We start from the raw sequence: 144179 nt of genomic DNA on the forward strand, positions 1-144179 counted from the left end.
AAAGCCATAATTGGGTTTTTCTTTGAGTTTTAACGTCTGCAGATGGGGAGCTTCGCTGGCGGTGGCGAGACTATGACAATGCCGCCCTGTTTTGCAGAGCCGACTCACATTTGCTTGCATACCATAAATGTGTGGCTCTTGCAAGCAGGGAATGTAATATGTGACAAAGCTGGCTACGGTCTTCTTCTCCTCCCTCTCTCTCTCTCTTCAAAAAGAAACTCTCTGAAAGAGTTTCTTTTTGACTAAGATTGAGACTCGGGAGTCGGGAGAGAGAGAGAGAGAGAGAGAGAGGTCCCAAGTGGTACTGAGAAAACCGCCATGATGTTATCAGTCAGTAGGCTGTTGGTGATGCAGACGACAAAGGGCAAATAAATAAATGTCAAAGTGGACATGAGGGTAAAAAATCTTATGATGGTGCAACTGTGATGCTTGCTTTGAGATCCGTTGTGATGCATCATCCGACCCGTAGTGGTGTTGCTGAAGAATCAGTGACGGTCACAGCCATCAATCTGTGTGCTCCCAACAATGCCCTGCCCAACAATGCGGGCGGCTAGTACAACCCACCTCTCGAGCACTTTGACATGGCGTAGCCAGCGTTTGAGAAGATTGGAGTGTACAGGATCGTGCCTATGGAGTACCGCCAGCAAAGAAGGGTAGCATCCACTTCACCATGAATGGTCACGCCTACTTCAATCTGGTGCTCAGTACAAATGTGGGGGGAGTCGGTGATGTGCACTCCGTCTCCGTGAAGGGCTCGCGCACGGAAGCCATGACCGGAAATTGGGGCCAGAATTGGCAGAGCAATGTGCGGCTGGATGGCCAGAGCCTCTCCTTTCAGGTCACCACCAGCGACGACTGCACCCTCACCTCCTATGATGTGGCGCCCACGGATGGCACTTCAGCCAAACCTTCAGCGGCGAGCAATTCTAGCTTCAATATTTGGTCGCCCAAATCAGTAGGCTAGCTACTTCATTTTGGATTGGGAGCACAACTCTATTATATATACTCGGGACCTGTGCTAACATCTCCATCTTGCGAGCTAAGGTTGCACCCAATTATGTTTACCCAAGGGCTGCCTGCAAGCCAGATTGTTCAATGTGATAAAGCCATCCCTCCAAGCAGACAGCTCAATGTCGAGGGAAAGGCATTGGGAAATATTTCCACGTCATGGTTGATGAGCCTTTGGCTTCAGACACACTCCTCGTCCAGCTCTGTTGATAACCTATTTGAAAATTTGAATAGGCAAGCATTTCGGAACAATCTGCAGATAAACAAAAACATCTCTCATGATCGATTCAACGCAGAATACGGTGTCCGCAAGAGTTGGTTAATGTGACGTAGCTCCAAGGAGATGCAACAACATTGCAGCAGAAGTCAAGTGGTAAATCATGCAGGTGCAATTAGGAAGCGAGAGCTAATTAACCATCCGATATTGGGAAGAAGCAGGAGGCATGAGCAGCAGCTTCTACTACTATGATATGATTCCTGCAGCCGCCAATATCTCAAATGACTACAAGTAGTAGTACTAGCACCAACGTGAAACGTTATTTTAAGAGCATAATAATTCATTGTTTATTATATATGATGCTAATCATTGCACTGCAAAATTGTAAGAAACTCTCTTCTAAAAGATCTTCTCACAATCAATCCAGCACAGAGCATATGATAAGGCGTATGATAGAATTGAATGGGAGTTCAAACTTCAAAGTCTCTATGATATTGGTTTGGACAGATTCTTTTTCACATACTTTTTGGGAATGCATTAGCTAGAATTTCAGTTAATGGTACTCTTACAGATGTTATTCCATTGCATAAATCTATAAGACAAGGGTGCCCATTTTCTCCTTTGCTCTATGCTATCTCATCTGATGCCTTGAAGTGGCTTGTTAAAGATGTTATGTAGTAGGGAAAACTCACTGCCATAGACGTACCTGGCTCTATGAAGCAAATGTGCCTCCAAAAGTTTGTTGATCATACCAATGCAATTGTGAGGAATGATGTACATGCAATGGAGAATTTTAGGGCTTGTCTCACTGTTTTGCAAGTGCCTGGATTATTAACCATGCTAAAAGTCTGGTTTGATGGAACTCTCTACTAAAATATCTTCTCACAAACAATCGGCCACATAGCGTATGATAAGGACTATGATAGAATTGAATGGGAGTTCATACTTCAAAGTCTATATGATATGGGATTGGACAGATTCTTTTTCACATTCTTTTTGGGTATGCATAAGGTAGAATTTCAGTTAAGGTTATCTTGCAGATGTTATTCCATTGCACAAATCCATAAGACAAGGGTTTCCACTTTCTCCTATGCTCTATGCTATCAAAGATGTTATGCATTCGGAAAAACTCACTGTCGTAGACGTACCTCGCTCTATGAAGCAAATGTGCCTCCAAAAGTTTTTTTATCATACTAATGCAATTGTGAGGAATGATGTACATGCAGTGGAGAATTTTAGGGCTTGCCTCACTGTCTTGCAAGTGGCTCGATTATTAACCATGCTAAAAGTCTGGTTTGATGGGGTTGTTTGCTTTGTCTAAGCCAATTTTCACCAGCGGGAAAAAAAACATGCCCATGCTCCCTATTGATTGGTGTTTTAGGTCGAGCAATTATCTGATAGTTTATAATTTAGCTTCCTTTTTATGTGCCATATCCGTACGATAGGCTAGTCATCAACATTGAGGGAGGCATGCTGTAAATATCCACTTTCTAGCAAGACAATTTGAATGATTGGAAGATCCATACCAATTAAAATTGTTAGTGGAGGTCTAAATACTAATATAATTAATAGGAGTTATGGTTATGACTTGAAAAGTAATGGTGTTCCAAGGGATCTCCTATCCTCTTGACCGTGTGTGAGAGAGAGAGAGAGAGGGAGAGAGAGGATCCTGCGAGGATGTGTTCACCAAAACCTTTTGTAGGAACAAATGGAAAAAAGAACATTGAATATCTTAATAAAATTTTGGATTTTTATCGAGTTTTACACTAAAATCCTTCAAGTTTAGCTAGTTTTCTTCAATGCCACCCTCAAAACTAGCCTGGAATTTTCAATTTTAGCCCTTAAAAATACACTTAAGGTCTGATTTTTAATGAAGTTTTTGCCAATGATAGTTATATTGTTTCCCATTTTAGAGAGAGAGAGAGAGAGAGAGAGAGAGAGAGATAAGCATCTTCTCTCACTTAGCATTGTTCTTTTTGATGGATAGCACCTTATCTTGAGCAGACACAAGCTCAAAACAGACTGAATTTGTTGCAAACAAATTAGTATGTAAAGTCACTGCAGCGACCTTCTCTCTTGTTGAAACTATCGTTCCAGATTTGAAGAAGGCTCTAGTACCACCTTTTAGGGTATAGCATGGATTTGATCTTCATAGATTGGAGCCGAATTCGCCTCTTATAATTGGTGGCGGCATGAATATTCCACATGACCAAAGATGTAAAGCATATTTCGACGATGATGTGCCCATTGTGTGGTGGATGCTATGGCCTTCCTGACATTTGCCATATTTTTTCAAACAATGATTCAAAGTGGAAAGGAGAATCATCTTCAATCTTTCTGAAAGAAGTTGTTCAATTGAAGCTTTGAAGTTGTCACATTGTATGGTAAAAAGATCCTCAATAATTTTTTTTGTTTCCAACTAACTTTTTTCAATCATGATGATGTCTTTTTAGAAAAATTTAGGCATAGAACTCTATTGATTTTGATTGTTGTTTTTCTAAATTTTTTTAAAAAGGGCATATATTGGACAATCAAAGAAAAACATAGTTTTATTGTAGCAAAAGAAGTCTTTCATAATTAATGGTGTTTGTCGGACATGTGTCGTGTAAAAAGGGTGCCCTTGTATGAAGATCACAACCTTGTAGTATGGGCAAGGCAAGACGACATGGAAGGGATGATTGGTGTATAAATGAACTAATGAGGCATTATAAATTTCTATCAAATTGATGTGGCTAAGAGAAGGAAGGATGCACATACTCTCAAGTAAAAATGACAATCAAGAACCAAAGTACTCTAGACAAGGGAGCACTTACCTTACAAAAAGAAACATAGGATGACTTAATCATTAAGTAAAGGTCTAGAGCTCGAATTAGTCTATCAATCTTACTTCATGCTCAAACATGTGAAGCCCAAGCGAGAAAAATCCAAGCCAAAGAAGATTAGACGCAGAGGAGATTACAGTTAGATAAATAGAGATTGAGCCAGAAGATAATATTTTCAAATACTGTGTTACTTTTTTTAGAAGTAAACTTTGATCTTTTGGACTTTAGGAGGTAGTCTATCCATTGAAAACTTTTTTTATTGTAGTGCATCAATATATAAAAAACAATAAATATTTTGTTGATGATAAAATTTATTGTATAGCGTACAAATACTTGCTCGCGTTTTTCTTTTCTCGGAAAAACTCGCTCGGTGCATGGTAAGACTCAACCATATGGGCTCATTTTTGTTTGACTTTATGGTTTGACTTAAGGATTGGCTTCACACCGCAAGGGCTCCTTGCCACTTGGCATGCTAAGAGAGGTTTAAGGTAAGTTGGTATACAAATTGGGGGATTATTTGGATTCCTTGTACCATGAAGGGCATATATTTTATTTGACCTAACAAACACGAGCTTGATATCTTGAACTATTAAAGGAATTTTTTATATAGAAAAGTTTCTTTTATAGCTTCTTGTGGTGAAGCTTTATTAATCTTGAAAGATAACCTAAATAAACTGTTAAAGATGTTGATGGGGGATGAAGACACTTGGATTAGAAGGGGTGATGGCCTTCTAATCAAAATAATAATATTTTTTGCTAAAAACTTTGGGGGGTTTTTACAAAAGGAGAAGTACATTTTGGAAAACATAAATTACTTTTGGACTAAGCTTTTAAGTTTTTTTTAAAAAAGTTTGTAAGATGGACATTGATAACAAGTGATATAGTCCATTGATACCTGTAAAACGCATTCAAGGCTAGCATATCTATTGTTTTGTTTGGATGGATGCAGGTAAGGACTCTATCTTATCTTTGAAGGTTTTTTTTTGGCTTTTAGTACTTGTCCACAATACAGGAAAACACATACACCTACTGCAAGGGAAGTACTTCTGATATCTGTATACTGGAATGAGGCTTCATTCATATAAACATTGTACAAAGATAATTCTAAGACTGAGTTGTTTTTGTACTTATCATTTCCCTTTCTCTGGAGCCAGCTGTCTTTTGAATGTCAAAGTTTATTTAGATCATTGAGTCCCTCCAATTGGATGCATGCACATAACATAGCAAGTTCAAGATCATGGCACTCTTAAACAGGTAAGATACACTCAAGAGAGCAAAGGCGTGTTGTTGCACTAGAGAGTATTGATGGCATGTAGAGTTTTCGTAGATCGTAAGTGCATAATATGTCATCACTGAAGAGAGAGTTTCAAATAGAAATAAAGAATAAGAGAAGAATATAATGCTTAATGTCATAGGAACAATCCCAAGCGACCTCAAAACTTGTCCAATTAAAGATATATCAACATCTACATTACCACGTACATGATAGAGAGAGTTTTTATAGAGATAGATAGATTTCAATATTATCCATGGAGGTCATATATGACCTATGGGATGGGAGACAATAAAATTTACAACTCTACCTTTTAAGTGAAGGCATTGGATACATACGAGTTAAGGGCTGAGGGGCCATAAACAGGGTCATATATATATATATATATATATATATATATATATATATATATATATATATATATATATATAGAGAGAGAGAGAGAGAGAGAGAGAGAGAGAGTATTATCTTCCTTGGAGGTCAAATAATCCCTATGCGACCAATTGGACCATGTCACATGCCACTATTTTGAGCTAGTAATAAGTGACTCACCATGCTTGCATGGTATGGATTTGTTGAGGGTAAGGATTGAGAGTCCATAAAGCAGCTAGGAGAAAAATGCATGTAGAAAGTGGTGTGGGATTAAAATACGAAGAAAGAAAGACCAAATGTGATAAGATTAGCACTTGAGTACGGTTTGATGCTTAGACACTCAAATGGGCAAGGGATATAGTGTGCCGCTTGAAGGGACTCTTCCCCACTACCATGTTATCTCTTTTTTCAAAACATAAAAAGGGGAAAACATCTAAAAGTAAACATATTTCAAATGATCCACATCATCAATTGAATTTATAAATCCTTGTTAGGAAATAAGATGTAGCTAAATAGAAATTAGAGTAGCTTACTTTATGGAGAGAGACAAATTTTCACACACGAGAGATTATATAGTAGAGAGAGAGAGAGAGAGAGAGAGAGAGAGAGAGAGAGTGTTAGAAGCTGGACACACCCCATGGCATCCAACTATCCGGAGGATTATTATTTTTGTAACTATTCATTCATTGAGGAAAACCTGATTTTTCACCTTATAATTATTGGGACTTACAGAAGTTTCCAGATTGTATCCCAATTTTGATAGTTAGATTGAGTAGATGGTTGATTTTGGAACTTTAGGGTTTGAGAAATTGTAAGGTATATATACAACTTTTTGACCTTAATGAAAAAACCTTTTGTCATTTTAAAAACAAGTTTTGAAGTCTGTGAGTGAGCGTACTATGTACGAGAGAGAGAGAGAGAGAGAGAGAGAGAGCTTCTTCTTGACGCTACGTGTGCTCCGCTAGTTGGAATCGAGTGTGGAGAAGTGCAGCGTGTTGCCCCCAACGAGAGCTACGCGCCGATACCTACATTGCGCGCGTACGGTCTAGTTTTGCGAGCTCCTTCTACGAGCTTCATCGGGTGTTTGGGTGAGCATACGTTGTCCGATTTTGCATTGCAGCATATCCACGTGTTCACATTGAGTAGAACTACACATTAGGAACTTTAGATTTCGGAAACGAAGACCTACAGATTTCGGCCAGACATCCTACGTGTTTCTGTACCAGGTGTTTTGGGTTGGGATTTTGATTCTTAGACCTTAGGGAGAGCGACCTATTGGTATTAGTAGGATCTCCTTCAAGTTCTATGGTGTTTAGAGATTGTTTGATGGGTGTTTGGCTTTAGAAAGCGTTGTAGTAAGTTTCTCTTATGCACTCTTGAAGGCTGTGACTTAGATAATTGGTAGAGACCTCAGTAGGAATTAGTTAGGAGTCGATCGAGTGTAGGTTGACACCTTATGCTTGCTTCCACACGCCTGCGAGTCGAGCTTCGTCCTTAGCTAACATTACATGTTAGGTGAGTTCGCGCTGTGCTGACGTCTGTCGCGGAGTATCTGTCCAACATTGGCGCAGTTGCCGGGGACGAAAACCTTAGGTAGGTGACCGAGACTAATCCTTGAGGATCGGGCTTTTTGGCTTGCGAAGATTCTTGTTTTACATTTAGATAGGATCAGAGGGTGGAGGACTCTCTAGGTCTTAGAGGGAGTCTAGGAAGCGTATGCTTGGCCTAGATCCTTCGACTTAGGTAGATTAGGTAGACCAAGGTAGTTTTAAGTAGTAGTCGAGTTCTAGAGTAGGAGTCGGAGTGGTAGAAGCGGTGAGAGGAGAGCTTGAGAGTCCAGAGAGGCCAAAAAGCAACCAAAAACACCATTATCACCATTTCACATGATAAGTAGGAGTAGAGTAAGTAGGACATCATGATTCAGGATCTAGAGCATTTCATGCATGTACACTTGCTTGGTAAAGTCATCACAAGTTTGTAAAAGACGCAAAAAGACGCAAAAGTGTGTTTGAAGGCCTAATTGAAGTCTAAAAGTTACTGTGAGTGTGTCTGTTAGATCTACAGAGCATCAGAAGCATTTCTGTCAGAAAAAAAATTAATTTCAAGCCAGGAGACATCTTACGCGTAGGATGTCTACAGGCTAATCTGGGAGGAATTTTGGGATTTTGTGTTGACCAGTGTGTTCAGAAGCATTAGAAAAAATATGAAACCTCTAGGGGCCCTTTGGGATTAAGGTTAATTAGAGGCCAGCCAATAGGAAGAGGGTGGTGGACACACTCTATACCCTCAAAAAAGTAGGGGGACAAGGTAGCCTTACACCTCTTAATGGCCTCTTACCTAGTGAGAAGGTAAGGGAGGTGGCTAGGGGAAAGGGAGGGGGGGGGGGGGGGACCACTTTGACCTTTTTTCCCCCACTTTTTGGCCCGGATTTAAAAATACACAAAAAAATTCAAATTTCAAGTTTTCCCTCCTTAAAAGGTCCCCTAATCTATTTCATGGTCAAAAAAGTATTTTTGACCTCCAAAAGTAAAAAACGTGCAATAAAAAATTTCAAAAAATTTCAAAACATCATTTTCCACCCTCCAAAGTCTTTCCAAACCTATTCTATAGCTAAAAGTGATTTTCTCTCTCTACAAACCCTTTTCCAAGCTCTCCATGGTTGCAACAACCACATGCACCCCTTATAGTCCAACATTATCTGTCTACTAGCTTTCTCCCATCTCCATTGTAGCACCAAGCAAGCTTCTTCCCCATCTCTTCCCCTTGCCCACCACATAGTTCCAGTACACCAAGCTAGCTCCTCTCCCTTCTCTCACCTCCATTACAAGAATGAAACAAGATTCTCCTCCTTCTACTTTCATTCACTCGCACTACATGGAAACCTCTACTCCTGAAGGTGGAAAAAGCATCAACTCACATGACTTGCATACCACAAGAACAGGAGGTGTGAATAGTGCATGGGCATTGCAAGGATTCATCTCCAACATAAAGATAGAATGGTGAGAAAACTACCCTTGTAGCTTACATTCAGAGCTTAAGATCATCTCCATCTTTAAGTTTATCATGCTGGAGGGAATTAACCTCTTTATGGCTTTCAATGTTTAGGCTTCACACCTCATAACATTGGGTGGTGCTATTTTGTTGATGGCTTTGGTGCGCCATCTATAGTTTTGTAGCATGTGATTGAGTCTCACAATGTAAGTAAGTTGTGTTATCTATGGAGAGTCATCAAAGATTTTTCTTATAATTTATTCTTTGTATAGTTGTCATTAGATTATTAGAATGATATCATTTTGTACTTTATAACTTTGTGCTCACATAATCTGTTGTTTACTTATAGAGTCAACTTGTTTTGAGAGGACATGAGCAAGCAACCATGTGCAGAGATGGAAATCACCCTATTTTTGTTCTGCGAGGAACCTTTCACTACCGTGTTAAAAGATTTTGATAAGAATAGTAGGATTTTTGTAGAATCTTGAACCAATAGGTACTCTCTAGGAGCTCTTAGAAAAGCCATCCCTATAGTACTACTATCTTCCCTAGTGTCATAGACACACAAATACTCGTGTATATGAATCTCTAGATGAGAAAGACAAATACTTGTAAGAGAAGCCTAACAGCAACAACATTGTCTCCATTTGTAATTATTTTTATGAGGCTGGATTCCTCTATAAATGCAATATAAATATTTCTTTTTGTTAAATGGTGTCGCACTGAGTGAGAGTATTTTATTTAGATTACTGGAGTTTCATACAGAGTTGAGAAATATTGTTGATTTTTTTGGATATTCTGATTTGCCTGTAAGATGTTTGAAGTTTCAAGTCTTAATCATTCCACCATGAAGAAATTCATACAATATTTTGATTTCAGTTTAATCACTAATGGTTATTCTTATTAAGGGGATCATAACCTTTGTCAAGATGTTCTCATTTGGGGATGTTGAATATATATCAATAGCAACATTTCAAAAGTTGAGAAAGCTAAATTCTTGCTTTCCAAAATGTTATTGTTTCCATACTATGCCTATGCCAAGCTTGACTTAGAGAAATGACAACTTGAGATGGAGGTGTAGATATATAGGGGTGAATTAATATTGATTCTTGTTTCATCATATATATTATAAAGCCTTTGAGTTTTCACCTTTTTGAGTAGTGTTGACAAGTTTTTGGTATCAAACCTTCTTAAATATCCCTATTCATTAGCTATTGGTAGCTATTTATTTGGTATTGTTAAAGATCATACCAATAGCTATCACCTTGTGAACTTAATTGTTGAATTGCGGATTTGATTTTTACTATGTAGCTCATTTGGATAGAGAAAGTGTAAACATAAATTATAGATACATGCATTGTTAACATAGAAGATATGTATCACTCGAACCTATATAACTGCTAATCAAGAAACCTTTGGTCGGATACTATAACAATAGGGGTCACATGTGGTTTTAAATACCAAAGAAATAGCTTAACCAAAACATTTCCAAGAACACGAGGTGAACACAAGGAAGTAAAAATTGGCTCCTTGTTTGGTTGATTTCTAGTGCTAAATGTTCTGAGTGTACAAAATTTGTGAGGCCTTTGACCTTGCGAGTTCACTAAAGTATATGTAACATAGCACATGTGTTCAACAGAAGGGAATTTATATTCTTGTAAAGTTACAGAAACATGTGTAGGTAAGGCCTATAAGGGCTACTTTCAATCCATTGTGGTGAACGCACATGATATAGGAAAATGTGACAAAGTGAATACTCCGGACATCAAACACTACAACTCTATCTCATGGCCATACATTAAAACAAAGCCCCTATTTGTCATTTTGAAGCCCCGGAGACCCTCAACAAGAGGGACCACAACGGCGCGTAGAATGCCCATCCAGGCACAAATAGGGACCAAGACATTTCCAAGAACAGGGGATGGACACAAGGAAGTAAAAAATGGTTGATAAGCATGACACAAGGTTTAGGTATCTGCCATTTTGGGGGGGGGGGGGGAGGGGTTGCTATGAATACATTAAACTGCCCAGTTCTATCTCATGGCCATGCATTAAAAAAAGCTTGTACTTGTCATTTTAGGGGCCCAGGGACCCTCAACAAGAGGGGCCACAAGGGCGCGCAAACTGGCCATCCAAAATTTTTGGATGGCCAGTTTGCGCGCCCTTGTGGCCCCTCTTGTTGAGGGTCCCTGGGCCCCTAAAATGACAAGTACAAGCTTTTTTTAATGCATGGCATGATACAATGTTTAGCTATTTGCCATTGTGGGGGGGGGGGCTGATTTGCGCGCCCTTGTGGCCCCTCATGTTGAGGGTCCCTGGGGCCCTAAAATGACAAGTACAAGATTTATTTTTATGCATGGTCATAATTCAAGTGGTAAGGTTTTTTTTTTTTTTTAAGTGTTGGACTTTTAGGCTGTTTTCAAGAGCTTCTAGTGTTCAATGGGCTCTGAATCTGTCTGGGCTTGTCTCACATAAATTTGTTCATCTCGTCGCGCTCTTCGACTATCGTGTGATGCAAAAAAATCATATCCTACTCGGATTTTCCAAAAATCAACGTGCAAGTTGGCAATTTCTTACAAAATGATGTACAACAGACATTTCTTACTTTTTTCTTAATATACGGGCCCGAGCGGGCATTAAAACCATGGAATCTGAAAATACTCAGAGAACCAATGTTTTTTATTGTGTTAAGGACTGCATTTCCTACATACAAAACTTTCTCAAAATCTCACCCTAACACCTTCAAAAGTGGCTTCCAAGGAGTGCCCTCGATCAAAAATTGAAACTGAAGGAAAACAATCAGAATGAACTCCTAAACTGTGTACAAACTTTAAAATAACCAAAATTTCCTTTTTAAAAAAGTTATTGCTAAAATTTTGAAAATAGACCACCCTTAGACTTCCCACAATGATAGAAATCGAAAGGTTCAAGGAGAGGTCTGGTGTCACAAGTGCATGGTAGGAATCTAATCGAGGCTTATTCCGTCAAGATCTCTTATACTTTATTATGTCTTCTCATGTACAATCTTACCAAACAAAAACAAACTTACACTTTAAATGACTACAAATTTTATTTAACTTATCAAACAATTTAAAATATGGTAGACCTAGAGTGCTCTTACACATCAACAAACAAAAAAGTCCAAATTTCTTCTCATTAACTTTGATAAACATACATCTGTGAACACTGTATAAGGAGTAGTGTGGTCATAGTTCTTACATCCATTCCATGACATGGTATGCTCCTGGGGTGACCTATCACATAAAAATATCTTTGGTAGGAGTGCCCTCATGTTAGGAAAGAGTGTGTTGCTGCTGATGAAAAGTTTTTGCATTGTCCTACTAGGGATCTCTTCTTGTCAGCATAATGATTTTTGGTGTAGTGGGAGCCACATTGCCGCTGAGGAGAGCTTTGTGCCACTGTAAAAGCTTCATGTTATGCCAGTTCCTTGAGCCGTTCTTGCAAACAACGCCACTCAACTAGCATAGCAAGAGGTCACCTTGTAACAAAAACATGTATGAATTCAACATTTGCAAGCTATATAATGAAGACACTTGTTAAGTATATGTTGTACAAATTTGCAAGTATTTCTATCTAGCTGGGAATAAACAATATAAAAATATACATTAGGATGAGACTACCACCCCTAATAAGCATGGATTTGAAGAACCTACCTGCAAGATGTAACAAAGAAGACTATTTTAGAGGAAAAGTGGTGACACTTGGCCTCTCTAACCTACAGCCTTTCACTATTTGTGCATAAAAGCAACCTTTGTGCCAAGCACTACAAAACAAGTAGAGGCAACACCTTAGACTTCAAAGTTTATGATAAGAAGAACACAATCAAAAGTAAGAAGTATATTGTTACCTTGCATAAAGGGGTGTTTTATTCAAATATGTGATGGTATTGGCAAGATATTGAAGAATCGTCAACATTCATCTCACCGATGGTACGACATTCCTGGGATGACCTCTGCTCACCCTCACGTGCGGCCTTCGATGCAAACGTTGCGAACAAGCAAATATGTATGCATACGATTTGTGATGTCCTTGAGCACCATGGTAGCTGTTGCATGAGGAAGCAAAGGATGAAAAGAGAGAGGGGGGAGGGAGAGAGAGGAACATGGGAGAAGACAAGGGGGTAGTGGGGGAGAGAGAGAGAGAGAGGAGAAGGAGGAGAGAAGGGGGCAGGGAGGGAGAGGGAGGAACATGGGAGGAGAGAAGGGGACAGTGGGAGAGAGGGAGAGAGGGGAGGAGGAGGAGAGAAGAGGCAGGGAGGGAGAGGAGAGGGAGAAAGGAGGGAGGAGGAAGAGAGAAGAAAGGTTTTTTTTGGGGGGGGGAGTTTTTTTTTTAAAAATTAGACTTTTAGTGCTTGTAAGTTTAAAAAAATGTCAAAAAATACTTTTTTGATATGGATTATATGTTGGGGGGGAGTTTTAAGTCAAAAATAAGTAAAAATAACTTTTTTTTTTAAAAGTCAAATTTTGGCTCTTAGTGATCCACGTTTTTGATGATGTGGCCACACCTCTTTACTCCCTTCACTTTCAAAAAGCTAGAGAGAGAAGGTGACCTCCTAGGTCCACATCCTACATGTGTCTAAAAAAAAGGCTAGAAAAGCCTACTTAAAACTAGCTTTTTGAATGCCCTTGTCCCCTTAACCCTACACACCATTAGCCTTAATCCCTAAAAATTAGGATTCCTTACAACGCGCATGCAAGGTTCATATTTCTCATAATGGGTAGGGTTTACCCCAATTTCAACTGGAAAGTGGAAATTTGACCATATCTTGATAGGATAAGGCCAAATAGACTAAAATTGCCAGACACCCTACCCAAATGGTGCCAAAACATTATTTTGAGACCAAAACCATAAGATGGGTGCATGAGCATGTCTAGCATGATATATTGAGTGACTGAAAGGGGTTTCACCTCATTTGGGTGAGAAAATTGGGTTCAAAGCGGACTTTAGCACTTTTGACTGAAAAAGACAAGAACAGCTAAAATTGGGGACTTTTGAAATCCAAACCAAAATCTAAGCATACCACTGGGTTACTGACATCAAGGGGAAGCTGTGGGACAAGTCTGGGGTCAAACAGGCCAAAAAGACATCCTACACGTAGGATGTCTTCTGAGTGATTTTGGACTCCAAACCAAATTGTGAGTATACCAAAGTGATTAGCAACTCAAGGGGAGCGTGGGCTTTGAGTTTGAAGTCATTCTGATGAAAAAGACATCCTACGCGTAGGATGTCTAAAGCAAGAAATTGAAGCCAGACTTTGACAGTGAGCATAGCAAGGTGTTGTATAGCCTAAGGCAAGCCTCTTAGTCAATTTTGGTCCAAATTGGAGTTGATTAGACTGATCAATATCAGCAACAGGCTGTCGGAACAAATTTCTGACTCATTGACCAACTAATAGGTGTCCAAATCAAAAAGTAAAAGCAGTTGTAAGCTCAGCACAACAAGGAGAAACCACAGTGCAAAAATCCAGGCAAAACACAGCAAGAGACATCCTACGCGTAGGATGTCTATTGGGGCATACTGCAAAGAAAATTTGACCTGGCATAGACAGTGAGATTCCATTTGTCTTAAGGGCTTCTTTAAGAAGTGAATTTGGACCTTGTTTGCCCATTTGATGAAGCAAAGATTGAATTCAGACTTTTTCGCGTAAATTGACCAACATCCAAGGGAAGTACAGTTTCAGATTAGCAAACCTAATCGAGAACATCAGCAGTGTATAAAATACAGTAGTGGTTGAGATTAACTCTCCAGTTATACCAATCATTACTAAGATAACCTTTAGCAGATAAATGCTTTGATTCAATTTTCAAAATTAAAACGCTTGTGTATAGGTATATTCAGCAACAAAGTAAGAAGTTGTGCAGAAACTGACCCTTTGCCAGGTGAGTGGTTGGATTTGTGATAAATTGCATTGATAAGTTTGATGAATTTAAGATCAAGAAGATACATTGTTAGAGACCAAAAGGTGGCAGGTGACCAAGGTAGCTTAGTGTCCACCGAAGAGAGTGTAACTCAGGCAAGGCTAGATCCGCTAGCACCGATTACTGAGGAAGGTAGTGATACTGACACTTTGTCAAAAAAATCTTTCTTCATGATGGGTAGTCAACAGCCAGGAGGTCTCACCTATGTTGGACCTATGTGAGGAGGAAGCACCTCCCAAAATCCTTTGAATGATTCCAAGCTCACGGTGATCTTCTTAGAGGGAACAAACTCGAGAGGAGCCCTAGTCTATTCTGACTATCGAGGACACAAGTGCATTTGTATCGAAGAGAGACCAACCCAAAGATTGGAGATAATCCGAGTCTATGATGATGGAGATAGATTCCGAGACGAAAAGGGGAACCACTATCTAATAGTTAATAACCTTGAAGATTACAACAGATATGGAGATAACATGGCAAAAGGGAAAATGGTTTCAGAAGCTCAAGAACCGCCACCAAACATTGATCGGCCCGGAGCCATTTTTATGTATGATAAGAAAACAATCAGGGTTCCAACTTATAACGAGAATGTGGGAATCTACAAACATGAGAGTGAGGGTATAGTCTCTTACTTTCACAGCAAAGAACCATACGTAAACGAATTAAGCAAAGACAAAGTTCTTTACTTATTCTCTTATGAAACTGCTACGGGGAAGGGCATAGTTTTTGTTGATAGATACGGGCGAGAATACCAACGTATTCTCCCAGAGGAGGTAGAGAGGGCAACAGGTCTAGGAGCATCAGCATATGCCCCTGAGGAAGTGCCAAGAGCCACCTACACCCCAAGCAAGTCAACGAATCCTTTTTCAGATGAGTATGGCACTACCTCACATTCTACCCGATCACAAGTATTCAACAGCCAAGACCAACCGCCAAACCAGCCGCATCATTGCGGGCATGGCTTCGACAGAGTGCAACAATGGAACCAGACCGAAATCGAGATGGTTATCAAGCCGCAAGAGGGCTAAGGGATTTGCAAGAACCACCACTCTATTCAAGGTATCAAGGGGAGAGTAAGCAAAAGACTCAAGGGTCAACAGAGCCTGAAGGACCACCCATAGAACGAGTTCGAAGAGAAGAACCACCTCCAGCGAGAACCGTTAGAAATTATGGCTTAGGAGCACCACTTGGAGAGGAACCAGCCTATTACAGAAGGCCTAAGGAGGTATATCGATTAGGATGGGGAGATCCAATGATGAGGTTTGTAGACCATCGAAGAATTAGACCTTCTCAAATGCAAAAATGGGTAAACAAGAAATACACAGGAAGCAGAGACCCAAGAGATCATGTAGCAGCCTTTGTGCGTGTAATTAGAGCTGAAGTGGTGTTAAACTTTCCTACCCAATTTGCAGGGTTTGGTTTAACCCTAGAGGATGATGCTGCCACTTGGTTTGACTCTGTAGAGCGTAGAGACTTTTAGTCTATGGAGGAAGTGTTTGATGAGTTTATCGAGGAATTCTCACAAAGGGGAATAGCTCATAATACCGTCTCACAGATCCATAAATTCAAACAGAAAGATGGAGAATCGGTACGAAAGACAGCCCTAAGACTAAAAAGATATGTTAAGTTCGGTCCTGTTGAAGAACTGCCAACTCAGTCCAGACTTATGCTGATATTCATCCAAGGACTAAGGAATGCAGATCTCCAGAAAGACTTACATATGAAGAGGAGCACAACGTTGAATGAGTTGACCAAGGAAGCTCTTTACCTGGTGGACAATTGTGCGGTCTACAAAGAGGGGGAGTTCAAGGACCTTGATGACGATTCGTCTTCACAACAAAGTGTAAGAAAGTCTTCTAAGACAGCACCGAAAGGAGAAGTGGCTATAAACCAGGAGCATCTCGTAGATGAAGTACTAAAAAAGATCAACTTGTACGCCAAACCCCAGGTTAAACAGCCCAAGTGGTGTGCTATTGAACAAAAATGGACAAACCATGGGACGGAGGAATGTTATTATAACAAGGGATATGTGAGAGAGAGACCTTATGCTCCCCAAGCTCCGGTAGCTTCTCCTCAAGTTCCACCGATGCCTAGATATCAAGCAGGCAACCTACCAGGACCTGTAGGTGTAGAAAGACCACAATCGGTGTTGGGGCAACAACCACCCCTACCAGGATTACGACCAGTTGGTATAAGATACGCACCAACAGTAATTGAATCAAAGGATAAGGCTTCGGTGCCTATGCATGCATATTATGAAGATCCCAAATGGATATGCGGAAAATTTTGTCTATTATCCACCGGAAGCTGAACCCTCGACACCAGAACCATGGAGTATGATAGGAAATACATGACCACCAACTGCTGCACAAAGCAGCAGGAGAAGGAAGATATAGCTTGGATGAATGAACATTGATGTTCATAGCCAATGGAGGCATGGGCGGACAGAGACGTGCTTACCAACAAAGAGGAGCTCAAGGAGCACCTCAACAACCCAAGGGACCCTGCTACAAGTGTGGTGGAGACCATTGGCTAAGAGTCTGTCCTGATGATGAAATCATTAGAGTCAATGCGTATTGCCCAGAATGTGGAATTACTCATTTTATTCCCGATTGCCCTAAAAACCCGAGCAAAGGAGCAAAAACCACCTTGAACATGCTAGAAACAGTACCTTCCAGTGGAGGATCAGAAAATGAAACAATCATACCTATTCAGGCGGTAACACGAGCCCAAGCTCAAAGAAGAACGAACGAACCCATAGTTGAAGAACCAAAAACTAATGCCCAAAGTTCAGAAACAAGAAATCAGAGAAGCACTTGGAAAGCTAGAAAGACGCGTAGGAAAGCCAGGAAGGAACGAGAGCAAACAGCTCTATCCGATGAGTTAAAACATACAAAGGAGATATTAGAGCGGTTAGAGGATCTAGCTAGCTTAAGCTCACACACCACGGAAACCAAAGCACCCAAGGAAATAGGAGAGCCCAAAAGTGCAGGATCAGGAGGATCTGTACTGGCAGACAAGGTAAATGAGCAGTTGGATGCACTGCTAAAAGCTTATGAAGCAAGACTTAAAAAGAACCAAACCCAGGAGCAAAGGTGGATGACTTATCCATATGCAGAAATAGAAAAACAGAGGTTGGATATGTGTAAAAAGATGATCGAGACAGCTCAATCATTGATGGAAGACCCGCTGCGTAAACCTGCAAATTGGCATGGGGCACCAGCTCCAACCCTTGTCCAACCAACTTTAGAGAAATATGTGGAAACAAATGAAAAACTCACTAATGCCTATGAGTTCAGAGGAGAGCCTATCATAGTGCCAAATAACACAGATGGGACAAGTTACGGGTTCCAACCTATAAAATATTGGCAGAAATGGGTGAAGACGGTAATGGTCTAGACGATCTGTGGAAGCAAATCCCTGAGGCCAACGAGGCTAATAGGATGAGTAACCACGTGAATAGCACGAGAAAGCAAAAGAATGTGATCTTACGTCCTATTGAAGAATTTGAGGCGGGATCACAAATGAACTTTGAGATACATTCACAAGGGGGAGACCAAGGATCAATTAGTTCGGGGCACAACCAACCAGCCTCACTCAGAACTTTACCCTCTTACCTAGGAGAGTACGAAGCCAAGTCGGAAGTGAGAGAAATCCCATCTCAAAGACTTTCTTTTAACAAAGTGATGGATTCGCAAGGATTGATTGAGTTGTTGTCCACTCCGGTGGCATGCACAATCACATTAGCAGAACTCCTAAGGTTACGACCAAACATGTGGACCACAGTAGGTAAATGACTATAAAAATTTGGAGTGAAAGACCCCACCTTGAAGCTACAGGAAGGGATCAGAGAGTTGGACAGGCCTCAACTAAACACTAGGCTAGTACCATTGAATAAGGTTGGAGAATATTGCAAGGGAGAAGATGGAAACACCACGCTACCAGTAGAATTCCAAGGAGTAGTTTCCAAAACTATTCTTGACAATGGAGCGGAAGTTGCTATCGCCACCAAGGAAATCTCGAAAAAATGGGAAAAACCAGCTTTGAGGGCTACCAGAATGAAACTGCAATTGGCAAATGGGTTCATGGAGAAGCCTCTAGGACTCTTAGAAAAAGTGATTGTCACTTCGTGCGGAATTGAGTATGAGCATACATTTGCAATAGTCGATTTCGACAAAAAGAACAATTATGAGATCATCTTGGGAAGACCATTCATGCGACAATTGAAGATGGTTATGACCACATATACCTCAGACATGGCGAGACAACAACTAAAATACACCTGAAAGACCATAGTTACAAAGATGTGAACCAAACACCTGTGGAAGAGTTTGATTCAGCTACAGTAGCAGGATCAGAACTTCCAGCATGGTTAGGGCAACCAAAAGAGCTATGGATGTCCGGAGCTTCACATTGTGGAAGCTTAAGAAGAGAAGAATGCATCCTATAAAGAGCAATTGAGGACAAAGAGTATATTTCGAAACCTTTTCCTGAAGATGCCTTGGAACCTCTCGAATGGGAACACATACTAGCAACATTGGATGTCTGTACCATTACCGACAGTCCAACAACAAAATTTTGCGATAAGGATGGCTATGATGTTCTATCCTATTACATGGTAAGCGTTATACCAAGAGGAAAAGAGACGGTAGAACCAGGTCAGAACAAGAAGAGTTTTACAACTCCTTTGAGCATCTGGAAGTAAATGATGATGCAGATAATGAGTGTTCAGACACCTCAAGTGAGCATGGAAATAAAACCGAGAATATCAAGTTTTATGATTTTGCTAATCAACACCCTAGACGCCAAGAACGCTATAGGAGGAAACAAATAGGAAACAAAGCGAGAGAGAACCTGATGCCCAAGATAAAAGGTAAAACTCACTATTTGATACTTGTAAAAGCGGAGGATTGTGTAAAAGATCAAATATCAGGAGGATTCTCAAAAGATCGAAAAGAAAGAATGCGAGAGGAAATAAAACAAGTACGAAAAGCTAAAACCGAAACAAAATTACAAAAATCTCAAAAATAAAAAAAAGACACAACAAAAGACCCAGAGTGGACCAAACTGAAGCATAAACAAAAATACCAAGAACTGAAACGGTCTTTGAGAGAGATATGGACTACTGAAGAAGATAGTGATAGTAAAGGGGAGTCAGAAAAGGGGAACATGAATGTACCATCACACTATCGGAAATTTACTATCCAGGACAAAAAAATAATCATGACACCACCAGTCAAGGAAAGAACCAACCAAGAATCTTGCGATGGTCTTGAAAATGCAAAAAAGATAGACCTTGCCGAACCAGGTGAAAAGCCTCAACCGGTCTATATAGCTAACGATTTAGAGACTGAAGAAGAAGAACAGCTAAAACAACTTTCCAAGAAGTATAAATATGTGTTCGCTTGGTCCTATAAAGACCTCAAAGGAGTTGATCCATCGATATGCCAACATACAATTCCTTTGAAATCGGATGCAAAACCTAGCAAACAATGTCCTTGTACTTATAATGACACATTTGCTAAACGAATCAAAGAAGAGATTGATAAGCTGATGGAAGTTGAATTCATCTATGAGATTGAACATACAGATTGGGTGTCACCCATTGTGGTAGTTCCCAAAAAGAATGGAAAACTGCGAGTGTGTGTAAACCTCAAAAAAGTAAATGCAGCAACCATAAGGGATAATTATCCTTTACCAATCACAAAACATGTACTTGAGCGAGTGGCCGGGAAACGGGCTTATTACTTTTTGGATGGGTTTTCAGGATACAACCAACTGGCAATAGCAAGGGAAGATCAACACAAAACCGCGTTTGCCACAGAATGGGGATTTATGCGTATCGAGTTATGCCATTTGGCTTAACTAATGCCCCAGCCACTTTCCAAAGGTTAATGACGCACGCATTCAAGGAATACCTAAGAATATTCTTAGAAATTTACATGGATGATCTTTGTGTACACTCTCTTCTACGAGAGGAGCATATCGACCAGTTGCAAAAGTTCTTTGAAAAATGCAGGACATATCGAATCTGTCTTCATCCGGAAAAGTGTGCATTCATGGTTAAGCAAGGCCACATCTTAGGACACATTGTCTCACGAAATGGCATAACCACAGACCTAAACAAAGTCAAAGTCATTGTAGACCTACCCAGGCCTACTAATGCGAAACAAGTGCAATCCTTCATGGGACACTACGGATATTATCAAAGATTCATATACATGTATGCGGTTATTGCAAAACCTCTGTATCGTTAGCTAGTCAATTTTGATTGGACCGAGAAGTGTGAAACTTCATTCCAAAAGCTGAAGGAAAACCTTATATCAGCACCTGTACTAAAAGCACCAGACTGGGAAAAGATATTCCATGTGCACATTGATGCTTCAGCATATGCCATTGGAAGTATGATGGCTCAACCTGGAGACGGAACAATGGATTTTCCGGTTTGCTATGCGAGCCAACAGTTAAACAGTGCGGAAAAGAACTACACAACCACCGAGCGGGAAGGGTTAGGAATGATTTACGCTGTAAAGAAATTTTGGCATTATTTGCTCGCAAATAAATTTGTGTTCTTCACAGATCATCAAGCTCTTTTGTATATGGTAAATAAACCTTGCAACACAGGGAGAATCGTACGTTGGTTTATTATATTGCTAGAATTTGACTTCATAGTGGTGGTCAAAAAGGGTAAAACCCATCTATGAGCGGATCATCTTTCAAGGATACACAACGGGGAAGCTCCTGAAGGATTAGATGATGACATACCAGATGCTTATCTTTTCAATATTGAAATGGTACCCAAATGGTCTCAGGAAATTGTTAGCATTCTTTCCTTTGGAAGTAAGTTTGATAATAGGGAATACAGATCCAAACAACAAATAATGCGACAAACAAAAAACTTCCAGTTGATAGCAGGACGGTTGTATCATCTTGAATCAGACCTAATCCTACGATTATGTATAAATCCGGAAGAATTTGAGTGCTACCTTGAAGAGGCACATGTCCAGGGTTGTGCATTTCATTGTTCAACAATGAAAACACAACAGAGACTGAAAAAGTTAGGGGTTTATTGGCCAACTATGTATGCGGACACACATTCTTATGTTACCAATTGTACTAAATGTAGTTCCAAACGACCAGTGGATCATGCAACTTTGTTTCAGGTAAACATAGCACCTGCATGGAGTCAATATATCATTGACTTCTTAACCACCAGAATGTTCCTTGAAAACATCACAAGAGCATGGAAAAAAGCTATAGAGCTGGAAGCTCATGACTTTCAATTAATTGGAAACCAACTCTATAAATGAGGAAAGGATAATCAACTTAGAATCTGAGCAAGTGAAAGCGAATACCTGCTGATTCTAGAACATGCACATAGTGGAATAAGTAGAGGCCATTTTTCGGGCGATAAGACGGCAAAATTTGTTTTAACCGCAGAGATGCCATTACGGCCAATGATAGGAGCAAGAGCATTTGGAAAATGGGGGATTGATTTTGTTGGGCCTATATCACCCACTGCATATCGCACCCATACCCAATATATCATAGTGGCTACGGACTATCTCACAAAATGGGTCGAAGCCAAAGCAACGCAAAAAGCTGATGCACGCACCACTGCACAATTTTTGTATGAGAATGTTTTTGTACGTTACGGGTTACCAATAGAAATTGTCAGTGATCGTGGGACACATTTTCTTAATGAAGTCATTGAATATCTGCTAGAGGAATTCACGGTCATACATAGGAAATCTGCACCATACTATCCACAGGCCAATGGTCAAGCTGAGGCCACAAATAAAACACTATGCACGATCCTCACTAAAATAGTGTCAGAATCAAGAACGGATTGGGATCAACAGCTACACTCAACACTATGGGCATACAGGGTAGCTTACAAAACATCAATCGGAACAACACTATATAACATGGTGTTTGGCCTAAATGCTATACTACCCATAGAGTTTTTAATTCCAACTCTACGAGTAGCAAAAGGCTTAGAATGGACAGGGCATGAGCTCTCTTCAAGAATAAATGATCTTGAAAAGCTAGATGAACTCCGCGCTGTGGCTTCAATCTATGCTAAAAAGAGAAGACAAAAAGAATTTTTTGACAAACATGTGCGTACCAGAGAATTCAAAACAGGTGATTACGTACTTGTTTATACCTTGAAGCAACATGCCAAGAGACTTAAAAAGCGAGGGATGGGACCATTTGTGATTAGTGATCTATCACAAAGTGGAGCTGTCAAGCTTGCTACATTAGTAGGTGAAGAAATGCCAAATTGGATTAGTGGATGTAGACTGAAGAGATATCATCTACCACTCACACAGGAGATGCTCCAACAAATTCATCAAGGAAAACAAAGAATGAAGGAAAAACAAAGAGTACGAGAGGAAGCTCAAGCAGAAGCACAAGAACGCATTGCAAAAAGAAGACTTCTGCGACAACAACAACAAAATGGACCACCATTGCGAATCAATGCCATTCGACTAACAAAGTTGGATGAAGAAACAGTGGAGCCAATAATTGCAGTCAAAGTGGGCAGCAATCAAGTTGAATCAACAGCCTTGCTTGATTTTGGGGCTCAAGCAAATTTGATCTCTTACGGATTATACCAACAGCTCAAAGTCACAAGTCAACTTCATCCTACTCCTCAAGTGCTGGAAAGTAACACATCACACCCATTGAAAACATTGGGATGGACTATATTGCATGTATAGATACATCAATATATTTACCCACACAAATTCTATGTGGTGGCAAATGAAAGCACACAACACCCAATGATGTTGGGGCAACCTTGGCAAAAAGAGTACAAGGTGCAGATAGATTGGAAAGCAAAGGCAGTCAAAATTCAGCATGAACATGAACAACGGGTGATAGCCTTTGCTCAACAATACCAGAATGATCAACTGCAAGCCATGCAATCACTGGAACAGAAGCCAAAAGCAAAAATGCCATCAAAGAACGACCTGATACCTGAGACCAACAATCAGGTAAAAGCCAACCATGCTAATTATAGACATATGAAGTCACCGGTCGCAATGAAAAGATCTAGGTTACCAAAACAACGCAAACAAGTATGGATGCGGAAGGATAGAAATGCCATGGCGAACAAACAACAATGCAACAACAAAATTCCAACAAAACAGATGGTTCAACCACACAAACCAAGGGCATCAAACAAATATGGATCCCGAAGACAATGCTTAGCCATAACCCAAATGTCACTTGCATTTGGATACCAAAGCAAAGGCAAAAGGAACTCCCTTCAGTACAACCACCAACGGAAGGCACACAGCTGCATTTCAAAAAGGAAAACTGCCTTATGTGGATGCCAATAAATAACAAACCAGTGGAAAACAAGAAAGTGTCAAAACATCTACAAAAACCGGCAGCAACAAAATACCAATGGAAAGCAAAGGCAATACGGCCCATAACCATTCCGGCCCAGCCAATTCTCTCCTTAGACACAGCTACGGTCCCATCAACAGTTTTGGCAAAGCAAGTGCCTTTTGCAAAAAAGAAAATTAAACAGAGAGCAGTAGAGTTACAGCTGTTACTTGCAAAGAAAACAGAAATCCTTAATAGCAAATGCCAATAAGCATCTTGCTTATTCCCTTCTCTTGCACAGCATTAATTTTTCCATGCATTGACCGAGTATGCATAAAGTAGGGCCACATTAATCGGCCAAGCATTAGCACAACTTTTTTAACCTATGCACGGCACATACTCCGAGGCCATCCCTTGTCGTCCGGGAGGACTTCCGCTAGGAGGGGGGGAGGCATTCTCAAATGTGGAACCAATAAAAGAAACAGCAAAACACGGCATGATTTTCGACTATTTTAAGGGTTGTTTTTTTATTGCAAAATTTTCTGGAGTAACCCAAGTATAGATGCGCTTATACAGCATGTATCTACAGGTATATGGGGCCAAACACCAAATCAAGCCCCTAGGTATGTGTATATAAGTAGAAATAGACATTTTTCGGGCAAAATATTGGTAAAACGGAGAAATTTGGCCATAAAAATTGCATGAGAGTGTATATAATGTTTTGCGGTGATGTTTGTGATTTATTATGATTTTTGGAGATTTTTTGGGTTTGATTTGCTATTTTCCTTTTAATTTTTGCTAATTTTACGCAGAAAAACTTCAAAAATACAACAAGCAGATGAAAAACAGTCGTAATGAAAAAAAACAAATATGGGGATGATCAGTGACTATAGGACAACCTATGGTACAGTGGGGGTGCAATTATGAGACTAGAGCGGAAAGCGTGTTTTGGCCAGGTTTTGACCGAAATGCCAAATTTCTGGTAAATAGAGCAAATGGAGTACAAATCAAGAAATTTTTTAGCCTAAACCGCATCTCACAAGAAGATAGGAGCACATGTCAAATTTCATGAAAAGTGGTTTGGGGACCTCCATTATAAGAAATTTTCACCTCATTTTTAGCTCATTCTCACTATTGACTTTGTGGAGAGAGCTTCTGCCACCTAGAGCGGACCGACCTTCCAGCAGCTTCTACGACACTCACGACTACCCGACGAGCTCCAGACATGAGAGGTAGGCTCACCACCTTGAGCTTTTCGCGCATGTTTGTCATCATGTCGCGAAAACTAGCATAGGGGTCACACATAAAGCGAGCGGTAGAGACCTACAAGTAGAGACGGCGGCCTAATCGCTAACCCAAAAGCAACAAGACTTCATCGTCAGCTTACCCTAGTCTAGGAGACCAATTCTGGATGTCCAAAGGCAGTAGGAAACCATCGGGAAAAACCCTAATTCCCAGAAACCCGCAAGAGGCCACCAAATGGGAAATCGGCGAAACGGTGACCAAATGCTACCAAAATTCATGGGTAGGAGCATCTCAACATGCTTGACAAGTCTATATAACCCGCATGACCAAAAAGTGCCCCGAAGCGGCACTAAACTTCAGAAACGGCATCAGACACACAAAGCGTCAAATTGCACTTGCGGCCAAACCGCAAGTCCGTTTGCCACCAAACTTCACGAGCGGCCTTCCTAGACCTATGGTGGTAGATCACCACAAATCATCAAAGGTATGTAAACGCAACCACAAGTTTTTCCAGAGCGACAAATTTCCAAATAGAGCTCCAGTGAGGCCAAAGTCGACAAAAACCATACGGGAAGGATCCCCAAGGGATCGGGAAGCTATGGAGACCAACATCAAGAAATTTCATCGCCAAAAAGCACTCCAAAAGTCAGAAAACGGCTCGGAGGCTCTAAAGTCCACACAGGGAGTTATTCTCTATCCATTTGACTTTTTTGTTGAAATTAGGCTCAAAAGGGACTTAGGGGGGCCAAGGGAAAGCACTGGGAGCACCAACAATGAAAAAATCACCAGGAGACATCCTATGCGTAGGATGTCTCAAGGGTACTTTTGGGCACAACCTCCAACATTTTGCATCATGCACATTTTATGAATAACATTTACAAGCTATCTACCAAGTCTCATCACATTTGGACCAAATTTGACCTCATATGCATGAAAAAACGCAAAGTTAGGACATAAAGGCAATAATGGGCCATAGACCCACCAAATCTTGTCCAAAACCCATGAAACTTGCACAACACATTCACCAACACATCAACAACCAGTCTGTGTGGTCAGAAGGAAAAAATAATGAAATAGACATCCTACGCGTAGGATGTCTATTTGACTTTTTTGACACACAGGGGATGTTTTATCATTCCAGATCCAATCACCTCATCATCAAGAGCCCATATATCAAGTTTGAGGCCATTCTAATCATTCTTGACCCCCAACACCTTCAAGATACACTTTTTGAGCCCAAAAACACCACACAGGCCCTTACAAGCATCAAATCTTGTCCAAATTCAAATCCAAGAACATAGCCATGTTCCATAGGCCAAGGACAACCCACAGAACAAGTTTCATGTCATTTTGATGAAAAAGACATCCTACGCGTAGGATGTCTCCAGCATAAAGTTAGCCTTCTGTGAAAAGAGTGACATCATGGAAGCCAATACCATGGTGCAATAAGCCCATATACCAGTTTTCAACCTATTTGGACATCAATTGCTACCTATGATGGACATTCTACCCAAATTGTGACCTAAAGCCTGAATCAGCCCAAAATTCCACTTTTTGATATCCAAATTCAAATCCAAGCATATAGCCATGTTCCATGAGCCATACACTACCAGCATGTCAAATATGAACCAATTCTGATGAAAAAGACATCCTACGTGTAGGATGTCTAGATGAAAATTTTTGGTCAGATTTGCACTGTGAGCACATGCACAGCTTCACAAGTTCTTTTTAAGCTTCATTTTCAATTTTCAAGTCATTTGGATAAGTAAAACTCAGTTTCGTAGCTAATATGAAAAAAACGCTAAGTTCGGACTACTGAGTGCAACAGGATCTATGGCAGCCTCGAAGTCACCGGCATGACCATCAAGGATTACCTGGAAGAAGTGGAACCCTTCGTCATTCCAGAAGGAACACTAAAGCCCACCAGCACATGGATACAAGAGGATCTGTTAGAGTCCAACGACCTAAAGATCTACCAAGGAGTGTTCAAAGACACTGAAGGCAATGTTATTGAGCTACCAATGCTGTCGAGAGAACTCAATGAGTTCGTACAAAGCAAGATGGCCGGATACTTGGAGAAGATTGATCTCCACAACTACTTTGAAGCAATACCGGCAGGAGTGGACATAAAGAGAGTCTGAGAGTTTGTGACAAGCATCAAAGAGGATGGAGTGGCCAAAGTAACAGATTTACAAGGCAGACCAAAAATAGAGATAATAATCATTGAGCGGGTTGTAGCAGATGCACTAGACCTCTCCAACGAGGGTGAAAGTGTAACAAAAAGAAGGGATGAGGTCAAGGTGTACAAAGAGAAGAAGGGGAATTACACCTTTGAAGACATTGCCAACCCAAGAGTGGAAATCATGAGCTAGTTATACAACCAGTACTTCCACATGTGCACCAAAAGGCCGCAGAAGTACAGGATGCCGCAAGGTGCAATTGCCACGACATTCACGTGGGCAATGATGAAAAGCACGCACCCCAAAGATAATCAACTATGCGGCATATATACATGACAGCCTAGTAAAGATGGGCAACAAGAAGCCAACCTATATAGTGCCAGGAGAACTGATCACCAAGGTGATTTATGGGGCACTACATGCAAAAGGAAGGTGGCCTGACCCCCCGTCTTAGAATGATTGACTGAGGTTAAAAGAAGACAAGGAAGACGAGTCGCAAAGAGCACCAAAGGTGGCAACAAGATTGAAAAGATGGCTAGAGCCAGTTCAAGAGGAGCAGCCCGAGCAGAAGAAACGGAAGCAGGAGTTTGCTCAAGTGCCGGCCAAAGAAACAAGGTCACAGAAAGCAGCAAGACTAGAGAGGCTGATGGAGAGCTTTCAAGTAGAGAGAGCCCTCAAAGGAGATTTAAGTGAACTCTGGAAGCCTTCTCTAGAGTCTATGTCAGGATCGTCTAGAAGAGTGAAAAGGGACCGATTTGAAGACTATATCAAGAATTTTGAGATTCTTGATGCTGCAGAGAACATTCCACATGTCCCTTTCATAGAGGAAGAAGTACAACAAATATGGCAGAAACTGCTGGATGAACAAGAGATCCAGGAAAGAGAAAGAAAAACAAAAGAAGACAGGGACTTAAAGGGCAAACCTGCATCTCTACCAACTAGCCCTAAACCCAGCCCACAACCATCACCATCGCCCTCACCACCTCCTAGCAGCCCTCCACCAGAAGATAAGGAGGCTGAGGACAAACAAGAAGAAAATCAAGCAGAAGAGCAAGAGCAAAGACGAGAGCCGGAGCCAAAAGAAGAGGCTAAGCCTCAAAGTGAGCAAAAAGAATTTGAAGGTTCTTACTATGCATTTTTGGACCTGCTAGCTGCAGGATATACGAAAGAAGAAGCCACCACATTCGCATTTGACTTGGCAAGGACAGGGCCTAAAGAACGGATGCATGGCATCAGGCTAGTAGAGTTGAAGGAAATTGCTACAGATACAGTGGACCTGCACCCGCCATCCAATGACTGGGACGTGGTGATGACCAAGCTAGCCGGGTTGAGAGCTCAATCCATGGATTCCGAGAAAGAGATGACAGCTCTCAAGGCCACTGAAGAAAAGATCAAAATGGAAGTAGATTCTCTACAAGTACAAAGCCAAAGACAAAAGGAGAGAGAAGCTGACCTACAGGCCAGATTAGCAAGGGCACTACAAAGCTGCCAGGCAATGGAGGAAACCAATCAAGAAGCCACAAAAAGAATGCAAGCAGTTGAAGAAGAGTGTCAGCAGCTCAGCAAGTCACTGCTAGATGCCGAGAAGGAAAGAGATAATCTGACACTATAGTTGGCAGAAGAATCTAAAGAAGTGGAAGCCATGAGGAACGCCAAGGAAAGAGCAGAGATAGATCAAGAAGCAAGCCAGGATGAGGTCCTTGAGCTCAAGGACAACTAAAAGTAAAAGACCAAACCATACAGAGGCTGCGAGCATCACCTGCTAGAGTGAGAGCTACTAGCTCGACTCAAATCATGACTGAGAGTCAACTCTATGAGGAGCAAATGCAAGAACTTCAGAAAGAGCTGACTCTAGAGAAAAAGCAGAGATTAATGATGGAAGAAGGCTCTATAGTCATGCAAACGAGAATGGAAGAAGACCAAAAATCCATGCAAGAAGAAGTAAAAAGCATGAAGAGAAAGCTCGAGGAGGCGGAAAGAATAAACGCCGAACTTAATGACCTCCTCGTGAATATGGGCCAAGAAGCTGAAACGGAAAAGCAAAAACTCCTCAAGAAAATTGAGGAGTTGAAAGGCCAGCAAGGAGGAGAGGCAAAGAGCACAGGGCCAACCGCCAATGAGGGAATTGACCTAGAAGATGTGGCAGATCCAATGGACACGCCTATGCAAGAGGAAATCCTAGAAGGATCCTCTCAAGAGCCACAAGATCTAACACAAGAAGAGGAAGAAAAATTGTGTAAAGCAATTGAGGTAAATCTCAGAGAAACCACAAAGGAAGCCTTGGAGTGGGAGAAGAGGGTCTTCAAGTTTATGACTATTCAGAAGATCGACGCCAACAACCTTAGGCGCGAGTGGCTTCAACCCTCCCTCCCATATCCATTGCTGAAATATGAGGCAGCTACCATAAACAAGCGGACCGGATCAGAGAAGAGCCAGCTATACCTCTTTACAATGCAGATACCTCAAAACCAGAAGGGGTCAAGCTCATTGTGGATTCTAAGCCAAAGTGGAGGAAGGCCTGGCTTACAAAGTACCCACAATACCTAATCCACTTGTTAGAGGCACCTAAAAATATTAGAGACAACCTCAGCTTCTGTCCTCTACCAAGGATTAGGACGTGGAAAGCGCACGAAATTTTGCAAAAAAGCCAACCCACTTGGCTGAACTACCCCAAGCTACCGGGCTTGAAGGCAGGTGAGAGAATAAGTGTCGAATACATGGTGAAAACCCTAACGGGCACCATAAAGTTGTTCACTCGCTCACCTGACCTTACATGCATTATGATGAGGAAAATCTGCAGAACCATCTTAGCAGTGTTCGAGACGTTCAAGCCAGGCCAGGTGACTGACAATATCTTTTTCTTCCAAGATACATACAAATGCGCTTATGATCTGTCAGGTCAGCCTTCCAAGGAGGTGATGCATGCGCTGTATCAAAGGATAATGTTTCTACTATCCTATCACCTCCAGGATTTTGAAGAAGCGTTCTACACAGGCTTCTTCCCCATAAATACTGACATTTTTGGCCCAATAATGTTGAACCTGCATGCCAGATACAAATCACTGCTAAAGATGCGAGAAACGATATGATGAAGCAGCAGATCAAGGCCATGTCGGGGACAACATGAGCAAGGAGGGGGGGAGTGTTAGAAGCTGGACACACCCCACGGCATCTAACTATCCAGAGGATTATTATTTTTGTAATTATTCATTCATTGAGGAAAACCTGATTTTTGATCACCTTGTAATTATTGGGACTTACAGAAGTTTTCAGATTGTATCCCAGTTTTGATAGTTAGATTGAGTAGATGGTTGATTTTGGAACTTAAGGGTTTGAGAAATTGTAAGGTATATATACCACTTTTTGACCTTAATGCAAAAAACCTTTTGTCATTTTAAAAACAAGTTTTGAAGTCAGTGAGTGAGCGTACTGTGTACGAGAGAGAGTGTGTGAGCTTCATCTTGACGCTACGTGTGCTCCAGTGGTCTCAATCGAGTGCGAAGAAGTGCAGCGTGTTGCCCCCGACGAGAGCTACGCGTCGATACCTACATTGCGCGCGTACGGTCCAGTTTTGCGAGATCCTTCTACGAGCTTCATCGGGTGTTTGGGTGAGCATATGTTGTCTGATTTTTCATTGCAGCATATCCACGCGTTCACATTGAGTAGAACTACACATTAGGAACTTTAGATTTCGGAAACGAAGACCTGCAGATTTTGGCTAGACATCCTACGTGTTTTTGCACCAGGTGTTTTGGGTTGGGATTTTGGTTCTTCGACCTTAGGGAGAGCGACCTATTGGTATTAGTAGGGTCTCCTTCAAGTTCTATGGTGTTTCGAGATTGTTTGATGGGTGTTTGGATCTAGAAAGCATTGTAGGAAGTTTCTCTTATGCACTCTTGAAGGTTGTGACTTAGATAATTAGTAGAGACCTCGGTAGGAATTAGTTAGGAGTCAGTCGAGTGTAGGTTGACACCTTATGCTTGCTTCCACACGCCTGCGGGTCGAGCTAGATCCTTAGCTGACATTACATGTTAGGTGAGTTCTCGTTGTGCTGACGTCTGTCGCGACGTATCCATCCAAGAGAGAGAGAGAGAGAGAGAGAGAGAGAGAGAGAGAGAGAGAGAGAGAGAGAGAGAGAGAGAGAGAGAGAGCACAATATATGTGGTTCACCCAATGTGGGCTACATGCACAAGAAAGCAGCCACTCAATGGCTTTAGTACTTCAAACAAGAAGTAGGTTACAAAGAGATTATACCCTTAATAGAGCTTCCACCTTGCTTCACTCTCACCACCTCACACCCACCTTGTTACATCAACTTCACAATGCAAAATGTGTGTAGAAAAGGCCTCCTTTTATAGGCCAAAAGAGCTGCCCTCTCTCATGAGAGGCAACCATGTGTAGTCGCCCTTGTATACAGTTGGACTCTCCAACGCACCCATGTGTGGCTGCCCTTGAGAAGACAAGTCCATCTTGAGTTTGGCCACAGGCCATTGACTTCCGTCCACCGGAAAATCGGCCAACCGACTGGCCATTTTTGACCACTTTTTGGCTACCGTTCGGCCATAATATTTCGGCGAAGGCGGGCCGTGGAGATTTTGGTTTCTTCACGCACGATGGCTTCTTCTCATAAAGGGGGCCTTACAAATGTGTGTTTTTAATACTAAAATGACAAGGGGTAAATCAGCTCCATACTTAACAATCTCCCACTTGGAGACCGATCTCCAAACCTGTGACTTCTTTCCATCCTCGCTTCTTATCCTTGAATGCCGATTGAGGATGAGCAAAAGCTCAACTTATCCTTGTTGACTACTTTTGTAAACATGTCTGCATGATTTTCACTTGTGTGCATGTTTCTTAGCTTTAGTTGTCCCTCTTCCAAAAGAGTACATATGAAATGATATCTCACCTCATTATGATTTGTCCTTGAGTGAAGGGTGAATTTTTTGCAAGATGAATGGCACTTTGACTGTCACTGTACAAAACACAATTGTCTTTCTTGTATCCAAGCTCCTCCAAGAATCTATGAAGCCACATAATCTCTTTGCTTGCTTCCGTCATTGCTACATATTCTGCTTCCGTGGTAGAAAGTGAAACCACTTTTTGCAGCTTTGAAGCCGAACTTACTGATGTGCCTCCAATTTTGAAGACGCAACCAGTAGTGTTCCTTCAAGTGTCTTTGTCACCTACCATATTTGCATCAGCATACCCTTGCAAAAAAATGTCTGTGCCTCCAAAATACAAAGCATTTGTGGTTTTCCTCTTTAGATAGCTAAGTATCCACTTCACAGCTTGCCAATGCTATGTATTTGGATTATCCATGAACCTACTCACAAATCCCACTACATGTGTAGTATCTGACCTTGTCTAGACCATAGCATACATTAGAGAACCTACCGTTGCAACATATGGAACTTTAGACATAAAGGCTATCTCCTCTTGTGTCTTTGAACACATATCCTTGGTTAGTTTAAACTGACTAGCCAAAGGTGTGGAAACAAATTTTGCATCTTCCATTGCAAAAATTTCTAGTATCTTCTTGATGTAATCCTCTTGAGATAGCTTACTGTCTTCTTTGTCATGCCCCTTGATATCTTCATACCAAGTATCCTCTTTGCAACACCTAAATATTTCATTAAAAAAATTTTAGACATCTCCTCTTTTAGGTCTTTGATGCCATGCATGTTAGCACTTGCGATCAGCATGTCATCAACATACAACATTAGGATGATGAACATTCAATCTCCCAAATTCTTTGTGTAAATGCAGTAATTTGAGCTGCATGTTTTGAATCCGTGATCCAACATCCATTGATCAAACTTCAAGTACCACTGTATTAATGCTTGGTTTAAACCATGAAAGCTCTTCTTTAATATGCAAACCATTTTCTCCTTACCTTTTACTTTATATCCCTTTGGTTGAAGCATGTAAATTTCCTCCTCTAAGTCACCGTGAGGGAATGCCGTATTTACATCCATTTGCTCTGAAAGATTTAAGTCATGAGCAGCCACAAGGCTTAAGAGAAGCCTAATTGAGTTCATTTTTACAACAGCAGAAAATATTTCATTGAAGACGTCAATACCTTTCTTTTGAAAAAACTCTTTCACCACAATCCTAGACTCGTACCTTTTCTTCCCAGCTTTTTCTTTTGTCAGCTTATACACCCATTTTTTCTGTAGTGCCCGCTTACCTTTAGGCAACTCAACCAGCTCCCATGTTTGGTTGTGATATGAGTCCATCTCCACTTGCATGCTCTTCATCCATTCTTATTTGGATTCATGTTGCATATCTTCTTCGTATGATTCCAGCTCTCAAGAATCTGAGACTAAGAGAAGGTTGAAGGAAGGAACAAACCTCTCTCGAGGTCTACTTACTCATGTGGATCTTCGGGAAATAGGTTGAGGCTCCTCATTTGGTTGACGTTGTTGCACATTGTCACCATTTGCACTCCTTGATTCTTCGCTGTCCTTTATCTCTATGTCCTCATCACCTATTTGTTTTGTTTGTTTTCTTTCCAAGTAATCTTTGTACATATTTTGTTCATTGAAAATTACATCCCTACCTCTAAATATTTTATCCAAAGTCAGCTTCTCCATATCCAATGAAGAAACAATTTTTGGACTTTGAATCTAGCTTTGACCTTAGGATTCTATCTATGTGCATGAAATCCTCGCAACCAAACACTTTGAGAAATGCATAATTCACCGGTTTACCTGTTCATGCCTTTTTTGGAACTCCCCGATCCAATGTCGTTGAGGGTGACCGGTTGATTAAGTATACAAATATACTTACTATTTCTGCTCAAAGCTCAAGTGGTAGGCATGCATGTAGCCGCATGCCTCGTGCTCGCTCCATGATTGTCCTATTCATCCTTTCCAGAATTCCATTTTGTTTAGATGTCCTTGGGTTTCTCTTTTGCCTCCAAATTCCATTGCTAGAACAAAAGCTTTCAAAAGCTTGGCTACAATATTTTCCTCCATTGTCAGATCTGAGGCATTTAAATTTGGTACCTGTATCATTCTCCACAAAGGCTTTCCACCTTTCAAATATGAAAAACACATTAGATATATTCTTCCTTACATAAACCCATGTTTTCCTAGTTGCATCATCTATGAATTTTACATAGTACAACAAGCCACCAAGGGATGGTGTACTTGAAGGACCCCAAACATCAAAATGAACCAACTCAAGTTTTTTATTTTTTCTTTCATTTCTCGCTTTTTGAAATTTTACCCTCTTTTGTTTTCCATAAGCACAATCTTCACAGAAGTCCACTTCTTTCAAACGTGGTACAAGCTTCTTCAGTTGAGGGATTTGTATTCCTTTTGGCACTCATATGCCTAAGCCGGTAGTGCCACACCGCACTGTTGACTTCTGTGGCTAGTGCAAAAATTGAAGAGTGTTTGCTGATAGTACACAAGTAAAGGGTATCAACCTTTTCTTCTTTGGAAATCACCAAAGATCCCTTTGAGATCTTCCATCGTGATGATATATGAGAGTGTTTCAAACCAAGCAGTATGTCAGCACATAATTGGTATGTGGAAATCCATCATGTGCTCAAATACTCCAAATAGTGAATACCATGCCAAGAAATCCTTGAAGGGGGATGCTCCCAATGTGGTGTAGGGAAGTTGACATTTTTTCCCAATGAAATAGCAGAGGATATCAGGAAGGTGTCTGTGAAAGTTTTCATGGATGTTGGAACAGGACATGTTGATGCAAGTGGGAGTGAGAAGAAGAGAAAGGACTTGATTGTGCAACGAATGAAAAGTGCGGTTTTAAAAAGACTATTTTCAGCCCCCCTCACAAGCTTCATCAAGCACAACTTTGTCTTCCGCTGGCAAGCCCAACAATTCAAGGATTGTTTGCTCAGGTTCCCTAGAAATTTCATTGTATCAGTTGTTGAATTGTAGAGAATTATTATTTTAAGATTCAAAATGAGATTCAGTTAATGCATTGGTGGTCTATACAAGTCACAATACTTGTGCACATACTTATGCAGCATGTGATGTTCAAAAGACGCTACACTTTTACATATCAGATGACAAGCAACATCACACATTGTTTGTACAACCTTGTTTTATGATTCATGACAAGTGGTTGAAATAGCATGGACATTGTTTGTAGAACCACTGGGTGTGGTCAAATGGTGTTGCTTCAAAATTCAAAGCCCATAGACCGTACTATTTTGTGGCCACATCACTATCAATTGACAGACTTGCACATGATGCATAACTTCTCAAGATCTAGTCATGGTAAAGGAGAGCATGATGGGGTAGGAGAAATCATCATGAGAACTTTGATGCATGACGAATTGAAACCAGATGGCTGGCTTGTGAAGTGTGCGACTGATGTGGTCAAATTTTTGCATGTAACTTTTTAGCCAAGAGAATAGTTTCACAAGTGTAATACACAAAGAGTCTTTTGGCTTATTGGTGCGGATGATGTACAACACAATTTCTAGTGGGACTATGAGTGCATTGTGGGCTCTTGCTCATTTCATTGTGTTGATGGGTATTCAAAGAATAACCTGTGTGCCGTACGCTTTTGAACACTTTCATGCTTTTGTGATCCATGTATGTATGGCCAATGGAGAAGATGCAAAAATAGAATGCACATAGAAGAATGGAAATATGTTTTTATCAAACCACTACCACATTCTACTAATACACAAAGGGATGACAAAAAGGATGATGAGGAGGATGATGGATATTTAGATTCTATTAGATTCGATCCCAATTATGAGAGAAGTTTCTAACCTGCCACTATATGAAGGATGCCCTGAAATTTTATGTGGAATGTTGGCAATAATTTATAATTTTGCAATCAAGATAGTCGAGGCTAAAGAGGACTTCTACCTTATCTAATGCATAAAAGTGTTGTACCAGATGGTGAGAGCTCAGAAGAATAAGTGGAATAACAAGATTTTTAATTGAGGGTCCAAGGTTGTTGAAGGCTTCTACTATGGCCAAGTAGTCAAAGGAAAAGCTGATACATATAGCCTATTGGATCAAACATCTCCATTCATGAGCTACTCACATCTCGTAAAGGTGATACGTTTTGATGGAGCCTATCGTAGGATTCCTTAAGCAATTCAATTTATCTACTGAAGTATATGAGAACATATACAATAGCATGCCATATGATGATGATAAGAGCGATGATGGTGCATTCATGTTACTTGAAACACAATTCCAGAACCCCTAAGTGTGCGTTTTCTCCTAGATACAATACATCTTATTCTCTTCATGATTATTTTTTTCTCTTGTTATTCCTCACTTCCTCTGTTTAGTATTTGAGATTGTTGTACATTAATAGTCAAGATCTATACCAAGTTGCCCCTAACTAGTATCAAAATAGTAATACGATATAATAGTAACCAGTATCAAAAAGGACGAGCAATACCAAAACTTTTACTATAGCATTCTTTGCATAAGCTCATGTACCAGAAGGGAGCTAACCAGTACCAAAATGGATCTAGCCACTACCAAAATGATGACAAGCAGTATCAAGTTCGGTACTTCATAGCTCAAGTTTGGTAATGAATAGCACCAAGTTTGGTATTGTGCTAGCACCAAATTTTGTAGATTTTCATCATTGTATTAACACCCATGTCTGGGTTTTCAAGAAATATGCTTCTAGAATACAAACCATTAGGCAAAATTTGGACTCACAAAGGGGCCCTTTAAGGAGTTTGACTTTACCTCTCTCTACCAAAATGGGCGCATGGATAAATTTTTGCAAATAAACTCCAAAGTTGGGGGAGGTTTGAGAGTTAGAATGTCCTCTTCAAGCTCTATTTAATGATATATAGCACGCCATGAGATTCTTCATATTTTAGAAGATTCTTTTTTTGATTCACTTAGATTTCGACAGAGTTGTCACATCACAGGTGAATTAAAAAAAGAATCTTCTAAAATATGACACTACAAGAGGCTCTTCATATTAGCGACGCTCACACAACGACGCTCAAAAAAAAAATTCCCGGCGTCGCTCGCTATAAGCGTCGCTATGAGCGTCGCAAATTTCTTTGTAAATTTGCGACGCTCATAGCGACGCTTATAGCGACGCTCATAGTGACGCCGGCTGGGGTAAAAAAATAATCGAGCGCGCCCAAAAACTCAGATCTCAGATCTGAGTTTTTCGGCGCCCTCAAGCAAGGAGCAGGTAACGCTCTCCCTCTCTCTCTCTCTCTTTTTCTTCTCCACACACACACACACACACACACACACACACACGAGGAGAGGAAGGAGAGCCAGGTATGCTCCTTCCCTCTCCTCATTCTCATGTTCCCTTCCCCTCTTTCTCTCTCCCTCTCTCTCTCTCACACACACACACATACACACACACACATAGTGTTTTTGAGAGAGAGAGAGAGAGAGAGAGAGAGAGAGAGTACAAACAAAAACAAAAACGCACACACACATACATAAACAAAGAATGCACACACACATTGAGAGAGAAAAAGAGAGAGAGAGCATGCATAAACAAAAAACGCACGCATTGAGAGAGGAAAAGAGAGAGAGAACATGCATAAACAAAAAACGCACACATTGAGAGAGGAAAAGAGAGAGAAAACATGCATACGATCCAAAAAAACGCACACACATTGAGAGAGAAAGAGAGAGAAACTAATTTAACGTCGTAGGAAACTAATTAAAATTAAAAGACCTAAAGATCTAGCCAACGAGGAGTTGAACTCAAGACCTATTATTCAAGAGGGAAATGGCATAATCAATCTATCATACTTGGCATGGGTGATAGAAAGGTTATACCATTTATCTCTTTTTATTGGCATACACATCCACACACGCGCACACACACAAGAAGAAGAGAGTTATAACGTCGTAGAAAACTATCTTAAAAGACGTTAAAGATTAGGTTATATGTAGACTTACATTAAATTAGATTTAGGTTTATTTTTAACTAGATTTACGTTTATTTAAGCTAGATTTAGATTTACGTTATATTAGATTAGATTTAGGTCTCCATAGACTGCGATGCCTGCATGAAGCGGGTGAAGAAAGCCCTCAATGGAATATAGGGTATTACTGCCTTCACTCATGGTGGGCTCCGTCGATCCAAAAGTACTGGTGAAATGTCTTCAGAAGATAGGGAAGAAGGTGGATCTTCAGGGCGGCAAGAGTCACTACATCCCCGACACAATGACCATCTAGACAACCTCTAGTCATTAGACTTACGTTAAATTAGATTTAGCTTTATTTTTAGTTAGATTTACGATTATTTACGTTAGATCGAGTCCACGCAAGAATTACTTACGGTTTAGGGTTTAGAGTTAGACGAACAGTGAAAAGATCTACTGTGAAAAGATGTTAAGATGAAGTGAAGTGCTACAGCTAGAGAAGAGGCAAAGGGGTTTTGTCCACTACATGCAGTATCATGTAGACGTGGGTGTGTAGATTTCTTGTACCCACAAATATAGGTATTGACCAATAAAGACGAGATTATAACCTGGTGGTTCTGATCTCCGTGCACCTCTAGACCGAGGTGTGCGGGGATTGGACATGACTAGAGAATGTGAGGTAAAGAGATAGAGAGAGAGAGAGAGAGAGAGAGAGAGAGAGAGAGAGAGATAAGACGAAGAATGCCAATAGAATATTAAATTTGTTGTCCAGGTTATAAGTTTTTTATCCTCATTATGAGTAGCGACGAGGATGTGGGACCGTCCAACCGAAACACCTATCTCTCAACGAGGGTCTTATGTCCTTGTAATCAATGCAAGCATGATGTGCGACGGACAAGACGTGTTTCTTTGCAGCACGTTCGCGAATTTGGCGAGTTCGATCCATCTATTATAGATCGAGTTGTTGCCAATTATAACTCGTCGGACTCTGACGCTGGCCAACAAGCAGCAATCTTGCAACCCAATAGACGTGTTCGCAGGCGCTTTGGTCAAGCAGCATATGTGAGGCCACAAGATGTAGCCTCTGACAGCTCGGGGGATGATCATGCAGAGCACATTCCCAACGAGGCAATGTTTGAGCCCGAGATTGATGAAATGATCGAGACGATCATGGATTTAGAAAGGCTTATCTATGATGATATGAAAAGTGAAGCCGATACGCCATTGTATAATGGAGCACGTATGTCTAGATTGAAAGCACTCCTGGTTCTTCTCAACATGCAGGCAAAGTTTGGATGGAGTGACACTAGCGTCACAGCGCTTTTCAGGTGATCTATTACAATTAGTTTACTTTAATACTAGAACTCTAAATGTACAATGATCTGATAGATTTTTACACGACTGTATCATATTTTTATGTTGTGTAGATTGCTGAAAGAGCACATACTACCAGCTGACAATGTGATGCCAGATTCCCGAGATGAAGCAAGAAAGATTTTGCGAAACTTGGGGATGGATTACAATTCTATCCACGCTTGTCCTAATGACTGCATTCTTTTCAGAGGGGAATACACAGACATGGAGAAGTGTCCGAAATGTGATTCCGAAAGATATCGAGTAGATCTCCACGGGACAAAAATTCCACAAAAGGTTTTGCGACATTTTCCTCTGCTTCCTCGCATCAAGCATTTCTTCGAATGTAAGTCCATGGCCGCCCTAGCATCATGGCATGAGGAGAATAAATCTTCGGATGGTGTGCTACGAATTCCTGCAGATTGCGCAGCCTGGAAACATATAGATGGAACATGGTCGGTTTTGCCAGGGAAGCTCGAAATTTGCGCTTAGGCCTGGCTATGGATGGCGTAAATCCATTTGGTCAAAGATCAACATCTTACAGTGTATGGCCCGTTGTCATCGTCAACTACAACATTCCCCCGTGGTTGACTACGAAGAAGGGGCACCTATGGCTAAGCTTGATTGTGCCAGGGCGATATAAAGTGGGGAATATGGATGTGTATCTTCGTCCACTATTGGAAGAGCTACAACAATTGTGGATTGGCATAGAGGTGGTGGATATGAGCCGACACACAGGACGATAGAATGCTTTGATCAGAGGCATTCTAATGTGGACCATGCATGACTATCCCGGGCTAACAGAATGCTCAGGTGATCTATTGACACTCCTCACTCAGACACTGTAAATATTGTTTTTTCCCATAGTTGATCTATTATCATGTGTATACATGCAGGGCTTCAAACAAGCGGATAGAGAGCATGTGTCACATGTGGACCTAGATTGAATACACGTAGGGCACCCTCACTGAAGAAGCAAATCTACGAAGGTCATCAAGCGTATCTTCCAGAGAATCATGTGTTACGCGATGGCTTTTTGGGAAGAGAGCCACCAAGGATATCTGCACAAGCATGGTTAGAGCAGAAGGAGATGTGCGATGACGGATTGCCTCCAGGGATGAAGAGACTATCTCTATGGTACGAGTTACCATACTGGCCCCGACTCATGATCAATCACTTGCTCGATCCAATGCACATATTCAAGAATGTGGGTAATCTACTATGGGACCATTTGACCGGCAAGAAAGATACTTTGGGAGCCAGAGTTGACCTTAGAAATGTGGATCGTATGGAGCAATATTGGCCGCAAACAGCGTCTGATGGATCGATAAAACTCCCTAAAGCACCATGGATTTTCACAGGAGCCCAAGAACGCAAAGTAAAAGAGGCCATTCGATCTTTGCGGACCCCCACTGGCGTAATGCACTCGCTCCGAACGTGTTTTACTAAAGAAGGAAAGCTTACCGGTTTGAAGTCACACGATTGGCATAAAATGTGTCAGGTACGTTCATAGTGGACTTTAATATCATTGCATAAAATGTGGACTTTAATATCATTGCTGCACATACTATACAGTTTATTTTACCGGTTGCCATTGAGGGATGTTTGTCTCTCGACATCCGTAACACAATCTACAAACTTGCAAAGCTGGTGCAATGGATCTCACAAAAGGAGATCAACGTAGACTCCATACCATTCGCCAAACTAAATGCTGCGGAGCTTGTGTGCATGTTTGAGAAACATTTTCCTACTACCATGCTAACCATTCAGGTGCATCTTCTTGTTCACATAGTTGATGAGGTGGAAATAGTTGGCACAGTTCATTCCAGATGGATGTTCTTCTTAGAGCGTTTCATGAAAACGCTTAAGGGATATGTGCGTCAAAAGGCACGTCCGGAGGGTAGCATGGCAGAAGGTTGGTTGGTATCAGAGTCCCTAGTGTACATTGGAGAGTGGCTAGACGGATTTGATAAATCCCGGGACACGCTATGGCGAACCATAGATGTTGAGCACATATCTGGGATTGTCATGTGCAATCTCGGTGTTGAGAAGAAGATAACGAAAGATCTAGAGGCTAAAATCAACCGATTTTGCATGCTTCACAATCCAGTGATGCAAAAGTGGATTTCACAATATGAGGATGCAAAGCAAGAGCGACAAAGGGCACGAATCGAGTGGAGACGGGGAAGACGACCACCGATGCACTATCCAGCGGTTCTGGAGAGCCTACCAACCTTCATGAGCTTAAGATGGTTGCACAACCAATTGAAAAGCGCACAACAATGCGGTGACGAAGTGACTGAAGAAGAGTGGGAGTACTCTCGGGGTTGCGCGACCAAGGTAAGTTTGCAATGTACGACTAGCAAGTGACTTTATTTATAAACGTTTGAACGGCCACTCATAATCTTTGTTCGTTGTAGTATAAGTCATACACAGCAGCATGGTGTAAAGGTCGACATTTTAGGGCGGAACGAATCGACAAAAAGCGTTTTACTCAAGATTGTGGAATCATGGCAAAATTTGAACAGTCTAGTCGACGACGTTCCTCTGATGCAGATCCTGTGGTGGCGGAACTCACTTACTTCGGCAGGCTGCAAGAGATTTTGAGGATCGATTAAAGAGGATTTTTTGTCGACTTGTTCGACGTGCAATGGTTCAAGATAATCATGGAGGGTCGCAACGCTACTGTGCGTAGAGGAGAGTCTGGTTTTCTTGAGGTGGATTCTACTAAGAAATGGACTGACCTAAGAGACACTTTCGTACTACCCGAGCATTGTGAACAAGTAAGTATATAAATAGTTAACATCCCCCTTTTACAAGTTATGTGCTTGAAAGCTCTCATGTAAGTTATGTGGCTCTGGCAGGTAATATTTCATCCTACAAAGTCTACATCAAACTGGTGGTACGTCATAGAGGTAGCCCCTCGTAGTGCAAGGACGTATGAAGGCTACCATGTGCCAATCACAACGACATCAATGGAGGAGATCAGAGAAGATGCTCAATCAGAAGCCGCTGCGGTGGTGCCAGACGAGCATCAAGATGCTACTACTCTATATGGGGTGCATGCAGAGGAGCTACAAAATGAAACAGAGGATATGTGTTTAAACGGAGAGCTCTATATAGATATAGGAAGTTATGCTGAGTTATGCGAGGATGAGAGAGAGATCTCTTAAAGCCACAAATATTATATATGAACAATTTTGCTCCGTGTTGTAAAAGCTCTGGCTCTCTAAGTACCTTCCATGGTGTATAACGCTCTTTTCTACTCGCGCTCACATCTTTTGATTGAAAATTCTGAGTTTTCGACTTGCCTCTTCTATCACTCGATTCATTGCGTCATTGTATTTATATGCGTCATTACGTCATTGTATTTAATGGTCTTTGCGTCATTGTCTACTCTATTCATTCAATATTAAGTTTAAATATTCGTGTGTTTAATGCAGGTATGGATGATGAGGAGTTTCTTTCTTCTTTGTCACCGCAGCAGAGACAGTGGTACGTGGAGCGTCATCGCTCTGGCGCATCATCGCGCGTTCCTACACCATTCACATCTCCCTCTCTTTCGGAGCATTTGGCGCGCTTCGAAGCTTCGGCGTCGACGAGACGAGCTTCACACTCGTCTAGACACCGACGCTCTAGTGGTGGCGGTGGCGGTTGTTGTGGGGATTCCGCCAACGATGCCTCCACACCGCCTCGTGTTCGACGAGGCTCTTTACCCTCCCCTTCTTTGCCCGCCCCCACACCAGCCACAACATCGCCATCTACGCCAGGTTTTGCACGGCTGACTGTTCCTAGAAGCTACACACCTCTACCTACTCCGCCAGGAGCCACCCCACTCGACACTCCTCGCTTCGGGGCCCAAACGCCGGTGGAGACACCTGACGTCCGTACCCCCATCGACACGCCGCTAGAGACCCCTGCCGGGACACCCAGGTTCACGCGTCACCGGCCAGAGGGCTTGCCTTACTCCGTCGACATCAGCGGCGGCATCATCATGGATGATGACGGCAAGAAGGTGATCTCGCGCATGCGTGGTCTTTGCTCTCAGCTGTTTAGACACTACATACTAAACAAATGGAGTGAAGTACCAAGTGATTTAAAAAACAGAGTCATCAGCATACTTCATGATGAGTTTCCCGTTCCAACACGGGATCAGCGCTTCAATGAAGACCTGATGAAGATTCGAATGCGCGAATACTGCAAACACAAGCGTTCTGAAGTGCAAAAAGCAATCAAGAATGGGTGGAACAGGCCAGATTGGCTGGCCAAAGAAGATTGGAAGAATGCGAAGAAAGCAGCGCGCGAGAATCCCGACAAGTGGAAGCAACAAAAGGATGTAGCCAGAGCGCGAGTAGAGGCAGGGAGCTCGCACCACTTGGGGAGCGGTGGATGGGCATCATTTGAGGCCGATTTTGTAAGTCTTTTCACATTGCTCTTTATGCATGTTCGATAGTTTAGGGTTTATGAGTTTTTTAGTTCTAACATAATGAAATCTTTGTATGTTTTGACAGTGGTCGATGACAGGACGTGATCCCACACCGTACGAGCGCGAGTACGCAGGCAGGAAGGGCTTAAACGCCCTGATGGACATTCTCAGTTCTCGCGGCGGCATGGTTAGTATTAGGGTTTACTCTTTTTTATTTTTTGTATTGTTTTATAAATGTCGTTATATGTTTATACTTACTGAAAGCTGTCTTATTGTCTTTTTTTGCAGAATCCGACAGATACGCCGCTTGGACGCGATGAGACGTCTGACTAGACGACGTCAGTTTAGCCGTAGCTAGATAGCATTAGTTTAGGGTTTCTCATAGCTTATGTATCATGAGACGGATTTTATACGTCTTTTTGAACCATGTATATTATTACATTTGTCACCGCAGTTCCTTTTGCCAATCAATTCTTTATGCCTATGATGTTGTACAATTGTCATTATTACATTTACCAATCAATTCATTTTGCCTATGATGTGTACAATTGTCAATTTTGCAAACAATGCGTCTTGTGGGTGACTATTTTGGGTCTATTATCTACCTTTGCACTTTTTTTAAAAAGTGAATCAAGTACAATATGGTTGATGGGTGGTAGGGCATTCAATGCCCTACCACCAAAAAAAAATTCTCTCGGGCGTCGCTATAAGCGTCGCTATTTATGGCTCTGTAGCGTCGCTATGAGCGTCGCTATAGTCTTCTGTGTAAACGTCGCTATAAGCGTCGCTATAGGCGTCGCTATATGCGTCGCTATATAGCGACGCATATAGCGACGCCTATAGCGACGCTCTCGTAGCGACGATTTTAGCGACGCCGGGGGTTATAAAAACCCAATGTATTTCCGTCGCTAACAGCGTCACAAGAGCACACAACCTCTTGTAGTGTGAGAAATCTCATGGCATGCTATATATTAGTAGATAGAGCTTGAAGAGGACATTCTAACTGTCATACCTCCGCCAACTTTGGAGTTTGTTTGCAAAAATTTATCCATGCGCCCATTTTGGTAGAGAGAGATAAAGTCAAACTCCTTAAAGGGCCCCTTTGTGAGTCCAAATTTTGCCTAATGTACTTGATAGCACAAAAAAAGACACTAGAGATCATGATCCGAAGACAATGTACCAAAAAAATGGGTTTCCATTATATAAATTGTGTTGTGATACAAAATCTCACCAAGTACAATAGTTCAGGAATCTCTTAGGTCAAGGGGATCAAGTCTATGAGAGTAACCCTCTATCTATATGAAGTAATCAACAACATACCCAAAAATATCATCTTCTATGTCAAAGATTGGGTTCTTGCGAGTGTACACTGCTGGGTATTGATTGTGTATCCATACAAGAAACCACGGTAAAATGAGGTCCACCAAGTAAAAAAAGGTATTCTTGGCCTACCACCACAGGGTAGTATGATTTGACTGCAAGACAATTCTCATAGTTATTTTTGAGTGCTTGTATCTACATTCATCCACCAGAATTGTGTTTCTAGCATCAAAGTGCGGGTGCCTTGCCCACATTGTCCATAGGTCTGTAGCATGCAAGATCTCCTCACTATTGCAGCTTGTGAGATGAAAGAGGAAGACAACGAAGCATAAATTGTTTTCTAATAGGTAAACATGCTTCTCACCCACATTTTTGGACATGTGTGGCACCTCCATCATACTTTGGTTCCATGTCTCACATTTTCCTTGGGAGAGTATATCTGCCGTGCCAAAATGAGGTTATAAGCATGCGTAACTTAACCTCTGAAACACTCAAGGCTCACATGAGTTACCTGCAAAATAGTACATGTTGGGGGAAGCAAGCTCTGTAACATTTAATGGTATAGTAACTTGTGTGTAGCGGAAAATAGCATGAACATAAGGAGAATTTCATTATAATAGATTCCTAATAAGAATAACAAGAGTGCTTGGGTGGAGAGAGAAACAAAAAGTATAACACCTAGTTAGATAGCGTGAACAATACTTCAAAAGAGAGATAAATTAAGCAATTGACAACAGTTGAGGACCGGATTTGCATGGAGCCGGTCCCCCCTCCAAAAGGCTTTGTATTATGGTTTCTCCCATCAAGAGGGACATTTTACAATACAATTCTTTGTGTTTCCTTCAATGCTAGCTAGTGCAATGAAGATGGAAACTTCAAGCACTAAGCAAAACACTTATCAAACACAACATCAATTCCCTCACGGTCTCAGACCCAAGACCTCACACACCTTCGAAGATGGTGAGAGCTAGCAGGGTATGAGAGTAGATTGAGAGGAAGAAGGGGTAGTCTTACGAGAAAGATGTACATCTCCTCACATAATCACTCATATTATCATAGCTTAGCTTAGTATTTAGCATGGTAGACGAGATGAGCATGCATTGAAGCTTGGCTCTTGGTTGGGTTTGCATCACAAACCCAAGAGTTGTTGGTGTAGGCCTCCCTTCTCACAAGCTTGGAGTAGGTGATAAGCTTTCCATTAAAGCTTGAGAAGAGAGAGAGTCTTCTTACTCTACACATGAGCTTGTGTGAGTATGTGTGGTTAATTGATTTTGATAAATCAAACCCCTCTCTCTCTTGGTCGACCCCTCTTGCTAGCACCTCATTGGACCTCCCCAGGCTTATCCAATAGGATTTCAGGAGCATAAGTAATAGCCTTCTGACATGTGTCCCCCTTTCCCCTTTTGTGAGAGCTTTAGGTAAGTAATAGATGCAATTAAACTCTCATTGGACCCCTTTGTATCCTGGCCAATAGGAATCAGGCAAGCCATTGGACTGTTGAAGGCTCATTGGACCCCTTGGTAGAATGTCCAATAGTCTTCTAGAGAGCTTAATTCTTATTGGTTCTTTAATTGAGTGTTTTTAAATTAATTAAACTATGTTTACTCTAGCCTAATTCTCATTGGTCCACCTCCAAGGCCATCCAATAGGATTTGAGTACACCTTGTGAAGAGTATCTACCAAATGCCCATGAGTGCCTGAAAATGTGCAAACCTCTCTGAAGGTAAGCCCTTTGTTAGAAGATCAACATGATTCTCAGTGGTGTGAATTTTGGCAAGTTGCAAAATCGCTTGTCCTCAAGCACCTCACAAATGAAGTGATACTTCACATCCACATGCTTTGTCTTTGCATGGAACACTGGATTCTTTGCCTATTGTATAGCACTTTGGCTATCTCAATGTAATACATGCATCTCAACATTGATTCCCAAGTCTCCCACTAGCCGACCAAGCCATATAGCTTCCTTGCAAGCTTCTAAAGCTGCAACATATTCAGCCTCTGTAGTAGACAAGGTAACACAATCTTGCAAACAAGATCTCCATGAAATTGCACCTCCAGTGAATTCAAAAACATAACCTGAAGTGGACCTTCTCTTGTCCAAGTCTCCTACATAATCTGCATCCGTGTAACCAATTACATATGATTCCTTTCTTCCAAAGAAAATGCACATGTCTTTTGTACCATTCAAATATCACATAACCCCTTTCATTGCCTCCCAATGTTTCTTGCCTGGATTTGACATATATTTGCTAGCAACTCCCACTGCAAAAGAAATATCAGGATGTGTAGCAATCATAGCATACATCAAACTTCCAACTGCAGATGAATACGTCACTTTTCCATTTCAACCTTTTCCTATTCAGACTTAGGGAAATCTTTTTTAGAAAGTTTCACATATGGAGGCAATGAAGTACTCAATGCCTTCCCCTTCTCCATATTGAAACGCTTGAGCACTTTAGCAATGTACTCAGATTGAGACAAATAGACCAATTTCTTGCATCTGTCTCGCTTAATGCGCATGCCTTGATTATGCTTACCAGCAATGTGAGAAATATGAAAATGAAAATGAAAAAGGAAATTTTCCCACCTCATTTGTTTGTCAGAGAGCTTGGTCTACGTCATGAAGTACTTAAGACTTTGGTGATCCGTTTGCAGAATGAAAGGACTCCCCATTAAATAGTGCTTCAATGAGTCTAAGGCATGTAGAACTGCAAGGAGTTCCTTTTCATATATGCCTAGAACTTGCTCAAGAGTGTCGAGCGTTCGACTTTCAACACCTATGGCGTGCCCTTCTTGGAGCAGAACAGCTCCAAGGCAATCACCACAAGCATCACATTGGACCTCAAATGGCTTTGAGAGATCCGACAGTGTACGCACAGGTTGAGAGATAAGCTCTTCTTTAAGCTTTTTGAAAACATTGTTCTCCTTGGCAGACCATGTATACGTAATGTTTTTCTTTGTTAGGTCATGTAATGGTCCTGCTATTAGTGATAACTTTTCTATGAATTGTCTATAGTATGCACACATACCTATAAAGCTTCTTAGCTCATGAAGATTCCTTGGTTTAGGCCATCCTTTTACTACCTCTAACTTTGATGGATCCATTTGGATGCCATCTTGATAGATAATGTGACCTAAATACTGAATCTCTTGTAAGAAATTCACTTTTCACATCATGATTTGTTTACCTCTCTTGAGTGTGTCCCTCTGTTAACCCTCACGGACACCCTATCACCTTCAACGGACACCTTATTGTTTATTTGATTGAGTCATGGACCAGGCTTGTCAGTCCAATAGGTGTGTAGGTGATCACCAATGAGAGACACACCACTTATCTTATTTTACAGTATTTTTGCAATCGGCCAATGTGGGCACCCATGTGTGAATGGGTCAAACTCTTATAAAAGGTCTATTTTGAACTAAAATCCTCACTCTTTGAGGTGCAAGCTAAAAAGTGCTCTTGCTCTACCTCTGTCTTCTCCTCCTTCGTGTGCTCACGTGTGTATGTGTGTGTGTGTGTGTGTGTATGTGTATGTGTGTCTATTTTGAACTAAAATCCTCACTCTTTGAGGTGCAAGCTAAAAAGTGCTCTTGCTCTACCTCTGTCTTCTCCTCCTTCGTGTGCTCACGTGTGTATGTGTGTGTGTGTATGTGTGTGTGTGTGTGTGTGTGTGTGTGTGTGTGTGTGTGTGTGTGTGTGTGTGTGTGTGTGTGTGCTTGAAAGAGAGAGATAGAGGATTGCGACGGAATTAGCGAGACGGCAAGGCAGTTGAGCGCAGTGGCGACGGCTCCTTCTTCTTCGCGGCATAGGATCCTTCACGACGGAAGCATTGAACAGTGAGTGACACACCATTTCCCCTTTGAGCTTGCTAGGACTGTCTAGTTGTGTGCTTGCGGCCATTTGTGGCTTGCAGACGGTGTTTTGGCAAGTTCCCAGCCTCCGACACGTGCAACAAAGCGCACATTTTTGGCGCCGTTTTCGGGGACTGTCTTGCACTAGGCCTGAGGAGCACTCAGTGCTACCTCAGGAAGCCATTCATTTCTGCTATTTTTGGTGTTTTGTTGAGTCGTGTTAGATCTGTTAAGTGGCTGCAATGTGCAGGTTTAGCAGGATTTGTTAGCTTTGTTAAGTGTTGTAATGTACATGTTTTGATAGATTTGCTAAGTTCTATAATGTGCAGGTATTAGCCGGTCTGCTAGTTAGTGTGTTGTATAATGTGCAATAGACAGTGAGTAGATTCAGTAGTCTGTGTGAGTGAGCAGTTTGCTGTGTTAGGAAGTGTAGACAGTGTGCAGTAGTTAGTGTGGACAATGTGTAATGTACTCTGTTAGGCAATGTGTGAGCAGAGATAATTACTAATTAGTGTTAATTAGCTCTATTGTATCTAAGCAAGTTAGACAGAGCTGCCAGAGGTAGTTGTGTGATTGTGTGAGCTTGGTACCCACGCACAACATTATCCACAAAAAAGTTGTTTTTTTAGTTTTTTTCTTCTTTTTTTAAAACAAAAATTAAAGATTTAAAAAACAACTCATAAATTTGAGACCAAAAAAAATCTTATTGTTAAAGGAAGGATCATGATGGTTCCTCGAGCCCGGGCCCAGACCTCAGTCCTCAGTTTTATGATATAGTATACACACTACTATATATATATAAAAACTAGGACCTCAAGTGAAGGAAGAACATGTGGGACAAGTTCCTCAAGTCCTCCACCATCCCCTTCACACTCACCCTTTGGACTTACTAATTCTAGCCCTCTTCCGGACTAGGAAAAGATAATTTTTAGGATTTCGAGGTCTTTACGTAACCAAATCGGGGGCTGTAAAGCAAGGCACGTCCCTCTAGCCAAGACACTCGTTTTGAGCTATCACACACCATGTTCCGTGGCTTGGTTAGAAAAAAGGACCAAAAATAACAAAAAAATTGGATTATAAACACCTAAAAAACTAGGTGCATGGCCTTCACAGGTACTCACCAACGCTTCTAGAGTGTTGAGGTCACATGCACCTACGTTATGGTTGTGTGCTAGAGGACAACCACATAGAGAGTGTCTCTGTTTATGTCGGCACTCATTATTCCTCCACCTTAGGCTCTAGACCCTCAGCGAGAACCCAAGGTAGTACCACTCAGGACCCACATATTGCGTCTAGTGACTCTTCCTCTGACTACGACATCATGGAAGGTTACCCGATACCTAATCGTGATAGTTCAAGCCAAGACATGCATACCATGGACCCACGGTCTGGGCTGAGCATGCTTAGCCGCTTGAAGGAGACTTTTAGTATTGATTCTATGCTCGACTCCTTTAGCTCCTTGCAACTATGTATATTCAGTGGCGAATAGCTTTGGAAATTCCTTGAACATGAGCCACTTGATCCGAACATGGAGCTAACAATGTGAATGAAGGGGGTGGGGAAGTAAATTCACCATTCATGACCAACGTAGACCCCATGCTCCTGGAGAGTGTGCATGTGAATACTCCATTCACTGCACTCCCTGACTCTTCAAAGCTATTCCCCTCCGAGGTTATATTACCTGATGGTAGAAGCCTTGCGGAAGTGCAAGAGATTTAGCGATATATCATTGCGGCTTGGGAAAAGGAAATTGAGAGCCTACACAAGGCAAAGCAATAAAGAGAGTTAAAAGCGAATGTCCCTATGTCAACATCCATGCTAGGTGAACAATCGGGTGCTTCTGACTTAGCAACCACTAAGGGTCAACCCATAGGGAGCCACATTACATCTAGTTCAAAGGACACCCCTAGGCTTACACAAAAATTTAGTGGAGACGGGGATGTGAGAAAGAATATCAAAGTGTTTGAGCGATTCCCTATGAGAACGCAATGACCTGCATAAGAGTAATGCTTTAAGCCTGATCTTAAGTGGAAAAGTTGGGGATTGGTATAGAACCTTAAGGATGGAAGAGAAAAAGATTTACCCTACTCTTAGGAGACTGTTCTTGAAAGAGTTCATACGAGAGGGAGGACTTTGGGGTGTTGCATCTCAGCTCCAGAAAACCCAATGAGAGGAAGAGGAGTCTGTGAGAGACTTTATTACTCGCTTGAAGCATTTGCATTCTTGTTGTAATCCAAATGAGCGCTTCAATAATAACCAATTTCTCGATACATTCATTAGAGAACTACGACATGAGGATATCTACAATGGCCTAGTCATTAGAGGAATCACCACTTGGGAAGCAGTCACCACCAATACAATCCAATTGGAGGACAATTTAATGATTCAAGGAGAAAGAGTGTCTGTTGAGCATAAATCTACTAGCTCGCAAGCATCAGGGCATCAACCAATGATCCTAAAGCCTATTGCTAAAGAGCTGGAAAGATATCTGAGATGACTTTAGCAGATCTCACCAAGGCCATCAAGAGAGTCTTAGAGACAATTGTGCTCCACAAAACAATCATATGTATCCAAGAAGGGAGCAACAATGGTGCTGAGTTTGCTATTGTCCTCATAGTACGAGTGAATGCCCTATGTCAGAGTAAAATTTAATGGGAATTTCAATGCATGTGAAAGATATGGTCATCAAGCCAAGGATTGCATAGTATTTAAATGCGCGATGGCCAATAGACCAACCTTAGCATGGATGAACACACCTCGAGTGCCTGTATTGATGCCAGTCCCACCTCTTGAACAACCATCACAACACATGGTCCCTAGGGCCCAAAATGTTGTTCAAACAACACCCTTACCACCTCCAATGCTAGGACCACAAAACCCACATCCAAGAATCACTTTTGTTAATCAAGTGGGTTGTGAGTCATCTATTGTTGGTTTGGAAGGTTGTGAGGAAGATATAGACCCTAATATTGCCTATGGGATTGATGCACTTGAAGAAAGTCCACAATACTACATGGAGGACTATTGGGGAAAAGTCAAACATGTCTATAAAGTAGATGCTCTTGCAATAAGAGGCCAAAATATCAATTTTACTGCCAAGAGACCACCTCTTCAATGTTATGAGTGTGGAGGTCCATATCGTGTAGCCGAATGTCCTATTAGATTGCAAAAAAATGCCACACTAATGCAAGCCAATCAAGCGAGCACATCTACAATGTCGATACTCATGTGTAATCGATGTGGCATAGATCATTTGATTTTTCAATGTCCAAATAATCCAAATGCACCAAAGATAACACCATTGAATTTAATTGAGGTTATTGAGGAGCCAACACAAAGTACACCTGTGGTACCAATAAATGTACTCACACGATCGATGCTCCAAAACCAAAATTATATTCTTGAAGAAAGAGACACAGCATCAATTGCCCAATCTCAGAAGAAGAAGAAAACATGAAGAAAGAGACCACAAAAAGAAGTGAAGTCAGACCCCAATTCGAAGACCAACATAGGGACTGTTGACGAACCCGTATATATGAACAACACTGAAGAGGATTTTGATTCAGATGAGACCAGGTAAAAGACATGTCATGGCGGATCACCTGTCTCGCAGACCCAATGGTGAAGCCCCTACACGTATCAATGATGAATTGTCTGATACTTCCCTGTTCCTAGTCGAGACCATGCCTGAATGGAGTGAGAAGATTGTGAACTTTTTAGTTAATGGTTTTTGTTAACCCTCACGAACACCCTATCACCTTTGACGGACGCATATTATTTATTTTATTGAGTCATGGACCGGGCTTGTCGGTCCAATAGGTGTGTAGGTGATCGCCGATGAGAGGTGCACCACTTATCTTATTTTTACAGTAGTTTTGCAATGATCAGCCACTGTGGGCACCCATGTGTGAATAGGTCAAACTCTTATAAAAGGTCCATTTGACCTAAAAAATCCTCATTCTTTGAGGTGTAAGCTAAGAAGTGCTCTTGCTTGATCTCTGTCTCCTTCTCCTTCGTGTGCTCACGTGTGTATGTGTGTGTGTGTGTATGCTTGAGAGAGAGAGAGAGAGAGAGAGAGAAAGAGATCGAGCATTGTGGCGGCATCGGCAGCGGCAAGGCGGTTGAGTGCGACATTGACGGCGACTCCTTCTTCTTCGCAGCACAGGATCCTTCACGACGAAAACATTGAGCGGTGAGTGACACACCATTGTTTCTTTGAGCTTGCTAGGATTGTCTAGTTGTGTGCTTGCAGCCTTTCAAGGCTCGCACATAGTGCATAGGCAAGTTCACAGCCTTCGACACGTGCAGCAAAGCGCACATTTTTGGCGCCGTTGCTGAGGACTGCCTTGCATTAAGCTTGAGGAGCACTCAGTGCTACCTCTGGAATCCTTTCTTCCATCTGTTTCATGCTTTTGTCTGAGTTTGTGTGAGAACTATTAAGTGACTGTAATGCGCAGTTTTAGCAGGTTTTTGTAAGTTCTATAAGGGCTGCATTGTACTTGTTTTTGTTGGATTTGTTAGACCTGTAATGTGCAGGGTTAATAGATTTGTTAGTTAGTGTTTAGACCAGTAATGTGTAGTATACAAGGAGTAGTAGAGTAGACAGTGAGAAGGTTGAATGTCTATGAGGGTGCAGTTCTGTGTTAGACAGTGTGTTAGCAGAGGTAATTAGTGTTAATTACTTGTGTTAGTTGTGCATTAGTTGCAAGGAGGTTAGACAGAGTTAGACAGAGCTGTTGTGTGCGTGTGTGAGTTCGGTGCCCATGTGCAGCATTATCCACTGAAAAAAAAATTATTAAAAAATAAATAAAAATTTAAAAAAAACGCTCGAAATATCTCGGAAGCAAAAAACAAAAAACTGAAAAAGAAATTAAAAAAACCTTATCTTAAAAGGAAGGGTCGGGATCATTCCCCGAAACCCGAAATCCAAAACCGAGATCGAGATCGAGCCCACGCCTAGGCCTCAATCCTCAGTCTTATGATATACTATACATACTACTTTATATAGGACCTCGAGTGAAGGGAGGGCATGTGAGACAAGTTCCACAAGTCCTCCACCATTCCCTTCACACTCACCCTTTGGACTTACTAATTTTAGCCCTCTTCCCACCTAGGAAAAGACTAGTTTTAGGATTCCGAGGGCTGTACGTCACCGAATTGGGGTTTGTAAAGCACGGCATGTCTCCCTAGCCAAGACGCTCGTTTTGAGCTATCACACGCCATATTCCGTGGCTGGAGTGCGAAACGATAAAAAAAAGTTTAAATATACGAGGAAAGGACCATATAGACTATGCGAAAGCACCCCACAAGGTACCATTCGTGTGGAAACTCTTGATGGAGTTGAAACCATTGGATTCCTCAATGTGAGAAAATTTAAAAGATATTATAATACTTTAAGCCAAGAGGAACTATGTGCCATCCATTAAAAAAAGGCAGCAAGGCCCAGATCTCAATCTTCATTCTTATGATATACTATACACACTACTTTATATATAAAGACTAAGACCTCAAGTGAACGGAGGGCATGTGAGACAAGTTCCTCAAGTCCTCCACCATTCCCTTCACACTCACCCTTTGGACTTATTAATTCTAGCCCTCTCCCCACCTAAGAAAAGACTAGTTTTAGAATTCCAAGGGCTATACGTAACCGAAGTGGGAGTTGTAAAGCACGAAATGTCCCCCTGGCCAAGATGCTCGTTTTGAGCTATCACACGCCATATTCCATGGCTGGAGTGCGAAACAAGAAGAAAAAGTTTAAATATGCGAGGAAAGGACCATATAGAGTATATATGCGAAATCACCCCACAAGGTACCATTCGAGTGAAAACTCTTGATGGAGTTGAAACCATTGGATTCCTCAATGTGAGAAAATTTAAAAGATATAATGATCCTTTAAGCCAAGAGGAGTTATGTGCCATCCATCAAAAAAAGGCAACCAAGGCACAAGCAAAATTGAAAAGGATACAAGCTTAAGATGAGGCTAAGGAGCGGCAACAACGTATAAGACGCCAACGAGAGGCCAACCTTGGAGTTATACATGCATTTCACATTGAAACAGAGGATGATTGGTTGGACTCTAATACACCTCTACAATAACCTATTGAGCTAAATAACGCCTATGGGAAATTGCTATATAACGCCTTATTGGACATGAATGCTAAATATAATCTGCTATTATATGGGGTGTGGTGTCAGTTAGAAAATCCATCTCTATCTGAGAGTACTATCCAAGTCAAGGGTGTCAACAAGAAAAAAACTATAATTTTTGGAATGTGGCACACTTCTGTCAGTTATGACAACGGGATTATAGCTCAAGACTTTTTGGTCATGTCTGTTGGAACTATGGAAGGTAATATAAAACTAGGACGCAGGTGGATGATAGCAACCAAATGCACTATTGATTGGGAGACTGGGAGTGTCACAACACAGAAACCAACTCTTAGCCTTGCCACTCAAGCATCAGTCCCTGAGATATCACCTCTTGAGAAAATACAACCCAAAACAGTGCATGTCCAAGAGGTTGAAACATCTGTAACTATAGCGCAACCCTCAGGAACTTCAACTTCTATTGTTGAAACAAAACATGAGACACACAAGACTCGGTGTGATATAACAAAGAAAACATACAAATGGTCCCTAAAGCTTCTATAGCGATCATTTTTAATGCTAAAAGCCAAGAGCCTTGTAAGAGACGCCCCACTCGCTCCAAGAAATGTAAGAAAACATTGCATTGGATTCCTAAACAACTATTGAAAGCCCAAAGCTACTATGAAGAGATGAAATCTGGGTGCCAAAACGTAAATTGTGTTCTTACCTATCACCTATAGACCCATGTGAGTCAAATATTGTAACGATAAAGCCGATTGAAGATCGTGGGAAGGGAAAGATCACAGAACACTACACGCCTCATCCAGAGCTAGTTTGGGTACCTAAGCAAGAAGGACTTGTTTTGCTCATCTCAATTTTAGAAAAAACAAATGAAGCTTCTTGCTCTTCATGTACTTCATATACGGAAATACAAGCGTCGACACAACCTCCACCTACCATTGTAAATATCCATACAAACAAAAAAGAATTTGCACCTCCCATTGTAAGTTCACCACCTACAACAACATTGCAAATAAAATCATGGAGAGTACCTTCGCACCCTTGCAGCTAGATGAAACACCTAGGGCAATCGAAAACTATTGGTCAAAGTCTTCACCCATAACAACTTGGAACAATTGGTTTCATAAGGTGATGACATCATTTCAAAAGGTATGATCTACCCAAGGAAGGGAGGAGTGTTTGTTGACATCCATCATTCACCCTCTTAACCTTCCTCTCTGACCCCTCAATCTTTCAATCTTAGAGAATGTATATATATAGCCCTATACTCAAGAAAACAAAAAATTAAAAAAGTAAAAGAGCAAGAGCCACCCAAAAAAAAGTTGGAAACCTACAAGTTCTAGTACATGACCCAAAATAATAAAAACACATTATGCACAAGGACATGACCTTTTGACATGACCCTTATAATATTTTCACACTAACCATCATCTATGTGTGTGTACAGATATGGCTAGTATGCTAGAGTCATTCACTCCTACCTTGGGTGAGAGGTACCCTCTTTACTTTTCACAAGTGTTTCACATAGTCTAATTGATGCTTGCCTATTAATGGGATTTGGTAGATATGCTAGCATGTGAAAAGAATTTTGAGGAATTAGAATGGCTGATACGTCTCTTGACCACAATTGATCCATACTTAGTAGAGGACGTCTCTCCGATTGCACAAGCTTACCCTCTTGACCAAGATGACTATAGACGTCTAGTGACGTTCTTAGTGAACATTTGTACCTCTAATGATGAGGAAGAGTTACATGATTACACGGATGGCACGTATGGTCTCACGGATGATGAATTTGTTTTTCTCAAGATGATGACGAGGATAGGGGTTTAGACCTAGGGATACTTGCCCATCTATTCAATATCCGCTCCCTTGACTCTCTAGGAGGGTGCAAATAATTAGATTAGGATTCTTGATGTGTTTTGATTGTGCTCAATAAAGGTTGGTGACTCTTCCTACTGATGTGCCTCTTAGATGTATTCCTTGTGTTTTTAATGTGTTCAGGAACGCACTCCAGTAATTGCGATTTTGAACTTCATGGAATCCTTGTCTCGTTCACTCTTCGAATTGAGCGCGATCATCAACACGAACAAGTGTTTATTGACCATTAGCATTGCCTCTTGTTTTTTTAGCATCCATGTTTGTCTGCTTTAAATGTGATTGGTAGCATAATATTCAACACCTTTGCTTAGTATTAAACATTAGATTCAATATAATTTTATGTCATAATCCCTTGTCTAGGTTTAAGAATCAAGAAATCTGACTAAGCTAGTTGGACCAAGATAGGCATTAGAGATGTTCTCTTAATACCATGGGAAATGCCTTCCTAATTGTCAAAGGTTACTTTAGGTTCTTGATCCAATTTAGGCAGCATTGTGTGCAATGTACTAGTGCTTTCTAGTGGGCTTAATCCCTACTGACCTTTAGTGTAATTATTATAAAGGGAGTTTACTATTGTGATGAGCTTGGGGAGGGTAACAATGCAATATGACCCCCCAAAGCTACACAATTACAAGGCAATGAAAAACAAACATACAAAAAACAAAATTGCCAACAATGTAAAATCTTAATTTGGTACTTTACTTGCATGTATTGCCTATGGTACTAAAGCCGTAGAGTTTCCCAATGTGGGTGCTTTTCCTTGAAAATCAAAAAGCCCAAGGCATACAAAATAAGCACACATCAAAAATTAGATCCGTGTGAAAAACTTTGGGGGGTCAAACAAAGAGAATAATTTAGGCGATGATTTCATAAGCAATTCTTTTTATCGTAGCTTAACTACAAGGTCTTATAGGTATAGCCTCTAGTCAGGCTTCGGACATGAAACACTTTGCTCTCGCGATTAAACAACTTAATTGACTAGAGAGAATTGAAAAGCTTGCCCATGGTATTAATAGTTGACCTCTAGTGTCTCTCGATCGTTAACTTAGCGACCCTAGACTTGTTTATTTTTTGACCTTTACAACTACTTATGTGTTTGATTATATTACAATTTAATGTTTACTATTGACAAATTGTTTAATATTCTGTTACCAATCAACATGTGTGTCTATTCACTGCATATGCTTTTTTATTATATATAAAAATACAATTATTTTGTCATTTTTGGTTGATTTTGCGGGGTTTGACGAAAGCTAAAGACATTCAACCTCAAATGCTCTTCCACCTTGACGAACGAGCTTCATCTCAATAGCTTCCGAGGACGGAATCTACATCAGGAAGGGGGACATGTTAACCCTCACGGGCACCCTATCACCTTCGACGGACACCTTATTATTTATTTGATTGAGTCATGGATCGGGCTTGTCGGTCCAATAGGTGTGTAGGTGATCGCCGATGAGAGGCGCACCACTTATCTTATTTTACAGTATTTGTGCAAGGACTGGTCATTGTAGGCGCCCATGTGTGAATGGGTCAAACTCTTATAAAAGTTCTATTTTGACCTAAAATCCTCATTCTTTGAAGTGCAAGCTAAGAAGTTCTCTTGCTCTACCTCTGTCTTCTCCTCCTTCGTGTGCTCACGTGTATATGTGTGTGTGTATGCTTGAGAGAGAGAGAGAGAGAGAGAGAGAGAGAGCATTGTGGCAGCATCGGTAGCGGCTCCTTCTTCTTCGCGGCACAGGATCCTTCATGACGGAAGCATTGAGCAGTGAGTGACACACAATTTTCCCTTTGAGATTGCTAGGACTATCTAGTTGTGTGCTTGCTGCCATTCGTGGCTCGCACATGTAGCAAACTAGCAAATTCAAATGTCCAAAACGCGCATGCCAAAGTTTTTTAATTTGAAATAGCCGTAGAATCCACAATTGCATTTACAAAATTCTGCCCACACTTGTTGTACAAAGTGAGCTTATACGGCCACGACATAAAATGCTAGATACAACAATTTCATCATCAAAACTGAGATCATGTACAATACTTCTGTCATCCACAAATTTGACTACAAGACCAAGTCTAGCAAGTGCAGATACAGACAAAAGATTCTTCTTGATCCCAGGTACATACAATGCATCAACAAGTGTGAAGGAACTACCATTTGCAGCAATAAGCATAATCTTTCCAACTCCTTGAACCGGATAAGAGGCATTGTTGGCACAAGTGATTGAATTCCCATGAGGGTGTGCACTGTTGCTTCTTTGCCGCCTCTTGAAGCACCTATCAAACATGTTTGTGAAGGCTATATTTTGAGTAAGATGCAACGTTCGAAGTTTTCCAAGGATGGTTCAATTAGGGCCACATGCATGTTGCAGCTTGTGCATAGTGATATTTGTGGGCCCATGCAAACTCCGTCCTTGGGCAATTACCTTTACTTTGTGAATTTCATTGATGATTACTCCAGGCATGCATAGGTGTATCCGATTAAGGTGAAGTCTGAAGTTTTTCTATGCTTCAAGCATTTTTGGCTATGTCTAAAAATGTTTCAAATGTACTATGGGCACCCTCCATTCTGATCGAGGGGAGGTTTGTTGGTTATAGTGCTGAAAGCAAAGGTTACAGGTTGTATCATCTTCAAACAAAGTGTATCTTGGTCTCACGAGATGTTGTGTTTGTGGAAGATTCTATTCAGTCCTTGCTGTCATGTACTAGAGACAGTAATGTAAGCTCACACTACATTTATGACTCTTTTTTGCCTCTTTTCAGTGGTGGAAGTTCGAATGTAAATTCCAATGAGGCAAATGTACATCCTATGGGGGTTTCTGAAAATGTTACAGACGAGCCTATTATTGATGTAGAAGTACATGATGTACTTGATGAGGAAAGGGTTGAGAATGAGTAGGCTAGAGGTATGCCTAAATGGTTGGTGCATACTTTGCGTGAGAGTAAATTGGATGCACCTTTGCCTAGTCGTACTTGTTTAGGTGCTCATCTAGTTTATGTGATGTTGAGGAACCTCTGTCTTTTGATGAAGTAGAGAATTCAAAAAATCAGATGGCTGCCATGCAATCAGTATATGATGCACTTAGAAAATGACACATGGACTTTATGTGATTTGCCTCATGGAAAAAAAGCCATTGGTACGAAGTGGATTTACAAGTTGAAACGCAAGCCGGATGGTGAGATTGATCGCTATAAGGTTCGACTTGTTGCAAAGGGTTATGCACAACAAAAAGGCATAGATTATGAATAGACTTTTTCTCCCACTTGTCGTATGACTACTGTCCATTTGCTATGTGCATTGGCAGCTCATTTTGGTTGGGATGTACATTAGTCAGATATTGTTATTGCATTCTTGAATGGTGACATATTTGAGGAAGTTTATGTAACGCAGCCTCACGGTTTTGTCATTATAGGGCAGGAAGATAAAGTGTACAAATGTAAGAAAGCTTTGTATGGGTTGAAGCAATCTCCTCGTGCTTGAAATGAGAAGGCTGGCACTCATTTGGTCAAACGAGGTTTTCGTAACACTCCAACAAAAAGCACATTGTATGTAAAGTGCGAGGGTGATATACTTCTCATTGTGGTTCTCTATGTGGATGATTTGCTGATCAATGGACCAAATGAGAGACATATTGCTGAATTTAAGATTGATTTGAATGCTACTTTCAAGATGAAAGATTTGAGATGTTGCATCATTACTTGGGTATACATCTTAAGCATTGTGATGGTGGTATTGCCTTTTGTCCGACAAGCTACATGCATTGCTATTTAAGTTTGGACTTGAGGATTGCAAACCTATTGCCACTCCCATGGAAAGAGGTTTGAAATTGAGTCTTCATGATGCTGGCGATCTTGTCGATGTCACTATTTACCAAACTGTTGTAGGTTTCCTTATTTATGTATGCAACACGAGGCGGGATATTCAGTTTGCAGTCTCACAGGTCAGCAGATTCATGCATAGCCCAGGGTTTAAGCATGACAGGCTGTCAAGAGGATTTCAGCTATGGTTGAGTGTGTATGGCTCAGACGCGTTATGGCTGATTTGGGTGTTGGATAGGACACTGCCAACACTATACATTGACAATCAGAGCACATTGGCAGTTGCGAGGAACCGAGTTTTTCATGCTAGCGCAAAGCACATTGAAGTGCATTACCACTATGTCAGGGAGAGGCTCTCATCAAGAGAGATAAGCTTGGCTTATGTGCCAACACAGGATAACCTTGCAGATTTTTTCACAAAGGCATTGTCTCGTGACAAGTCTGAAGCTTTCCGCAAAGCTTTGGGCTTACTCCCCTTTGTGGATTGATCATGTCCTCATGGAATGGCACTTACCTATACTCTATGTGCCAGCTCTCGTTCACCGCATCACTCCCAAGGGGGATTTGTTACAATATACATGTGGTAGTGATATGTGTGAACACACTTAGGACCGTCTGGGCATTTTTTCCCTCACTAGGAGGCTTCCCCCCCCATGCATTGTATATACGCCCATCACTCTAGGGCTAACTCATCTTTCCATTGCACACTAAGTAATACACTCTCTGTTGTGTGCCTTGAGCTTCCTTCGTCTTCTCCAAGCTGTGTGTGCAACCCTAATTCCAACAGACGCTAAATTCAAACCTCAACGTTGCTTCGGAGTGGCACCATTCTTCTGGTTGTTAGAATCCACCTTCATATAGAGCAACTATGGTTTAATTGTTTGACGCTTCAGATATAAACTTTATTCATTATTGCCTGGTTTTATTGAGAGAGAGAGAGAGAGAGAGAGAGAGAGAGAGAGAGAGAGAGAGAGATGCAAGGTTAAGAAGAGCTTGCCCATCGACGGTAGAGTGTCTCTAATTTCATTAGAAGACCTAGGAGGGGTTCATGAAGCTCACAATACAGCTTGTTCCAGGGAAAGGAAGAACGCCCTATAATTTAGACATAATGGATGAGAATCTATGTAAGAACTTGGCGCACACACACACACACACACACACACACAGATAGAGAGAGAGAGAGAGAGAGAGAGAGAGAGAGAGAGAGAGAGCAAAGCAGAGCAGAGACCAACCACAAAAGGCATCATAGGACGACGTGATGGAAATTGATATTTGACAATCAACATAGAAAACGGAATCTCTACCACTTGCACTACCCTGCTTTATAAAATGAGGAGCTTGTGAATGCTCGATTTGAAAACAAATTTTTGGGTTCCAAACAGAGGAATACTAGGGTGGGTGTCCGAGTGACACAAACCTAATGTAAGGATTAATAAAAGTGTAATCATGGATATGCTCTTTCATTTTTCCTTGCTCAAGGTGACAAAAGAAATCTTCTTTTGAGAGACAATGAAGGCGTCATCCCAACAAAGATATGCCAAGATAGCCTTCTTTTGCCTCTCTTTGCTAGTAACTTTCACGTGTCTTCTAGTGGTGCTTGAGTCCCTAACCATAATGCACTACCATTGGACTCACTAGAAGCATTATTTAGAATATAGAGAGTTGATCAACAAAATACTACATAGTATGGACATGCTTGTAGAACTGAGTGAGATTTCTACAACAAAAATTTCTTTGGTTGTGCTAACATGTTGATTTGTGCATTCCTTTTTACTAAAACTTCATTTTAGACGGCTTCTATATGGGTGTGCTTAGGATGAGTTCTCTAAGAAACCGACAAGGTTTGAGCTTTACTTGGATCAGTTAGCTCGATTTTTTATTTTCTCGAAAAATCTCGCTCTCTCTTTCGATTGGAATTGCTCCTTGAAAGGTCCTTGATCCCATCTGATTTTGATTTCCCAATACGTGTTTGTGGGCGGTGTGCATGTGAGTGAGCTTTATGCGTCTGCGCGTCCAGAGACTTAAAGGTCTGCCTTCGCGGCGCGCGCGTGTAAATGTGTGTAGGTGGAGATTCGAGGAGAAGGAGAAGGAGAAGACGAAGAAAGAGAAACAATCAAGTCACCCGAATTTCAACTGAGAGATCTATTAGAGAAGCAACTGCGGATGAAGATAGATGCAAGTGATCGAGATGTTTTCGATCTCACTGGTCCGAAGCATCTCTGCAACAAACGGTAAGCAATTATGTCTACACTCATTTAGCATTGTATATGGCTGCATCAATGCACCCGACTGTAGTGTGATCATGCTCTCATTGCCTGTTAAGTTGATGCATTCAATCCCTGCAACAGACTGCCACTATTACATGTTGTGCATGAGTGCATCCAACTGTCGTGTAATGGTGTCATTCTATTCTCATTGCTAGTCCAGTCGACACATACAACGGTGTCGCAAATCCCTTTGATCCTCTATATGCGCTTAATAGGCCTATGCAGCCAATGCTTTTTTAGGGGTTCTGGATTCATGCCTCTATCTGTGCATTTGCCTTTTCTGTTTTATTGTAGCCAGCAGACTTATTGCAAGCCCGCATGCATGGGCATGCTCATGGGCATGTGCGCGTGCACACGTACACACACACACACACACACACACACACACACACACACATGCACACAATCACAGATACGCTCACATAAGATTTTGTCACATGTCGCACTTCTTATCTTCGGATTGTACCACCACACACATGCACAGGCCTGCTCGCACACGTGCGCTCATATGCACGTACGCTCACACAAGAAAATATTTTTGTTATGGTTTAACATATATTATTGACCAGGTGATGCTAATTGCTTTTTCAATCTCTTTGCTCCACAGCTTGACATCAACTGATAAGCATGCAGTTGTTGCTGCCCTTGTCCAAGCAGTCTACGTGGCTGAGGTGGACAGGCAGCAAAGGAGATTGGATGTGTATGCGCTTGCACCCAAATGGTGGAATGAGCTTGGTTATGAGCCAGTTGGCTTTCTGACTGAAGAGGAACAAAGTGAGCCAATCATAGGTATGGTGTTTAAAAGGGCAGATCATGTCGAAGAAGATTTCAGGTCACACTCAGAAGAGGATGCATGCTCATTGCCTGCCATGGTTGTGGCTTTGCGAGGCACCATGTTATACCATGGTGAATCATTGCAGAATGACATGCTTGCTAACCTTTATGTGATCTTGCATCAGCTTCATACAACAGCACGCTTTGCCACGGCCCTCAAATCAATCAGGCATGCTATCAATGAAGTAAGTTTGCAAGGTTGATGTCAATTAAGTGTACTGGTTTCTTCACTATGTGCATTTAACCAAACAAACTATTATCAATAGATAGCTAGATAGGTGGGTAGGAAGGTAGCTATTAGTCATTGCATAAATACATTGAATGTTTGCTTCACAAGCGGTGTTGGAGATTGTCTCAGCACCAAATGGTGGTACTTAAGTTGCATTGCAATGTTGTATTGCTATGTTTCCCTGTATATGAATTTTAGCCTTTTTTTAGCCTTTATTGGCTCTCTTGGTTATTTTAGTCCAGTTTATTAATTGGACTGCCTCACCTATAAGTGGGGTGTCCATATTGTTAGGTGCATTTGTGTATTTTTTGTGCTAGTGCATTCTTGGTGCTCATGCTTCTTGCCTAGGGTCGTATATTATATAAGGGGCCTTGAACCCCCCTTGTTTGTATCAAACCTCATGCATTCTTGAGTTATAGAGACATCGTGTTACGGGTTTTAGGGTTCAGGTTTTTGCGCCTAGACTGCAAGTGTAACTGATTATTGCGTTTTTTTGTATAGTCACAGGACTCCTCTCTCTAGAAAGATGGCCCTTGCCAATCTCTGATTCATAGCACGAATCTTTTTTTTGGAAAAGAAGGGGGCCTTTTGTATCATGTAATCAAAATTACAAGCCCGAAGGCATTTTTGTTGTAGGCACACAAAATATAACGGATCTGATAATGAAAAACCCCCTGAGATATTCAACAACCACAAATTATAGAGGTAGTGATGTAGGGTTACAAAAGATGGTAAATACTACAAAAGCAAGGAGTAAGAGAGGAAGGAAGGAAAGTAGTAGAGAGCTAAAGTCTGGGTGGCCAGTCATAGCATGGATCTTCTAGCCGCATACAGACTCTCTCTCGCTCTAGATTCTTACTTATCTCTCTAAAGGGCGCTGGAATTCTCCTTTCAACTTTATTTTGTCTCGAACAGTTTTCTTTCTCTAGAAAAGTCCAATTTTCTCTCTCTAATGGGGAATGTTTTCTTTCTTCAGGCAAAATTCTCTGTAGAATTTGTTTTTCTTTTGCCAAATTCTCTCTTTCGAGAATAGAGGAGATTCTCTCTCATTGAATTTCACCGACATCTTGCATCATATCTACTGTAGCTAATTCGGCTTGAAGAGTATCGCCAAGTTGGGCATGATCAATGCCAAGGGTTGCTACGAAGTGCTCTGAAAGAATTTTTATGAAGCTTCATGATAAAAAAATATTAAGGCTTTTTCTTCTTGTGCTTGTCCCCAAAATCTGAGTTCTCATGATTCATGATTAGACGAAGTACCAAGCATATGCACAATCAAGCCATTGATGGTTTTGCGTGTTTGGCATGTTGGGAATCGATAGACATATTAGGTTCAAGAACAAGCTTGACGTTAGGTGCACCTGAAGGGTTTAAGGTTTTTAACTCAGATCTAGTACTTCACACAAACACAATGTTACTTTACTTCACTTGAGAGACTGAATTGAACACAATGAGAGAGAGAGAGAGAGAGAGAGAGAGAGAGAGAGAGAGAGAGAGAGAGAGAGAGAGTCGGGTTCCAACCACCCTCAAGGGCCCCCTTGCTCTCTTGCGAGAGCAAGTACTTGCTTTGGATTACCTGCGCAAATGCTTTGTAGATTTGTTGCAAAAACGCTTGGCTGAACCGATGCAAAAACGTTGATTATGCTGTGGTGTTGGCAATGGAAACGCTAGGTGCTGAGGTGTCATGGGCATTGGATGCCCCTATGGGTATCGGGTTTTGATATGCTTAAAACTGAAGGCCAGTGACTCTTTTTTATATTTTTGCCCTAGTTACTTTTTATAAATGTCATGTCTAAGTCACTTATTAATAAATGACTTGAGTGACTTATTAATAAATGACTTAAAGTGAATGTTCATATGCCTCTATGCTCAAGTGACTTACTCTACAAGTGAGGGTATGCAACTATGATATGCTTGTCCTTCTAGAGGCTCACAAAGTGTCAGGCTGGATCCTAAGCTATCTAAGATTGACGCTAACTTGTAGCAGTAGCTTGTCCACGTGGCTCAAGTGCAACACGTCACATTCAAGATTCTATGTCACGTGACACATCCAACCCTATGTGTCCGTGGACAAGCTACAGCATGATCAGGGTTCAGTCAGTCCAATCAGTCTAGATTAGAAGTGATTTGGCACTTTTGTGAGTCTATTCGTAGACCGTGCATGCCCAGTCACTTAGTATAGATGCATATCCTCTGGTTGCACACATCATGATCATCAGTAATCCCATCAGAATCCATTAGAATCAGTTAGGGGATTTTTCCAGTGCATTTAGCCTATTTTCCCTATTTTTGACATTTTTCACTTATTATTTTTAAGTGACTTTCCAACAAAAGTAGGTAGGGCAATTTTGCTAAGAAAATATATAAGCAAACCCAAGTTAGCACTTTTTGGCAGAAGAGGCAGCAGGAGCTCCCCGTTCAATAGGCACCTTCTTAGCAAGAACCCCCATCAGTATCCCTAGCGTTTTTGGTCCTCATCATCGCCCATATCGAGCATTGGCGTTTTTGATCATCAACCATAGCCGGCGTTTTTAGCTTTGCATCATCGCCGTCATCACCACATCCCTAGCGTTTGCATCAGCATTCACTAATGCCAGTAGCAGTTCCAGATTTGCCCAGCGTTTTGCTAGCGTTTCCAAATCTGCCAGCGTTTTTGGTTTTCAGCCCATTCCGCAGCAGAGGGACAGCATTTTCAGCCTTCTTGGACAGCAGCAGATTCAGCCCTAGTTGGTTGCAGAAGATAGCCATTTTCAGCCCTCGAAAACGCAGCCAAAACAGTCATTTTCAGCCACCCAAAACAACCCAAAGATTAGCAGATTTTCAGCAGATAGAAGACCACTGATTTCAGCCCTAGAGTCGTCGTCGTCATCACGGTCGTCGTCATCGCCATAGTCCCAAGTTGCATCAGTCCATTGTATCCGCATTGTACCACTTTGTGCAATCATAAGTAGACCACTCTCGCCGACGAGACTGGGGCCTTCGGAGGAGGGTTTTACAACGTCTTTGGTGTCGTATCTCTCTTCTCTCTCTCTCTCTCTCTCTCTCTCTCTCTGTCTCATACACTTGCATGCACAGTGTCCATTCACTTTGTTTGTGATCATAGCATTCTCTTATTAAGAACGGAAGGCTCTCCCTTCCATAAGAACAAAAGGAACCTTGAGCACAGTTCGGAGCGCAAACAATCATTCCGCTGCACCTAACATTGGTATCAGAGCTTTGGCAGTGTTCTGTATCACTCAAGGAAAGAACCACAAGAATTACAAGAATTTTTTTTGCTTGTTGCGGTCGCACGAACCCAAGTTCGCTTGGGCGTGTCGATTCCTAATCGTGTTTCTGAAGGTGAGAGGAATCCCAGGAAAGAAGGGCTTGTCCAGCCTCCCCTTGTGTCTCTTTTCACTCATTGAGAGCGGACCGTGCACTTAGCGGCCGGCCAATCCACGTGAGGTGGGAAAAAGCAACCTTGGTGTGAGCGCAAGGCCGCCAAGGGGTGCGCCCGCGGAAAAGAGTAGAACTCGGGTGAAGAGAAGATCCTTCTCAAACGCGATTTGCAAGCGAAAGAAAACCTCAAGAACCCAAGACCCCCAAGAACCCAAGTTCCTCGTGAACTTAAGAACCCAAGACCCGAAGAACCCACGACTTCAGAATGATCATCACTCCAAAGAGGCTAAATGCACTGGAAAAATTCCCTAACTGATTCTAATGGATTCTGATGGGGTTACTGATGATCATGCTGTGTGCAACCAGAGGATATGCATCTATACTAAGTGACTGTGCATGCACGGTCTACGAATGGACTCACAAAAGTGCCAGATCACTTCTAATCTAGACTGACTGGACTAACTAAACCCTGATCATGCTGTAGCTTGTCCACGGACACAAAGGGTTGGATGTGTCACGTGACATCCCCTCCTTTTCAAAGTGAGGTACTCGTACCGAACTATATGGCGTCGAGGAAGATCGCCAATAGCATTCGGAATCCTCGAAGGGACTCTTCGCCGGCCCACTCTGATATGTGGGTCGTGCGGTACTTGAACTTCATAAAGGTCTGCAACGCTTGCTTCTATGGGCCGCGCCGAAAGCGACACAAAGTCTTCTGAGGCTCCTTCGATGCTTCAACTTCGTCTTTAGTCCTGCTTCTTTCTTCTTCAAGAATCTCCATGGCTGAAAATTCATGAAACCACTTCCAATACAAAATCATGAATATACCTATTCCATGTAAAGTGACTGGAAAAAATCTTGTCTTCCTCAAAGACTGTGCATGCAATGTAGATGAACAAAGAGACGCAGTGCTAAACAGTTCACCACATACACGCAAACAATAAGATCGAATCTTTCTCTTATGATCTAGAGCAATCAACTTTGGCAATTCAAAATGGAAATGACCATGCTTGGTGTTTATACTTTCATGTGCTCTTTCTACAAATGTGGCCAAGGAAGAGACATGGAATGTGACTTCCTTGAATGCATACTTTTTAGCTTTTCATGAAAAATCCGCATACATTCGTGCTCATTCATGAGTGAAACGTGCTCAACGTACAATATGTCATGCCTAGTAAGAGGGATCACATAAAAACGCTAACTAAAATACAAGAAACGATCACGAATGAAACACTCGAACAATGCGTGCGTATCAATCATGCGAACACATAATACTTCCTATGAGGGTTCTTTGGACCTAGGCTCGAGAGCCAAGATCGCTTCTTCCTGAATGATCGAATCGTCCTGTGGGGGTTCTTTGGACCTCGACTCGAAAGCAAAGATCGGTTCTTCATGATTGATCGAATTTTTAACGAGGTTAGCTTCGCTAGAAAAAGCATCCACTAACACATCATCCTTGTGAACATTCACATCATCTTCATGCAACTCATCATGCTTGTGAGAAATCACATCTTGATCATGCAAATCATCATGCTCGTGAGAAATCACATCTTGATCATGCTCATCATTATCATTCAAATCATCATGCTTCTCACAATCCTGCAAATCTTGTGTGTCATGCTTTGGAGAAGAAGAGACTGAGAGAGTCTCCTTTTCCCGAATCTCTTGCATCTATGCCTGAGCTTGAGAAAAGAGTCGCAAGAACTCTCCCTTCTTGCTTTGATCTCGCGATCAAATTCTACTTGTCTTGCTTTGTTCTCTGCTTGTCTTTCTGCTTTGTCTTCTGCGTGTATGCGTTCCATTTTTGCTTTTCTTTCTTTGCATTCACGATCCAATTTGGCTTGTCGTTCTTTGGCTTCCAAGCGTGCTTACTCGTGCTCACGTGCTATGGCTGTCATTCTTGCGGCATTTCTTGCTTCGCGTTGTAAATTTTGTTCCTTAAACAACAGCTCCAATTCCTCCATTGGAGTTAGTGCAATCCTTGACGTAGATGGGGAAGGGTCAGAAAAACCTCTTGGTGGGGAAAATTCTTCTTCGCCTCTCTCATGCTCATCACCTCCAAGCGAAGTATCCATTCCGCTCATAATTTTGACATTTTTCACTTATTATTTTTAAGCGACTTTCCAACAAAAGTAGGTAGGGCAATTTTGCTAAGAAAATATATAAGCAAACCCAAGTTAGCACTTTCTGGCAGAAGAGGCAGCAGGAGCTCCCCGCTCACAGGCACCTTCTCAGCAAGAACCCCCATCAGTACCCCTAGCGTTTTTGGTCCTCATCATCGCCCATACCCAACATTGGCGTTTTTGATCATCAACCATAGCCGGCGATTTTAGCTTTGCATCATCGCCTTCATCACCAGATCCCTAGCGTTTGCATCAGCATTCACTAACGCAAGTAGCAGTTCCAGATTTGCCCAGCGTTTTGCTAGCGTTTCCAAATCTTCCAGCGTTTTTGGTTTTCAGCCAATGCCGCAGCAGAGGGACAGCGTTTTCAGCCTTCTTGGACAGCAGCAGATTCAGCCCTAGTTGGTTGCAGAAGATAGCCATTTTCAGCCCTCGAAAACGTAGCCAAAACAGTCATTTTCAGCCACCCAAAACAGCCCAAAGATTAGCAGATTTTCAGCAGATAGAAGACCACTGATTTCAGCCCTAAAGTCTTCGTCGTCATCACGGTCGTCGTCATCGGCATAGTCCTAAGTTGCATCAGTCCATTGCATCCGCATTGTACCACTTTGTGCAATCATAAGTAGACCACTCTCGCCGACGAGAGTGGGGCCTTCGGAGGAGGGTTTTACGTCGTCTTTGGGGTCGTATCTCTTTTCTGTAACAAACTTGGACACTCCAAGTCAAGAATCAACCGCGACAGCACCAAATAACCACTTCAAAACAATTTACAGATCACAATAGATTTGCATTGGCCCGGCAGAGTTCCGTGCCTAGATATATTGGCCCCAAAGACTGGCGCCCCTTTCGGTATTTCTTTTTGTATTAATCAATCATCAAAGTACAAGAGAGCGTTTAGGGTTTCACTCTCAGACTCTGCGTCCAGATGCTCTGAGAAGTGAGGCCCTCACCACTAATTTAAAGGTTACAAGGGATGCCCAAAAGCAGAGCCCCAAAAGCTTCAAATCAAAAGCAATTGCTCTCTCTCTCTCACAGAGAGTCAAAACATGAAAGCAAAAGCATTCTCTCTCTCTTTCTCATTTAAGTAGAGAAAAAGCGAAATTTGCGTCGCTCATCATTTTCCAAAAAATAAAATAAAAAATAAATTTAAATTTCAACCTCCGCGATTTTAGAAAATTAGGGTTTTTGGTAGAAATTAGGGTTTGTAAGAATTTTAGTGTTTCTGGCAGAAATTAGGGTTTCTGCTATCCGCCACGTCATCACTTTGTGACATACCCCCCTCTTGAAAGCATTGTAATCGACCGCGATTACGCCTGCAAAACCGACAAAAGCCATAAACCGTCTTAGCAGACACTGATTGTTAGTACCTACGTACTAGGAACACACATCTAGCACATGTACAAAATCTACCGTCACATCACACGACATCACAGGACATCGCCAGACATCACAGGACATCACATGACATTCAACATTCATTCGGATCTTAGACCATGATTTATCGGCAATGTAGCTAGCAATCACATCTAGGTCCAATCGGGACCTCATCGATGTCTGATTGACTAACCCCTATTGCAACCATGTTTATTCGAGATCAATCAGACCAAAATGCTGCAGTCATTTCAGCTATCAGTTCCTGCACTCACAAGAAGTCAAGAACAAATCAGTATCATAATCAGGAATTCCATTTCATAAAGTCATCCAGCAGAATACTGTCAGCTCTCAGTATCCCTGAAGCTCAAAGAGACATCAGTGACTTTAGTATCAAAATCAAGGCATCTGTTGACAAAGGAGTGGAGTGACTCCCCTCTTGTGCATCCCACTGCACCAGATCTTCGGCCAAGCTGAGTTTCTGGGTTCCGTTTGGAGTAGACTATGCTAAACCAAAACATCGAGGTAAAGTTTCACAATCCGAGGAGTATCTGCTAGGTCCTCCTCCTCCATCCACTTCGCATCAAATGCAGGAAAGTTCTTGAACTTAACCAAGAACCGCCTTCGGACTTTACCTTTCTTCGTATCATTATGTGCCAAAATCTGTTCAGGAACAAGGATCTCCTCGTTTTCTTCCACTTCGGGTTGCTCATCAGGCTCCCCATCATCAGGCACATCACCTTTAAAAGGTTTCAAGAGATTCACATGAAATGCATTGTGAATCCTCCAAGTATCTGGCAGTTTCAGTCGGAAGGAGACTTCATTTATCTTTTCAGTAATCTGGAAAGGGCCGTAGTATCGCATACTAAGCTTTGGAAAAAGACTCTCCTTTCCCTTGTTCTTTCGTAGGCGTGCCTTCTCAAAACGTAAGAGCACCCAATCATCCTCCTTCAATTTCATGTCGCGACGATGGCGATCCGCTGCCTTTTTCTGTCGTTCTTGAGACTTCTGCAAAGTCTCGCGAACCTTGGCAAAAGCCGTATCCAGATCTCGCGTATATTCATCCGCTTCAAAGATCTTATCTTTCGTGCTCAGGAAGGGTGGAACCTTTGCAGCACCTTCAACAATCTCAAATGGCGTCTTCCCCGTCGACGAGTGTATCGTGTTATTGTAGGCAAATTCCACCAAAGGTAAATATCTTTCTCAGTGAGTCTTCTGATCTGAGATATAAGACTTCAATAAATCTAGAACCACTGAATTGGCAATCTCGGATTGCCCATCAGTCTGCGGGTGGAACGATGACGAGAACTGCAACCGCGTGCCAATGTTCTCCCAAATTGCCTTCCAAAACAAACTCGTAAATCTGGGGTCTCTGTCGGAGACAATTGTCTCAGGCATGCCATGTAATCTGAAAATCTGGGCCACAAACAGTCTCGCTAAGTGATCCGGCTTGATTGTTTTCTTCACTGGAATGAAATGAGCCTGTTTGCTAAATCTGTCAATAACAGTCCAGATACCATCGTGACCACTCTGTGTTCTCGGGAGATCAAAAATGAAATCCATCGCTATACTTTCCCAGGGGCGGGTGGGTATGGGTAAAGGCTGTAACAATCCCTGTGCTTTATGCCTGTTAAACTTGACCTTCTGGCATACCAAGCAACTGCGCACAAACTCTTCCACATCTTTCTTGAGTCTCGGCCAAAAGAAATATCTCTCTACCCCTTTCATGGTGGTAGCAATGCCGCGGTGACCCGTAAAAGGTGGACAATGACATTCATTCATAACCTTTTCCCTCAACGGCTGTGTAACGCACAACATAGTCTTTTTCATCAAGTAGCCTTCCCGAAGGGAGTATCCAGCTACTATCTCCCCATCTCGTATCCGTGTGAAAATATCTGCAAAATCTGTATCTGTGGCATACTGATTGACCATATCCTCGAAGCTCCTATGATGTATCGCGGAAATAGCCAGAACCAACGATTTCCGAGACAAAGCATCTGCCACCACATTCTTCTGTCCCTGCACATGGACAATCTGGAAGTGGAACTGTGACAAGATGTTCGCCCACCGCATCTGTTTTTCCGAAAGCTGCTTCTGTGACAAGAAGTAGCGCAAACTCTGATGGTCTGTAAAGACAGTAAAATCCGCTCCGAGTAGGTAATGCCGCCACTGAGTAAGAGCATGGATAACCGCCAAAAGCTCTTTCTCATAGATCTGTGCTGTCATCTCCGGCCTAGAGAACAAATGGCTCTCGTAAGCTATGACATGGCCTTCTTGCATCAAGACCGCACCCAGACTACGACCACAAGCATCACAAAATACTTCAAATGACTTCTGCAAGTCTGGCAAAGTCAAAATAGGTCCCGTAGTCAATTTCTCTTTCAACGTCTGAAAGGCAGTCACCTCTGGGGGTCCCCACGAAAAAGGTACTCCTTTCTGTGTCAAGATATGCAAAGGGGAAGCAACCTCTGCAAACTTTCGTATGAACCGCCTGTAGTACGAACACAGTCCGAAGAAGCTTTTAACTTCATGGACATTCTTCAAGTCGGGCCAATTACGGATAGTCTCTATCTTGGCCGGATCCATTTGCACTCCTGCGGTTGACACAATGTGTCCCAAAAAGTGTATCTCTGGTAGGAAAAATTCACTTTTCTTTGCATTAATCACTAACTTGTGATCTCGTAATGCTTGAAAGACCTGAAGCAGATGATCTCTGTGTTCTGCCTCATTCTTGGAGAAAACAATGATGTCGTCAAAGAAAGTGCCAACAAATAGCCTGTACTCTCGAAAAATCCTATCCATCATCCGGTTAAATGTCGTAGGAGCATTGGTTAAGCCAAAAGGCATCACCAAAAACTCAAGTAACCCAAAAGTCGTCCGAAAAGCTGTCTTGTAGACGTCTCCCGGTGCTATTCTGATCTGATGATATCCACTCTTCAAGTCAATCCTGCTAAAACATGAGGATCCCTGTAACCTGTCGAGTATATCATCGATCCTAGGAATCGGAAATCTGTTCTTGATGGTGATTTTGTTGAGAGCTCTATAATCGATGCACATTCTCCAAGATCCGTCTTTCTTCAAAACCAACAATACTGGAGAGCAATACGGTGAAGTACTAGGCTGGACAAGACCCTTTTCCAAGAGGTCTTTCACTTGGTTCATAATCTCTTCATTCTGTGCTCGGCTCACACGGTAGGGTGGCCGGTTCGGTGGTGTACTAGCAGGTATCAGATCAATGGTATGATCTTCAGGACGAGCAGGTGGGAACTCTCCTGGCAAGCCTTCTGAGAAGCAATCGGCGTGAGAGTGTAGAAAATCTTGGCGTTCTTTATCAAGTTTAGACATATTTGTCCTATCATCATCACTCAACTCTTTCATAAAGATCGAGTAAACAAACAGATTGGATTTCATTAATTTTGAAATGGCCGAAGCCGATATAATAGGGACAGACTCGCCCTTCAGTTTAATATCAAGTACAATTGTTCTGCCCTTTTCTGTAGTCAAAGTCGCTTTTCTCGCCCGATAATCGACCACGGCGTTGTTCTTGTGGTACCAGGGAATCCCTAAGAGAACATCACAACCCTCCAAAGGCATTATGAAGAAGTCCTCATGCCCCAAATACCCCTGACAATGCAACCGAAGTTTGCCAATGACAGGTGTAATGGCTACGTCCCTGCCGGGTGCTGCTAGAACTGCCTCTGCAAGTGGTCCCATCCGATCGGGAGTAATCTCGAGCGGCGCCGCCAATTCCGGTGAAATGAAGTTGGCCTTGGCTCCTCCATCAAAGAAAATCAGGGCCTCTTGATCTTTCACTTTGTCCCAAGCTTGGCAAAGTTCTGTACTCTCATCCATGGTGTCGGGATCAGTACCCACACAATCTGGAACCAGTCCTGTTTTCATCTTGCCTTTTCGTACACGGTCCTCAGCTGCTCTCGAACTCTCAGGCCTTTCGTCGTCCTTGTCATTCTGTTCTTTGTGTGCCTTTTTAGGGCACTTCGCGGAGATATGTCCAGTTTCCCCGCATCCAAAGCACTTCCCCTCCCTGATGTAGCGAGTCCGCTCCTGAGGAGTAAGTCTGGGTCGTGCATCCTTTTTCTCTGGGTTGCTCTTTCTTTTTCTACTTTCATTCCCAGAAGTCTGTCCGGTTCGTTGTGTCGTGACCTCATCTGTGGGGTAGGTCAGACTGCCAGAGTGAATTGCAAAGCCCCGCTTCGCATGACTCATCAACTCCTGAATAGAAGCTGACTTCTGTTCCAAGCAGTGGTCTCGGATCTCTGTAGGTAGACCCAATGTAAACCGCTCAATCTGTTCTCTGAACGAGATCTTCTTGAATGAAGAGGCAGGTAGAAAAGAGTTCCAAAATCTTTCACAGTAAGAATTCACTGTATCGCTCTTGGTCATCCGGAGATGGTTCCAAGCAGCTCGTATATCTCGCTCAAACTCTTGAGTCAACCAAGAAGAAATAAAAAGCCTCTTGAATTTCAGCCATGTAATTGGCACAGTCTTGCTTAATAGAAGCGTGGACCACCAAGTGCGAGCATTCCCCTTAAAATAAGAGGCAGCTCTCCGAATCTTGGAGTGCTCTGAATAGCGTCCTCCCGCGAAAGCGATGTCAAACTGCTGTATAAAAGACAAAGCCTTTGAAGCATCGGAGTATCCCGAAAAAGTATCAAACTTAAGTGCTTGGTCACCTTCCTTAAACTCTCGGACTTTCTTGCTTTTATCTTCGAGAAAGTCATACTGGTTGGCTTTGTAAAAATTCCTCTTGTTTGCATAAAAGTTTCCGTTGTCAGAGTCTGAACTGTCCGTAGACGAGTCCTTTGTAGAAGTGTCACTCACTGGGCGAGACCTAGATTTCCTTGCCTTTTTCTTGCCCTTTCCGAAGCGTTGTTTCTTGCTTCGCTTTTTGCTTTTCCTGTCTTCTTCGCTCGAGTCTGAAGAGCTAGAAGAACTGTCAGAAGAAGAAGAAGAATTGGGTAGGCCTTCAAACTTGACGCGCTTCTTCAGTTTCTTTGCTTTGTCGAATGTCGACTGACGACCCAAATATCCCGGGAAGTCGGTACCTTTGTTCTGCTTTTTGCCGTGCTTTTTGCCTTTCTTTTGCACGTCGAAAAGCTGAGCAATCTGTGCATCAACCACGTTCTCCAGTTCCTTCTCCGTATATTTCTTGGAGGCAGAAGGTTTCTTGAGAGCGGGTTTCGGGAGTGGTGTTGTGGTTCTCTGCCACTCCCTCTGTACCTCTTCCAAAGAGGTCTGGTTCATATATTTTGCCATCTTCGGGTCCTTGGCAAAATTGAGCATCATCTTTGTTGCATCACCAATCAATTGACGACGCTCCATCTCTCTTTGCTCCGCCTGAGTAGGCCGAGGCGGGCCATACTCTCTGTCTGAATCTTCGTTGTGATCCCAGCCCGCATCTCCAGATGCAGAGGGAGTTGACTGATCATTGCCTGAAGCCATAGGTGCCGCGGAAAAAAATTGGAGGATCGGATTTCCCGTCGAAGAGAAATCGGCCGTGCTCTGATACCACTGTAACAAACTTGGACACTCCAAGTCAAGAATCAACCGCGACAGCACCAAATAACCACTTCAAAACAATTTACAGATCACAATAGATTTGCACTGGCCCGACGGAGTTCTGTGCCTAGAGATATTGGCCCCAAAGACTGGCGCCCCTTTCGGTATTTCTTTTTGTATTAATCAATCATCAAAGTACAAGAGAGCGGTTAGGGTTTCACTCTCAGACTCTGCGTCCAGATGCTCTGAGAAGTGAGGCCCTCACCACTAATTTAAAGGTTACAAGGGATGCCCAAAAGCAGAGCCCCAAAAGCTTCAAATCAAAAGCAATTGCTCTCTCTCTCTCACAGAGAGTCAAAACATGAAAGCAAAAGCATTCTCTCTCTCTTTCTCATTTAAGTAGAGAAAAAGCGAAATTTGCGTCGCTCATCATTTTCCAAAAAAAATAAAAATAAAAAAATTTTAAATTTTAGCCTCCGCGATTTCCGGAAATTAGGGTTTCTGGCAGAAATTAGGGTTTGCAGGAATTTTAGGGTTTTTGGCAGAAATTAGGGTTTTTGCTGTCCTCCACGTCATCACTTTGTGACACTTCTCTCTCTCTCTCTCTCTCTCTCTCTCTCTCTCTCAGTCTCATACACTTGCATGCACAGTGTCCATTCACTTTGTTTGTGATCATAGCATTCTCTTATTAAGAACGGAAGGCTCTCCCTTCCATAAGAACAAAAGGAACCTTGAGCACAGTTCGGAGCGCAAACAATCATTCCGCTGCACCTAACATTGGTATTAGAGCTTTGGCAGTGTATTGTATCACTCAAGGAAAGAACCACAAGAATTACAAGAATTTTTTTTGCTTGTTGCGGTCGCACGAACCCAAGTTCGCTTGGGCGTGTCGATTCCTAATCGTGTTTCTGAAGGTGAGAGGAATCCCAGGAAAGAAGGGCTTGTCCAGCCTCCCCTTGTGTCTCTTTTCACTCATTGAGAGCGGACCGTGCACTTAGCAGCCGGCCAATCGACGTGAGGTGGGAAAAAGCATCCTTGGTGTGAGCGCAAGGCCGCCAAGGGATGCGCCCGCGGAAAAGAGTAGAACTCGGGTGAAGAGAAGATCCTTCTCAAACGCGATTTGCAAGTGAAAGAAAACCTCAAGGACCCAAGACCCCCAAGAACCAAAGTTCCTCGTGAACCTAAGAACCCACGACTTCAGAATGATCATCACTCCAAGCGGAATGGATACTTCGCTTGGAGGTGATGAGCATGAGAGAGGCGAAGAAGAATTTTCCCCACCAGGAGGTTTTTCTGACCCTTCCCCATCTACGTCAAGGATTGCACTAACTCCTATGGAGGAATTGGAGCTGTTGTTTAAGGAACAAAATTTACAACGTGAAGCAAGACATGCCGCAAGAATGACAGCCATAGCGCGTGAGCACGAGCAAGCACGCTTGGAAGCCAAAGAACGACAAGCCAAATTGGATCGTGAATGCAAAGAAAGAAAAGCAAAAATGGAACGCAGACACGCAGAAGACAAAGCAGAAAGACAAGCAGAGAACAAAGCAAGACAAACAGAATTTGATCGCGAGATCAAAGCTAGAAGGGAAGTGTTCTTGTGACTCTTTTCGGGACAGGTGCAAGAGATTCGGGAAAAGGAGACTCTCTCAGTCTCCTTCTCCAAAGCATGACACACAGGATTGTGAGAAGCATGATGATTTGAATGATAATGATGAGCATGATGATTTGCATGATCAAGATGTGATTTCTCACGAGCATGATGATTTGCATGATCAAGATGTGATTTCTCACAAGCATGATGAGTTGCATGAAGATGATGTGATTGTTCACAAGGATGATGTGTTAGTGGATGCTTTTTCTAGCGAAGCTAACCTCGTTAAAGATTCGATCAATCACGAAGAACCGATCTTGGCTTTTGAGTCGAGGTCCAAAGAACTCCCACAGGACGATTTGATCATTCAGGAAGAAGCGATCTTGGCTCTCGAGCCTAGGTCCAAAGAACCCTCATAGGAAGTATTATGTGTTCGCATGATTGATACGCACGCATTGTTCGAGTGTTTCATTCGTGATCGTTTCTTGTATTTTAGTTAGCATTTTATGTGATCCCTTTTACTAGGCATGACATATTGTACGTTGAGCACGTTTCACTCATGAATGAGCACGAATGTGTGCGGATTTTTCATGAAAAGCTGAAAAGTATGCATTCAAGGAAGTCACATTCCATGTCTCTTCCTTGGCACGACACATTTGTAGAAAGAGCACATGAAAGTATAAACACCAAGTATGGTCATTTCCATTATAAATTGCCAAAGTTGATTGCTCTAGATCATAAGAGAAAGATTCGATCTCATTGTTTGCGTGTATGTGGTGAACGGTTTAGCACTACGTCTCTTTGTTCATCTACATTGCATGCACAGTCTTTGAGGAAGACAAATTTTTTTCCAGTCACTTTATATGGAATAGGTATGTTCATGATTTTGTATTGGAAGTGTAACAGACTTGGACACTCCAAGTCAAGAATCAACCGCGACAGCACCAAATAACCACCTCAAAACAAGTCACAGATCACAATAGATGTACACTGGCCCGGCGGAGTTCCGTGCCTAGAGATATTGGCCCGAAAGACTGGCGCCCCTTTCGGTATTTCTTTATATTTTAATCAGATCAAAGTACAAGAGAGTGGCTAGGGTTTCACTCTCAGACTCTGCGTCCAGATGCTCTGAGAAGTGAGGCCCTCACCACTAATTTAAAGGTACAAGGGATGCCCAAAAGCAGAGCCCCAAAAGCTTTTAAAATAAAAAGCATCAGTTCTCTCTCTCTCTCACAGAGAGTCAAAACTTGAAAGCAAAAGCATTCTCTCTCTCTCTCTCTCTCTCTCTCTCTCTCTCTCTCTCTCTCTCTCTCTCATTAGGTAGAAAAAAAGCAAAATTTGCGTCGCTCATCTTTCTTAATTTTTTTTTTAATTAAATAATAATCGCCTCCGCGATTTCCGGAAATTAGGATTTCCGAGGAGTATCTGCTAGGTTCTCCTCCTCCATCCACGTCGCAACAAATGCAGGAAAGTTCTTGAACTAAACCAAGAACCACCTTCGGACTTTACCTTTCTTCGTATCATTATGTGCCAAAATCTGTTCAGGAACAAGGATCTCCTCGTTTTCTTCCACTGCGGGTTGCTCATCAGGCTCCCCATCATCAGGCACATCACCCTTAACAGGTTTCAAGAGACTCACATGCAATGCATTATGAATCCTCCAAGTATCTGGCAATTTCAATCGGAAGGAGACATCATTTATCTTTTCAGTAATCTGGAAAGGTCCGTAGTATCGCATACTAAGCTTTGGAAAAAGCCTCTCCTTTCCCTTTTTCTTTCGTAGGCGTGCCTTCTCAAAAGTAAGAGCACCCAATCATCCTCCTTCAATTTCAAGTCGCGACGATGGCGATCCGCTGCCTTTTTCTGTCGTTCTTGAGACTTCTGCAAAGTCTCGCGAACCTTGGCAAAAGCCGTATCCAAATCTCGCGAATATTCATCCGCTTCCAATATCTAATCTTTCGTGCTCAGGAAGGATGGAACCTTCGCAGCACTTTCAACAATCTCACATGGCGTCTTCCCCGTCGAAGAGTGTATCGTGTTACTGTAGGCAAATTCCACCAAAGATAGATTCTTTTCTCATTGAGTCTTCTGATCCGAGATACAACACTTCAATAAATCTAAAATCACTGAATTGGCAATCTCAAATTGCCTGTCAGTCTGCAAGTGGAACGATGACGAGAACTGCAACCGCGTGCCAATGTTCTCCCAAATTGCCTTCCAAAACAAACTCATAAATCTGGGGTCTCTGTCAGAGACAATCGTCTCAGACGTGCCATGTAATCGGAAAATCATCGTGATCATTCTGTGTTCTCGGGAGATCAAAAATAATCCATTGCAATACTTTCCCAGGGGTGGGTGGGTATGGGTAAAGGCTGTAACAATCCCTGTGCCTTATGCCTGTCAAACTTGACCTTCTGGCATACCAAGCAACTGCGCACAAACTTTTCCACATCCTTTTTGAGTCTCGGCCCAAAGAAGTATCTCTCTACCCCCTTCATGGTGGTAGCAATGCCACGGTGACCCGTAAAAGGTGGACAGTGGCATTCAGTCATAACCTTATCCCTCAACGGCTGTGTAACGCACAACATAGTCTTTTTCATCAAGTAGCCTTCGTGAAGGGAGTATCCCGCTACTGTCTCCCCATCCCGTATCCGTGTGAAAATATCTGCAAAATCTGCATCTGTGGCATACTGATCGACCATATCCTCGAAGCTCCTATGATGTATCGCGGAAACAGCCAGAATCAACGGTTTCCAGACAAAGCATCTGCCACCACATTCTTCTGTCCCTGCACATGGACAATCTGGAAGTGGAACTGTGACAAGATGTTCGCCCACCGCATCTGCTTTTCTGAAAGCTGCTTCTGTGACAAGAAGTAGCGCAAACTCTGATGGTCTGTAAAGACGGTAAAATCCGCTCCGAGTAGGTAATGCCGCCACTGAGTAAGAGCATGGATAACCGCCAAAAGCTCTTTCTCATAGATCTGTGCTGTCATCTCCGGCCTAGAGAACAAACGACTCTCGTAAGCTATGACATGGCCTTCTTGCATCAAGACCGCATGCAGACTACGACCACAAGCATCACAATATACTTCAAATGACTTCTGCAAGTCCGGCAAAGTCAAAAGAGGTCCCGTAGTCAATTTCTCGTTCAATGTCCGAAAGGCAGTCACCTCTGTGGGTCCCCACGAAAAAGGTACTCCTTTCTGTGTCAAGGTATACAAAGGGGAAGCAACCTCTGCAAACTTTCGTATGAACCGCCTGTAGTACGAACACAGTCCCAAGAAGCTTCTAACTTCATGGACATTCCTCAAATCGGGCCAATCACGGATAGTCTCTATCTTGGCCGGGTCCATTTGCACTCCTGCCTGACACAAAGTGTCCCAAAAAGTGTATCTCTGGAAGGAAAAATTCACTTTTCTTTGCATTAATCACTAACGTGTGGTAGAAAGACTTGAAGCAGATGATCTCTGTGTTCCGCCTCATTCTTGAAGAAAACAATGATGTCGTCATAGAAAGTGCCAACAAATAGCCTGTACTCTCGAAAAATCCTATCCATCATCCGGTTAAATGTCGCAGGAGCATTGGTTAAGCCAAAAGGCATCACCAAAAACTCAAATAACCCAAAAGTCGTCCGAAAAGCTGTCTTGTAGACATCTCTCGGTGCTATCCTGATCTGATGATATCCACTCTTCAAGTCAATCCTGCTAAAGCACGAGGATCCTTGTAACCTGTCGAGTATATCATCGATCCTAGGAATCGGAAATCTGTTCTTGATGGTGATTTCGTTGAGAGTGCTATAATCGATGCACATTCTCCAAGATCCGTCTTTCTTCAAAACCAACAACACTGGAGAGCAATACGGTGAAGTACTAGGCTGGACAAGACCCTTTTCCAAGAGGTCTTTCACTGAGCTCATAATCTTTTCATTCTGTACTCGGCTCACACGGTAAGGTGGCCAATTCGGTGGCGTGCTTCCAAGTATCAAATCAATGGTTTGATCTTCAGGCCCTCTGAAAAGCAATCGGCATCAGTGTGGAGAAAAATCTTGGCGTTCTTTTGATCAAGTCAAAACATATTCAAACTTTATCCAGCGTTCAGTTCTCTCCCAAAAGAATGAGTAAGAAACTGAAGTTCATCAAGTACAATCTCTAAGCTCTTCATTTATCAAAGTCGCTTTCTCAGCCTGGTAGTCAACCACGGCGTAGTTCTTGTGGTACCAAGGGATCTTGAGTAGAACGTCACTCGCGTGCCCTGAACACCCCTGTCATTGCAAACAAAGTTTGCCAATGCTCGGTGTAATGGCAACATCCCATCCGGGTGCCAGTCGAACTACCTCTGCCTGTGGCGTCAGTTTGTCGGGCGTAATTCCAAATCGAGCCGCCAATTCCAAGTGAAAAGAAGTTGGCTTTGGCTCCTTCAAAAGAGCTTCCTGATCCTTCACTTTTCCCCAAAAGCGGCAAAGTTTGTACTTTCGTTCATTAGATTCGGTGCAGGTCCCACGCCATGTGGAACCAGTTCTGCTTTTCTATCTGCCTTTTCTGCCACATTCCTCAGCTGCTCTCGAACTCTCAGACCTGTCATCGTCTTTATCATTCTGTTCTTTCTGTGCCTTATTAGGGCACTTCGTGGAGATATGTCCCGGTTCCCCGCATCCAAAGCACTGCCCCTCTCTGATGAAGCGAGCTCTCTCCTCAGGAGTAAGCTTGGGTCGTGCATCTTTTTCTCTGATTACTCTTTTTCTTTCTACTTTCATTCCTAGAAGTCTGTTCGGCTCGTTGTGTCACGGCCTCATCTGTGGGGTAGGTCAGACTGCCAGAGTGAATGGCAAAGCCCCGCTTTGCATGACTCATCAACTTTTGAATAGAAGCTGATTTCTGTTCCAAGCAGTGATCTCGGATCTCTGTAGGTAGACCCAAGGTAAACCGCTCAATCTGTTCTCTGAACGAGATCTTCTTGAATGAAGAGGCGGGTAGAAAAGAGCTCTAGAATCTTGCACAATAAGCATTGATTGTATCTTTCTTGGTCATCCGAAGATGGTTCCAAGCAGCTCGTACATCTCGTTCATATTCTTGTGTCAACCAAGAAGAAATAAAAAGCTTATTAAATTTCAGCCATTTAACTGGCGCACTCTTGTTAAAAGAAGCGTGGACCACCAAGTACGAGCATTCCCCTTAAGGTAAGAGGTAGCTCTCCGAATCTTGGAGTGCTCTGAATAGCGTCCTCCCGCGAAAGCGATGTCAAACTGCTGTATAAAAGACAAAGCCTTCGAAGCATCTGAGTTTCCTGAAAAAGTATCAAACTTGATCGAGTGGCCACCTTCCTTAAACTCTCGGACTTTCTTGCTTTTATCTTCGAGAAAGTCATACTGGTTGGCTTTGTAAAAATTCGTCTTGTTCGCATAAAAGTTTCTGTTGTCAGAGTCTGAACTGTCCGTAGACGAGTCCTCTGTAGAAGTGTCACTCACTGGGCGAGACTTAGACTTCCTTGCCTTTTTTCTTGCCCTTTCTGAAGCGTTGTTTCTTGCTTCTCTTTTTGCTTTTCCTCTCTTCTTCGCTCGAGTCTGAAGAGCTAGAAGAACTGTCAGAAGAAGAAGAAGAAGAACTGGGTAGGTCTTCAAACTTGACGCGCTTCTTCAATTTCTTTGCCTTGTCAAATGTTGACCGACGACCCAAATATCCCGGGAAGTCGGTGCCTTTCTTTTGCTTTTTGCCGTGCTTTTTGCCTTTCTTTTGCACGTCGAAAAGCTGAGCAATCCATGCATCAACCACGTTTTCCAGTTCCTTCTCCGTATATTTCTTGGAGGCAGAAGATTTCTTGAGAGCGGGTTTCGGGAGTGGTGTTGTGGTTCTTTGCCACTCCATCTGTACCTCTTCCAAAGAGGTCTGGTTCATATATTTTGCCATCTTCGGGTCCTTGGCAAAATTGAGCATCATCTTTGTTGCATCGCCAATCAATTGACGACGCTCCATCTATCGGCCGTGCTCTGATACCATTGTAACAGACTTGGACACTCCAAGTCAAGAATCAACCGCGACAGCACCAAATAACCACTTCAAAACAAGTCACAGATCACAATAGATGTACATTGGCTCGACGGAGTTCCGTGTCTAGAGATATTGGCCCCAAAGACTGGCGCCCCTTTCGGTATTTCTTTTTATATTAATCAGATCAAAGTACAAGAGAGTGGCTAGGGTTTCACTCTCAGACTCTGCGTCCAGATGCTCTGAGAAGTGAGGCCCTCACCACTAATTTAAAGGTACAAGGGATGCCCAAAAGCAGAGCCCCAAAAGCTTTTAAAATAAAAAGCATCAGTTCTCTCTCTCTCTCTCTCACAAAGAGTCAAAACTTGAAAGCAAAAGCATTCTCTCTCTCTCTCTCTCTCTCTCTCTCTCTCTCTCTCTCTCTCTCTCTCTCTCTCATTAGGTAGAGAAAAAGCAAAATTTGCGTCGCTCATCTTTCTGTAATTTTTTTTTTGTTTTTTCAATAATCGCCTCCGCGATTTCCGGAAATTAGGGTTTTTGCTGTCCGCCACGTCATCACTTTGTGACAGGAAGTGGTTTCATGAATTTTCAGCCATGGAGATTCTTGAAGAAGAAAGAAGCAGGATTAAAGACGAAGTTGAAGCATCGAAGGAGCCTCAGAAGACTTTGTGTCGCTTTCGGCGCGGCCCAAAGAAGCAAGCGTTGCAGACCTTTATGAAGTTCAAGTACCGCACGACCCACACATCAGAGTGGGCCGGCGAAGAGTCCCTTCTAGGATTCCGAATGCTATTGGCGATCTTCCTCGACGCCATACAGTTCGGTACGAGTACCTCACTTTGAAAAGGAGGGGATGTCCCGTGACACATCCAACCCTTTGTGTCCGTGGACAAGCTACAACATGATCAGGGTTTAGTTAGTCCAGTCAGTCTAGATTAGAAGTGATCTAGCACTTTTGTGAGTCCATTCGTAGACCGTGCATGCACAGTCACTTAGTATAGATGCATATCCTCTGGTTGCACACAGCATGATCATCAGTAACCCCATCAGAATCCATTAGAATCAGTTAGGGAATTTTTCCAGTGCATTTAGCCTATTTTTCATATTTTTGACATTTTTCACTTATTATTTTTAAGCGACTTTCCAACAAAAGTAGGTAGGGCAATTTTGCTAAGAAAATATATAAGCAAACCCAAGTTAGCACTTTCTGGCAGAAGAGGCAGCAGGAGCTCCCCACTCATAGGCACCTTCTCAGCAAGAACCCCCATCAGTACCCCTAGCGTTTTTGGTCCTTATCATTGCCCATACCCAGCATTGGCGTTTTTGATCATCAACCATAGCCGACGTTTTTAGCTTTGCATCATCGCCTTCATCACCAGATCCCTAGCGTTTGCATCAGCATTCACTAACGCTAGCAGCAGTTCCAGATTTGCCCAGCGTTTTGCTAGCGTTTTCAAATCTGCCAGCGTTTTTGGTTTTCAGCCCATTCCGCAGCAGAGGGACAGCGTTTTCAGTCTTCTTGGACAGCAGCAGATTCAGCCCTAGTTGGTTGCAGAAGATAGCCATTTTCAGCCCTCGAAAACGCAGCCAAAACAGTCATTTTCAGCCACCCAAAACAGCCCAAAGATTAGCAGATTTTCAGTAGATAGATGACCCTCTAATTTCAGCCCTAAAGTCTTCGTCGTCATCACGGTCGTCGTCATCGGCATAGTCCCAAGTTGCATCAGTCCATTGCATCCGCATTGTACCACTTTGTGCAATCATAAGTAGACCACTCTCGCCGACGAGAGTGGGGCCTTCGGAGGAGGGTTTTACAACGTCTCTGGTATGGTATCTCTCTTCTCTCTCTATCTCTTAGTCTCATACACTTGCACGCATAGTGTCCATTCACTTTGTTTGTGATCATAGCATTCTCTCATTAAGAACGGAAGGCTCTCCCTTCCATAAGAACAAAAGGAACCTTGAGCACAGTTCGGAGCACTCATCTTGAGCAAAGCGCAAACAATCATTCCGCTGCACCTAACATTCTATCTAGTTTGAAAACGCTTGTAGCATTGATAATTCTTTCTAGAAAATGACATTAAGGTTGAGACTCTGAAGGGTTTGTCTGTAAGGTGTAGCGGAAGTGAATGTTGAACTTTGCTCAAGATGAGTGTTGCGAACTGTGCTCAAGGTTCCTTTTACTTATGGAAGGGAGAGCCTTCCGTTCTTAATGAGAGAGTGCAATGGACACAAACAGAGTGAATGGACATTGTGAATGGACGTGCATGAAACTGAGAGATAGAGAAGAGAATACAACACCAGAGATGTTGTAAAACCTTCCTCCGAAGGCCCCACTCTCGATGTCTACTATTGATTGCACAATCTGGAGACTGGTACAATGGCTGAATGCAAATCTAAGGGGCTATGTCGATGTTGACGGAGTGGACGACGAGGACGATGCTAAGGCTGAAAACTGAGTGCTTGATGAATCTGCAAGGGGTCGAAGCTATTGGGCTGATCTGCTACTGTTTGGCTTGCTAATGTACTCGCTGAAAATGCTGCTTACTCTGCTGTCCAAAAACGCTAAGAGTGCTGAAATCTGCTGATGCAAAAACGCTACTGAAGGCTGGCTGTTTTGCAGGATTTTTCTTGCTGAATTGGCTGCCGCAACCATTGCTGAAAACGCTGGTTCAAGGGCCTGAAAACTCTATGAAGCTGGGGTTGAAATCGCCATGGTGCTGGTTGGAATCGCCTGCTGCTGTGGACAGAAAACGCCAATGGTTGAGGCTCTCCAAGGCTAAAAACGCTGATGGCTGAGGTGAGGGAAAAATGCCACCAAGGTTGGGGAGGTCTTGCTTGAGAAGGGTCTCCAGAGGCCTGTTGCACTTGAGTGCCTGATGCTCTCCTTCTCCTTCTGCCAGATAGTGCTAGCCTTAGGTTTGCTTATATATTATCTTAGCAAAATTGCCCTACCTAGTTCCCAACAAAAGTCGCTTAGTAAATAAGTGAAAATTGTCAAAAATAGGGAAAATAGGTTTAATGCTCTGGAAAATTCCCCTGATGGATTATGATGGAAATGCTGATGATCATGCTGTGTGCAACCGGAGGATATGCATCTAATCTAAGTGACTGGTCATGCACGGTCTGCGAACAGACTCACAAAAAGCGTAATTTTTGTATTGTGTCCTGTGGCCAAAAGGCGGTGCCACGTCACCAGTCTGTGACACAGATGCTATTGGACAGGACACTTGCAGGTCTATTGACACTTCTTTCATGACAAGGAGTTGTTTTCACACTCTGTTCGGGACCTTCACGCAATATCTTCACCCTGTATCGGCGGAGTACAGTTGTAAGGTGCAGCGGAATTGAATGTTGAACTTTGCTCAAGATGAGTGCTCCGAACTGTGCTCAAGGGTTCCTTTTACTTATGGAAGGGAGAGCCTTCTGTTTCCTTAGTGAGAAAGTGCAAATGATCATAAACAAAGTGGAGAGACACTGTGAATGAAGGTGCTGAGACTGAGAGAGAGAAGAGAATACGACACTAGAATGTTGTTAAACCCTCCTCCAAGGGCTCCACTCTCTATGGCTCGAGAGGTCTATGCTTTTGATTGCACAATCCTCGTACAGTGGTCTAAATGCAATGGACTTGCCAACATGTCGACGATGATGAGACGGGCTAAAAACTGAAAACTCTAGGGGCTGAAATCTGCAAATCTTGTATTTGCTGAATTTTGACTCTTATGTCGGTGACGACGGCGATGATGACGGTGCGACGACGATGCACTGAAAACGTAGATGCTGAAATCTGCGAATAGCGGGCTGAATCTGCAAATGCAGGCTGATCTGACCGTGCGGCGAGGATCTGTTGCAGGAAGGTAAGATTTGCAAGGTTTGGGGCTGGGATGTGGAGTCTAACTGCTGAAAATTGAAAACGCTGATGCAAAAGTGGGTTCTGTCGTCAAGAAATTGCAAACGCTAAGGCTGATCTGCTGTTCCAAAAACGCTAGGCTTGATGAGGTATTAGCTGCAAAAACGCTAGGCAATCTGCTAGAAACTGCTAATGCAAGGCTGGTCTGCAATCTGTAAAACGCTGGGACTGATCTACAATTGCTGAAAACGCTAGGCTTCTTGATGGCTGAAAAACGCTAAGTCCTCTTGCCGGTCTTGCTGAGAAGGTGCACTGCCAGAACTTGGTTCTGCCTCTTCTGTCAGAAAGTGCTAGCGCTAGCTTTCTTATGAATTAACGTGTCAAAGTTGCCCTACCCAGTTTCCCAACAAAGTCACTTATTAATTATGAGTGAAAAATGGCTAAAATAGGGAAAATGGGTTCTGTGCACTGTAAAATGCTCCTGATGGGTACTGACTGTAATCTGATGATCATGCTGTGTGCAACCAGAGGATATGCAACTACTCTAAGTGCTTGGATATGCACGGCCTGCGCACAGGCTCACAAAGGTGCCAGAACACTTCTTAAGCTGACCTGAACCCTAGACATGAAGTAGCTTGTCCACATGCACATAGGGTTAGATGTGCACGTGACATCCCCTCCTTTCTTAAGTGAGATACTGATACCGAACTGTATAGTGTCGAGGGAGATCGCCAACATCGTCTGGAATCCTGGGAAGGACTCTTCACCGGCCCACTCTGATGTGTGGGTAGTGCGATACTTGAACTTCATAAAGGTTTGCAACGCTTGCTTCTTTGGGCCGCGTCGAAAGCGACACAAAGTCGTCTGAGGCTGCTTCAATGGTCCAACTGTGTCTATGGACGTAAGTCCACCTTCTTCAAGAATCTCCGAGGAGGAAAATTCTTGACACCACTTCCAACACAAAAACATGAACCTACCCATTCTATGTAGAGTGATTGGAAAACGATTGTTCTTCTTTAAAGATTGTGCATGCAATGTAGATGAACAATGAGACGGAGTGCCAAACCGTTCATCAAACATACTCAAAAAATGGAATCAAAACTTGTCTTTTTGATCTAAATCTATCCACTGTGGCAAATCACAATGAAAATGCCGATGGTTGATGGTCGATCGTTCTTGTGCTCGTTCTGAGACTGGGTCATGCCAACGAAGAGACATGGAATGTGAATTCCTTGAATGTAAACTTTTCTTCTTTGCAAGAGAGTTCCGCATATATTCGTGCTCATCTATGAACGAATCATGTGCATCGTACAATATGGCATGCCTGTGGAAAGGGAACACATAAAGACGGTGACGAAAATACAGGAAACGTCACGAATGAAACACTCGAACAATGCATGCTGACTAATTATGCGTACACACAATACTTCCTGAGTAGGCTCCTTGGACCTCGGCTCGAGAGCCAAAATCGGTTCTTGGTGATTGATCGTATCTGCGATGAGGTTAGCTTCACTGGAAAAACCATCAACTAAACCATCATCCTTGTGAACAACCACATCTTTATCATGCAAATCATCATCCTTGTGAATAATCACATCTTTATCATGCAAATCATTATCCTTGTGAATAATCACATCTTTATCATGCAAATCATGTGTGTCGTGCGTTGGAGAAGAAAAAACTGAGAGAGTCTTCTTCTCCTGATTCTTTTCAATCTTCGCCTGCACATTAGAAATGAGAGATGAAGAATGAACAACTTCCTCCATAGGAATGACAACGGGAGAGGCACTTTTGGCATTGAAAGTGAAAGTATTGGTTGCCCAATCAATGAGAGGGTTATGCTCATGAAACCATCGAATGTCTAAAAGCATATCACAGCCTAAAAGAGGAGACAATACAAATTTTCTGCGGAAGGACACTTCTTGAACAGTGAACAACACATCAAGGCACTCTTGCGTGATGAGAGAGTCCATACCAGGAGCGAAGCCGGACACCTTGAGAGGAGATGTTTGACTAACCTCTAGGCGGGCTCTCTCTACAAGAGAGGCACTAATTACATCATGCATACTGCCTGGATCAAACAATATGACAAAACGCTGACCCTTCACATGACCATAACACTTAATGAGAGACTCATCAATGGGAGGATCATGAGAGACTTGGGACACATGAGTGTTCTCAATTATGGCATTAACAGAGATGTGGGTTCTGTGGGTTCTTTAGATTCGTTAGGACATGTTTTTTCTCTGAGACAGTTGATGTGACAATGATAACATTGACCTTCTTTAGAATAAATGCCTTGTTCTTTTGACGTGATGTATCCTCCTAAAATTCCTTGTGCTTCTTTTTCATATGGGGTGAGCTTAGGTTTAGCAAATGTGTTAGCTTAACCCTTAGATTCATTTGGAGGCTTCTTTTTCGAAAGACTATTGGAAGATTGGTTAGGAGAGTTACCGTTCTTACCGTTCCGAGGAGTCTAAGGTACTTTGAGAAGTCTTGTTCTCCTTAGGCTTTCCCTTATTGTGCTTCATCTCCTGCACGAGAGCAATCACTACCGCCTTGTTGAGATCTACGAGATCGAGGACTTCAACATCAAACCTGATATAGTCGTCCAACCCGAAAATGAAAGCGTCTTTGCGCTTCCCATCCGATTTGCGTAATTGGGTGCCAAGCTGCAAAACACAGTTAGAAAAAAACATGACTGGAGTACCATTCTACTTAAGATTGCGCCAATCTTCTTTTAACCGCTCTAGGTACTGAGGTGGCAAGAACCGCGCCTTGAGCTTGTCTTGGAAGTCGGCCCAACTGAAAGAAAGGGGCATGTCTTCCTCGGGTTCCTCTAGATGCGTGGCCAATTGCTCCTCTTGCCACGCTTGGTACCAGTTAATGGCATTACCGGCAAGATACATGGCTGCCGTCAAAACTTTGCTATTCCCTGTTTTCTTAGTTGTCGCAAAATAAGCATTAAATTGATGCAACCAAGAATGAATAGCATTAGCATCCATCTTACCGTCATACTTACTGAATGTCAATTTTTCTGTGATGGGGTTGTTGGAGTCCAAATCTCAGCTTGCGCCACTTGATGAACCACCAACATGTTTGATCGGCTCGGGTTTCGAGGTGAGTACCCGTAGGACCAACTCTTGTATGCGTTGGTCTCTCTGTGCCTCACGCTCTAACTCCAAGGCTACCCTTCTGTCTATCTTCGGCCGCCAAGCGCGCTTGCTCACGCTCGCGCTCCAAGGCTACCCTTCTGTCTTCGACTGCCAAGCGCGCTTGCTCACGCTCATGCTCCAAGCTACCCTTCTGTCTTCGGCCGCCAAGCGCGCTTGCTCGTGCTTACGCTCCAAGGCTAACCATCTTTCTTCGCGCTTGCGTTCCAATTCTGTCTTTCTTTCTTTGCGCTCGCGATCTAATTCTGCCTTTCTTTCTTCGCGCTCGCGCTCCAAGGTGGCGCGTTGCGCTTCTTGTTGTAACATCATGTCCATCATCGTCGTGATCAAAGCCTCCATAGGATTTGGTGCAATCCTTGGCGTAGATGGGGATGGGGGAGGGTCGGAAAAACCTCGTGGTGGGAAAATTTCTTCTTTGTCACTTCCATGCTCATCACCTCCATGCGAAGTATCCATTCCACTTCGGGTTATGACCATACGCTAAGATCTTGGGTTCTTAAGTTCATGAGGAACTTGGGTTCTTGTGGTTCTTGAGTCCTTGAGTTCTTGAGGTTCTTCTTTAGCTTGCAATTTGTGTTAGAGAAGGCTCTTCTCCTACCCGAGCTCTACTCTTCCCTGCGGGTGCACCCCTTGGCGGCCTTGCGCTCACACCAAGGTTGCTTTTTCCCACCTCACGTCGATTGGCCGGCCGCTAAGTGCACGGTCCGCTCTCAATGAGTGAAAAGAGGAAGAAGGGGAGGCCGGACAAGCCCTTCTTTCTTGGGTTACTTGTCACTCTTCAACAACACTATTAGGAATTGACCCGTCCAAGTGGATTTAGGCTACGTGCGACCGCAACAAGCAAAAAAAATTATGTGGTTCTTTCTTGAGTGATACAGAAACACTGCCAAAGCTCTGATACCAATGTAAGGTGCAGTGGAAGTGAATGTTGAACTTTTCTCAAGATGAGTGCTCCGAACTGTGCTCAAGGGTTCCTTTCACTTATGGAAGGGAGAGCCTTCCGTTTCCTTAGTGAGAGAGTGCAAATGATCATAAACAAAGTGGAAAGACATTGTGAATGAAGGTGTTGAGATTGAGAGAGACAAGAGAATACGACACTAGAATGTTGTTAAACCCTCCTCCAAGGGCCCCACTCTCTATGGCGAGAGAGGTGTATGCTATTGATTGCACAATCCTCGTACAATGGTCTAAATGCAATGGACTTGCCGACGATGTCGACGACGATGACGACGACGACGAGACGGGCTGAAAACTGAAAAGGCTAGGGGCTGAAATCTGCAAACTTGTATTTGCTGAATTTTGACTCTATGTCAGTGACGACGGCGATGATGACGACGTGACGACGATGCGCTGAAAACGCAGATGCTGAAATCTGCGAATAGTGGGCTGAATCTGCAAATGCAGGCTGATCTGACCGTGTGGCGAGGATCTGTTGCGGGAAGGTGAGATTTGCGAGGTTTGGGGGCTGCGATGCGGAGTCTAACTGCTGAAAACTGAAAATGCTGATGCAAAAGTGGGTTCTATCGCCAAGAAATTGCAAATGCTAAGGCTGATCTGTTGTTCCAAAAATGCTAGGCTTGATGAGGTATCTGCTGCAAAAACGCTAGGCAATCTGCTGGAAACTGCTAACGCCAGGTTGGTCTCCAATCTGCAAAACACTGCGGCTGATCTGCAATTGCTGAAAACGCTAGGCTTCTTGATGGCTGAAAAACGCTAAGTCCTGCCGGTCTTGCTGAGAAGGTGCACTGCCAGAAATTGATTCCTTGCTACCTCTTCTGCCGGAAAATGCTAGCTCTAGCTTTCTTATAAAGTAACTTGCCAAAGTTACCGTACCCAGTTTCCCAACAAAGTCATTTATTAATTATAAGTGAAAAATGGCTAAAATAGGGAAAATGGGTTCTGCAATGTAAAATGCTCCTGATGGGTACTGAATGTAATCTGATGATCATGCTGTGTGCAAATAGAGGATATGCAACTACTCTAAGTGCTTGGACATGCACGGCCTGCGTATAGGCTCACAAAGGTGCCATAACACTTTCTAAGCTGACCTGAACCCTAGACATGAAGTAGCTTGTCCACATGCACATAGGGCTAGATGTGCACGTGACAACAATAGTTTGCTACATTGCTTGTGATGGCACTTTACTATGGAGATCTCTCGGAGGTTGGGACACCCCAGATTGTTGCTACACTCATGGAGTCTCCTTCAGTGGACATTGCAGCAGACATCTTTATCATTTGTCTCACATCTTCGGCTTCATGCGGTTTGTTCAGCATCAGGTGCTCAGAGGGGGTCTTAGATTTACAACACTTTGTTGCTTCACAAGTCTAGGACATGCATGTACGGCTAGTGTGCCTCTTGGTTGGCCACCCATAGCATATGCATATAGGCTGCTTTGTTGGCCGCCCACTTCTGGGCTGGCTGCCTTCTTTTGTCCAGGCGCCCTACTCACACATTTTATGCTGTCATACACATGCACTGCTTGACCTCCTCTTGGGCACATATATATGAGGGCGGGGGGGGGGGGGGGGGGGGTACCCACTACCCACAGATTGATATTGTACGGGTCTTCTGCTTTGGTAGTCATGGAGGGATTGATCGCCCCCTCTTCCCCATCTGCAGCGTTTGTGCTCTCTCTCTCTCTCTCTCTCTCTCTCTCTCTCTCTCACACACACACACACACACACACACACACACACACACACACACACACACACACACACACACACACACACACACACGCTTCCGCACATGCGCACTCTCACATCCGTTCCCCGTTCCTGTTCTGAATCCCCGTTCTGTGTTTTAGATGTGAGTATTTGTAATAGGGAATGGCATTCCATGCCCATTTCCATTCCCTGTTTTGATTTACTATGTAGTTCGGACCTAACAAGAATTGAACAATAGTAACAGAAGGGAAAGCAACAGAAAAAGAAACCTTTAGGCCCTTGATTGTTAGCGGAGCAACATGCCAAATACGGTGGTAAATGTTACAGTTGTGGGGACAAGGGCATGTATTTACCAAGTGTCCCAACAAGGCACTTGAAGAACAGTTAGAGGACTAGCTAGAGAGTTCTAAAGGAGCGGAGGAGCGAGCAAAGAAAGGAGGGACAAGAGAATGTCAAATTTGTCCGACCTTGAGAAGGAATGACAAGACTTTTTACAAGCTCAAGTTGATTGCTGCTCTGAAGGCTTACCAGGCGAGTTACCTCCTCAGTGTCCAAAAGATCACACCATTGATTTGTTTCTGGGAAGCACCCCACCAAAGAGGCCACCCTGTAGAGTTAGCAGAGCCCAAAACGAGGAAATTATGCATCAAGTGAAAGAGCTTCTAGAGAAGGGTCTCATTCAGCCCAGTACCGTCTCCTTATTGTTCGCCAGTGTTGTTAGTTCTAAAGAAAGATGGATCTTGGTGAATGTGCATTGATTACAGGCCTCTCAACGAAATCACCATCAAGAACATGTTTCCAATATCAAGGATCGATAGTATACTGGACAGGCTATAGGGTTCTATATGTTTTAGCAGAATGACCTAAAAAGTGGCTATCATCAGTGTAGGAACACTTTGTAGATGTATACAAGACTGCGTTCATGACGTCCTTTGGATTGTATGAGTATTGGGTGATGCCTTTCGGTCTCACAAATGCTCATGCTCCTACAACGTTCAATAGGTTGATGGACAGGATTTTCCGAGAGTATTTTTCATTTATGGGCACCTCTTTCGACGACATCATCGTATTCTCCAAGAGTGAGGTAGAGCACAAACACCATTTGTTACAGGTTTTCCAGTCACTGCGGCAACATCGTTTGATGGTTAATGGGAAAAAGAGAGTTAGGACACATTATCTCCGTGGAGGGTGTCAAAATGGACTCGGCAAAGGTGGAGACCATTTGAGATTGGCCAGATTTGAAGAATGTTCACGAAGTTCTCAGCTTTTTGGGTTTGTGGTGGTTTACTCGAAAATTTGCGGAGATTGTTTCTCCTTTGCATGTTTTGACGCAAAAAGGGGTTCCTTTACGTGGGGACCATTTGAAGTTTGCAGCCTTCAAGACTCTCGTTGACAACTTGTATAGTTTTGGTTTTGCCGGACTTGCAAAAATTATTTGAAGTTTATTGTGATGCTTGTGGTCGTAGTCTAGGAGCGCTCTTAATGTAGGAGGGCCATGTTATAGCTTATGAGAGCAGAATGTTTTCGCGACGAGAATGGGTTGCACAGATTTATGAGAAAGAGCTTTTGGCAGTCATCCATGTTCTTACTCAGTGGTGGCACTTGCTACTCGGAGCCGATTTCAGTGTGTTCACCGACCACCAAAGTTTGCGATACATTTTGCCTTAGAAGCAACTTTCGAACAAGCAAATGCGGTGGGCAAATATTTTGTCACAATTTCATTTTCAAATTGTCCACGTACAGGGACAAAAAAACATGGCGACTGATGCATTGTCCTGCAAGCCACTTATTTTGGCTATTTCGGCGATTCATCATCATAGCTTTGAGGATATGGTAGATCAGTACGCCACCGGTCCAGATCTTTCAGACATCTTTGACCGTATACAGAGTGGGGCATACCGTTGTGCAACTTTTCCCTTAACTTTTCTTTCCTTATGTGCCAAAATCTGCTCAGGTACCAAGATCTCATCAAGTTCCTCAACTTCTGGTTGATCCTCATTTGACATATCTTTTGACGCGTCTCCCACGAAGGGTCTTAGAAGACTCACGGGAAACGGTTAGGCTTCATTATGGCTGAGTCTGCCCTTGATCTCCGGAGTCATGACAGAAACTCAGTACATTGAACTTTGTGTTGATGTATGCTCTTGTGTGTGTGTGTGTGTGTGTTGTGTGTTGTGTTTGGGAGCATATGTTAGTACCTAGTTCTACACCCACTATTGGGCACTGACGACGTTAGTGGGGATGTCGTGGTATTTAGTCAATACTATGCATGATGGAGCTGATGGTTATATTGTCTTGTGGGTGACTACCATGGGTCTGTACCTTGCACTTTCCTTTTAAGGGTGAATCTGGGCCTATCCTGGATTCATCTAGGTATATGAATCTTCCAAGTGTTAGGAAATTTCAGCCTATAAGCAACATCCCTGATCTTGTCAAGTACTTGAAAAAGCCCATAGTAACGCATACTTAGCTTCAGAAACAACCTTTCCTTGCCCTTCATCTTCTTTAACCTTGCCTTTTCAAACCGTAAGAGCACCCAATCACCAGGTGAAAACAACAATTCACGTTGGTGACGATCAACAACCCTTCTCTGCTTTGCTCAAGTCTTCTCCAAGGCAAGCTTGATCTTCTTATACGTTTCATCCATGTTCTCTACATATTGATTTGCCTAAAAATCTTGTCCTTTGTGTGCAAAATGAGAGGAACCTTTTTGCCACCCTCAACAATCTCAAAGTGCCTTGCTTGTTGACGTATGCACCGTATTGTTGTATGCATACTTAAGCATAGGTAGATACTGTTCCTACTTGCCCTTATTATCTGACACAACATTTCAGCAGATCTAAGATAGTAGAATTAGCCTCTTTTGACTGTCCTTTGATTCATTTGGCGGGCTTGTTGCTTCTGCATCTGCGAGGCTCGCCCTGTCCCACCGGCAGAGACTGTTCGTGACTTTTGGCTAGAGTTGATCCATACTCTCAGGGGTCAATTCGAGAGACTTCAAAGCAGCTCCAACGGCATGCGGGAGCGTAGTGAGGCTTTCCTGCGACTCTGGCGCCGAGGGCCCTTCCTCACCATGGTCCAGGATGTGCCTAGATGGCACTATCCGCCACCTGTGTGGCTCTTTCCTCCCCCCATTTTGTGATTTAGCCTCATTGTACATATTTTGTTTACTCACTGGGAGAGTCTCCCCATGCTTTTGATGTAGCCCCTCTCTAGTAGAGGTGGTTTGTAGCCCTATGGGCAGTTTTATTAACTAATGGAAGGATCTTTTTCTTGGAAAAAAAAAAGAATACTGAGAAGGGGCGCCAATCTTTGGGGCCAGTCTCTCTGGGCACGGAATTCCGCTGCCGTGTGGTCTCTTTCTCAATTTTGTTCAATTCTTTCAGTTTTCTCACGTGTGTTGCATTAGATCTTCGGCTTGGAGTGTCCAAGTCTATTACACTTGCTTTGGTCGCATTTTATTCTCTACATTCTCAGATTCAGTCTCAAATGACATTCTTACAAGGCTTGTTTTTGTGACCATTCTTCCTAAGCCATCCCTTTCTCTGGATTCCGAGTAGTGGGAAACACCAAGTCGTGGACCCAGCTCCTTTGTTTGATGGTATCAACTCTTAGCATTTAGGGTGTGGGAGAGCCGACCGCTGTCAGAGTTATACTGGGATGCCGGGGAATGGTGTTGGCCTTCAGCTGCAGACCAGGGGTCAGACAATGTCATTCTTTGAGTGCGCAGCTAGTGTTGGACAGCATATTCTCTTGCGACAGCAGAGTGTGGATTATAAATTCACTCGGTGATGTCTTAGTCGGATGCCACATTGTCCCATGCTCTCATGTTTAGATTCTGGTCTTTTCTCTGGGACTCGCCGATCAGCTGTCGGATATTGCTGTATGATTGCTCCTGCTGTTCTGCTGGCAGGGACATGGGCTGGTAGTGCTGGTCATGATCTGCCTTGCAGCAGATGTACATTGATTACTGCCCGGAGGTTGGGGGGGGGGGGGGGGAGGAAACTTGTGCACCCATGCGTACAGGGCTTTTATCTGTTTGGGTGCCTTAGTCTAGTTCGGCGTGCAATGGGTTTTTAGTATTCAGTCCACACGAAGAAATGCTGGTTACATTGTTTTGTGAACAATTACCATGAGTTTATATGATGCTTTTGAATATAGAAGCTTTTGCTAAGAACATTGCTAGTTCTTCATGATATGACTTTTTGAATATTCATTTTTTCTTGTTTTGGACTGTACAGGTGGGTTTGGACAATGCTACTATAGCTGGGCACTCTCTAGGAGCTGCCATTGCTTTGCTGGCGGGACAGACTCTTGCATATGAAGGTACCCTTGTGGACACTCATTTATTCAACCCCCCCCATCCGTCGCCACCAATAGAACCCATCAAGAGTCGTGGATGGAAGCTTGGCTTGAGTCTTGCGGGGATGGCCTGTGCAACCGGTTTATCATACCTTCTTCTTGACGCAGATAAGAGGCAGACATTTTCTCAAGAGTTTTTCTGTTTAAAAGTCTGGCACCCTCATCTTTACATCAACGTGCGGGATCCAGTCTGTTCATCTTACATAAGCTACTTTAATAGCCATGATTTCATGCAGCAAATTGGTGTTGGCTCTTTAGCACAGCTGGCTGCACCAGTGTCTTTGCGAGGGACTATCCAGCAGTATCTTGTAGGGGACTGCAAGGCATTCCATCTCATCCCATGTGCACACCTGCATGTTATGAGTAAGAGGTGTGCGAAGCTTGTAAGGCCTCATGGCTTACATCAGTGGTGGTGGCCTGATTTAGAGGTTGAATACCAAAAGGCTACTGTTGGTTTGTGTGGGGAGTCACAATCTACGCATTCTTGATGGAACAAAAATAGCCACATGTTTAGGCCAGTCATGAGTTGAATCCGAGGGAGGTGCATGTCTGGGACAGCAATTCAGTGAATTTTCTCTATATTTACAACAAGGCTGGCTGCAGAGTCCATCAAGGCGGCTACTGAAGACCTGCTGTATTTGATGCCGATGTATGTGTTCTTTTACCGGGCAAAGCTTTGCTCGGCTTAGGGGCTGTATATAATTTGTTGCCTTTGACAAAAAGGTACATCAATATCTTTGAAGAGTTGTGTGTAATTTCACCTTGAAATGAATGGTGTGGTAGCACGATTATGGATAATGGAAATGGATGTCATGCATTTTCATCTATTTCCGTTTACCTTGAGATCAATATCATTTTTTTGCACCTCTCAACAAAAATGCACAGGTGTATGTTTGTCAAATGTCATTATGGATCTTTGCTATGGGTGCTACATATTGTTTGGTGGCTGAAGATGACCCAGGCAGGTTTATGTGGTGCTATTGCGAATCTTCCTATCTCAGCCGTCCAAATTTACTTGTCACTCTCCCTCAGCTTTGTCCTGTTTATCTTGAGGGTCTTTGATTGAATCTTGTTATTTGGCTTCGATATAATAATGGAACAGGCCCTGTTCATTTGAGAGAGAGAGAGAGAGAGAGAGAGAGAGAGAGAGAGAGAGGCGCATGGAGAAATGTGGAGATAGTGGAGAGGATCTAGCTTTTTATGAAATGTATCAAGGGTGATCGGCATGTTAGGGCTGAAGCTCCCCCTCTCAGAGCTTTATGATAATAGCTCAAACGGTGTCCACTGGCCTTATGGGTCTGTGGCTTCAGCATCGCGATGCTGCAAGAGAAGACCAGTGTAGCAGTGGACCATGAACAGCCACGATTTACGATGCTGGTGGGAAGGACTCTTGATGATCTCTTTTCTCTTCTTCCGTTATCTTTGTTCCTCTCATCATCCCCCTCCCACTCGTAACATGATCAATGGGAGGCTTGAGTGAGCTAAAAGATTTGGGCATATGCTCTCACATCAGTTTAATGCATCAGAAGTGTATCCTACTGTCTTCCCTATATTGTTGATTTGGGCCTTTGCAGCTCTCATGATTTTGGAATACATGGGGTTTGGTAGTGAGTTTTGAATAGTCATAAATTTTGGACAAAGGTGTAGAACCCTAGCTACGCACGACGCTGCCATCCCTAGATTTGTTTTTTCGACTTGGGGTAAAGGCTTGCTTAATTCCAAGGAAATCGGCTTTGATCAGAACAAAGTTTCATACCTGCATAATGGTGCAAGATTAGAATCCAATCTCCTATGACCTTGCACCTCGTTGGAGGTGCAACCACCATCATGAAGGAAAGTTGTTAAGGGCAAGCTGCAAGGGATGTTATATTCTCAACCATACGTGCCTTGCGGTGTCTATTAGCGTGCTTAGTCTTAAGATCTTGTGAATGCTTGATGGTAAAATGAAACACTAGATTTCTGTTCCAAGCTCTATGGAAGAGGTGAGTCTCAAGTTGGGAGAGCATTTATGAATAGAGTTGCATTATGTTCAGGTATAGACCTTTGGAACATCAATTAGTAGCTACTTAGTCCTAATAAGAAACAACAAACATTTCACAGAGAAATATGTAACAGAGCTGCCTAGGAAAGCCCTAATGGGTTCTATGCCTTCCTTTCAGATGGCATTGAACAACAGATATCACTCACCTCCTTATGGGAAAGGGTTCCTAAAATAATTTGGATCTCAAATCTATAGCCCACTCGCCTTGTTACTTTAGGCTACACAAAAACAATGCTGCTTCATGAGACAGGAATGCAAGTAACTTCTTGCTTGTGTATTCGAATTCAATATGAAAATTCCCTTTTTAGAGAGGTGAAACATGATAGTTCTTTTTGGGATTTGAGGTTATAGTACATCGCGCAATGGACATGCCTTTTATCATGGGCAAGCCTTGTCATTTCATTAGTTGTTTGCTTGGATATGAGTGCCTCCTCTTGGATGGAATGATCCCCTCTCTTGATTCCAATGGGCCCTAAGAACATGGCCTCAGGAAGGCCAACAATGGAGATGACAAAGGGGAAGAGAGATTTGCACTGCTCCAGGGAGACTAGACTTCGCCTCTAGTTCATATTATCTCCTTAGTATGCAAGCAACACTCGTTGGATTATGGTTGCAAGAATGCACACAAAGATGGAGAAGAAGAAGGAGAAGCTCAATATTACACACCATAGGAAGTAGTATTATGAATTTTGCTAATATAAATAAAAGGCTTGCCTTGCAATGATGGGCGGACATACAAGCTAGGGAAACAAGCCTCCCCTTGAGGCAAAAAGTGCCCCAGTGATCCCAAGTGTGTTCACACACATCACTACCATAACATGGTAACCTCCTCCTGCTCGGGATTGATGCGGCACCCATGTATTGGAAAGTGCCAAACCCTTCCACAAAGGGGATTTTTTCAGCTATTTGTCAACACCTTATTTTCTTCATCAATTTGAGGAAGCACCATTGAAGGTCTTGTGAAGAATTGGTTTTATCGATGCACTCTTCTTTCTCTTACATGGATGTGCATACGTATTAGGTCTAGACCATCTTACTTTTTCCTATTTTTTGTTGGGATTACATGTAGGCTTGAAAATGGAAGGGTGTCTTCCATCTTCTTGCTTAATGGTTAATGCGGGCCTTATCTATACAATCTATAATGGGGGAAGGATCATCCCTCCCCTCCCCCCCCCCCCCCCCCCAAAAAAAAAAAAAAAAAAGAACACAAAAGACACGTGGCACTCTCTCCTACAAACCTTCAGCTAGTGCACACTCGCAACCCGATGACGCGAGAGAGAGAGAGAGAGAGAGAGAGAGAGAGAGAGAGAGAGAGAGGGGCGGTGCCTCCAAAAAGTAACACTATATTAAATGTGAAAAAAATTGTAGATTTTTTATCGTATGATAAAAGCAATCTTACGATATAATAGCTAAATTCTTATCATTGGTAAAAGAGCATCAACGATATGAGATTAAAGATCTACTCTAGCAATAAAAGATACTTTCTTTTTTTGTTGCAAATCTCACGTTATGTAAAAGATTGTATTAATAAGAAGGACCCATTACATTAGCACCATGCTCAAATTGAGCCATGGCCAAAAAAATATCATAAGAACCCACAACCTCGGATACATCATAATATCCTACGGCGAGAGCTACCCTATTTCAGTGGTCTGAATTCTTGCTTTTTCCAATTCACAACAATAGTTTCCTTGCTTTCTTGGATAATCCATGAGAGCAATAAAATATAATTTTTATGCTAAGTCAATTTTCTTACACCCTAAAAATTGTGATTGATATGAACTTACAAGAATCATATTTAGCATAAATAAGGCAAAATCATTCAAGGCTTACAAAAGATAAAAAATAATTAGCCAATGCTATATTCATTTAAAATCGCACCGTTTCAAATCGAGAACACTTGCATGCATATTTCTCCATGCATAAACCAAAGAAAATGGCGTTGTTTGTAAATGTCTAAGAGGGCTCCCTCATAAAACCCTTCATTTTGAAGGGCCCTATAGTAGGAAGGGAGAAGGGAGTCCTCTACATTTGAGATAGGCTCATCAAGTTAACTAGCGGAAAGTGGAAAAGCATGAACATAAGACTTGCACCAGCCGGTAAAAAGGGCCCTTGAAATTTATGGGGTACTTGACAATGCTAGTAGTCCAGCCTCAGGACTATTTGCCTTGGATGGTGACAAGCCCGTTTGATGGCATCGATGGTGCGCAAGTGGGACACGAGGAGCGAGGGCATCTCGGTTGGACGCGTGGCGAGTCGCATGGTGACGCGGGGGCGGGGTTGCCCGATGCAAGACGTAAACCCGGGCTCGTCGGGGGTTGCAAAGTGCCGACGTGGCGGGGTGATGAGGCATGCCACAATGGACGAGGTGGGGTTGACGGGGCGGGGGATGATGACGGGGTTGGGTGCCACGTCATGCGATTTCAAAAATTGCATGATTGGGGGCTACAGAGGTAGTTACACCATGGTACTACAAAGGTTCTCCATGTATGCTCCAGAGGGCGCGCGGGAAGAGCGTCGAGGGACTGCCATTGCAAGCCTTCTCTCCCCCTCTTCCAAATGGTGCGTGTGTAAGGAGGCAGAGCAAGTGACGTTGCAGCTCACCATGGCCTTGTGTTGATGCAGCTCTCCTCTCCCTCTCCTCTTCTGAAAGAGCTTACAAAGATATGAACAATAAGAGAACCCTAAGAAGTTGTTGGTTTGATCTAGAAGTTTGACTCCCTTCAGAAAATGAATCCCACAAACCATAAAGAAACCAGTCATTGTCAGGCGCCCAGTGAAGGGTTCTGTCTCAGGCCGTAAATGCCATCTTTTAACCTATGCCTACCACAGATTACTACCATGGGTGTTAAAAATGATGGGGTCCTCATTTATAGATGCCTGAGGCCAGTTGTCTTCTCACCATTAATTTCTTGTGATAACCTCTGCATCGAGAACCACATATAGTGGACGTTTAGATCTACAATGAATTGGCGCTATAGATTCATAGTCCCATTCTTCCATTTGAAAGAGCTCAATCATGGAAAAAGTCTTGGAGCATACTTCCCTTCAAGGGTAGCTGCGCTCGGTCTTGTCCCTTTTGAGGGTATCACCACTATGCAAAGCAAAATGCTTTTGTGGAGCCACCTTCGAAGCCACATCTGGTATATTTAGCACCACCACTTGGTGTTACCATATTAGATTCTAGTGATGCACCCGCTCACGCAAAAGAGTTTGATGTGTATGCATGATCTCCTTCTGCTTGAGGGTAAGACTATTCACTCGTAAACAGAGCCGGAATACTCCATTTAAGAAATGAAAATGATCTACTGCTTACCCTTGAGCATTCTTATGCACACAAATTTGCATACATGGTCTGGCTCTTTTTAATTGCAGGTGACCCTTCGCTGTTTCAAACACCGGGCCTTGTGAGGCTTTCGCTGCATACGTCTTCGTTAACAGCTTAGCAGCAGCAGGTGACCCGCCTACCAGCTTCAAAATATTTCTTTTAGGGTATTATGAGATCATCGAATGAACAACAGCATTAACGACTTCACCAATCTTGCGGCAGGTTACAGAGGGCCGATTCGGAAAGGTTTACCAGGTGCAGCGCAAGCTCACCCATCGCATTTTCGCCCTCAAGAGTGTCAACATTGCCAAGTTCAGCTTCCATATCCTATCTACCATCCAGGAAGTCGAGGAGGAGGTGGGCTTGTTTACTGGAGAGGAAAGAATCCCAGAGACGAAGGATGTGATGATGGGGGTACAATTGCAAGTAAAAATAGTTACAATTCCTGCGAGGTCCTACTGTCATTAAAGAGAGAGAGAGAGAGAGAGAGAGAGAGAGAGAGTTGACGACAACACCCACTCCCATCTGGCATCAAGCCGCACAATCTCTTGTCCCCACTGCCTACATGCAAGCACGGTGCACCGCCATTGAATGTTGCAAGATGTAGCCGTCGGCGGCATCGCAAGACACATCACACTACTGGCTTGCTGCTGCAGTCATTCTGCGCCCATTGCCTAAAGCCCCTCGCCCTGCCGATCGTGCTCCCCGCTGTCGATCCCTCGAGTGACACCCCGTGTCACTTATAAACGAGGGATTGCAAGGGTTGGAGGTCAAAAAAATTGGAGGACGATGGTGTAGAGCCAGGTGGTTGGGGCTTCAACCACATGGGCGGCATCAAGCCCTCAAGGCCCCAGATCATTGGCCTTGTCCATGCCATGAACTACCTGCGTCCCCCCCTCATCGCCCTCAACCTCATCGTCCTGGCCATCTCCATGCTTATCTCCGGCTGCCATCAAAATTGAGGTTTTCTTACTTCTCTTATGCCCTCTTTCCACGTTCTTTACTCTGCTTGCTGACATCGTTGGGCACCCTCCTTGCTCGCCATCTCTGCAGGTCTACTGGCCATTCCCATTTGATTTTCATCATGAGCCTATCCTCGTAGTAGATACAAAACCGAAGGTCACACTGCGTTTTTGTAAATCTGTGATGTAAATGGCGCCTTCTGAGTTGTAGCCACAACAATCGACTGCTCCTAGTAATGTCATGATCAAGGATATGCGTCCGACCACCTTCAACAACATCAACACTTTTTTTTATTATATTTGAAAAGGGTATGACGGTGAGAGGCGACAATGTTTTGATGACGTCAGTTTGTCTCGTTGCAGATCAATCAGCTACAGTGCATCTTCAACTATGGAGGGAAGGATGCTATTATTCCAGCCCAGGGACATTGTATGATTGAATAGAAGTTTTCACTGCTTACAATGGAAGCATGATTTTACGGCCCGGCAGAAAGGGAAAGTTGGAGAAAATCGGGAAGTTCACCATGGTTTTCTCTAAGTTTCCCAACATGAGCAAGCTTCGTTCGGTGTAGGAACCTTCTAATCTTGCAATATGGATACCTGTGGATATATATTTAACCCTCAAGTTGCTCAAGCTAGCTTTGCATGTCCGGTGGCATTCTTGAGTGATTTGTCTCCGCAAACTCAGCCTTAGCTGCAGCAGTGCCCATGCCCAATCAATAACAGAAAAACTCAAACGAGTTCTGCAGTGAGCTTGATCTTCATGAGTTAGTTGGCCAATGGGACTTCGCACGAGTAGCTTCATGGCAACAACCATCACCTTGGGTGGGTGAGACGGGTAACTATTGTGGTTCAAGCAACCCGTGGATTGGAACACTTGCATGGTTATGTCTGCCCTCCAGAGTTTCACAAGGACATAAAAGTCATCAAACATTCTGTTTGATGATGAGTGGAATGCAAGAGTTTCAGAATTTGGCTTATCTTTTTTGGTTCCCATGGACAATGACTCATCGTTGTTGGAGCTTCCAACAGACACTTTGGGCTACGCAGATCCGAAGTATTATAGGCTCCACTACTTGACAACCAACCATGATGCGTACAGTTTTGGAGTCCTGCTCTTGGAGATTATGAGCGGTTGCAAAGCTATTGACATGGAGTATGATGAGGGAAACATTTTTGAGTGGGCAAATCCTCTCATTAAGCAAGGGCAAATGCAATGTGTATTGGATCTGACGCTCGAGGCCCCCCCAAACCTGGATGCAGTTCACAACATTGCGCGTGTAGTGGCACGGTGTGTAAAGATGAGGGGCACGGTTCACCCCTCTATGGACAAGGCTAACACCTCTTTAGAGAGGGCCCTTGCTATGTTGATGGGCACATACTTAGTGGCCAACCTTTCTTGCCCTCCGAGGTGGTCTTAGGAAGCAACCGTTTGCACCATAAATCATCTCAAAAATCTTTGTGCAGGTTCGCATTTGCTGTCAACTCCTTGGAAACCACAAAAGAGAATGAAGATCACAGAAATCCTTCCTCCCAAGCATCCTGTATATGGACTTTTAGTACCTATTTTTGGCCTAGATAAGGCCATAGTGAAGTGTGGAATGCTCGGAAGTGAGCCATTGGGTATAGCCTATCAATCAATGTCACTTGGCACTTAGTGATCTGGCAAAGTTCTTTTCTTCCAATCTTGTTAGAGAGGCATTGTCTCAACTAGCTCTGCCTGACAGAAAAGATCATCATGAAAGACCACAATGCCAGCATCAACCTGGAAGATTGGCATTCGAAGCTCTTTGGCAAAGCTTAATACGACTCAAAAGCCATGCTTAGATTGATGTGCCCTTTTCAGTGGCAGGCCTCGTGATTTTATCACTCGTTTTTAGTTTTCAAATGAGTCCCTTCATTTCATATCCGTCAATCCCATGCTCTTTTAATGTTTTAGGATGTTAGTGTGAACCTTCACCTTCTTAAGATAATGATTTTACTTGGGTGGTGGCCTGTGGGTGTGTAATGTAGGCTTGTCCATTCCCAAGAAAAGATGGACGTGGTCACGCGGTGTGTGTGTGTGTCTCCGGTGGCTCAAAAGAGTCGTGCACGCAAATCACTAGAAGAGTACAATTAAGGGGGATTGGAGATCATTGTGCGTAGAGAGAGAGAGGACTATGGCTAGCTTGAGCGGTTGCTATTGCGTGCACTAGCAATGTGTAGCCACGTGCTGTGGTGAGGAGAGTGGTTGCCCTCGTTTATAAGTGACACGGGGTTAACAATGAGGGATTAATGACGGGCAATTTATCGGCAGGATGCGAATAATTGGGGCCGTCGGATCTCCGCAACAGGGTGGTCAAGACTTTTATACGACTAGAGTCACAAAGCTTTCAACGTGTCGCACTAGGCAACTCTTGGAGGTGGAGGTGGGGGGTTCAAAGGGCTACCACAATGCAGGTGGAACCCCTAACCCTTTTGTCCCATGAGGTTTAATCAACGATGGATTAAACCTCCATCGTTGATCCATCTACTTCTTCAGTGTCACTTACAGACGAGGAGTTACTGCTGTCAAGATGCTGGACCCAAAGATGACAATGGTGACCACGAGCTGGTGCATGCAGATAAGAGTGTTGCTACTACCTGCAGTCACAGTGTGTGTATTGCAATCTATTATTATAGTGAGGAGATCAGCTGCGCTGAAGCTGCCACCAGGGCCTGCAGGACTGAATCCAACATCAAACTTTACATAAGTTGACTAGAGATATGGGCCCCTCTTCTTCTTGCGCTTTGGCTCTATGCCAGCTGTTGTGGCCTCGTCCTCGTAGGCCGCCCGCCTTATTTTATAAACCCATGATCTTCTTTGGCCGCTTCTCCACCACACTCGATCTTAATCTCAACTGCCACCATAGCATCCTCAATTCACAAACCGGCCCTTACCACACTTTTGTCTACCAACTTTGTAACACCCACCCCATCTCCACCCAGGAATTGCCACACCTCTTGTCCTCTATCCTAGCCCACTCTCAGACCTGCTTTACTTCATCTTTTCCAACATCGTTTCTCGCATGATCCTCGGCAATAAGCTTGCCTCCCAGTTCAATTTTGTCGATGTAGTCCTCGACTAGGTACACATGTTGGCAACTTTTGATTTGAGTGACTACATTCCTTGTTGTCTTTGGTTTGATCTCCATGTTAGAAAATAAGACGTAGCTAAATAGATTTTTGAGTAAATTACTTAATGGAGAGAGATAGATTTCACAGACAAGAGATTATAGAGTAGAGAGAGAGAGAGAGAGTACACACAATATACGTGGTTCACCCAATGTGGGCTACGTCCACGGGAAAGCAGCCACTCAATGGCTTTAGCACTTCAAAAGAAGAAGTAGTTTACAAAGGGATTAAACCCTTAATAGAGCTCCCGCCTTGCTTCACTCTCACCACCTCACACTCACCTTGTTGCATCAACTTCACACTCTGAAATGTGTGTAGAAATGGCCTCTTTTTATAGGCCAAAAGGGCTGCCCTCTCTTATGAGAGACAGCCATGTGTAGCCGCCCTTGTGCGAATAAGTCCAAATCGGACCCTCCAATCCGCCCATGTGTGGCTGCCCTTGAGAAGACAAGTCCGCTTTTGAATTCGGCCACCGGCCATTGAATTCGGCCACCGGCCACCGGCCATTGACTTCCGACCACCGGCCACCGGCCATTGACTTCCGACCACGGGCCATCGGCCATTGACTACCGGCCACCGGCCAACCAACCGGTTGTTTTCCGACCACTTTTCGGCCGCCGTCCGGCCATAATATTCTGGCAAAAAAGAAAAGTCTGGCCTCTAAAGTTGCCCCTGATTCTTGTCCGTGAAAATTTTGGTTTCCGGTGAGTGATTTTCCTTCACGCACGATGGCTTCTCCTCATAATGGGGGCCTTACAAATGTCCGCTTTTACCATAGAAAATTACAAGGGTAAATTAGGCTCCATACTTAATACTCCAGGGCTATGCCAAACAAAGCAAGCTTCTTAGAAGCAAGATCAAGACAACCTTCCAGAAGGCGATCAATGAACAACGACAAGACCATGCATAGGGTTACGATCGGCCTCATAATTTTCTCAACACCTTATTATCATCCCTTGACAACTATAAAGTAAAGGTAGTGTATCTCACCATGCTTTGCCCGTGTCTGTTGGCCAGTGTCCGGCCGCCCACATTTATCTCCTTATTCTTTATACGTACAAAGAATAAGGAGCTCACTCATTCTCACATTGTGCTCATATAGTGAGATTTGGGAGCTCCACACACATCACGTGTACTCTCTCTCTCTCTCTCTCTCTCTCTCTCCTTCTCACTCTCTGCACATGCACTGCATTTGTGCACTCACAATTGGTATCAGAGCTTTGGTGATGCGTGTGACGGCTTCCCGACGAGATGAAAGCGAGGAAGCTCGGCTATGGCGGCTTGAGCTCGGCAAAGGTGGATACGGCTCGACGGTGTCAGATCTCAGCTTAGGCATATATATTCACCTTGTGTAGAGCTTGTGTAGCAAGCCATTGCTAAATTTTGCAGAAAAAGAGCAAGAACAAGAAGTGCTGCAACTCGTTTTTGTTGTTTTTGGCTCCCGAAACAGTGTTTTTTGCATATCTCCGTTACACAGAGTCGGATGGATAGATATGATCCAAGAGTTTAGGTTCAAGTTTTGGCACATTTCGGTCACGCTGGTGATGTCCATTTTTTTAAATTCTGCTTTGAATTACAACAGGTGCAACAACAAGAAGTTTATGCTGCATTTTTGGGCCAAAAACGGAGGTTTCTGGCATATCTCTCATACTTGGACTCGAATACATGAGTCTAACATGAGGTTTTGGAACGTTTTGGACGTGTTGGTCATATCAAGATTTTGAAATTTTGAGTGCTAAAGTTTTTGCAGCAGCTTGTCAACAATCTCAACATATTGATTTTATTTGAGAGTGATGCACTTTGCATTTTTGGCTATGTATATCACACTGTGGTTCTATTTGAGAGAGAATTCACCTTGTTTTTGCATATGCAAGTGATACATTGGGATGTGACTTTCGAATCATTACAGATCCGGATGCGGTTTCATGCGCATTGTTTAACTGTGTGGGGCATTCAAAGAGCCTTTTTAGCACGGTTTTGTGCAGTTTCATGCTATGTATGCATTATGCGGATAAAGTTTGAGCTATCCATAGCTTGTAGGTAGCAGGTTTACAGGTTTGCAGTGTTTTTGGACAGGTGCACATCCATAGAGCTACTCGATCAGGAGTGAGCTAGTTTGCCAGGCTTTTGGCATTGCATGTAGACCATTTGTGTATTTTTCTACTGAGACAATGTCTATTGTCATGCGTATTTGGTGAGATTTTTTGAGTTTTTGCTCAGTTTCCAGGGGAAACTACGCCGGATTTTTCCCAAGATTTCTCACCATGGTTTATGCGTATTCGTAGTTTGCTCTCTGATGGTTTAGTGGTCACCCACTTTGTTGCCAGTTCGGCATGGTTTATGGTTAAGATTGTACTTGAGGTTTTTCTCAGTTTACAGGGGAGATTCTGTCAGATTTTTCTCCTCGCCATACTTTGGTTCTTAGCCATTCACTTATGGTTACAGATATGTGTGACAGTGAGACACAACAGTCTTGTTCTTGTCGATACTTGCGTTATTGGCATTGTGGTCACACAGGGCACATTATGCGCTGTTGTTTCAGACATATGAGACAACATTGGAGATGTATGCTTCATACAGATACGACTTTGACACAAGTTACAGAGGAAATTCCAATGGTAGTGTATGCCAGTGATGATGATGTCATGCTTGCTCGAGTGTACCTCTTGCAGACTTGTCTATGGTTTGCACACTTTCTCCACAGTAGGTACTAGATAGCGATGCTGCTTTCCACGTCACACCATGTTGTGAGTGGTTTAGCACTTTTTCTAATGGGAGACTTGGTTGTGTGCGACTTGCTAATGGTTCAGCATTTGGCATAGAGGGTGCAAGAGACATTTGTTTGTCTTTGCCCACTGGTGCATCATACATGCTACGTCATGTGAGCTATGTTCCTCAGCTAAGATAGAGCTTGATCTCAGTGAGACAATTGACAGCTTTTGGTTGTCAGGTAATGCTTAGGAAGCAGTCTTTCTAGATGCATAGGGAATCACTTGTGATAGCTAGAGGTGCTAGGAGTGGTATGGTATACCCTTTGCATATTTCTGACACACGAGGCGGTGTAGTCTCTGTGTATTTGCAGCCATGTTTGGAGCTAGAGATAATGCATGTCTCTTTTGCGCATGTGCTGCATGGAGAGCATGTTGTGCATTTGTCTTGTGGTGACGTTCACGCAGACAATGGTATCTCTGGGGATGCACAGCTTTGTTAGTCATCAGTCGAGGTGACATCAGTTGTGAGACAGAGATCGATGCATTGTTCTATGATGCGTCTAATACGTCAATGTCCTTTAGATAGCTGTGTGTGATTGCAGTGGTGCTGATTTTTTGGCTTTGTAGTCATTCCAGCAGATATGCCTTTGCCAGATGATGCTGACATGGTGATGCATAGTCTAGTGGTTCTTGAACGAGGATGCATATGGCACTGAGGTTGCTGACAGAGATAGGTTGGCACACATAGTGCATGTTTCGTCGGCTTTTGGGTCTCTCATGTCTGACCTTTTGGTCTCAAGACTTGATCTTGCTTATGCGGTTGATGTAGTTGCAGTGGGAGTTGTCAGTCGTGCGATGACTAACACTAGCATTGTGCATTGTGGAGCCATGCAGGTCGTCACTCATACGTGCATCAGGAGTGTCATGGTAGCTCTAGCCCTAGTGGTATGCATGTTGCATCTACACTAGAGAGGTTATAGAGTGAGCCTGTGGACATAGGTTGAGAGCCGTCTTCTCTCACCTCTTGTATATACTAGTTGTAGGCTAGTCTTCTCGTCACTTATCGGCACACAGTCTTTAGTGGGAGAATGCTAGGTAAAGGTGGTGTGCCTCACTGTGCTTTGCTCGTGTCTATCGGCCAGTGTTCGATCGCCCACATTTATCTCCTTATTCTTTATACATAAAAAGAATAAGGAGCTCTCACTCATTCTCACATTGTGCTTATACAGTGAGATTTGGGAGTTCCACCCACATCCTGTGTACTCTCTCTCTCTCTCCCCCCTTCTCACTCCGCACACGCACCGCATTTGTGCACTCACAACAACCATCGCACTACTATACATCTTAGTGATGATCACATCATCTCATTATTGATGGTGAATCTCTCTTAAACTCACCATGCATCGGGGGGTATTCATTATGATTAACCGTATGTGTGAGTGTACAATAGGGAGGCTGTAAGATAAACAAGCTAGATATTACAAAGGAGGGTCTCATATGGAGGTCTATGGTGGCACCATTCTCATGGAACAATTTTTTGAGGGGAATCCAACAAGATGCTATGAAGCTTTGTGAGTGAAAGTCAAAGAAAGGAGAAGAGAGGGGTGGAGGGTTGTCGTAGGGTAGGTGGCCGCCTTGTAGATAAGGTCCACATAGGTGGCGGGTGTAGATGGAGAAACCAGTTCCTATGGAAAGAAATTCAGTGCTACGTGTTTTTTTTTAATGCAAGGCGTCACAATGCATGGCATGCACCTTCTCGAGGTGGAGTGGTCAGCATATGTTACCATATACATGTGGTAGTGATGTGTGTGAACACACTAGGACCGCAGGGGCATTTTTTCCCTCTTTAGGAGGTTTTTTCCCCCGTGCATTGTATATACGCCCATCACTCTAGGGCTATCTATCTTTCCATTGCACACTAAGGAATACACTCTCTATTGTGTACCTTGAGCTTCCTTCGTCTTCTCCAAGCTGTGTGTGTTTCTCTGCAACCCTAATTCCAACAATTGGTATCAGAGCAGGTCACGTCCTCCCGGGCTTAGTCGCCAGCTGCTCCAGCACACGCCTGCTCACTTTCTCCGATTTCAGTGAGCTTTGGCAAGCGTTCGCAGGTCGACAAATTTTTTGGGAGATTTGATTTGGGCTCAGAATTTTGATTTGGGCTCATTTCGGCCTCCGTTTCCACTACGGGCAGTACTGCACAGGTTATTTCGTCATTTTGTGCAGATTTTCTGTCAGTGCCGTTTTCTGCATAACAGGTTCCTTATAGTCTTCTACGGTTTGTGCTATATAGCACAAGTTGTTCCCGCTCCATTTCTCCTATTTTCGGGCAGTTTTCACATCAGGTGCAGCATTTACCATGGCTGACAACAACAACACAGATGTGTTCAAGATGTTTGCTGCTGAGGACAGGTTGGATGGGGACAACTACCCTATGTGGGCTTATATGATGCAACATGTTCTTGTGTCAAAAGGTGTCTGGAACATTGTGCAGGGCATTGATGTACGTCCTGGTTCTGAAGATGTAGGCGATATTGAGGATGTTGCAGGTCTTGCTGCAAGGATTGCAGCTGTTAGAGTTGTTTTGCCTACAGCAGAACAAGCTCGTTGGGATGTTAAGGATGCGCAGGCTCATGCATTGATTGCGTTGTCTGTGAAGCGCACCATTATTCCTCACATCCGTTCAGCAAAATCTGCAAAACAGGCTTGGGATATTCTAGCAGATCTTTATGCAAGCCGCAATGAGGCTAAAATTGCTTTGCTGCGTAAAGAGCTAGAGTCGAAGATTATGCATGAGGAAGATGATATGGACACTTTCCTTGCTAGTGTCAAGGATATCAATGAGCAACTCATTTCTGCAGGTGAAGTCATTTCTGACAGTTCCCTTGTGCAGACTGTTCTTGATGCCTTACCAGATTCCTACCAGACTTTTGCTAGTACTTGGAGACTGATGACCCAAGGAAATCCTGAAGTTGTCAAGTTTGATGCATTATGCACATTGCTGTTGCAAGAGTCACTTTCTAGAAAAAACAGGACTAGGCAGCGTGCAGTTGAACAGGCTTTTATTGCTTCTCAAAGAAAGGGTGGTAACAGTAATGCAGCCACTTCTTATGGTTCTGCTGCGAGTGGCAAAAATTCTGTTCCTAATGCTTCTGCTGGTAGCACTTCGTCTGGCAATTCTGGTGATAAGGGCAAAAAGAAGATGCGTTGCCATTATTGTAAAGCCAATGATCACTTGATCAAGTCGTGTCCTAAGTTGAAGGCCAAAGAGGCTAAGAAGAAAGAGGGTGTTTCCACTGCAAATGTTGGTTCCACTACAAATGCAGCCATTGTTGAGTCTTTTGTGAAAGGAGATTGTGATGCTGATGTTGATGCAGAATGGGCTTTTAGCGCAGAGTGCACTTACAATCCTACTGTCCATGATGCATGCTTGTCAGTTGCTGCAGATTCACATGTGTGGTATTTCGACAGTGGTGCTACAAAGCACATTACCTCACATCGTGAATTGTTTACCTCTCTCGAGTCTGTCCCTCATGGGAATTCAGTCACTTGTGCCAACAACGCCTCTTATCCAGTTCAGGGAGTTGGAAAGATTGTGCTCACTGCTGCTAATGGCAGTTCCTTCACACTTGTTGATGCACTTTATGTACCTGGGATCAAGAAGAATCTCTTGTCTGTATCCGCACTTGCTAGTAGACTTGGACTTGTAGTCAAATTTGTGGATGACAGATGTACAGTTCATGATCTCAGTTTTGGTGATGAAATTGTTGCATCTGGGCTTTTGTGCCGTGGGCTGTATAAGCTCACTTTGTATGACAAGTGTGGACAAAATTTTGCAAATTCTGTTGCAGATTCAAGGGCTATTTCAGATGCAAAACTTTGGCATGCACGTTTTGGTCATCTGAATTTTGCCAGTTTGCTGCGTTTGCAGAAATCTGATATGGTTGCTTCTTTGCCGCCTCTTGAAGCACCTGTCAAACATGTTTGTGAAGGCTGTATTCTGGGTAAAATGCAGCGTTCTAAGTTTCCAAAGGATGGTTCAGTTAGGGCCACATGCAGGTTGCAGCTTGTGCATAGTGACGTTTGTGGGCCCATGCAAACTCCGTCCTTGGGCAATTACCTGTACTTCGTGACTTTCATTGATGATTACTCCAGGCATGCATGGGTATTTCCGCTTAAAGCAAAGTCCGAAGTTTTTATGTGCTTCAAACAATTTTTGGCTATGGCTGAAAATGTCTCAAAATGTACTATGGGCACCCTCCGTTCCGATCGAGGGGGGGAGTATATGTCTCATGAATTTAATGCATTTCTGGCTAGTCGTGGGATAAAACACCAATGTACAGTGCCTTATACACCTCAGCAAAATGGTGTTGCTGAGAGGAAAAACAGGTCACTAACGGAAATGGCACGATGTATGGTCAAAAGTCAAGCTTTGCCGCATTCTTTTTGGCTTGAGGCCATCATGTGTGCCACTTATGTACTTAACAGGTGTCCTACGAAAGCTTTGCAGTCTATTACTCCATATGAAGCATGGCATGATAGAAAACCTTCTATTGAGCACATGCGTGTTTTTGGCTGTTTGGCATATGCTTTGGTGCCACAAGTGCAGCGCAGAAAATTGGATGATAAGGCTGTCAAATGTATTTTTGTTGGTTATAGTGCTGAAAGCAAAGGTTACAGGTTGTATCATCCGCAAACAAAACGTATTTTGGTTTCACGGGATGTAGTGTTTGTGGAAGATTCTGTTCAACCCTTGCTGTCATGTACTAGAGACAGTAATGTAAGCTCACAGGACATTTATGACACTTTGTTGCCTCTTTTCAGTGGTGGAAATACGAATGTAAGTTCCAATGAGGCAAATGTACAGCCTATGGGGGTTTCTGAAAATGTTTTAGAACAGCCTATTACTGATGCAGATGTACATGATGTACTTGATGAGGAAAGGGCTGAAAATGAGCAGGCTAGAGGTATGCCAAAATGGCTGGTGCACACTTTGCGTGATAGTAAATTGGATGCACCTTTATCTAGTCGTACTCGTTCAGGCTCTCGCCATGCATCTTATGCATCAGATTGTTATGCTTTGGCTGTGTCTAGTTTACATGATGTTGAGGAGCCTCTGTCTTTTGATGAAGCACAGAATTCAGAAAATTGGATTGCTGCCATGAAATCAGAATATGATGCACTTATAGAGAATGACACATGGACTTTATGTGATTTGCCTCCTGGCAAAAAGGCCATTGGTACCAAGTGGGTTTACAAGTTGAAACGCAAGCCGGATGGTGAGATTGATCGCCATAAGGCTCGACTTGTTGCAAAGGGTTATGCACAACAAAAAGGCATAGATTATGAAGAGACTTTTGCTCCCACTTGTCGTATGACTACTGTGCGTTTTCTATGTGCATTGGCAGCTCATTTTGGTTGGGATGTACATCAATCAGACATTGTTACTGCTTTCTTGAATGGTGACATATTTGAGGAAGTTTATGTAACGCAGCCTCGCGGTTTTGTCATAAAAGGACAAGAGGACAAAGTGTGCAAATGTAAGAAGGCTTTGTATGGGTTGAAGCAATCTCCTCGTGCTTGGTATGAGAAAGCTGACACTCATTTGGTTAAACGAGGCTTTCGTAACAGTCCAACAGAAAGCACATTGTATGTAAAGCGTGAGGATGATGTATTTCTCATTGTGGTTCTTTATGTTGATGATTTGCTGATCACTGGACCAAATGAGAGACATATTGCTGAATTTAAGGCTGATTTGAATGCTACTTTCAAGATGAAAGATTTGGGGCTGTTGCATCATTACTTGGGTATACAGTTTAAGCAGTGTGATGGTGGTATTGCCTTGTGTCAGAAAAGTTACATAGAGACATTGCTATGTAAGTTTGGACTTGAGGATTGCAAACCTATTGCCACTCCCATGGAAACAGGTTTGAAGTTGAGTCTACATGATGCTGGCGATCCTGCTGATGTCACTCTTTACCAAACTGCTGTTGGCTGCCTCATTTATGTATGCAACACGAGGCCAGATATTCAGTTTGCAGTCTCGCAGGTCAGCAGATTTATGCATAGCCCAGGGTCTAAGCATTGGCAGGCTGTCAAGAGGATTTTCCGCTACCTTAGTGGCACTTTACATCTTGGCTTGTTTTATCCCAAGGGGGGATCATTGCCGCCAGACTTACATGCTTTTTCGGACTCAGATTGGGCTGGTTGTTTTGACACGCGAGTGTCCACAAGTGGTTTTTGTTTCATGCTTGGCAGTTCATGTATATCATGGTTGAGCAAGAAGCAACCTACTGTGGCCACTTCGAGTTGTGAGGCTGAGTACAGGGCAGTCTTCACAGCTACGGTTGAGTGTGTATGGCTCAGACGCCTTATGGCTGACTTGGGTGTTGGACAGGACACTGCCAACACTATCTACACTGACAGTCAGAGCGCATTGGCAGTTGCGAGGAACCCAGTTTTTCATGCTCGCACAAAGCACATTGAGGTGCATTACCACTATGTCAGGGAGAGGCTCTCAGCAGGAGAGATCAGCTTGGCTTATGTGCCAACACAGGACAACCTTGCAGATCTTTTCACAAAGGCATTGTCTCGTGAGAAGCTTGAAGCTTTCCGCAAAGCTTTGGGCTTACTCCCCTTTGTGGACTGATCCTGTCCTCAGGGCATGGCACTTCCCTTTACTCATGTGCCAGCTCTCGTTCACCGCATCACTCCAGGGGGGATTTGTTACCATATACATGTGGTAGTGATGTGTGTGAACACACTAGGACCGCCGGGGCATTTTTTCCCTCTTTAGGAGGTTTTTTCCCCCGTGCATTGTATATACGCCCATCACTCTAGGGCTATCTATCTTTCCATTGCACACTAAGGAATACACTCTCTATTGTGTACCTTGAGCTTCCTTCGTCTTCTCCAAGCTGTGTGTGTTTCTCTGCAACCCTAATTCCAACAGCATAGAGGGTCTCATCTGAACCTTGGTGTTGCGAGATCAAGTTTTCTTGTGATGTATCGATAATTTATCCTTGCACCATGCATCCAACGAGTGTAAATTTGGGTGGAATTTGTCATAGGTTCCACCTAATGAAGTGATGTGGAGCAAGTAGGTAGGTGTGTCTAAATTTTGTTTTTGGGTTGATTGAAGCGAATCAGAGTAGATGACTTCTTTTTGAAAGGAAAGAAAAATGCAGAAGGTTTGGCCAGATGGAAAAAACGGGTCGCACTGCAGCTTGGGACGGCCAACTGTCTGTGCTGGAGTGAGGAACACAATGCGTGGACCAGTTCAGCGTGGCGTGGAATGGATTTCAATGCATGAGAGAGAGAGAGAGAGAGAGAGAGAGAGAGAGAGAGAGAGGAGAGAGAGAGAGAGAGAGAGAGAGAGAGAGAGAGAGAGAGAGAGAGCTCTCCATGCGCTCATTTGAGAGAGCAAAAGAGAGTGCAAGGCATCGCCAGGTGATGCTCCTCATGAAAGCTCCTTGGTCCTCCTTGTTGCGTCTGGCATAGCCCCATGAGCTTCATTGATGCGGCTCTGCCTTTGCACTTGCCTGCACGCATGCCTTTCTTCTTCCTTTGATACATCAGGCCTGCTTCTATTCACTCCCAACTCTTGCATTGCGCCGCCATGCTTGTCATTAAGTTGCATGGCAGGCTACAACCCATCGCCTCACCGTGCGCATATCTCCTCTTCTTTCCCTTGAACACTTCCATGCTCCTAGTATTGTAGACGGCGCATTTCAACTACAAAGCAAGGGAGTTGTTCTGATGTCTTTCCTCTCTCTCTCTCTCTCTCTCTCCACGTGCTATCCGCTTTTCCCTCAAAATCATAAAATCACTCTCTTGCTCTTTCCTCCTGTCTCCCTCTCTCTTCCATGTGCCAACACCTCCACTTTTGCCCTCAAAGCCACAAAAGGCATCTTTTTAAATTCTATCTAATACACCACTTTGTAAAATTGACCGGGCCTACAGACCATAGAGGTGGAAAGTCAAAAGACTCTTTGTGTGCATATAAATAGAGATGGTGGAATAATGCACCTTATACATTTGTGTTTGTTTTCTTAATTTTTTTTTTCTAATGTTTTCAACCCATTTGGAAAGCCTTTTATTGTTTCGAGTCATTAGAAAAGCCTTTTATTTAAAAAAAAAAACCATTAGACCGGACTAGTTTCACACATTCAATTCTTTTCTTGCTTTGCTCATCTATCACTCTTAGTAGGTAATAAATCATGGATATGAACTACTACAGGTCTTTCAACACCTATAAAACACATCCAAGACTAGCAAAATGTTTTATAGGGTGCTGGGATCTTTTACTATCCAAGACTAGCAACTAAACTTTTACCCACTAATTACTAGAATAACATATCGCTCTTTGACACCCTTTATACAAAATTCTGTGCAATATTTCCTTTGTCTTTGGTGAGTAGTCTCCTTGAGTTGTTTTTTTTTAATAGCAAAACTCACAATTGTGAGTGAATTATATTGAACAACCCAAAAAATTACAAGGTCTTGTCATGCTCTTGTTGAGCCATGACATCATCCAGGGACTATAATTACATCGGCTATCAGGGCAGCCACCCCCACCAACCCGCCGCCTCCTCCTTGATACACAAGGCCCATAAATTTGTCCTTATGAGATCTTTTATTTACCGATGGCCAAGATTTTCCCTCGTCCTAGGCATTCCATCTGCTGACAACAAGGCACAAGTAGTCCTAGACCAATCCTCCGAGTGTTGCTTGCGCCCAACGTCCATATTAGCACTTTGCTTTCTTGAGTAATTTCTGTGAAGCTTGCCACCTCAAAATCTCCTTCAAACACACGGCGGTTCCTTGTCTTCCATACATTATGTAAGAAGAAGTATCTGATGATTTGAGTGCTGGCAAGGAGGGCAAGACTTCCTGAATTCTTGCCTCCAAGGAATAGGTCAGTCTTGAAGAAACTAATTTTCCATGTTCTTTGGACCCACTTGCATATTTTCCCTGCGAAGCCTTTAATAGTTGGGCAGTCCATGAATAGGTGGGCCATATCTTCACTAGCCATCCTGCACCCCAAGCATAGATCTGACCCAATTCCTCTCTCTCGAATCTTCTTCGCCGCCGTCGGTACCCTGCACCCCAAATTACCTTCCATAGAAAGACCTTCTTGTGTTGCGGAACCTTTCGCTTCCATATGTTCTCCATTACTTGCTCCCACGTTTCCTTCGACCATTGCTTTTTCCATAGCTTGTTAAGGGGGACTAGACCAATTCTTCTTATGCATCATTGTCTGATAAATGCTTTTAGGATGGGGTTTCCATAAGAGACTGCTTCCAGGCCATTTCCAGGCATTTCAGTCAAACTCCGAATCACAAATTAGCATCATTAAATTGTCAAGCTCCTTCATCACTTTGTGGACAAGCAAGACCTCCAAGCTATTGAGTTGGTAATGGGTAACCAGAAGGTCAATGGTTTTCCACCTCTTGTTGCCACTGTCCCATAAGTGCCCAAGTCGCTTCAGACCCTTATTATTCAGTTTCGTGGCTGTCTCAATCCAATAGGGAGTTTGTGGCGTATCTACAACTTTGGACAACCAGGAGGACCAATGCAAAATGGGGTTCTTGAAGTATCTGATTTCTTACCCCCACTTTAAGACTCCTGCTGCTCTATTGCATTTTCTTATCAACTCTCCTGAGATGCCCCCCAGTCTTAAGGTAGACCACTCCGGGGCTAAGTGTTTGTCATGAACCTCCACCCCTCTCCACTTTCCACCATCCGAGCCAAGTTTAGCTGCTTCTATCATATCTCTGACCATGACAGCCCAAACTTGATCCTGTTTAGCCAAGGAAACAACAAACTTGACGCAACAAGCTTCTGCATGGGCCACAGGGTCTCCTTGAATTGTTAAGTTATTCCATGTTATAACTATCAGTATTAGAAAGCACACGTGCACGCACACACACGCTCACACGCTCTCTCTCTCTCTCTCTCTCACACACACACACACACACACACACACACACACACACACACACACACACACACACACACACACACATGTTCATGTGCAATGGAAAAAGAGGGGGAAAGAGAGATAACCTAGAACATGAACTCCTCTTTAGTACCTGTAAAACAATGAAACAAAAATGTGTGCGTGGGTGTGTACAGTGTGTGTGTGTGAGAGAGAGAGAGAGCGAGAGAGGACTCACGGGTGGGGAGGCATGTGTGTGTTTGGGGAGGAGAGGTGAAGGTTGTTTGTGTGTGTGCATGCATGCATGCATGGTGCATGTGATTCCCACTAGGGAGTATGTGCCTGTAACTTTGCGAGCATGTCAAATTATGAGGAATCTAGGAAGATGCTGGCAATGTTTTGAGGAGAAAAACGATGGAGATGATACGTGTCAGAGAGAGAGAGAGAGAGAGAGAGAGAGAGAGAGAGAGAGAGAGAGAGAGAGAGAGAGAGAGCTGTCAGCCTCGCCATCGTCGAGCGTCCCATCTGTCAGCAGCAGGTCCCTGCCTCGCTGCGAAGGTTGCGAGTGCTAATGAGGAGATGAACAGGAGGGTGGCGCAACTCGGAGCAGCTTGAGGGCTGCAAGTCTCTCTCTCTCTCTCTCTCTCTCTCTCTCGGTTGCATGGGAGGATCTCGTCAAGCTGCATAGTTTACTGCCTCTGCGTACATGTATGATGGTCACGGTGTGGGAGGGTAGGAGTACGCGGACAATGTGTGTGTGTGTGTGTGTGTCTGCTGCAAGTAGGTGCAGTTTGTTGGAATGCACCCACATGCAGCGCAGAGGAGCGAAGGGAGAAAGAGATGCAAGGGGTATGGCGGTACCGCAGAGAGGGGCGCGTGCAGGAGGGGGAGATGGGTCGCAGGGAGTAGAGGTCACAAGAGCTCCCTTGCAGGCGACCTCGCGCGTGCATCGGATCCAACTGAGGCGTTTGATTTGAGAGTGAAGGTCCAGGCGAATCTCCAAACTTAATTAATTAATCAAACCAACTTAGGGATTATGCAATGCATAAGGTTTTGAAACTTTCAAGCCAAATATGCATCAGTGCCCCTTCTAACACCTCCTAGTAAAATAAAAAGCTTTTATACCCTAGTAACTTTGAGTTCAATTCTAGAGGGTTTTTATAAATTTCCTTTTATACTTTTGTGCTTTTCTACATTCAAATGTTAGCGTATGTTAGCTTATGTCTAGACAATATCATATGCTTCCATACATTTAGTTTTATTCAACAAGTTTCAAAAAAAAAAAAAAACATTTTGAGTCCAAAACTCAAAAAAGAATATAAAAGCATGATTTAAAAAATGTTTAGACATTTTGTGTTAAGTTCATCCAGAAATTCTCAAAAAATATTCGAAACGCAACAATTATCAAAACACAGACACAATAACCCAAACATTTTAGAAGCTATAATTCACGTGTTTTGAGAGCTGTGATGGAAAAAGTTAACGATTAAAATAGTAACATTACGTCCCATGATAATAGAGCTTGCAAAATAGAAAAGCTCCTTCCAAATATTTTTCTCTGTAAAATATATATTTTTTATACAAATTGAGTTGTTTGAATTGTTTAGACATCTATTGTGAAATCTAGGGTTATTTTTATCATAGATAGATTTGGATTGGAAAAATTGGGAGTGACTCTTTTTTTTTTTCTTTGTGAGGTTTCCTTCTCTTGTCTCTATAGAGGCTTGTAGAGGGTGCTTGTATGCTCTATATGTATCTTGTGAGATTCTCCATCATCTCATCTCATTTCCATAGCCTTAATATTTTGAATCACTCAAGGTATGTGATGTCATGCCAAGGGTAGGATCGGCCAAGGTCAAGGGCCAGGACGGACATACAATTAAAGGGGTCTCTATGTTAACAAGCCAAGGGTCTATATAAAGCATGGCTGAGTAGAGATTAGCATACTCTAGTCCCCTCTGTCTTTCTTTGGTATCAGAGCTCAGAGGGGAGAGCTATGGAGGAAGGGGGTCTTGCATGGCTTGTGCATCTCTCTCTCTCTCTCTCTCTCTCTCTCTCTCTCTCTCTTCATGGAGAGCGTGGTCCTCAAGATTTTTTTTTGGGCGGGGGGGGGGGGGGACATGCCTTTCATGGGGAAGAAGAAGAAGAAGCCGCAGCTCGACTGCGCGAGCATGGCCGCTTAGCAACGGACGAGGTCGAAAAGCTAAGGCGGGGAAGACAAGCCGTAAAGGGCCACACGCATAGTCCCTAACGAGGGGGGAGAGGCACATGCGACGTGTGTAAAACTGTGTGTAGATGGGCTTGATGTGAGCGCGAGACCAAGAGGAGCATTTTGCGTCAAAGGATCGAAGGCCAGGGCACACCGTGGCGATCACCAACTCTCTCTCTCTCTCTCTCTCTCTCTCTCTCTCTCTCTCTCTCTCTCTCTCCATCCTCTACATGCCATAGCTGCTGCAACAGGGTGTTATTTTCACACCAACAGCCCTAAAAGTTGGACCTTTGACAATTTATTGGCCAAGAGAGGGTGCCCACGCTGCACACCCCCTCGGCTCTTCAATACTATAAGCAAGGCAAAGAAGGTAGCATCGAAGTCAATCTTGAATCCATGCAGAAGGTAGCATCGAGGGCAGTCCCACGAAGGGATAAGTCAGTTCAAGAACCATGGAGGCCCAAACACACAAATCATGCAAGGCATGTCGAGTGGGGAGCGGGAGCAAAAAAATTGACAGTAAGCAAAGAGCCTCGGCATGAATTAAGATCGGCCAAGGTAGGGCCACAATTGACAACGATATCGAGGATCGAGCAGAAGGCAATGACATTTGAAATGAAGGTTTACTCGGTTTTCTTCTTCCTTTGATTATTACAACGGTAAGATCGGGCGGCATGAGCACTTACTGAGGTATGTATGTTGCCGTGCTAGCAAAGCTTGTGAGAATTCCCAAAAGCATGGTAATTTTTTTTTTGAACACACGATACACAACAACCACTCACCATCAAGCAAGGCTTGAGTGTGAAATGATTTTGTTTAAAAGCAAGGCTTCTTCTCATGCGTGGCAAAGGTCAGGACATCTGTCTATTTTTTACTTTTCACTTTGCACAAGATCCCTCTGCTCTGTAAAGCAAAGTGCTTGGGAAATTCTTATTGGTTCTTTTATTGAGTGTTTTTAAATTAATTAAACTAGATTTACTCTAGACTAATTCTCATTGGTCCACCTCCATGGCCGTCCAATAGGATTTGAGTACACCTTGTGGGCATCTGCACCAGGGAGCTGACATGTGTCCCTCATTCCCTTTGTGTAAAGGAGGCTTGTGAGTGTGTGTGTATGTGTGTTTCTCTCTCATCCCCTACTTGCAAGGCTTGCCCCCTCCTTTGTAGGATTCATGATGACTTTTGTACACACACACAAAGCATTCAATTTTCCTCAGCTTAATCATTGGACAGAACCTTTGATTTTTGGAACCTTAGCATTTTGGAAGTCTTAATGGGCTTAACCTTAGGGTCTTTAAAGCCCATTGTTGCACCTTGCTCTTTTGTAGATGGCCCCTCCTTTGGATCCCTATTATCCCTCCTTTGGAACCCTACTTTGGGTGGTCTGCCAGATTAACCAATATTCTAGCTTTTTCTCCCCTGGCACTTCTCCATATTAAATGATCATTTTAACATGAGAAAATCATTTAAGCTTGCAAGGCTCGCCCCCTCTTTGGTGGATTCATGAAGACCTTTGTACACACACACAAAGCATCCAATTTTCCTAACCTTAACCATTGGACACAACCTTTGATTTTTGGAACCTTAGCATTTGGGAAGTCTTAATGGGATGAACCTTAGGCTCTTTAAAGCCCATTGTTGCACCTTGCTCTTTTGCAGATGGCCCCTCCTTTGGATCCCTATTTTCCCTCCTTTGGATCCCTACTGTGGCAGGTCTGCCAGCTTAACCAATATTCTAGATTTTTCTCCCCTGGGACTTCCCCATATTACTATGATCGAATGACATTACCTCTCTCTTGAAATCATAGTCGTCCTCGACTATGGGGTAGAGAAGATAAAGCCTATTCATTAGTCCTTTATCTAACGGTTAGGGGATCCCTATGTCACCCTACGACATTGTTCCAAAATGGATGACTAATCCATTTGGTGCTTGAGAGCCTAAGCTACTGCAAGCATGTCTACACATTAGTCCTATCAATCTTCCATAGTAGAGTGACAAGCTCTACTTGGTGTTTCGGAGACGTCGTCTCCACAAACTTGATCTAAGCATGCATACTACTTCATTTTTGTGCACAATAAAGAAAAAGAGAGTCTTATAAGACAAAAACTTTGTTCATTTTAAACATTTGTACATTTGCTTACTCTAGGGAAGCATTGTAAGCATTGACAAGGTTTAGGTTATCCTTTAATTGTATGCCTTGCATCCATTTAGCATCTTCAAAAGGATAATTCTTAAACTTAATAAGATATCATCGGATAGTCTTACCGCCTCTTAGTACCTTGTCTTCATGTCGGAGAATGGACTCAGGCTGCAACACCTCTTCTTGGTCCTCGATCTCCGGTGGGTATTCAATAGTTGGTTCTTGTGGTGGCTCTCCTTTGTAAATCTTTAGTAGCCTCACATGAAAAGCATTGTGTATGAGAAAATGGCTGGGCAACTTGAGTTGATAGCCATCTCATTGATTGGCCTAAGAATCTGGAAGGGACCATAGTACCTTTTTGCTAACTTAGCATAGTAATTTTAGTGTCCTGTATGATTCTTGCCCGTCGTGTGCCTTAATCGAGCATTGGGAAATTTAAGTAAGACCCAATCATTTTCTTCAAAGGCTTGGAATCTTTGGTGCTTATCACCAGCAGCCTTTTGCCTTTGTTGTGAGATAGAGATAGCATCCTTAATCTTTTGAAAAGATTCTTGTAGGTCTCAGCTATCCTCATCTGCAACGAATATCTTCCCTGTACCTTAAGTAGCAGGGGAATTTTTGATCTTCCCTCAATTACCTCCAAAGGTGCTTTTCCCATGGAAGTATGTACAGTGTTGTTGTAAGCATACTCCACTAAGGGTAAGTACTTCTCCCATTGGGATTGATCTACTACCGTTACATAGGATTTTAGTAGGTCAATAATTTTTAGGTTAGCTATCTCACTTTGGCCATCCGTTTGCGGGTGATAGGATGAAGAGAAGTTCAGCCTTGTTCCTAAATTCTCAAAGAGACCCTTCCAAAAATTACTGGTCAATCTAGGATCTGTATCTGATACTATGGACATTGGCAAGGCATGGCACTTGAAGATTTGTGATATGAAGAGGGTTGCTTTGATAGTCTTTTTGACATGTATAAAATGAGCTTGTTTACTAAACCTATCTACTATCGTCCATATTCTCATATTCCCATGGATAGACTTAGGCAATCCAAAGATAAAATCCATGGATATGCTCTCCCATGGTGAATTAGGGATTGGCAAAGGTTGAATCAATCCAGGTTGCTTCCCTCTATCAAACTTCGTCTTTTGGCATACCACACATTCAGAAACATACTCTTGTATGTTTGGTTTCATGGTAGGCCAATAGACATATGTTTCAATCTCCTTTATAGTAGACTGAATCCCTCTATGCCTCGTATAAGGAGGAGTATGAGATTCATACATTACTTTCTCACGTAGTGAGTTAGTAGCGCATAGTCTATTTCCATAGATAAGATAACCATCTTGTAAGGTAAATGGTTCCTCTTTCTTCCCTAATGCAAGGGCTGAAATCACATCCCTAAAATCGGGATCAATAGGATACTCATCTATCATAGAAGATAGATCATTGTGAGTTGATATGGAAATTGCATTCACTCTCAGCCATCTTTAGAGTGCATCGGCTACTTGATTATGCTTGCCATCAATGTGAGCAATATGAAAATGAATTTGCGAAAGGAAATTTTCCCATCACTACAAGAGGCTCTTCATATTAGCGACGCTCACACAGCGACGCTCAAATTTTTTTTTCCCGGCGTCGCTATGAGCGTCGCAAATTTCTTTGTAAATTTGCGACGCTCATAGCGACGCTTATAGCGACGCTTATAGCGACGCTCATAGCGACGCCGGCTGGGGTAAAAAAATAACCGAGCGCGCCCAAAAACTCAGATCTCAGATCTGAGTTTTTTCGGCGCCCTCAAGCAAGGAGCAGGTAACGCTCTCTCTCTCTCTCTCTCTCTCTCTCTCTCTTTTTCTTCTCCACACACACACACACACACACACACGAGGAGAGGAAGGAGAGCCAGGTATGCTCCTTCCCTCTCCTCATTCTCATGTTCCCTTCCCCTCTTTCTCTTTCCCTCTCTCTCTCTCTCTCACACACACACATACACACACACATAGTGTTTTTGAGAGAGAGAGAGAGAGAGAGAGAGAGAGAGAGAGAGAGAGAGAGAGAGTACAAACAAAAACAAAAACGCACACACACATACATAAACAAAGAATGCACACACACATTGAGAGAGAAAAAGAGAGAGAGAGCATGCATAAACAAAAAACGCACGCATTGAGAGAGGAAAAGAGAGAGAGAACATGCATAAACAAAAAACGCACACATTGAGAGAGGAAAAGAGAGAGAAAACATGCATACGATCTAAAAAAACGCACACACATTGAGAGAGAAAGAGAGAGAAACTAATTTAACGTCGTAGGAAACTAATTAAAATTAAAAGACCTAAAGATCTAGCCGACGAGGAGTTGAACTCAAGACCTATTATTCAAGAGGGAAATGGCATAATCAATCTATCATACTTGGCATGGGTGATAGAAAGGTTATACCATTTATCTCTTTTTATTGGCACACACATCCACACACGCGCACACACACAAGAAGAAGAGAGTTATAACGTCGTAGGAAACTATCTTAAAAGACGTTAAAGATTAGGTTATATGTAGACTTACATTAAATTAGATTTAGGTTTATTTTTAACTAGATTTACGTTTAAGCTAGATTTAGATTTACGTTATATTAGATTAGATTTAGGTCTCCATAGACTGCGATGCCTGCATGAAGCGGGTGAAGAAAGCCCTCAATGGAATATAGGGTATTGCTGCCTTCACTCATGGTGGGCTCCGTCGATCCAAAAGTACTGGTGAAATGTCTTCAGAAGATAGGGAAGAAGGTGGATCTTCAGGGCGGCAAGAGTCACTACATCCCCGACACAATGACCATCTAGACAACCTCTAGTCATTAGACTTACGTTAAATTAGATTTAGCTTTATTTTTAGTTAGATTTACGTTTATTTAGATTTACGCTTATTTACGTTAGATCGAGTCCACGCAAGAATTACTTACGGTTTAGGGTTTAGAGTTAGACGAACAGTGAAAAGATCTACTGTGAAAAGATGTTAAGATGAAGTGAAGTGCTACAGCTAGAGAAGAGGCAAAGGGGTTTTGTCCACTACATGCAGTATCATGTAGGCGTGGGTGTGTAGATTTCTTGTACCCACAAATATAGGTATTGACCAATAAAGACGAGATTATAACCCGGTGGTTTTGATCTCCGTGCACCTCTAGACCGAGGTGTGCGGGGATTGGACATGACTAGAGAATGTGAGGTAAAGAGAGAGAGAGAGAGAGAGAGAGAGAGAGAGAGAGAGAGAGAGAGAGAGAGAGAGAGAGAGAGAGAGAGATAGATAGATAAGACGAAGAATGCCAATAGAATATTAAATTTGTTGTCCAGGTTATAAGTTTTTTATCCTCATTATGAGTAGCAACGAGGATGTGGGACCGTCCAACCGAAACACCTATCTCTCAACGAGGGTCTTATGTCCTTGTAATCAATGCAAGCATGCTGTGCGACGGACAAGACGTGTTTCTTTGCAGCACGTTCGCGAATTTGGCGAGTTCGATCCATCTATTATAGATCGAGTTGTTGCCAATTATAACTCGTCGGACTCTGACGCTGGCCAACAAGCAGCAATCTTGCAACCCAATAGACGTGTTCGCAGGCGCTTTGGTCAAGCAGCATATGTGAGGCCACAAGATGTAGCCTCTGACAGCTCGGGGGATGATCATGCAGAGCACATTCCCAACGAGGCAATGTTTGAGCCCGAGATTGATGAAATGATCGAGACGATCATGGATTCAGAAAGGCTTATCTATGATGATATGAAAAGTGAAGCCGATACGCCATTGTATAATGGAGCACGTATGTCTAGATTGAAAGCACTCCTGGTTCTTCTCAACATGCAGGCAAAGTTTGGATGGAGTGACACTAGCGTCACAACGCTTTTCAGGTGATCTATTACAATTAGTTTACTTTAATAGAACTCTAAATGTATAATGATCTGATAGATTTTTACACGACTGTATCATATTTTTATGTTGTGTAGATTGCTGAAAGAGCACATACTACCAGCTGACAATGTGATGCCAGATTCCCGAGATGAAGCAAGAAAGATTTTGCGAAACCTGGGGATGGATTACAATTCTATCCACGCTTGTCCTAATGACTGCATTCTTTTCAGAGGGGAATACATAGACATGGAGAAGTGTCCGAAATGTGATTCCGAAAGATATCGAGTAGATCTCCACGGGACAAAAATTCCACAAAAGGTTTTGCGACATTTCCCTCTGCTTCCTCGCATCAAGCATTTCTTCGAATGTAAGTCCATGGCCGCCCTAGCATCATGGCATGAGGAGAATAAATCTTCGGATGGTGTGCTACGAATTCCTGTTGATTGCGTAGCGTGGAAACATATAGATGGAACATGGTCGGATTTTGCCAGGGAAGCTCGAAATTTGCGCTTAGGCCTGGCTATGGATGGCGTAAATCCATTTGGTCAAAGATCAACATCTTACAGTGTATGGCCCATTGTCATCGTCAACTACAACATTCCCCCGTAGTTGACTACGAAGAAGGGGCACCTATGGCTAAGCTTGATTGTGCCAGGGCGATATAAAGTGGGGAATATGGATGTGTATCTTCGTCCACTATTGGAAGAGCTACAACAATTGTGGATTGGCATAGAGGTGGTGGATATGAGCCGACACACAGGACGACGGAATGCTTTGATCAGAGGCATTCTAATGTGGACCATGCATGACTATCCCGGGCTAACAGAATGCTCAGGTGATCTATTGACACTCCTCACTCAGACACTGTAAATCTTGTTTTTTCCCATAGTTGATCTATTATCATGTGTATACATGCAGGGCTTCAAACAAGCGGATACAGAGCATGTGTCACATGTGGACCTAGACTGAATGCACGTAGGGCACCCTCACTGAAGAAGCAAATCTACGAAGGTCATCAAGCGTATCTTCCAGAGAATCATGTGTTACGCGACGGCTTTTTGGGAAGAGAGCCACCAAGGATGTCTGCACAAGCATGGTTAGAGCAGAAGGAGATGTGCGATCACGGATTGCCTCCAGGGATGAAGAGACTATCTCTATGGTACGAGTTACCATACTGGCCCCGACTCATGATCAATCACTTGCTCGATCCAATGCACATATTCAAGAATGTGGGTAATCTACTATGGGACCATTTGACCGGCAAGAAAGATACTTTGGGAGCCAGAGTTGACCTTAGAAATGTGGATCGTATGGAGCAATATTGGCCGCAAATAGCGTCTGATGGATCGATAAAACTCCCTAAAGCACCATGGATTTTCACAGGAGCCCAAGAACGCAAAGTAAAAGAGACCATTCGATCTTTGCGGACCCCCACTGGCGTAATGCACTCGCTCCGAACGTGTTTTACTAAAGAAGGAAAGCTTACCGGTTTGAAGTCACACGATTGGCATAAAATGTGTCAGGTACGTTCATAGTGGACTTTAATATCATTGCATAAAATGTGGACTTTAATATCATTGCTGCACATACTATACAGTTTATTTTACCGGTTGCCATTGAGGGATGTTTGTCTCTCGACATCCGTAACACAATCTACAAACTTGCAAAGCTGGTGCAATGGATCTCACAAAAGGAGATCAACGTAGACTCCATACCATTCGCCAAACTAAATGCTGCGGAGCTTGTGTGCATGTTTGAGAAACATTTTCCTACTACAATGCTAACCATTCAGGTGCATCTTCTTGTTCACATAGTTGATGAGGTGGAAATAGCTGGCACAGTTCATTCCAGATGGATGTTCTTCTTAGAGCGTTTCATGAAAACGCTTAAGGGATATGTGCGTCAAAAGGCACGTCCGGAGGATAGCATGGCAGAAGGTTGGTTGGTATCAGAGTCCCTAGTGTACATTGGAGAGTGGCTAGACGGATTTGATAAATCCCGGGACATGCTATGGCGAACCATAGATGATGAGCGCATATCTGGGATTGTCATGTGCAATCTCGGTGTTGAGAAGAAGATGACGGAAGATCTAGAGGCTAAAATCAACCGATTTTGCATGCTTCACAATCCAGTGATGCAAAAGTGGATTTCACAATATGAGGATGCAAAGCAAGAGCGACAAAGGGCACGAATCGAGTGGAGACGGGGAAGACGACCACCGATGCACTATCCAGCGGTTCTGGAGAGCCTACCAACCTTCATGAGCTTAAGATGGTTGCACAACCAATTGAAAAGCGCACAACAATGCGGTGACGAAGTGACTGAAGAAGAGTGGGAGTACTCTCGGGGTTGCGCCACCAAGGTAAGTTTGCAATGTATGACTAGCAAGTGACTTTCTTTATAAACGTTTGAACGGCCACTCATAATCTTTGTTCGTTGTAGTATAAGTCATACACAGCAGCATAGTGTAAAGGTCGACATTTTAGGGTGGAACGAATCGACAAAAAGCGTTTTACTCAAGATTGTGGAATCATGGCAAAATTTGAACAGTCTAGTCGACGACGTTCCTCTGATGCAGATCCTGTGGTGGCAGAACTCTCTTACTTCGGCACGCTGCAAGAGATTTTGAGGATCGATTACAAAGGATTTTTTGTCGACTTGTTCGACGTGCAATGGTTCAAGATAATCATGGAGGGTCGCAACGCTACTGTGCGTAGAGGAGAGTCTGGTTTTCTTGAGGTGGATTCTACTAAGAAATGAACTGACCTAAGAGACACTTTCGTACTACCCGAGCGTTGTGAACAAGTAAGTATGTAAATAGTTAACATCCCCCTTTTACAAGTTATGTGCTTGAAAGCTCTCATGTAAGTTATGTGGCTCTGGCAGGTAATATTTCATCCTACAAAGTCTACATCAAACTAGTGGTACGTCATAGAGGTAGCCCCTCGTAGTGCAAGGACGTATGAAGGCTACCATGTGCCAATCACAACGACATCAATGGAGGAGATCAGAGAAGATGCTCAATCAAAAGCCGCTGCGGTGGTGCCAGACGAGCATCAAGATGCTACTACTCTATATGGGGTGCATGCAGAGGAGCTACAAAATGAAACAGAGGATATGTGTTTAAACGGAGAGCTCTATATAGATATAGGAAGTTATGCTGAGTTATGCGAGGATGAGAGAGAGATCTCTTAAAGCCACAAATATTGTATTTGAACAATTTTGCTCCGTGTTGTAAAAGCTCTGGCTCTCTAAGTACCTTCCATGGTGTATAACGCTCTTTTCTACTCGCGCTCACATCTTTTGATTGAAAATTCTGAGTTTTCGACTTGCCTCTTCTATCACTCGATTCATTGCGTCATTGTATTTATATGCGTCATTACGTCATTGTATTTAATGGTCTTTGCGTCATTGTCTACTCTATTCATTCAATATTAAGTTTAAATATTCGTGTGTTTAATGCAGGTATGGATGATGAGGAGTTTCTTTCTTCTTTGTCACCGCAGCAGAGACAGTGGTACGTGGAGTGTCATCGCTCTGGTGCATCATCGCGCGTTCCTACTCCATCCGCATGTCCCTCTCTTTCGGAGCATTCGGCGCGCTCCGAAGCTTCGGCGTCGACGAGACGAGCTTCACACTCGTCTAGACACCGGCGCTCTAGTGGTGGCGGTGGCGGTTGTTGTGGGGATTCCGCCACCGATGCCTCCGCACCGCCTCGTGTTCGACGAGGCTCTTTACCCTCCCCTTCTTTGCCCGCCCCCACACCAGCCACATCATTGCCATCTACGTCAGGTTTTGCACGGCTGACTGTTCCTAGAAGCTACACACCTCTACCTACTCCGCCAGGAGCCACCCCACTCGACACTCCTCGCTTCGGGGCCCAGACGCCGGTGGAGACACCTGACGTCCGTACCCCCATCGACACGCCGCTAGAGACCCCTTCCGGGACACCCAGGTTCACGCGTCATCGGCCAGAGGGCTTGCCTTACTCCGTCGACATCAACGGCGGCATCATCATGGATGATGACGGCAAGAAGGTGATCTCGCGCATGCGTGGTCTTTGCTCTCAGCTGTTTAGACACTACATACTAAACAAATGGAGTGAAGTACCAAGTGATTTAAAAAACAGAGTCATCAACATACTTCATGATGAGTTTCCCGTTCCAACACGGGATCAGCGCTTCAATGAAGACCTGATGAAGATTCGAATGCGCGAATACTGCAAACACAAGCGTTCCGAAGTGCAAAAAGCAATCAAGAATGGGTGGAACAGGCCAGATTGGCTGGCCAAAGAAGATTGGAAGAATGCGAAGAAAGCAGCGCGCAAGAATCCCGACAAGTGGAAGCAACAAAAGGATGCAGCCAGAGCTCGAGTAGAGGCAGGGAGCTCGCATTACTTGGGGAGCGGTGGATGGGCATCATTTGAGGCCGATTTTGTAAGTGTTTTCACATTGCTCTTTATGCATGTTCGATAGTTTAGGGTTTATGAGTTTTTTAGTTCTAACATAATGAAATCTTTGTATGTTTTGACAATGGTCGATGACAGGACGTGATCCCACACCGTACGAGCGCGAGTACGCAGGCAGGAAGGGCTTAAACGCCCTGATGGACATTCTCAGTTCTCGCGGCGGCATGGTTAGTATTAGGGTTTACTCTTTTTTATTTTTTGTATTGTTTTATAAATGTCGTTATATGTTTATACTTACTGAAAGCTGTCTTATTGTCTTTTTTTGCAGAATCCGACAGATACGCCGCTTGGACGCGATGAGACGTCTGACTAGACGACGTCAGTTTAGCCGTAGCTAGATAGCATTAGTTTAGGGTTTCTCATAGCTTATGTATCATGAGACGGATTTTATACGTCTTTTTGAACCATGTATATTATTACATTTGTCACCGCAGTTCCTTTTGCCAATCAATTCTTTATGCCTATGATGTTGTACAATTGTCATTATTACATTTGCCAATCAATTCATTTTGCCTATGATGTGTACAATTGTCAATTTTGCAAACAATGCGTCTTGTGGGTGACTATTTTGGGTCTATTATCTACCTTTGCACTTTTTTTAAAAAGTGAATCAAGTACAATATGGTTGATGGGTGGCAGGGCATTCAATGCCCTGCCACCAAAAAAAAATTCTCTCGGGTGTCGCTATAAGCGTCGCTATTTATGGCTCTGTAGCGTCGCTATGAGCGTCGCTATAGTCTTCTGTGTAAACGTCGCTATATGCGTCGCTATAGGCGTCGCTATGAGCGTCGCTATATAGCGACGCAGATAGCGACTCCTATAGCGACGCATATAGCGACGCTCTCGTAGCGACGGTTTTAGCGACGCCGGGGGTTATAAAAACCCAGTGTATTTCCGTCGCTAACAGCGTCACAAGAGCACACAACCTCTTGTAGTGCATCTCATTTGTTTGTCTGAGAGCTTGGTCTGCGTCATGAAGTACTTAAGACTTTGGTGATCCAATCACAGAATGAAAGGAGTCCCTAATAAATAGTGCGTCCATGAGTCTAAGGCATGTAAAACTGCGAGGAGTTCCTTTTCATATATGCCTAGAGATTGCTCAACAGGGTTGAACCTTTGACTTTCATAGCCTATGGCGTGTCCTTATTGGAGCAAGATAGCTCCAAGGAAATCTCCACAAGCGTCACATTGGACCTCAAATGGCTTTGAGAGATCCGGTAGTGTAAGCACAGGTTGAGAGATAAGCTTTTCTTTAAGCTTTTTGAAAGCATTGTTCTCCTTGGTAGACCAAGTATACCTAACGTTTTTATTTGTTAGGTCATGTAATGGTCCTGCGATTTGTGAGAACTTTATTATGAAGCGTCTATAGTATGCACACATACCTATAAAGCTTCTCAGTTCATGAAGATTCCTTGGTTTAGGCCATCGTTTTATTACCTCTTAACTTTGATGGATCCATTTGGATGCCATCTTGAGAGATAATGTGACCTAAATACTGAATGTCTTGCAAGAAAAAATCACTTTTCTTTCGATTAACATAAAGTTTGTTCTCTCTTAGAGCTTGAAATATTACCCGGAGGTGTTGCTTGTGTTCATCTAGTGAATTAGAGTAGATGATAATATCCTCAAAGAAAACTCCAGTAAAGGTTCGCTGAGACCTGAATAGCTTCTCCATCAAGCGGTTGCATGTGGCTGGTGCATTGGTCAATTCAAAAGGCATGACAATATATTCGTAAAGACCAAACGTAGTGCGAAAGCAGTATTCACAATATCTTGATCACTTATCCTTACGTGATGATAGCGACTTTTTAGGTCAATCCTAGTGAAGTAGGTTGACCCTTGTAGCTTATCAAATAGGTCTTCTACCCGTGGAACCGGAAACCTATTCTTGATAGTGATCCTATTTAGTGCTCTATAGTCGACACGCATACGACATATGCCATCTTTCTTTTGCACTAATAGCACAGGTGAGCAAAATGGAGATGAGCTAGGCCTAACCATGCCCTTCTCAACTAACTCATGCACTTGCCGCATAATCTCCTCTTGTTGAGCTTGAGAAACTCTATAAGGAGGTTTATTAGGCGGTGGACTTCTTGGAAGAAGTTCAATTGCATAGTCATCATTGCCTCGTTTAGGAGGTAGTTCACAAGCGATGTCGTCAATAAAGACATCTTGAAACCCCTTGAGACAGTTGGATAACTCTAATTCCTTGTGGTTGTTTATATTTTCTTTTGCTAAAGCATTAGGTTCATTTTGAGAATCTTTAACAAAAATCATGTACACGAAAATAGAGCTCTTTATTGACTTATTGAAAGCTTGCGTATGTACAATGGGTATGGTGTTACCCATTTCCTTAGCATCTATGTACATATCTTTTTCCTGGAATCTAAAGTAGATTCTCCTTTCAGGGAATTTAACGTTGGCAGCCATGCGATCAAACCATGGTGCCCCTAGGATTACATCCTCATGCTTGAGAGGAGAGATAAAGAAGTCCTCTTTTTCCACATAGCTTGGGACATGGAGCCTCAATTTCCCGATTAAGGGAGTGGTTGAAGCTTCTTGCCCCTTGAAAGCACCATCTTCCGGTAGGACAACTCCCATCTCATAGGCTTGGATGCCTAGCTTGGTGGCCAACTCTGTGGATATGAAATTGTGAGTAGAACCAGGGTCAAAGAGAATAAAAGCATCATGTTCTCTTACCTTTCCCCAAGCATGGCATAGAGGAGATCCTTTGTGGTGACTTTCCTCCTCTTGGATTTTGACCAAGGTAGCTTTAGGAGGCTCATGGCGGGTGTTTCTTTTGGGGACAAGCACGATACACATGTCCTTGCTCGCCGCACTTGAAACAACGGTTATCCTTGAGATAACGCTCAAGCTCTTCAGGAGAGAGTTTGTTTTTGCCTTTCTAAACTCCCTTCTCCTTAGCTTTGGTGGAATTTCCCTTAGGAGACGTTTGGACATTGTCCTTCCCCTTAGGCTCATTGGAACCCTTGTTTTCCATGGGCTCAGGATTTATTTTAGCCCCTGCTTGGAAATTGATTCGAGAAGCCACCATAGTATGGTGTATAACTGCAGATATGGTGCGTGGCCTTTGGGAGTTGACATACTCCACCATTTCTTCAATTAAGCCCGCACATATTTTTCGCTTTTGCTCTCCAAAATCCATCTTTTGAAAGACAATGGCTTTGAAATGTAGGTCCCAAAACTTGTCTACATATTTGTGAATGGATTCGTAGGGAGAGAGGTTCAAGCTTCGCCATTCGGTGAGTACTTTGTCTTTGGCATCGGTGGCCAAAAGCTTGGGAATGTGTTGCTTAAGGGAATAGACTAAAACTAAGTCCCCTTTTTTGACGATTTTTGTAACTAGATGGGAATCAAAAAACTATTTTTGTTCTTGCTTTTGTGCATATATGTGAGCTACAGCAGTTAGCCTTTGCTCGTCAAGACTTTCTAAATCGTCAAGCCTCTCTGACAATTCATGTCACTCAAGATCCTTAGCTACCCTTAGTATCTGCAATAGAAATTCTATCGGCAGTATGGCATCAAGACCATAAACAAGTTTAAGGGTGTAGCATTTAAAGCTATCTTGAATGAAACTCTATAAGCCCATAGAGAGGCATGGAGATTCATTTCCCAATATGTCTGTCTTGAACTAACCACTTTAGTCAATACCGAGCTAAGAATTTTATTCGTATGCTCGGCTTGTCCATTTACTTGTGGGTGATAGGAAGCCGATTTATTATGGATGACCATAAATTCATTAAGCAGATACTCAGTTACCTCACTGAGAAAATGAGTTCCCCTATCACTAACAATTTCTATTGGCAATCCATATCTTGTGAACACACTCTCATACAAGAATGCTGTTGTGGTTCTAGCATCATTTTTTTTGGGTTGCTTTAGCCTGTGCCCACTTGGTCAAATAGTCCATAGCTACAATGATATATTGAGCTTGGGTTCTATAAGTAGATGGTTGTATTGGCCCAAAAAAGTCAATACCCCATTTTGCAAAAGCTCTAGGCTCCATCATTGGTCTTAGAGGCATGCTATCTACACGGGTTGGAAATTTTTCTCATTGACATGCATTACACCTTTGAATATATTCCTTGGCATCTGCAAAAAGTGTTGGCCACCATCCCCGGGAGATCACCTAATAAAAATGTAACCTATCACGTGAGTTCAACAGAAGGGTATCTAAAGTTCTTGAAACTTATAGAAATATATATACAAAAGGGTATTATTTTTTCAAATTTGAAAAAAAACTTACAGATTTTAAAAGAAAAGGGCACATTATATTCTTAACAAAATCCACAGATAAGGGGTTTTACAAACATGTCTTGAACGCACGTGATGTGGTAGTTTTACACATAGTAAACCCCTCGAGGCCGCCATATGCCTGCCATTAAGATTGCTTTTACGGTGGTTTCACTAGAAAAGTAATCTCCAGCTAATCCAGCATGTGCTTGTTCTATAACGAGAATATATTCGTGTTCATTTGCACAAAGACGCAGATGTTGATCTTTTCCTCTTTTATACAATTGGTTCCCAATAAGAGCATAGTCTCTTGCTTCAGTTTCAATTGCTCTTTGGTGGCGTTTGCTCATATCCTCAGGAAATGTTCGGCTTAATAAGTAAGCAACTAGATAGTTACTCCACTTAGGAAAGAGTGATATTCGGAACAATGTCACATGAGGTATGGGTGCTTGTTTTTGGCATTGAGGACATTTTTTTAGAAATGAGTGAATATCACTACTCATAATTGGCCAAAATACTCCAAGTATCAAGATCCGTTGCATAGTTTGGTCTTCCGCAAAGTGAAGTCCCACTATGGTAATATGTGCTTGACTTAGGTATTGGGTTTTCTCTTCAAGATTAATGCATAAAAGCAATATTCCATCTTGATTTCTTTTATATAGCCTTCCAGATAGTAATTGATACATAGCCAATTGCTCAATTAATCCGGTTGTAATAGGAAGTGGTATTTGAGAATCCACTTGAGCTATGGTCATTGATGATACCATATTTTTCGACCATCGGGGTATCATTTCCACGGAGAACGGATTTGCATCTGGTAGATCATCGTGTACTCCCTTTGGTGGTTCTCCTGATATAATCCTTGACAAATGATCTGATCTTTGATGAGTGGTGCCCTTTTTTAAGAACTACAGTGAAATCAAATCCCAAAATAATGATGAACCATCTCACTATTCTTCCTATGGTGCATGGCTTGTTGACCAAGTACAATAAGGCTTGGTGGTCCACAAAGAACAAAAATTTGTTAGCTAAGGTAATGTCTATACTTTTTTATGACATAGATCATTCCTAACCCTTCCCTTTTGGTGGTTGTATAGTTTTTCTCTGCCATATTCAACTATCTACTAGCATAAGAAATAGGAAAACCAATTTTTCTATAATTGAAAGCATCTACATGTATGTGGAATATATTATTCCAATCTGGTGCTCTCAATATTGGAGCCGAAGTGAGAGCTTGCTTAAGCTTCATGAAGGATACTTCACACTCATCAGTCCATTCAAAGAGTGTAATCAAGCTGTACATGGGTTTTGCAATTATAGCGTACATGTAAATGAATCGTCTGTAATATCCACAATGTCTCATGGAAGCTTAAATCCCTTTGGCTGTTGTCGATCTAGGCAAATCAGCAATAACATGACTTTTATCCTTATCAATAGCTATGTTTTAGACACTATATGTCCATGAATTTTTCCTCATCTGCCCATGAATGCGCACTTTTCAGGATTTAAGCAATCCTATAAAGTCTATATATTTCTTGAATACCTTTTTGATGTGTTCAAAATGATAAGCCCGGATTGATGAATGTATACATAAATCATCCATATATACTTCTAAGAAATCCTGAAGATATTCTTTAAAAGCATGGCTCATCAATCTTTCAAAGATGTTAACGTGTGATTTTTTGCAAGGTTACCTAATAATGCCCTTATAAATCATTAACAAGGGAAATTTAATCAATAACATGTCCAGGATGAGTGTAAATAGTGTAAATACTATCAAAAATCATAAAAAATGGTCTTTTTTGCTTATTTTCATCATTTTTTTTGATATTGGGACTTAAAAATGAAAGAATCCACCAAAAAATTGTAAAGCACTGTTTCTCAATGGATTTTTTTAATTATTGATTTTGTACTTTTCTTTTTTCGCACATTTTATTATTTTCTTTGATTTTTTCAATAAATAGGTCAAAAAATAATAATAAATAGAAAATGAGCTCAAATGGAGAAACTAAAGATACGTTGATGATCAAAAGGACAAGGCGGACAGACACAAAAAATTTCAATCAAATCAACAAATGGAAGCAGGAAGCCTAAATTAGGCTGCCAAGGCCTACTTTTGCAAATTCTTGCAAAATAAGCAAATGGAATTAGATTGAAGAAATTTTTGAGTCTAACATATATATTTCACGGCCTAGTAGGACTAACAGGGGAATTTGAGAAAAAATAGTTTGGGAAGTCTGAGTATAGATATTCAAGGTAGCCCAAAATCACCTCATTTCCACTAGTCACTCTTGGAGGAGAGAGCTCTCGACCTTCTTCGTGCGCGATTTCCGTAGTCCACAATTGCCTATTTATAGTGCCGTCTCATAGGAGACATGAGGGGTAAGTTCTAAGCTTATCAATGAAAAATTCTATATGGCCGGGTAGCAAGCTAGTTTAGGTTCGATATAAAACCCTAGAAACCGAACACTGCACGAATTACTACGACCCAAAATTGACAATAGCGGCCTGTCTGCTCAACCATATTCAATGAGACTTGAACTATAGCATGCCCCTATATAATAGAACACTTCTATATCGTCAGATGACCATTCGGCAGGGATCGAGGGGGGTCCCAAGTAGAAAATCTAGGTTTTTGCCAGATGTCAGAGACAACTTATAGACTGGGTCTATACACAATGTACATGGATGGTTTCATGAAAGCAGTCAAGGAAAGCTCTCGAACAACAGAAAACAGTTCAAAGGCTACAAAGCGTCAAAATTGACATATGAAGTCAAACTGACTCCAAATGGGCCAAAACTGGATGGGTAGCATTAGGACTATGTAGCGGACAAGTTCATAGCTTCAAAAGTGACTAACCAACTCCACATGCCACCTAGTCAAAAAAATTGGTGATTTCAGCCAAGGAAACCGCAACGCCTCAAGGAGGAGAAGTAGAACGCCCACCACAACCAAAAGCAGAAACCACAACACCACCTAAAGAACCACAAACGGAAACGTCCAAAACCTCTAGACATCCCCAAAAAGAGCGTGAAGAATGGGAAACAAATGACAAAGTCATCATGCAGGTCAATGAGTATACCGTGAAGATGCAACTGATGACAGATAAAATGCAGACAAGAACACTTAGCCACAGTGATAAAGCTAGGGGAAGAGCTAGATGACAGGATGAACATATTTTTAGATCTCCAAAGACAGATCAAGGAGCTAAAAGATGAAGCAGAACAACACCAGCTTGCAAAAGAGAAGCAACAGAAAGAAATGGAAGAGCGGGAGAGCTTCTAATTAAGTTATCCGATGCGTACAAAAGCAAAGATCAACAACTGACATAAGTAACCAATGAACTTCTAACCACTACTCTGTCAGGAAAAAAGATCCAAGTGCAGCTCGATGTAGCAAAAGCCTCTTTGTAGTACTTTGAGCAAAGGATCAATGATCAGGCAACATTTTTGAAACAGATAAGAGAAAATCTTACTGTTGCTTTAATCAAAGGTATAGATAAAGTCTATAAGACTTTGGAAAAGAGAAGCAAGGATCTTGAGCTAGAGTTGAAGCTAGAACAATCACAAAGATGAGACCTTGCACTGATGCAGGTCCAAAGAGAAGAGAAACTGCTCAAAGAGATAGTCGAATTAAAGAGATTCAATTAGATGATGAGAGAGGGATAACTAGAACATTAAGAAGAGCAGGAACATCTGAACAACCAACTGTCGACATACCCTCAGTTTCATTTGCTGAGATGGAAACAAAACCGTCAAAAGGGCTAGCAGAAGAGTTGGAATTGGACTTTCAAGTACCACTCACTAAAGCTGAGCAAGTGCCCATGGTTCAGCTTTCTAAAGTTGAGAAAGATGCACTCAAAGAGCAGATTGCCCAAGAAACGGATGTTGAATGGAAAGCAACAATGGATTGGGAGTTGAGAGTTCTCCACTCGGTAAATGTAACTCAACTCACTCCTAACCAAATCAATGCTGAGTGGCATTAGCAATCATTTCCATACCCCTTGATCAAAGTGGGGTTGCTACAGGTAAAGGAAAGACTATACAAAGATATGCAGGCAGAAGGATCAAAGGATATCCACCCCAAGTGGAGAAAGAGCTGGTTGAACAAGGATTCAAGATATCTAATTCTGTTCCACAAGAGCACCTGTAGCCCTCCAGAAAGGCCCAACATTTTGTCTTGTATCGAGGGTAAGGACCAGGCAGGCATATAAAACATTGAAAAAGAGGAGGTCGACATGGTTGACCTACCCACGACTACCAACTCCAGAGCAGAGACCAACAACGGAAGAATACATGGTGAAAACCGTAACGGGTGCCATGGCTTTCTTCAAGAGCTTCCTTGACCTCTCATGTGCCATGTTGTATAAGATTTGTAGAATGCTGCTCACTTGCATTCAAGCTTTTCACGGGCCTGAGCAAGCCAGAGCACCATGGATGTCTTTCCTTGAAGGCAATAAAGGTCTCTGTTATGATTTAAGTGGCAAGCCTTCAGAAGAAGTCCTTTACGGCTTCTACGCCCGATGCATGTTTTTGCCCTCTAGCAATATGTTGGCATTTGAAAAAGCATTCTATACAGGTTTCTTCACTTGGTGAATGAAGAATTTGGGCCAGTGATAAGTAACCTTACATCCAGATTTGTTGGCTATTCAGCCATTGAACTTAAAAACAAAGTCACCATGCAGTTCTTGCAAGTTCCTGACAAAGAAGGAAGAATCAGATATGAGAAAGCACTACATGCACTTAAAGACCGCTTTGCAGCCACCAACCCGAAGACTACTTCATTCCATGAAGTTGTGTCAAGGGATGACACAGTCGAGAAGGGGGGAATGCCTAGCAGCAAGCTAACTCGGATAACATTTTTCAAAGCTTTTATTGTAAAAACACTTATTATTTTGATGAATCGAGAATGTTGTAACTCCTACTTTCCAGATAAACAGTGTAATTGATGAGTCGGGGCTACAAGCTTCCAGATTGTATCAACCTGTGTTTAGTTTGAGCTCCCAGATTATTAGTTTTGACCACAAAAACCAAAGTATTTTTTAAGTTTTTGGATACTAGAAACACAGCATGAGCTAACGACTCTCACTTCTCCCCTTCTTGCGCTTCCTACTCCCTTCCTAGTTGTCACATTGCAATGCCGTCTATTACGTTGCAACCGCAGGTAAGAGCTCTACACATTGAAGTAATTATTCCATGGTGATTTGTAGCTTTTGGCATCGCTGACCCGCAACCTAATTTCATCATAAGTAAGAATTTAAGCTTCAAATCATAAGCTAAGTATAGGCGGGGTATTGGGACATCATTGCTAAGCATTTAGATGCATTCTGGGTAGAAAACGACTATGTGAAAAACTCACTATCATGATTTCTACAGTTGACCTAAATTGAGATTTGAGGCCATAAGCATGTGTGCTTAGGTCTTATAAACATGTCCTAGAAGTTTCATGATGTTTGGATGTCGTTTGATGATGTAACGGTTGTGATTTGTTTGCCGATGAGCGACTAGCTTTTGGCGATTTCAGTCATTTGAGTGTAGCTTGAGTTTGATGCGAGTTGATTGTTGTTTTCCAAGAGATTGAAAACCTCTTGTAGCCTCTGTGTATTAGTCGAGTCAGCTTTGTCCCATGGATTGACAATTATATTCGTGGTTCTCACTATGTCTGCAATAAGATAGGAGTGAGGTTAGATACCCGTCCCACAGGTTCAAAAATGGTACTTGCACTTTTTGTTTAACTACATATCTGGTAATTTAGCTCTCTAATGTCTCATGATGGTGTGTGTAGGTTGGATTCGCAGATTGTAGACAGAGGTTGAATTCGGGTATGGATTGGGCCCAGGTGGGCTTGGGCTGTGCTTCAAACCTATCTCATAAAGAGAGTGAAGAGCATCGATAAAACCCTCTGTTGCATTTGGTGTAAGGTGTAGCTTGGCTGTGATAATAGCCTTGACAATTATTGGTGACGCGGAGATACATTCACAAACAAACCAGCACTTATCCACATATGTTTAGAATGAGAAGCAATAGACTTCCATTCCTGTTGCATCTTGTGCCGATGTGGGATAGGATTTGTGGCTAGATATGATCCCATGGTGGTGCGTCAAGTTTTTTGTTTGTGTGATATTGCAATTTTCTGTTTTGCTTGTTGTGGCAAATAAACCAATAAAGCCTTGTTGGTATGCCTTGTTCACTTTGGTGCGAGGGGGATTTGCTGTGATGTCTTGTCCATTTCCTGCCCATCTTTAGATGACTTCAGATGAAAAGAGAATAGACTGAGCAAGCTTTAAATATTGGTATTGAGGCGGTCCGAGGCGAGCAACAAGAAGAGTGGCCTCTAAACACCCTTCGAGGCTCCCGTGCTACTCAATTGGGGTTGGGGCAAGCACAATCAGAGAAAACAACAACCCACAGCTAGAAACCAAACAAGAAAAGGGGCACCACCTAGTTGTAGATGCGAACTAGGACGCGCATGATATCTCCTTGTACTCAAACGCACAAAGAGAGGGGAATGCAAGATAGCCACACACACCAAACACAAACATTCACCACGCCAGAAGGAGGTAAAGAGCACAAATCAACTTGAGCAACTTAGTCTTAGCCTTAAAGACTAGATGCACACAAAGCTTGATGAGAAATAGAGAGACAAAACAAAACTTGACCTTGTTGCAAATACACAAATTGTCTTAGGGTCACGGGAGCCCTCTCACCGAGCACCGTCTTACAATTGA

The 144179-nt window shown here is 42.8% G+C and overlaps 1 protein-coding gene, 1 long non-coding RNA gene and 1 pseudogene across 2 annotated transcripts; 2 read left to right on the top strand and 1 right to left on the bottom strand.

Annotated features, from left to right (window-relative positions):
* LOC147418104 (receptor-like protein kinase FERONIA pseudogene) overlaps positions 1-8 on the bottom strand; it is a 2110-nt pseudogene extending 2102 nt beyond the window's left edge.
* A 62965-nt stretch (positions 9-62973) lies between these two features.
* On the top strand, positions 62974-99185 carry LOC147418105 (GDSL esterase/lipase At4g10955-like). The gene is made up of 3 exons (XM_086507519.1): positions 62974-63231; positions 63875-64286; positions 98228-99185. Exons 1-3 carry the CDS (start codon positions 63164-63166, stop codon positions 98834-98836), a joined length of 1089 nt encoding a protein of 362 aa, XP_086363645.1. The 5' UTR covers positions 62974-63163; the 3' UTR covers positions 98837-99185.
* Positions 99186-102367: 3182 nt separating this feature from the next.
* LOC147418106 (uncharacterized) lies at positions 102368-106560 on the top strand. The gene is made up of 3 exons (XR_015187269.1): positions 102368-103636; positions 103765-103844; positions 103940-106560. It is a non-coding gene; the product is annotated as an uncharacterized LOC147418106 (long non-coding RNA).
* The last annotated feature ends 37619 nt before the right edge of the window (positions 106561-144179 follow it).

Source organism: Adiantum capillus-veneris, chromosome 30, assembly GCF_014529385.1.
Source record: "Adiantum capillus-veneris isolate H3 chromosome 30, ASM1452938v2, whole genome shotgun sequence".
Lineage (NCBI taxonomy): Eukaryota > Viridiplantae > Streptophyta > Polypodiopsida > Polypodiales > Pteridaceae > Adiantum > Adiantum capillus-veneris.

Coding starts and splice junctions, on each gene's coding strand:
- LOC147418105 (XM_086507519.1), top strand. CDS start 63,164: ATGAAGATAGATGCAAGTGATCGAGATGTTTTCGATCTCACTGGTCCG. Junction 63,232..63,874: donor AAGCATCTCTGCAACAAACG/GTAAGCAATTAT, acceptor TTTGCTCCACAG/CTTGACATCAACTGATAAGC. Junction 64,287..98,227: donor TCAGGCATGCTATCAATGAA/GTAAGTTTGCAA, acceptor TGGACTGTACAG/GTGGGTTTGGACAATGCTAC.